The 127,524-nt window shown below is 42.4% G+C and overlaps 12 non-coding genes across 12 annotated transcripts; 5 read left to right on the top strand and 7 right to left on the bottom strand.

Moving 5' to 3' along the window:
• The first annotated feature begins 9,481 nt into the window (after positions 1–9,481).
• Positions 9,482–9,595, top strand: LOC140280660 (U5 spliceosomal RNA). The gene has a single exon (XR_011909596.1). It is a non-coding gene; the product is annotated as a U5 spliceosomal RNA (small nuclear RNA).
• A 308-nt stretch (positions 9,596–9,903) lies between these two features.
• LOC140280447 (U2 spliceosomal RNA) lies at positions 9,904–10,087 on the top strand. The gene has a single exon (XR_011909414.1). It is a non-coding gene; the product is annotated as a U2 spliceosomal RNA (small nuclear RNA).
• A 6,133-nt stretch (positions 10,088–16,220) lies between these two features.
• Positions 16,221–16,404, bottom strand: LOC140280441 (U2 spliceosomal RNA). Its single transcript, XR_011909409.1, has one exon. It is a non-coding gene; the product is annotated as a U2 spliceosomal RNA (small nuclear RNA).
• A 308-nt stretch (positions 16,405–16,712) lies between these two features.
• LOC140280659 (U5 spliceosomal RNA) lies at positions 16,713–16,826 on the bottom strand. The gene has a single exon (XR_011909595.1). It is a non-coding gene; the product is annotated as a U5 spliceosomal RNA (small nuclear RNA).
• A 16,605-nt stretch (positions 16,827–33,431) lies between these two features.
• LOC140280631 (U5 spliceosomal RNA) lies at positions 33,432–33,545 on the top strand. The gene has a single exon (XR_011909570.1). It is a non-coding gene; the product is annotated as a U5 spliceosomal RNA (small nuclear RNA).
• Positions 33,546–36,814: 3,269 nt separating this feature from the next.
• On the bottom strand, positions 36,815–36,998 carry LOC140280525 (U2 spliceosomal RNA). The gene has a single exon (XR_011909484.1). It is a non-coding gene; the product is annotated as a U2 spliceosomal RNA (small nuclear RNA).
• Positions 36,999–37,306: 308 nt separating this feature from the next.
• LOC140280610 (U5 spliceosomal RNA) lies at positions 37,307–37,420 on the bottom strand. The gene has a single exon (XR_011909551.1). It is a non-coding gene; the product is annotated as a U5 spliceosomal RNA (small nuclear RNA).
• Positions 37,421–69,259: 31,839 nt separating this feature from the next.
• On the bottom strand, positions 69,260–69,373 carry LOC140280630 (U5 spliceosomal RNA). The gene has a single exon (XR_011909569.1). It is a non-coding gene; the product is annotated as a U5 spliceosomal RNA (small nuclear RNA).
• A 26,172-nt stretch (positions 69,374–95,545) lies between these two features.
• On the top strand, positions 95,546–95,659 carry LOC140280736 (U5 spliceosomal RNA). The gene has a single exon (XR_011909666.1). It is a non-coding gene; the product is annotated as a U5 spliceosomal RNA (small nuclear RNA).
• A 308-nt stretch (positions 95,660–95,967) lies between these two features.
• Positions 95,968–96,151, top strand: LOC140280444 (U2 spliceosomal RNA). The gene has a single exon (XR_011909412.1). It is a non-coding gene; the product is annotated as a U2 spliceosomal RNA (small nuclear RNA).
• Positions 96,152–106,882: 10,731 nt separating this feature from the next.
• LOC140280443 (U2 spliceosomal RNA) lies at positions 106,883–107,066 on the bottom strand. The gene has a single exon (XR_011909411.1). It is a non-coding gene; the product is annotated as a U2 spliceosomal RNA (small nuclear RNA).
• A 308-nt stretch (positions 107,067–107,374) lies between these two features.
• On the bottom strand, positions 107,375–107,488 carry LOC140280717 (U5 spliceosomal RNA). Its single transcript, XR_011909648.1, has one exon. It is a non-coding gene; the product is annotated as a U5 spliceosomal RNA (small nuclear RNA).
• Between the last annotated feature and the right edge of the window lie 20,036 nt (positions 107,489–127,524).

The following is a 127,524-nucleotide window of genomic DNA, read 5'->3' as shown; positions in this document are numbered from 1 at the left end:
AATACATCATCAAAAGCGGGAGAGGTGGTTTTTCGGCTGCAAGTAGGTGTGAATGTCCAGCCATAATTACTCACAAACGGGGGAAGAAAAGGTAGTATTTCCAGACCACACATGATCAAAACAGGGAATGGAGGTGGTTCAGCTGCAAGGTGTGAATGTCTGACTAAAGTTTGTAAAAACCGTGTAAGACAAGGGGCGAATGCCCGACAATGTATGATCAAAAGAGGGAGCGGAGGTTTTCGGCTGCAAGGTCTGAATGTCCAACCACAAATAGTAAAAATCGGGGAAGAAAAGGCTCGAAAGTCCGACTATACACCATCAAAAGCGGGAGCAGAGGTGTTCAGGTGCAAGAAGGTCTGAATGTCCGACCAATAATTACTGAAAAATGGGTAAGAAAAGGTGCGAATGCCCAACTATACACCATCAAAAGCGGAAGCGGAGGTGTTCGGCTGCAAGACGGTGTGAACGTCCAACCAAAGTTTGTAAAAAGCATTAAGAAAATGTTCGAATATCCAACCAAACATAATCAAAAGCGGGAGCAGAGCTGTTCGACTGCAAGTAGGTGTGAATATCAGATCATAATTTGCAAAAAGCTGATGAGAAAGGGTGAGAATGCCCGACTATACACTGTCAAATGTGGGAGCGGAGGTGTTCGTCTGTGAGTAGGTGTGAATGTCCGACCATAATTGCTGAAAAGGTAAGAATGCCGGACCATATATCATCAAAAGCGGGAGAGGTTGTGTTCGGCTGCAAGAAGGTGTGAATGTTCAGCCATAATTACTCACAAACGGGTAAGAAAAGGTACTATTGCCAGACCATATATGATCAAAACAGGGAGCGGAGGTGGTTCAGCTGCAAGAAGGTTTGAATGTCCGACTAAAGTTTGTAAAAAGCGGGTAAGACAAGGTGTGAATGCCCGACAATGTATGATCAAAAAAGGAGCGGAGGTTTTCGGCTGCAAGAAGGTCTGAATGTCCACCCATAATTACTGAAAAATGGGTAAGAAAAGTTGCGAAAGCCCAACCGCACATGATCATAAGTGGATGAGAAGGTGTTCGACTGCAAGTAGGTGTGAATGTAAGATCATAATTTGTAAAAAGCGGGTAAGAAAAGGTAAGAATGCCCAACCATAGATTATCAAAAGCGGCAGCAGAGTTTCGGCTGGTATTTATCAATGTCTAGATAGATTTCAACAAAAAACAACGTTGTACTTTGCAGTAAAAGAAAGTGCAAATCAAAAGTTTTAGGAATCCGAGAATAAGCTTATTTTCATGAGTTCTGCACGATTTTGGATTTTATGTATAAAATGAATTTCTTCACGCAAACTAAGTTAACACTGCTTTGTCCTTCATATGTACCCATTTCTACATATATTTCAAGCATAAACTTCCTCATATTACCCTGAATGAGAAAGAGCCACACTTGTGATTAAGCCATACCTCCCTTTTGAGGAGTTCTGCATGATTTGGGATTTTATCTATAAAATTAATTCCTTCACTCAAACTATGTTAAAACGGCTTTTACCTTCATATTTATCAATGTCTCGATAGATTTAAACAAAAAAACAACGTTGTACTTTGCAATAAAAGAAAGAGCAAATCAAAAGTTTTAGGAATCCGAGAATAAGCTTATTTTCATGAGTTCTGCACGATTTCGGATTTTATGTATAAAATGAATTCATTCACTCAAACCAAGTTAAAACTGCTTTTTCCTTCATATTTATCAATGTCTAGATCGACTTCAACAAAGAACAACATTGTATTTTGCAGTAGAAGAAAGAGCAAAACTGAAGGATCAGGAATCCGAGAATAAGCTTCTTTTCATACGTTCTGCATGATTTGGGATTTTATGTATAAAATGAATTCCTTCACTCAAACTAAGTTAACACTGCTTTGTCCTTCATATGTACCCATTTCTACATATATTTCAAGCATAAACGTCCTCATACTACCCTGAATGAGAAAGAACCACACTTGTGATTAAGCCATACGCCCCTTTTGAGGAGTTCTGCATGATTTGGGATTTTATCTATAAAATCAATTCCTTCACTCAAACTATGTTAAAACGGCTTTTACCTTCATATTTATCAATGTCTCGATAGATTTAAACAAAAAAACAACGTTGTACTTTGCAGTAAAAGAAAGAGCCAATCAAAAGTTTTAGGAATCCGAGAATAAGCTTATTTTCATGAGTTCTGCACGATTTCGGATTTTATGTATAAAATGAATTCATTCACTCAAACCAAGTTAAAACTGCCTTTTCCTTCATATTTATCAATGTCTAGATCGACTTCAACAAAGAACAACATTGTATTTTGCAGTAGAAGAAAGAGCAACACTGAAGGATCAGGAATCCGAGAATAAGCTTATTTTCTTATGGGCAAGTGGGAACTGCTTTGTCCTTCATATTTATCAATGTGTAGATGGATTTCAACTTCTTCTACTGCAAAGTCCAATGTTTTTCTTTGTAGAAGTCGATCTAGACATTGATGAATATGGAAGGACAAAGCAGTTTTAACTTGGTTTGAGCAAAGCAATTCATTTTATAGCAAAATCCGAAATCGTGCAGAACTCATGAAAGCAGGCTTATACTCGGATTCCTGAAACTTTAGATTTGCTCTTTCTTTTACTGCAAAGTACAATGTTGTTTTTTGTTTAAATATTTCTAGACATGGTAAATATGAAGGACAAATCAGTTTTAACATAGTTTGAGTGAAGTAATGCATTTTATAAGCAAAATCCCAAATCATGCAGAACTCACGAAATGCTTTTTCTCGCTTTTCACTGCTTTTTACAAACTTTGGTCGGACGTTCACAATATCTTGCAGCCGAACACCTCCGCTTCCGCTTTTGATGGTGTATATTCGGGCATACGAACCTTTTCTTACCCGCTTTTTACAAACCAAGGTCGGACTTTCACACCTTCTCTTAGCTGAAAAACTCCGCTCCCTCTTTTGATTGTGTACAGTCGGGTAATTTAACCTTTTCTTACCCGCTTTTTACCATCTATGGTCGGACATTCACACCGTCTTACAGCGGAACACCTCCGCTCCCTCTTTTGATGATGTATGGTTAGGCATTCGCACCTTTTCTTACCCATTTTTCAGTAATTATGGGTAGACATTCACACCTTCTTGCAGCTGAACACCTCCTCTCCCGCTTATGATCATGTGCAGTTTGATATTCGAAAATTTTCTTTCATGTTTTCTAGCAATTATTGATGGACATTCAGACCGTCTTGAAGCTGAACACCTCCGCTCCCACTTTTGATGGTGTATAGTCGGGCTTTCGAGCCTTTTCTTCCCCGGTTTTTACAAATTATGGTTGGACATTCAGACCTTCTTGCAGCCGAAAACCTCCACTCCCTCTTTTGATCATACATTGTCGGGCATTCGCACCTTTTCTTACCCGCTTTTTACAAACCATGGTCGGACTTTCACACCTTCTTGTAGCCGAACAACTCCGCTCCCGCTATTGATTGTGTACAGTCGGGTATTTTAACCTTTTCTTACCCGCTTTTTACCAACTATTGTTGGACATTCACACCTTCTTACAGCGGAACACCTCCGCTCCCTCTTTTGATGGTGTATGTTCGGGCACTCGAACCTTTTCTTACCCGCTTTTTACAAACTATGGTCAGACATTCAAACCTTCTTGTAGCCGAACACATCCACTCCTGCTTTTGATGATGGGTATTCAAACCTACTTGTTGCCCGCTTTTCATTAATTATGGGTGGACATACACAACTTGTCGCAGCCAAACACCTCCGCTTCCTGTTTTGATCATGTATGATTGGACATTCGCACCTTTTCTCACCCGCTTTTTACTATGGTCGGCCATTCACAGCTTCCTCTCCACCATACTTGTATGGAGGGATATTCACACCCACTTGCATCCGAAGACCTCCGCCCCCACTTTTGTTGATATTTAGTCGGTCATTCGCAGCTTACCCGCTTTTGGCAAACTATGGCCTTCTTTCAGCCATACACCTCTGATCTCGTTTTTGATGATGTAAGGTTGGGCATTCAGACCTTGCTTCACCTGCTTTTCACCAAATATAGTCGAACAGTCACACCTTCTTGCAGCCGAACACTTCTGCTCCACCTTTTAGTGTTCTATGGGGTATTCACACCTTTTTTTTCACCTTATTTTATTGATTATGGTTGGAAATTCTCACCCACTCTTATCCGAAGACCTCTCCTCCTGCTTTTGTTAATATATAGTCGGGCATTCAAACCTTTTCTTACCCGCTTTTTACAAATTATGGTCGGACATTCACACCTACTTGCAGCCGAACACCTCCGCTCCCGCTTTTGATGGTGTGTAGTCGGGCTTTCGAGCCTTTTCTTCCCCGGTTTTTACAAATTATGGTTGTACATTCAGACCTTGCAGCCGAAAACCTCCGCTCCCTCATTTGATCATACATTGTCAGGCATTCGCACCTTGTCTTACCCGCTTTTTATAAACTTTAGTCAGACATTCACACCTTGCAGCTGAACCACCTCCGCTCCCTGTTTTGATAATGTATGGTCTGGCAATACTACCTTTTCTTACCTGTTTGTGAGTAATTATGGCTGGACATTCACACCTACTTGCAGCCGAACACCACTTTTCCCACTTTTGATGATGTATGGTCCAGGATTCTAGTCTTTTCTAACACATTTTTCAGCAATTATGGTTTGATATTCACACCTACTCACAGCCGAACACTTCCGCTTCCGATCAAATGCGGATTTGATGGTGTATAGTCGGGCATTCTCATCCTTTCTCATCAGCTTTTTGCAAATTATGATCTGACATTCACACCTACTTGCAGTCGAACAGCTCTGCTCCCGCTTTTGATTATGTTTGGTTGGATATTCGAAACTTTTCTTCACTGCTTTTTACAAACTTTGGTCGGACGTTCACACCTTCTTGTAGCCGAACACCTCCGCTTCCGCTTTTGATGGTATATATTCGGGCATACGAACCTTTTCTTACCCGCTTTTTACAAACCATGGTCGGACTTTCACACCTTCTTGTAGCCAAACAACTACGCTCCCTCTTTTGATGGTGTATGTTCGGGCATTCGAACCTTTTCTTACCCGCATTTTACGAACTATGGTTGGACATTCAAACCTTCTTTTAGCCGAACACATCCACTCCTGCTTTTGATGATGTATGGTTGAGCATTCGCACCTTTTCTTACCCATTTTTTACAAACTATGGTCGGACATTCACACCTTCTTGCAGCTGAACACCTCCTCTCCCGCTTATGATGATGTGTGGTTTGATATTCGAAAATTTTCTTTCATGTTTTCTAGCAATTATTGATGGACATTCAGACCTTCTTGCAGCTGAACACCTCCGCTCCCGCTTTTGATGATGTATAGTCGGGCTTTCGAGCCTTTTCTTCCCCGGATTTTACAAAATTATTGTTGGACATTCAGACCTTCTTGCAGCCGAAAACCTCCGCTCCCTCTTTTGATCATACATTGTCGGGCATTCGCACCTTCTCTTACCCGCTTTTTACAAACCAGGGTCGGACTTTCACACCTTTTAGTAGCCGAACAACTCCGCTCCCGCTATTGATTGTGTACAGTCGGGTATTTTCACCTTTTCTTACCCGCTTTTTACCAACTATGGTCAGACATTCACACCGTCTTACAGTGGAACACCTCCGCTCCCTCTTTTGATGGTGTATGTTCGGGCATTCGAACCTTTTCTTACCCGCTTTTTACAAACTATGGTCGGACATTAAAACCTTCTTGTAGCCGAACACATCCACTCCTGCTTTTGATGATGTATGGTTGGGCATTCGTACCTTTTCTTACACATTTTGCAGTAATTATGGGTGGACATTCACACCTTTTTGCATTTTAACACCTCCTCTCCCGCTTATGATCATGTGCGGTTTGATATTCGAAAATTCTCTTCCATGTTTTCTAGCAATTATTGATGGACATTCAGACCTTCTTGCAACTGAACACCTCCGCTCCAGCTGTATAGGTGTATAGTCGGGCTTTCGAGCCATTTCTTCCCCGATTTTTAAAAATTATGGATGGACATTCAGACCTTCTTTCAGCCGAAAACCTCCGCTCCCTCTTTTGATCATACATTGTCGGGCATTCGCACCTTTTCTTACCCGCTTTTTACAATTCATGGTCGGACTTTCACACCTTTTAGTAGCGGAACAACTCTGCTCCCGCTATTGATTGTGTACAATAGGGTATTTTAACCTTTTCTTACCTGCTTTTTGCCAATTATGGTTGGACATTCACACCTTCTTACAGCGGAACACCTCCACTCCCTCCTTTGATGGTGTATGTTCGGGCATTCGAACCTTTTCTTACCCGCTTTTTACAAACTATGGTCAGACATTCAAACCTTCTTGTAGCCGAACACATCCACTCCTGCTTTTGATGATGGGTATTCAAACCTACTTGTTGCCCGCTTTTCATTAATTATGGGTGGACATACACACCTTGTCGCAGCCAAACACCTCCGCTCCCTGTGAGGATCATGTATGGTTGGGCATTCGTACCTTTTCTTACCCATTTTGCAGTAATTATGGGTGGACATTCACACCTTCTTGCATTTGAACACCTCCTCTCCCGCTTATGATCATGTGCGGTTTGATATTCGAAAATTCTCTTCCATGTTTTCTAGCAATTATTGATGGACATTCAGACCTTCTTGCAGCTGAACACCTCCGCTCCAGCTGTTGATGGTGTATAGTCGGGCTTTCGAGCCTTTTCTTCCCAGATTTTTACAAAATATGGATGGACATTCAGACCTTGTTTCAGCCGAAAACCTCCGCTCCCTCTTTTGATCATACATTGTCGGGCATTCGCACCTTTTCTTACCCGCTTTTTACAAACCATGGTCGGACTTTCACACCTTTTAGTAGCGGAACAACTCTGCTCCCGCTATTGATTGTGTACAATCGGGTATTTTAACCTTTTCTTACCTGCTTTTTGCCAACTATGGTCGGACATTCACACCTTCTTACAGCGGAACACCTCCGCTCCCTCCTTTGATGGTGTATGTTCGGGCATTCGAACCTTTTCTTACCCGCTTTTTACAAACTATGGTCAGACATTCACACCTTCTTGCAGCCGAACACTTCCGCTCTACCTTTTAGTGTTCTATGGGGTATTCACACCTTTTTTTTCACCGCATTTTATAGATTATGGTTGTAAATTCTCACCCACTCTTATCCGAAGACCTCTCCTCCTGCTTTGGTTAATATATAGTCGGGCATTCGAACCTTTTCTTACCCGCTTTTTACAAATTATGGTCGAACATTCACACCTACTTGCAGCCGAACACCTCCGCTCCCGCTTTTGATGGTGTATAGTCGGGCTTTCGAGCCTTTTCTTCCCCGGTTTTTACAAATTATGGTTGGACATTCAGACCTTGCAGCCGAAAACCTCCGCTCCCTCTTTTGATCATACATTGTCAGGCATTCGCACCTACTTGCAGCCGAATACTTCCGCTCCACCTTTTAGTGATGTATGGTTGGCATTTGCACCTTTTCTTACCCTTTCTTACCCTACTGATTGCTTAAGATTAAGTTGTTTTTTCTCAAACTACAACATTTTTTTAATTGTTGAAACTTGATTTGAAGTGGATAAATAAGGAGGACAAACAGTTTTAAGTCAGGCTGATAGAAGGAATTAATTTTATAGCAAAATCTGTATTTCGTCATATGTCGAGAGATGCTTATTGCTGAAGAAGTTCTTTCTCATTCTACAAAGTACAACGTTGTTTATCGTTGAAACTTGATTAGACATGAATAAATATGAAGGACAAAGCAGTCTTAACTTGGTTAGAGTTAAGGAATTCGTTTTATAGGAGAATCCGAATTCGTGCATAACTCATAAAATAGAGCTTATTTTCGGATTCCTGAAGAATGAGTCTGGTTCTTTCTCATAATACAAAGTTTGTTGTTTATTGTTGAAACTTCATCAGAAGTGAAGAAATAAATGAATGCCTATCAACAAATGTGGGATCTAAACTCTAGTGCTTCCTCTAAAATAATTTCCTTTCTCAATTCAGAAATGTGTGTGTGTAAGTCACAACACCCGTGACACCAAAACGGCTTTCTTTTCTCTCTTTTCTCTACACTCTGCACTGTGAGCACACACACCAAATCAGAAAGGCTTTTTTCTCTCTTTTCTACATTATGGACTGTGGTGACACAAAACCGCTCTCTCTTTTTTTTTTTGATTGTGTGCCAGGGCGTTGTCTCACGTATTAGATTATGCTTACGATACGAATGGGTTTATCAGTCACATCAGAATCCATACATACTGATCCTCCCGTAATAAAATGGTCGGATCTTATCAAACACACTTTGTTTCTTGTGACAATCAAGTCAGCGAAACAGCGTATACACGTCAAGACACTGAATCAAGTTTGCCACAAGAACTCATAAGTTTGGCAGTATTGCTCTGCCGTCAGCAATCATACACCCATTTTATTTTCGTGAGACATGTGCAGGCACCTGTTCATCTACTGTTCTATCACTATGAATTAGTTTATCTATTATCAATAAGGATACTTCTACAACTACTATCAAAGTATGTCCAGATTTCTTATGTTGTCAGTTGCTATATATGAATAAGTGGGTAGCTACTGACAAGCATTAAGCATGTCACACAGCCCAAACATATAACATTTCAGGACACACCACACAGTTAACAACCACAGTGAAGTGTCAAAGCCCAAACATGTAACATTCAACAGGACACTTACACAACACATTCAAATCAAACAGTCAGACAACATACAAGAACATATACCCCAGCCGGCATTGCTCCCTGCCTATTTTCCTACAGCTCACTATGTGTGCGCACACCTTTATTCACAAACTCTTCAACTTATACTCTTTTACCGAAGCTGCTACAGCTCGATTGGCCGAATACCCTTAGATCCTATTTCGGTGAATTTGAAGTCTGCCTTACATGTAACAGATTAGCGGTATAGCAGTTTTAATTTAGTTTGAGTGAAGGAATTCATTTTATAGCAAAATCCGAAATCGTGAAGAACTCATGAAAGTAAGCTTATTCTCGGATTCCTGAAACTTTAGATTTGCTATTTCTTTTACTGCAAAGTACAACGTTGTTTTTTTTTTGTTTAAATATTTCTAGACATGGTAAATATGAAGGACAAAGCAGTTTTAACATAGTTTGAGTGAAGGAATTCATTTTATAGATAAAATCCCAAGAGTCTGCTGAGAAAAGAGAGTGAATGCGAAGTAGACTTTAACACGGCTCTGGGAGCGAGCCGAGTGTGGGCTAACCGGGAGAATTGCTTGAAAGAAACGCGACACCGAATGAGCGGTCAGAACAAAGCCTCAATACGGTGTTCCCGTGGTGTTTTTGTTGCTGCCTTGTCGATTGCACAGGGGCAAGCGTTTCAACCAAGCAACGCTCACCATGGGGAAGGTGGCTATGGCAACTAGCCTGATGCCCTGCTCCCGCAGTGATGGATAATCGTACTCTGGTTTCTCTTCATAACATACAAGTCTTTCGCCTTTTACTAAAGACTTTCGTGGAGAGCAGCACTAATGAGTTGTTTCTATTTTTGGCAGGCTTTACCTTTGCGGGTGAAGCCCTTTCTGTCTGTGCAAAAGAAATCTTGTTACTGTGCAGAGTGACTTCTCTGAGTAGAGTCGCCTTACTTGTTGCGATTGTGCCGATGTTCGAAGCTGGAGTGCAAAGTTGTTGCTTGAATGGTGCTTGCTGGAGCATGCGGGAGTGCAAAGTTATACCATTTAAAAGGGCTGAAGAGTGCTCAGTGCAGCGGGTGGGCGGAGGTGCAACGTGACACTCTGGCCACCTATGGCCATAAAAAGAACACTGCTACAAGTGCGCATTGTGCCAGCAAGGGCCCTCGGACCTGAAACAGTGGACAGTTATCGCTTCTCGGCCTTTTGGCTAAGATCAAGTGTAGTATCTGTTCTTATCAGTTTAATATGTCCTCTATACGAGGACTACATATTAAATGGATTTTTAAGAATAGGAGTTGAAAAAGAAGCTTGCTCCGTTCACTCCAAGCATCGACCCAGTACTGCAGTGCCGCTGGGAACGGTGCGCTCTTCTCTGCTCTTGTGAAAAAGCAAACAGCGGTGCAGGATGGAAGTTTCAGGGAGCCCAAGATTAAACTTTCTTTTAATCTGCTGAGAAAAGAGAGTGAATGCGAAGTAGACTTTAACACAGCTCTGGGAGCGAGCCGAGTGTGGGCTAACCGGGAGAATTGCTTTAAAGAAACGCAACACCGAATGAGTGGTCAGAACAAAGCCTCAATACGGTGTTCCCGTGGTGTTTGTGGCTGCCTTGTCTTTTGCACAGAGTAAAAGACAAGGCAGCCATCGAATAGGGCCCGATTGTTCCTACTTGGTCAGCCGAGGAGCAAGGGGGGGGAGCAAGCGTCTCAACCAAGCAAATCTCACCAAGTAGGAACAATCGGGCCCTATTCGATGGCTGCAACACCTGAAAGAGATATTGATGCGAGACCCGATCAAAAGCTTTTTCAAAGTCTAAATTTAAGATGACAAGCCGGGTGTTTCTGTCTCTAGCGTAATCAATGATGTCTCGAATCAGTACGAGGCTGTCGGTGAGTTGTCTCTCTGAGATGGCACAAGCCTGGTCTGGGTGAATTACCTCCTCTAAAACAGAGGACATCCGTGTCGTTAAAACCTTGCTAAAAAGTTTACAGTCAAAGTTTAAAAGTGTGATGGGCCTCCAATTCTTTAGGTCAGTCTTATCATTTTTATCAGAAGTGAAGAAATAAATGAATGCCTATCAACAAATGTGGGATCTAAACTCTAGTGCTTCCTCTAAAATAATTTCCTTTCTCAATTTAGAAATGTGTTAGAAAAGGTAAAAATGCCGGTCCATACATAATCAAAATCGGGAGAGGTGGTGTTCAGCTGCAAGAAGGTCTAAATGTCCATCAATAATTGCTAGAAAACATGAAAGAAACTTTTCGAAAATCAAACCGCTCATGATCATAAGTGGGATAGGAGGTGTTCAGCTGCAAGGTGTGAATGTCCACCCATAATTCCTGAAAAATGGGCAAAAAAAAGGTGTGAATGCCCAACCATACATCATCAAAAGCAGGAGTGGAAGTGTTCGGCTACAAGAAGGTGTGAACGTCCAACCAAAATATGTAAAAAGCAGTTAAGAAAAGGTTCGAATATCCAACCAAACATAATCAAAAGCGGGAGCAGAGCTTTTCGACTGCAAGTAGGTGTGAATGTCAGATCATAATTTGCAAAAAGCTGATGAGAAAGGGTGAGAATGCCCGACTATACATCATCAAATGCGGGAGCGGAGTTGTTCGGCTGTGAGTAGGTGTGAATGTCCAGCCATAATTACTCACAAACGGGTAAGAAAAGGTAGTATTGCCAGACCATATATGATCAAAACAGGGAGCGGAGGTGGTTCAGCTGCAAGAAGGTTTGAATGTCCGACTAAAGTTCAAATATATTAAAGAAAGCGGGAGGAGAGGTCTTCGGATGAGAGTGGTTGAAAATTTCCGACCATAATGTATAAAATGCGGTGAAAAAAAGGTGTGATAGAACACTAAAAGGTGGAGCGGAAGTGTTCGGCTGCAAGAAGGTGTGAATGTCCGACTATATTTGGTGAAAAGCAGGTGAAGCAAGGTCTGAATGCCAAACCTTACATCATCAAATGCGAGATCAGAGATGTTTGGCTGCAAGAAGGCCATAGTTTGCCAAAAGCGGGTAAGGTGCGAATGTCCGACTAAATATCAAAAAAATTTGGGGCAGAGGTCTTCGGATGCAAGTGGGTGTGAATATCCAACCATACAAGTATGGTGGAGAGGAAGCTGTGAATAGCCGACCATAGTTTGGAAAAAGCGGGTAAGAAAAGGTTTGAATACCCGAACATACACCATCAAAAGAGGGAGCGGAGGTGTTCCGCTGTACGAAGGTGTGAATGTCCGACCATAGTTGGTAAAAGGCGGGTAAGAAAAGGTTAAAATACCCGACTGTACACAATCAATAGCGGGAGCGGATGTGTTCGGCTACAAGAAGGTGTGAAAGTCCGACCATGGTTTGTAAAAAGCGGGTAAGAAAAGGTGCGAATGTCCGTTAATGTATGATCAAAAGAGAGAGCGGAGGTTTTCGGATACAAGAAGGTTTGAATGTCCCACCATAGTTTGTAAAAAGCGGGTAAGAAAAGGTTCGAATGCCCGACTATACACCATCAAAAGCGGGAGCAGAGGTGTTCCGCTGTAAGACGGTGTGAATGTCCGACCATAGTTGGTAAAAAGCGGGTAAGAAAAGGTTAAAATACCCGACTGTACACAATCAATAGCAGGAGTGGAGTTGTTCGGCTACAAGAAGGTGTGAAAGTCCGACCATGGTTTGTAAAAACCGGGAAGAAAAGGCTCGAAAGCCCGACTATACACCATCAAAAAGAAGGTTTGAATGTCCATCAATAATTGCTTTAAAACAAGAAAGTAAATTTTCGAATATCAAACCGTACATGATCATAAGCGGGAGAGGAGGTGTTCCGCTGTAAGACGGTGTGAATGTCCGACCATAGTTGGTAAAAAGCGGGTAAGAAAAGGTTAAAATACCCGACTGTACACAATCAATAGCGGGAGCGGAGTTGTTCGGCTACTAAAAGGTGTGAAAGTCCGACCCTGGTTTGTAAAAAGCGGGTAAGAAAAGGTTCGTATGCCCGAATATACACTATCAAAACCGGAAGTGTAGGTGTTCGGCTGCAAGAAGGTGTGAACCTCCAACCAAAGTTTGTAAAAAAGCAGTTAAGAAACGGTTCCCCCACAGAGCACAGAACCCAGGAAGCCCACCGCAGGGGCAACCACGCATCCACCCAGAAGACTGCAGAGGAAGCCCCCGGAAAGAGCCCCCATAAGCATAGGGCAGAGGCCCTCCGGGAGCCAGGGGCAACAGCCCACCGACGTCGCCAGGCCCCAGCCGCCCAGACATGGGCCGTGCACTGGATCCGGGCCCCAGGAGCCCGAGCGCCCCCAAACCCCCCGGCAGAGGCCCCACCCAATACCCAGGAGGGCCAAGCGCCCCAGACAGCCACACAGTGGGTCAGTGCCTGCCCCAGCACCCCTGGCCAAGTGCCCTGGGAGTCAAGACGTGCCCACAGGTGGGTGAAGTCGCGAGCAGCGGAGAGAGGCCACGCCGCCCCCCCCATCGGGAGAAGCACAGGCAGGCCAGGCGACAGCAAGTCCAAGATCCAGGCCCAATCATTACCACACACACTTTCATGTCCCATACATCCACACGTCCTCCCTCCCTCGACTCCGCTGGGGTGTAGTGCAGCGGGCACACCAGGGGGCCAGCAGCCCCCCAGCCACCACAGACCCCAAACCAGCAGAACAATTAATTAATCCTCCTGGCCCCTCCCGCCCCGAGCAGCAACCAGGAAGCAGGGGTGTGCGAAGAAGACCCCTCCCCTCACCCTTCTGGCTCTTCAATATTTTCTAATAGTGAGCAATTAAAATTGAGGGGCAGCCAAACTTGTAGAACTGGGAGCGTGGCCCTCTGGGCAGCCTACATACCCAAAGAGCCCCGCCCACCAGATGCCACTCAGTGTAACCACCCCCCAAGACCTAATGTGTGTGTGTGAGTGTTTTTGATAAGTAGTAATGTCTAAGGTGTAATTAAAACAGGGGTGGGAACTGCAGAGTGCAACTACTGCAGAGTCCACTACACCCCACCGAACACACACGCCCCAAAAACCCTTCATGTGTGAGTGTGTGCTGTGTACAGGAGCCAGAAGGGAGAGGGGTATGGGGATATACACTGGGGGCAGCCAGGGACTGGCTGCAATAGGCATCCCCGCTACCAGGGAGCCAACACAGGACAGGAGGGCCTGATGTCCACCAGGCCAGGGGCCTGCAGCGACCATATTCTGGGAGCTACTGTACCCCCAGAAGGTACCCATCCCGCCCCACCCCACTCAACCCAACCCCACTCCGGAGGACCTCTACAAAAAACAAACAAACAACAACAAAAAACAAACAAACAAACCACCCGGTCACACTAGTCGCAGCAGCCCGGGCCTGAGACCCACCATCACCCAGGCCCCCCCAGGCCCCCCCTCAACAGGTGCGCTCTTGTGAAAAAGAAAACAGCGGCAGCAACAAAAACACAACGGGAACACCGTATTGAGGCTTTGTTCTGACCGCTCATTTGGTATGGCGTTTCTTTCAAGCAATTCTCCCGGTTAGCCCGCACTCGGCTCGCTCCCAGAGCCGTGTTAAAGTCTACTTCGCATTAACTCTCTTTTCTCAGCAGACTCTTGGGATTTTATCAATAAAATGAATTCCTTCACTCAATCTATGTTAAAACTGCTTTGTCCTTCATATTTACCATGTCTTGAAAGATTTAAACAAAAAAACCTACGTTGTACTTTGCAGTAAAAGAAATAGCAAATCTAAAGTTTCAGGAATCCGAGAATAAGCTTACTTTCATGAGTTCTTCACGATTTCGGATTTTGCTATAAAATGAATTCCTTCACTCAAACTAAATTAAAACTGCTAAACCGCTAATCTGTTACATGTAAGGCAGATGTCAAATTCACCGAATTAGGATTATTCGGTATTCGGCCAATCGAGCTGTAGCAGCTTCAGTAAAAGAGTATAAGTTGAAGAGTTTGTGAATAAAGGTGTGCGCACACATAGTGAGCTGTAGGAAAATAGGCAGGGAGCAATGCCGGCTGGGGTATATGTTCTTGTATGTTGTCTGACTGTTTGATTTGAATGTGTTGTGTAAGTGTCCTGTTGAATGTTACATGTTTGGGCTTTGACACGCTTCACTGTGGTTGTTAACTGTGTGGTGTGTCCTGAAATGTTATATGTTTGGGCTGTGTGACATGCTTAATGCTTGTCAGTAGCTACCCACTTATTCATATATAGCAACTGACAACGTAAGAAGTCCGGACATACTTTGATAGAGTAGTTGTAGAAGTATCCTTATTGATAATAGATAAACTAATTCATAGTGATAGAACAGTAGATGAACAGGTGCCTGCACATGTCTCACGAAAATAAAATGGATGTATGATTGCTGACGGCAGAGCAATACTGCCAAACTTATGAGTTCTTGTGGCAAACTTGATTCAGTGTCTTGACGTGTATACGCTGTTTCGCTGACTTGATTGTCACAAGAAACAAAGTGTGTTTGATAAGATCCGACCATTTTATTACGGGAGGATCAGTATGTATGGATTCTGATGTGACTGATAAACCCATTCGTATCTTAAGCACAATCTAATACGTCAGACAACGCCCTGGCACACGATAAAAAAAAAAGAGAGAGCGGTTTTGTGTCCCCACAGTCCATAATGTAGAAAAGAGAGAAAAAACCCTTTCTGATTTGGTGTGTGTGCTCATAGTGCAGAGTGTAGAGAAAAGAAAGCCGTTTTGGTGTCACGGGTGTTGTGACTTACACACACACATTTCTAAATTGAGAAAGGAAATTATTTTAGAGGAAGCACTAGAGTTTAGATCCCACATTTGTTGATAGGCATTCATTTATTTCTTCACTTCTGATAAAAATGATAAGACTGACGTAAAGAATTGGAGGCCCATCACACTTTTAAACTTTGACTGTAAACTTTTTAGCAAGGTTTTAACGACACGGATGTCCTCTGTTTTAGAGGAGATAATTCACCCAGACCAGGCTTGTGCCATCTCAGAGAGACAACTCATCGACAGCCTCGTACTGATTCGAGACATCATTGATTACGCTAGAGACAGAAACACCCGGCTTGTCATCTTAAATTTAGACTTTGAAAAAGCTTTTGATCGGGTCTCGCATCAATATCTCTTTCAGGTGTTGCAGCCATCGAATAGGGCCCGATTGTTCCTACTTGGTGAGATTTGCTTGGTTGAGACGCTTGCTCCCCCCCCTTGCTCCTCGGCTGACCAAGTAGGAACAATCGGGCCCTATTCGATGGCTGCCTTGTCTTTTACTCTGTGCAAAAGACAAGGCAGCCACAAACACCACGGGAACACCGTATTGAGGCTTTGTTCTGACCACTCATTCGGTGTTGCGTTTCTTTAAAGCAATTCTCCCGGTTAGCCCACACTCGGCTCGCTCCCAGAGCTGTGTTAAAGTCTACTTCGCATTCACTCTCTTTTCTCAGCAGATTAAAAGAAAGTTTAATCTTGGGCTCCCTGAAACTTCCATCCTGCACCGCTGTTTGCTTTTTCACAAGAGCAGAGAAGAGCGCACCGTTCCCAGCGGCACTGCAGTACTGGGTCGATGCTTGGAGTGAACGGAGCAAGCTTCTTTTTCAACTCCTATTCTTAAAAATCCATTTAATATGTTGTCCTCGTATAGAGGACATATTAAACTGATAAGAACAGATACTACACTTGATCTTAGCCAAAAGGCCGAGAAGCGATAACTGTCCACTGTTTCAGGTCCGAGGGCCCTTGCTGGCACAATGCGCACTTGTAGCAGTGTTCTTTTTATGGCCATAGGTGGCCAGAGTGTCACGTTGCACCTCCGCCCACCCGCTGCACTGAGCACTCTTCAGCCCTTTTAAATGGTATAACTTTGCACTCCCGCATGCTCCAGCAAGCACCATTCAAGCAACAACTTTGCACTCCAGCTTCGAACATCGGCACAATCGCAACAAGTAAGGCGACTCTACTCAGAGAAGTCACTTTGCACAGTAACAAGATTTCTTTTGCACAGACAGAAAGGGCTTCACCCGCAAAGGTAAAGCCTGCCAAAAATAGAAACAACTCATTAGTGCTGCTCTCCACGAAAGTCTTTAGTAAAAGGCGAAAGACTTGTATGTTATGAAGAGAAACCAGAGTACGATTATCCGTCACTGCGGGAGCAGGGCATCAGGCTAGTTGCCATAGCCACCTTCCCCATGGTGAGCGTTGCTTGGTTGAAACGCTTGCCCCTGTGCAATCGACAAGGCAGCAACAAAAACACCACGGGAACACCGTATTGAGGCTTTGTTCTGACCTCTCATTCGGTGTCGCGTTTCTTTCAAGCAATTCTCCCGGTTAGCCCACACTCGGCTCGCTCCCAGAGCCGTGTTAAAGTCTACTTCGCATTCACTCTCTTTTCTCAGCAGACTCTTGGGATTTTATCTATAAAATGAATTCCTTCACTCAAACTATGTTAAAACTGCTTTGTCCTTCATATTTACCATGTCTAGAAAGATTTAAACAAAAAAAAAAAACAATGTTGTACTTTGCAGTAAAAGAAAGAGCAAATCTAAAGTTTCAGGAATCCGAGAATAAGCTTACTTTCATGAGTTCTTCACGATTTCGGATTTTGCTATAAAATGAATTCCTTCATTCAAACTAAATTAAAACTGCTAAACCGCTAATCTGTTACATGTAAGGCAGATGTCAAATTCACCGAAATAGGATCTAAGAGTATTCGGCCAATCGAGCTGTAGCAGCTTTGGTAAAAGAGTATAAGTTGAAGAGTTTGTGAATAAAGGTGTGCGCACACATAGTGAGCTGTAGGAAAATAGGCAGGGAGCAATGCCGGCTGGGGTATATGTTCTTGTATATTGTCTGACTTTTTGATTTGAATGTGTTGTGTAAGTGTCCTGTTGAATGTTACATGTTTGGGCTTTGACACTTCACTGTGGTTGTTAACTGTGTGGTGTGTCCTGAAATGTTATATGTTTGGGCTGTGTGACATGCTTAATGCTTGTCAGTAGCTACCCACTTATTCATATATAGCAACTGACAACATAAGAAGTCTGGACATACTTTGATAGTAGTTGTAGAAGTATCCTTATTGATAATAGATAAACTAATTCATAGTGATAGAACAGTAGATGAACAGGTGCCTGCACATGTCTCACGAAAATAAAATGGGTGTATGATTGCTGACGGCAGAGCAATACTGCCAAACTTATGAGTTCTTGTGGCAAACTTGATTCAGTGTCTTGACGTGTATACGCTGTTTCGCTGACTTGATGGTCACAAGAAACAAAGTGTGTTTGATAAGATCCGACCATTTTATTACGGGAGGATCAGTATGTATGGATTCTGATGTGACTGATAAACCCATTCGTATCGTAAGCATAATCTAATACGTGAGACAACGCCCTGGCACACAATCAAAAAAAAAAAGAGAGAGCGGTTTTGTGTCCCCACAGTCCATAATGTAGAAAAGAGAGAAAAAAGCCTTTCTGATTTGGTGTGTGTGCTCACAGTGCAGAGTGTAGAGAAAAGAGAGAAAAGAAAGCCGTTTTGGTTTTCACGGGTGTTGTGACTTACACACACACATTTCTGAATTGAGAAAGGAAATTATTTTAGAGGAAGCACTAGAGTTTAGATCCCACATTTGTTGATAGGCATTCATTTATTTCTTCACTTCTGATGAAGTTTCAACAACAAACAACAAACTTTGTAGAATGAGAAAGAACTTCTTCAGCAATAAGCATCTCTCGACATATGACGAAATACAGATTTTGCTATAAAATTAATTCCTTCTATCAGCCTGACTTAAAACTGTTTGTCCTCCTTATTTATCCACTTCAAATCAAGTTTCAACAATTTAAAAAATGTTGTAGTTTGAGAAAAAACAACTTCATCTTAAGCAATCAGTAGGGTAAGAAAGGGTAAGAAAAGGTGCAAATGCCAACCATACATCACTAAAAGGTGGAGCGGAAGTATTCGACTGCAAGTAGGTGCGAATGCCTGACAATGTATGATCAAAAGAGGGAGCGGAGGTTTTCGGCTGCAAGGTCTGAATGTCCAACCATAATTTGTAAAAACCGGGGAAGAAAAGGCTCGAAAGCCCGACTATACAACATCAAAAGCGGGAGCGGAGGTGTTCGGCTGCAAGTAGGTGTGAATGTTCGACCATAATTTGTAAAAAGCGGGTAAGAAAAGGTTTGAATGCCCGACTATATATTAACAAAAGCAGGAGGAGAGGTCTTCGGATAAGAGTGGGTGAGAATTTCCAACCATAATCAATAAAATGCGGTGAAAAAAAAGGTGTGAATACCCCATAGAACACTAAAAGGTGGAGCAGAAGTGTTCGGCTGCAAGAAGGTGTGACTGTTCGACTATATTTGGTGAAAAGCAGGTGAAGCAAGGTCTGAATGCCCAACCTTACATCATCAAAAACGAGATCAGAGGTGTTTGGCTGCAAGAAGGCCATAGTTTGCCAAAAGCGGGTAAGCTGCGAATGACCGACTAAATATCAACAAAAGTGGGGGCGGAGGTCTTCGGATGCAAGTGGGTGTGAATATCCCACCATACAAGTATGGTGGAGAGGAAGCTGTGAATGGCCGACCATAGTAAAAAGCGGGTGAGAAAAGGTGCGAATGTCCAATCATACATGATCAAAACAGGGAGCGGAGGTGTTTGGCTGCGACAAGTTGTGTATGTCCACCCATAATTAATGAAAAGCGGGCAACAAGTAGGTTTGAATACCCATCATCAAAAGCAGGAGTGGATGTGTTCGGCTACAAGAAGGTTTGAATGTCTGACCATAGTTTGTAAAAAGCGGGTAAGAAAAGGTTCGAGTGCCCGAACATACACCATCAAAAGAGGGAGCGGATGTGTTCCGCTGTAAGACGGTGTGAATGTCCAACAATAGTTGGTAAAAAGCGGGTAAGAAAAGGTTAAAATACCCGACTGTACACAATCAATAGCGGGAGCGGAGTTTTTCGGCTACAAGAAGGTGTGAAAGTCCGACCATGGTTTGTAAAAAGCGGGTAAGAAAAGGTGCGAATGCCCGACAATGTATGATCAAAAGAGGGAGTGGAGGTTTTCGGCTGCAAGAAGGTCTGAATGTCCAACCATAATTTGTAAAAACCGGGGAAGAAAAGGCTCGAAAGCCCGACTATACACCATCAAAAGTGGGAGCGGAGGTGTTCAGCTTCAAGACGGTGTTCAGCTTCAAGACGGTCTGAATGTCCATCAATAATTGCTAGAAAACATGAAAGAAAATTTTCGAATATCAAACTGCACATGATCATAAGCAGGAGAGGAGGTGTTCAGCTGCAAGAAGGTGTGAATGTCTACCCATAATTACTGAAAAATGGGTAAGAAAAGGTGCGAATGCCTAACCATACATCATCAAAAGAGGGAGCGGAGGTGTTCCGCTGTAAGACGGTGTGAATGTCCGACCATAGATGGTAAAAAGCGGGTAAGAAAAGGTTAAATTACCCGACTGTACACAATCAAAAGAGGGAGCGGAGTTTTTCAGCTAAGAGAAGGTGTGAAAGTCCGACCTTGGTTTGTAAAAAGCGGGTAAGAAAAGGTTCGTATGCCCGAATATACACCATCAAAAGCGGAAGCGGAGGTGTTCGGCTGCAAGATATTGTGAACGTCCGACCAAAGTTTGTAAAAAGCAGTTAAGAAAAGGTTTGAATATCTAACCAAACATAAGAATGAGTCTTTTCCGCTGTAGAATGCCCGACTATAGACCATCAAATGCGGGAGCGGAGGTGTTCGGCTCTGAGTAGGTGTGAATGTCCGACCATAATTGCTGAAGAATGTGTTAGAAAAGGTAAGAATGCTGGACCATACATCATCAAAAGCGGTAGAGGTGGTGTTCGGCTGCAAAAAGGTGTGACTGTTCGACTAAAGTTTGTAAAAAGTGGGTAAGACAAGGTGCGAATGCCTGACAATGTATGATCAAAAGCGGGAGCGGAGGTGTTCAGCTGCAAGAAGGTCTACATGTCCATCAATAATTGCTAGAAAACATGAAAGAAACTTTTCGAAAATCAAACCGCACATGATCATAAGTGGGATAGGAGGTGTTCAGCTGCAAGGTGTGAATGTCCACCCATAATTCCTGAAAAATGGGAAAAAAAAAGGTGTGAATGCCCAACCATACATCATCAAAAGCAGGAGTGGAAGTGTTCGGCTACAAGAAGGTGTGAACGTCCAACCAAAATATGTAAAAAGAAGTTAAGAAAAGGTTCGAATATCCAACCAAACATAATCAAAAGCGGGAGCAGAGCTGTTCGACTGCAAGTAGGTGTGAATGTCAGATCATAATTTGCAAAAAGCTGATGAGAAAGGGTGAGAATGCCCGACTATACATCATCAAATGCGGGAGCGGAGTTGTTCGGCTGTGAGTAGGTGTGAATCTCCGACCATAATTGCTGAAAAATGTGTTAGAAAAGGTAAAAATGCCGGACCATACATCATCAAAAGCGAGAGAGGTTGTGTTCGGCTGCAAGTAGGTGTGAATGTCAAGCCATAATTACTCACAAACGGGTAAGAAAAGGTAGTATTGTCAGACCATATATGATCAAAACAGGGAGCTGAGGTGGTTCAGCTGTAAGAAGGTTTGAATGTCAAACTAAAGTTCAAATATATTAACAAAAGCGGGAGGAGAGGTCTTCGGATGAAAGTGGTTGAAAATTTCCAACCATAATGTATAAAATGCGGTGAAAAAAAAGGTGTGATAGAACACTAAAAGGTGGAGCGGAAGTGTTCGGCTGCAAGAAGGTGTGAATGTCCGACTATATTTGGTGAAAAGCAGGTGAAGCAAGGTCTGAATGCCCAACCTTACATCATCAAAAGCAAGATCAGAGTTGTTAGGCTGCAAGAAGGCCATAGTTTGCCAAAAGCGGGTAAGGTGCGATTGTCCGACTAAATATCAACAAAATTTGGGGCGGAGGTTTTCGGATGCAAGTGGGTGTGAATATCCCACCATACAAGTATGGTGGAGAGGAAGCTGTGAATAGCCGACCATAGTTTGGAAAAAGCGGGTAAGAAAAGGTTTGAATGCCCGAACATACACCATCAAAAGAGGGAGCGGAGGTGTTCCGCTGTACGAAGGTGTGAATGTCCAACCATACTTGGTAAAAAGCGGGTAAGAAAAGGTTAAAATACCCGACTGTACACAATCAATAGCGGGAGCGGATGTGTTCGGCTACAAGAAGGTGTGACAGTCCGACCATGGTTTGTAAAAAGCGGGTAAGAAAAGGTGCGAATGTCCGACAATGTATGATCAAAAGAGAGAGCGGAGGTTTTCGGATACACGAAGGTTTGAATGTCCTACCATAGTTTGGAAAAAGCGGGTAAGAAAAGGTTCGAATGCCCGACTATACACCATCAAAAGCGGGCAACTGTCGGCTGCAAAAAGGTGTGACTGTTCGACTAAAGTTTGTAAAAAGTGGGTAAGACAAGGTGCGAATGCCTGACAATGTATGATCAAAAGCGGGAGCGGAGGTGTTCAGCTGCAAGAAGGTCTACATGTCCATCAATAATTGCTAGAAAACATGAAAGAAACTTTTCGAAAATCAAACCGCACATGATCATAAGTGGGATAGGAGGTGTTCAGCTGCAAGGTGTGAATGTCCACCCATAATTCCTGAAAAATGGGAAAAAAAAAGGTGTGAATGCCCAACCATACATCATCAAAAGCAGGAGTGGAAGTGTTCGGCTACAAGAAGGTGTGAACGTCCAACCAAAATATGTAAAAAGAAGTTAAGAAAAGGTTCGAATATCCAACCAAACATAATCAAAAGCGGGAGCAGAGCTGTTCGACTGCAAGTAGGTGTGAATGTCAGATCATAATTTGCAAAAAGCTGATGAGAAAGGGTGAGAATGCCCGACTATACATCATCAAATGCGGGAGCGGAGTTGTTCGGCTGTGAGTAGGTGTGAATCTCCGACCATAATTGCTGAAAAATGTGTTAGAAAAGGTAAAAATGCCGGACCATACATCATCAAAAGCGAGAGAGGTTGTGTTCGGCTGCAAGTAGGTGTGAATGTCAAGCCATAATTACTCACAAACGGGTAAGAAAAGGTAGTATTGTCAGACCATATATGATCAAAACAGGGAGCTGAGGTGGTTCAGCTGTAAGAAGGTTTGAATGTCAAACTAAAGTTCAAATATATTAACAAAAGCGGGAGGAGAGGTCTTCGGATGAAAGTGGTTGAAAATTTCCAACCATAATGTATAAAATGCGGTGAAAAAAAAGGTGTGATAGAACACTAAAAGGTGGAGCGGAAGTGTTCGGCTGCAAGAAGGTGTGAATGTCCGACTATATTTGGTGAAAAGCAGGTGAAGCAAGGTCTGAATGCCCAACCTTACATCATCAAAAGCAAGATCAGAGTTGTTAGGCTGCAAGAAGGCCATAGTTTGCCAAAAGCGGGTAAGGTGCGAATGTCCGACTAAATATCAACAAAATTTGGGGCGGAGGTTTTCGGATGCAAGTGGGTGTGAATATCCCACCATACAAGTATGGTGGAGAGGAAGCTGTGAATAGCCGACCATAGTTTGGAAAAAGCGGGTAAGAAAAGGTTTGAATGCCCGAACATACACCATCAAAAGAGGGAGCGGAGGTGTTCCGCTGTACGAAGGTGTGAATGTCCAACCATACTTGGTAAAAAGCGGGTAAGAAAAGGTTAAAATACCCGACTGTACACAATCAATAGCGGGAGCGGATGTGTTCGGCTACAAGAAGGTGTGACAGTCCGACCATGGTTTGTAAAAAGCGGGTAAGAAAAGGTGCGAATGTCCGACAATGTATGATCAAAAGAGAGAGCGGAGGTTTTCGGATACACGAAGGTTTGAATGTCCTACCATAGTTTGGAAAAAGCGGGTAAGAAAAGGTTCGAATGCCCGACTATACACCATAAAAAGTGGGAGCGGAGGTGTTCCGCTGTAAGACAGTGTGAATGTCCGACCATAGTTGGTAAAAAGCGGGTAAGAAAAGGTTAAAATACCCGACTGTACACAATCAATAGCGGGAGCGGAGTTGTTCGGCTACAAGAAGGTGTGAAAGTCCAACTATGGTTTGTAAAAAGCAGTTAAGAAAAGGTTCGAATATCCAACCAAACATAATCAAAAGCGGGAGCAGATCTGTTCGACTGCAAGTAGGTGTGAATGTCCAGCCATAATTACTCACAAACGGGGGAAGAAAAGGTAGTATTGCCAGACCATACATGATCAAAACAGGGAGCGGAGGTTCAGCTGCAAGGTGTTAATGTCTGACTATAGTTTGTAAAAAGCGGGTAAGACAAGGTGCGAATGCCTAACAATGTATGATCAAAAGCGGGAGCGGAGGTGTCCAGCTGTGAGTAGGTGTGAATGTCCGACCATAATTGCTGAAAAATGTGTTAGAAAAGGTAAGAATACTGGACAATACATCATCAAAAGCGGGAGAGGTGGTGTTCGGGTGCAAGAAGGTGTGAAAGTCCGACAATGGTTTGTAAAAAGCGGGTAAAAAAAGGTTCAAATGCCCGAATATACATCATCAAAAGCGGAAGCGGAGGTGTTCGGATGCAAGAAGGTGTGAACGTCCGACCAAAGTTTGTAAAAAGCAGTGAAAAGCGAGAAAAAGCATTTCGTGAGTTCTGCATGATTTGGGATTTTGCTTATAAAATGCATTACTTCACTCAAACTATGCTAAAACTGATTTGTCCTTCATATTTACCATGTCTACAAAGATTTAAACAAAAAAACAACGTTGTACTTTGCAGTAAAAGAAAGAGCAAATCTAAAGTTTCAGGAATCCGAGTATAAGCCTGCTTTCATGAGTTCTGCACGATTTCGGATTTTGCTATAAAATGAATTGCTTTGCTCAAACCAAGTTAAAACTGCTTTGTCCTTCCATATTCATCAATGTCTAGATCGACTTCAACAAAGAAAAACATTGGACTTTGCAGTAGAAGAAGTTGAAATCCATCTACACATTGATTAATATGAAGGACAAAGCAGTTCCCACTTGCCCATAAGAAAATAAGCTTATTCTCGGATTCCTGATCCTTCAGTGTTGCTCTTTCTTCTACTGCAAAATACAATGTTGTTCTTTGTTGAAGTCGATCTAGACATTGATAAATATGAAGGAAAAAGCAGTTTTAACTTGGTTTGAGTGAATTAATTCATTTTATACATAAAATCCGAAATCGTGCAGAACTCATGAAAATAAGCTTATTCTCGGATTCCTAAAACTTTTGATTGGCTCTTTCTTTTACTGCAAAGTACAACGTTGTTTTTTTTGTTTAAATATATCGAGACATTGATAAATATGAAGGTAAAAGCCGTTTTAACATAGTTTGAGTGAAGGAATTGATTTTATAGATAAAATCCCAAATCATGCAGAACTCCTCAAAAGGGGCGTATGGCTTAATCACAAGTGTGGTTCTTTCTCATTCAGGGTAGTATGAGGAAGTTTATGCTTGAAATATATGTAGAAATGGGTACATATGAAGGACAAAGCAGTGTTAACTTAGTTTGAGTGAAGGAATTCATTTTATACATAAAATCCCAAATCATGCAGAACGTATGAAAAGAAGCTTATTCTCGGATTCCTGATCCTTCAGTTTTGCTCTTTCTTCTACTGCAAAATACAATGTTGTTCTTTGTTGAAGTCGATCTAGACATTGATAAATATGAAGGAAAAAGCAGTTTTAACTTGGTTTGAGTGAATGAATTCATTTTATACATAAAATCCGAAATCGTGCAGAACTCATGAAAATAAGCTTATTGTCGGATTCCTAAAACTTTTGATTTGCTCTTTCGTTTATTGCAAAGTACAACATTGTTTTTTTTGTTTAAATCTATCGAGACATTGATATATATGAAGGTAAAAGCCGTTTTAACATAGTTTGAGTGAAGGAATTAATTTTATAGATAAAATCCTAAATCATGCAGAACTCCTCTGGCTTAATCACAAGTGTGGCTCTTTCTCATTCAGGGTAATATGAGGAAGTTTATGCTTGAAATATATGTAGAAATGGGTACATATGAAGGACAAAGCAGTGTTAACTTAGTTTGCGTGAAGAAATTCATTTTATACATAAAATCCGAAATCGTGCAGAACTCATGAAAACAAGCTTATTCTCGGATTCCTAAAACTTTTGATTTGCACTTTCTTTTACTGCAAAGTACAACGTTGTTTTTTGTTGAAATCTATCTAGACATTGATTACATTCACACCTACTTGCAGTCGAACACCTTCTCATCCACTTATGATCATGTGCGGTTGGGCTTTCGCACCTTTTCTTACCCATTTTTCAGTAACTATGGGTGGACATTCAGACCTTCTTGCAGCCGAAAACCTCCGCTCCTCTTTTGATCATACATTGTCGGGCATTCACACCTTGTCTTACCCGCTTTTTACAAACTTTAGTCGGACATTCAAACCTTCTTGCAGCTGATCCACCTCCGCTCCCTGTTTTGATCATATATGGTCTGGCAATAGTACCTTTTCTTACCCGTTTGTGAGTAATTATGGCTGGACATTCACACCTTCTTGCAGCCAAACACAACCTCTCCCGCTTTTGATGATATATGGTCCGGCCTTCTTACCTTTTCTAACACATTTTTCAGCAATTATGGTCGGACATTCACACCTACTCACAGACGAACACCTCCGCTCCCACATTTGATAGTGTATAGTCGGACATTCTCACCCTTTCTCATCAGCTTTTTGCTAATTATGATCTGACATTCACACCTACTTGCAGTCGAACAGCTCTGCTCCCGCTTTTGATTATGTATGGTTGGATATTCGAACATTTTCTTAATGCTTTTTACAAACATTGGTCGGACGTTCACACCGTCTTGCAGCCGAACACCTCCGCTTCCGCTTTTGATGGTGTATAGTCGGGCATTCGAGCCTTTTCTTACCCACCTATTACTTACTATGGTTGGACATTCAAACCTTCTTGTAGCCGAACACATCCGCTCCTGCTTTTGATGATGTATGATTTGGCATTCGCACCTTTTCTTACCCATTTTTTCGTAATTATTGGTCGGACATTCAGACCTTCTTGCACCTGAACACCTCTGCTCCCGCTTTTGATGGTGTATAGTCGGGCTTTCGAGCCTTTTCTTCCCCGATTTTTACAAATTATGGTTGGACATTCAGACCTTGCAGCCGAAAACCTCCGCTCCCTCTTTTGATCATACATTGTCGGGCATTCGCCCCTTGTCTTACACGGTTTTTACAAACTTTAGTCAGACATTCACACCTTGCAGCTGAACCACCTCCATTCCCTGTTTTGATCATGTGTGGTCTGGAAATACTACCTTTTCTTCCCCCGTTTGTGAGTAATTATGGCTGGACATTCACACCTACTTGCAGCCGAAAAACCACCTCTCCCGCTTTTGATGATGTATTGTCCGGCATTCTAGTCTTTTCTATCACATTTTTCAGCAATTATGATCTGACATTCACACCTACTTACAGTCGAACAGCTCTGCTCCCGCTTTTGATTATGTTCGGTTGGATATTCAAACCTTTTCTTAACTGCTTTTTACAAACTTTGGTCGGACGTTCACACCTTCTTGCAGCCGAACACCCCCGCTTCCGCTTTTGATGGTATATATTCGGGTATTCGAACCTTCTCTTACCCGCTTTTTACAAACCATGGTTGGACTTTCATACCTTCTTGTAGCTGAACAACTCCACTCCTGCTTTTGATGATTTATGGTTGGACATTCGCATCTTTTCCTACCCATTTTTCAGTAATTATAGGTGGATATTCACATCTTCTTGCAGCTGAAAACCTCCTCTCCCGCTAATGATCATGTAAGGTTTGATATTCGAAAATTTTCTTTCATGTTTTAAAGCAATTATTAATGGACATTCACACCTACTTGCAGCTGAACACCACCTCTCCCGCTTTTGATGATGTATGGACCGGCATTCTTACCTTTTCTAACACATTTTTCAGCAATTATGGTCGGAGATTCACACCTACTCACAGCCGAACAACTAGGCTACCGCATTTGATGGTGTATAGTCGGGATTTCTCACCCTTTCTCATCAGCTTTTTGCAAATTATTCTCTGACATTCACACCTACTTGCAGTCGAACAGCTCTGCTCCCGCTTTTGATTATGTTTGGTTAGATATTCGAACCTTTTCTTAACTGCTTTTTTACAAACTTTGGTCGGACGTTCACACCTTCTTGCAGCCGAACACCTACACTTCCGGTTTTGATAGTGTATATTCGGGCATACGAACCTTTTCTTACCCGCTTTTTACAAACCATGGTCGGACTTTCACACCTTCTCTTAGCTCAACAACTCCGCTCCCTCTTTTGATTGTGTACAGTCGGGTATTTTAACCTTTTCTTACCCGGTTTTTACCAACTATGATCGGACATTCACACCGTCTTACAGCGGAACACCTCCGCTCCCTCTTTTGATGGTGTATGTTCGGGCATTCGAACCTTTTCTTACCCGCTTTTTACAAACCAGGGTCGGACTTTCACACCTTTTAGTAGCCGAACAACTCCGCTCCCGCTATTGATTGTGTACAGTCTGGTATTTTAACCTTTTCTTACCCGCTTTTTACCAACTATGGTCGGACATTCACACCGTCTTACAGCGGAACACCTCCTCTCCCGCTTATGATCATGTACGGTTTGATATTCGAAAATCTACTTTCTTGTTTTAAAGCAATTATTGATGGACATTCAAACCTTCTTTTTGATGGTGTATAGTTGGGCTTTCGAGCCTTTTCTTCCCGGTTTTTACAAACCATGGTCGGACTTTCACACCTTCTTGTAGCCGAACAACTCCGCTCCTGCTATTGATTGTGTACAGTCGGGTATTTTAACCTTTTCTTACCCACTTTTTACCAACTATGGTCGGACATTCACACCGTCTTACAGCGGAACACCTCTGCTCCCGCTTTTGATGGTGTATAGTCGGGCATTCGAACCTTTTCTTACCCGCTTTTTACAAACTATGGTGGGACATTCAAACCTTCTTGTATCCGAAAACCTCCGCTCTCTCTTTTGATCATACATTGTCGGACATTCGCACCTTTTCTTACCCGCTTTTTACAAACCATGGTCGGACTTTCACACCTTCTTGTAGCCGAACACATCCGCTCCCGCTATTGATTGTGTACAGTCGGGTATTTTAACCTTTTCTTACCCGCTTTTTACCAACTATGGTCGGACATTCACACCTTCGTACAGCGGAACACCTCCGCTCCCTCTTTTGATGGTGTATGTTCGGGTATTCAAACCTTTTCTTACCCGCTTTTTCCAAACTATGGTCGGCTATTCACAGCTTCCTCTCCACCAAACTTGTATGGTTGGATATTCACACCCACTTGCATCCGAAGACCTCTGCCCCAAATTTTTTTGATATTTAGTCGGACATTCGCACCTTACCCGCTTCTGGCAAACTATGGCCTTCTTGCAGCCAAACACCTCTGATCTCGCATTTGATGATGTAAGGTTTGGCATTCAGACCTTGCTTCACCTGCTTTTCACCAAATATAGTCGGACATTCACACCTTCTTGCAGCCGAACACTTCCGCTCCACCTTTTAGTGTTCTATCACACCTTTTTTTCACCGCATTTTATACATTATGGTTGGAAATTTTCAACCACTCTCATCCGAAGACCTCTCCTCCCGCTTTTGTTAATATATTTGAACTTTAGTCGGGCATTCAAACCTTCTTGCAGCTGAACCACCTCCGCTCCCTGTTTTGATCATATATGGTCTGGCAATACTACCTTTTCTTACCCGTTTGTGAGTAATTATGGCTGGACATTCACACCTACTTGCAGCCGAACACAACCTCTCTCGCTTTTGATGATGTATGGACCGGCATTCTTACCTTTTCTAACACATTTTTCAGCAATTATGGTCGGAGATTCACACCTACTCACAGCCAAACAACTCCGCTCCCGCATTTGATGGTGTATAGTCGGGCATTCTCACCCTTTCTCATCAGCTTTTTGCAAATTATGATCTGACATTCACACCTACTTGCAGTCGAACAGCTCTGCTCCCGCTTTTGATTATGTATGGTTGGATATTCGAACCTTTTCTTAACTGCTTTTTACAAACTTTGGTTGGACGTTCACACCTTCTTGTAGCCGAACACATGCACTCCTGCTTTTGATGATGTATGGTTGGGCATTCGCACCTTTTTTTTTACCCATTTTTCAGGTATTATGGGTGGACATTCACACCTTCTTGCAGCTGAACACCACCTCTCCCGATTTTGATTATGTATGGACCAGCATTTTTACCTTTTCTAACACATTTTTCAGCAATTATGGTTGGAGATTCACACCTACTCACAGCTGAACAACTCCGCTCCCTCTTTTGATTGTGTACAGTCGGGTAATTTAACCTTTTCTTACCCGCTTTTTACCATCTATGGTCGGACATTCACACCGTCTTACAGCGGAACACCTCCGCTCCCTCTTTTGATGATGTATGTTTAGGCATTCTCACCTTTTTTTACCCATTTTTCAGTAATTATGGGTAGACATTCACACCTTCTTGCAGCTGAACACCTCCTCTCCCGCTTATGATCATGTGCAGTTTGATATTCGAAAATTTTCTTTCATGTTTTCTAGCAATTATTGATGGACATTCAGACCGTCTTGCAGCTGAACACCTCCGCTCCCACTTTTGATGGTGTATAGTCGGGCTTTCGAGCCTTTTCTTCCCCGGTTTTTACAAATTATGGTTGGACATTCAGACCTTCTTGCAGCCGAAAACCTCCACTCCCTCTTTTGATCATACATTGCCGGGCATTCGCACCTTTTCTTACCCGCTTTTTACAAACCATGGTCGGACTTTTAGTAGCCGAACAACTCCGCTCCCGCTATTGATTGTGTACAGTCGGGTATTTTAACCTTTTCTTACCTGCTTTTTACCAACTATGGTTGGACATTCACACCTTCTTACAGCAGAACACCTCCGCTCCCTGTTTTGATTATGTATGGTTTGACATTCGCACCTTCTCTCACCCGCCTTTTACTATGGTCGGCCATTCACAGCTTCCTCTCCACCATACTTGTATGGTGGGATATTCACACCCACTTGCATCCGAAGACCTCCGCCCCCAATTTTGTTGATATTTAGTCGGTCATTCGCACCTTACCCGCTTTTGGCAAACTATGGCCTTCTTGCAGCCAAACACCTCTGATCTCGCTTTTGATGATGTAAGGTTGGGCATTCAGACCTTGCTTCACCTGCTTTTCACCAAATATAGTCGGACATTCACACCTTCTTGCAGCCGAACACTTCCGCTTTTAGTGTTCTATGAGGCATTCACATATTTTTTTTCACCGTATTTTATAGATTATGTTTGGAAATTCTCACCCACTCTCATCCGAAGACCTCTCCTCCCGCTTTTGTTAATATATAGTCGGGCATTCGAACCTTTTCTTACCCGCTTTTTACAAATTATGGTCGAACATTCACACCTTCTTGCAGCCGAACACTTCCGCTTTTAGTGTTCTATGAGGCATTCACATATTTTTTTTCACCGTATTTTATAGATTATGGTTGGAAATTCTCACCCACTCTCATCCGAAGACCTCTCCTCCCGCTTTTGTTAATATATAGTCGGGCATTCGAACCTTTTCTTACCCGCTTTTTACAAATTATGGTCGAACATTCACACCTACTTGCAGCTGAATACTTCCGCTCCACCTTTTAGGTATGTATGGTTGGCATTTGCACCTCTTTTTATACTGATTGCTGAAGATTAAGTTGTTCTTTCTCAAACTACAATTTTTTTTTAATTGTTGAAACTTGATTTGAAGTGGATAAATAAGGAGGACAAACAGTTTTAAGTCAGGCTGATAGAAGGAATTAATTTTATAGCAAAATCTGTATTTCGTCATATGTCGAGAGATGCTTATTGCTGAAGAAGTTCTTTCTCATTCTACAAAGTACAACGTTGTTTATCGTTGAAACTTGATTAGACATGAATAAATATGAAGGACAAAGCAGTCTTAACTTGGTTTGAGTTAATGAATTCGTTTTATAGGAGAATCCGAATTCGTGCATAACTCATAAAATAGAGCTTATTTTCGGATTCCTGAAGAATGAGTCTGGTTCTTTCTCATAATACAAAGTTTGTTGTTTATTGTTGAAACTTCATCAGAAGTGAAGAAATAAATGAATGCCTATCAACAAATGTGGGATCTAAACTCTAGTGCTTCCTCTAAAATAATTTCCTTTCTCAATTTAGAAATGTGTGTGTGTAAGTCACAACACCCGTGACACCAAAACGGCTTTCTTTTCTCTACACTCTGCACTATGAGTACACACACCAAATCAGAAAGGCTTTTTTCTCTCTTTTCTACATTATGGACTGTGGGGACACACAACCGCTCTCTCTCTTTTTTTTTTTTTATCGTGTGCCAGGGCGTTGTCTCACGTATTAGATTATGCTTAAGATACGAATGGGTTTATCAGTCACATCAGAATCCATACATACTGATCCTCCCGTAATAAAATGGTCGGATCTTATCAAACACACTTTGTTTCTTGTGACAATCAAGTCAGCGAAACAGCGTATACACGTCAAGACACTGAATCAAGTTTGCCACAAGAACTCATAAGTTTGGCAGTATTGCTCTGCCGTCAGCAATCATACACCCATTTCATTTTCGTGAGACATGTGCAAGCACCTGTTCATCTACTGTTCTATCACTATGAATTAGTGATCTATTATCAATAAGGATACTTCTACAACTACTATCAAAGTATGTCCGGACTTCTTATGTTGTCAGTTGCTATATATGAATAAGTGGGTAGCTACTGACAAGCATTAAGCATGTCACACAGCCCAAACATATAACATTTCAGGACACACCACACAGTTAACAACCACAGTGAAGCTTGTCAAAGCCCAAACATGTAACATTCAACAGGACACTTACACAACACATTCAAATCAAACAGTCAGACAACATACAAGAACATATACCCCAGCCGGCATTGCTCCCTGCCTATTTTCGTACAGCACACTATGTGTGCGCACACCTTTATTCACAAACTCTTCAACTTATACTCTTTTACCGAAGCTGCTACAGCTCGATTGGCCGAATACCCTTTGATCCTATTTCGGTGAATTTGACATCTGCCTTACATATAAGAGATTAGCGGTTTAGCAGTTTTAATTTAGTTTGAGTGAAGGAATTCATTTTATAGCAAAATCCGAAATCGTGAAGAACTAATGAAAGTAAGCTTATTCTCGGATTCCTGAAACTTTAGATTTGCTCTTTCTTTTACTGCAAAGTACAACGTTGTTTTTTTTGTTTAAATCTTTCTAGACATGGTAAATATTAAGGACAAAGCAGTTTTCACATAGTTTGAGTGAAGGAATTCATTTTATAGATAAAATCCCAAGAGTCTGCTGAGAAAAGAGAGTGAATGCGAAGTAGACTTTAACACGGCTATGGGAGCGAGCCGAGTGTGGGCTAACCGGGAGAATTGCTTGAAAGAAACGCGACACCGAATGAGCGGTCAGAACAAAGCCTCAATACGGGATTCTCGTGGTGTTTTTGTTGCTGCCTTGTCTTTTGCACAGAGTAAAAGACAAGGCAGCCATCGAATAGGGCCCGATTGTTCCTAGTTGGTCAGCCGAGGAGCAAGGGGGGGGGGAGCAAGCGTCTCAACCAAGCAAAGCTCACCATGGGGAAGGTGGCTATGCCAACTAGCCTGATGCCCTGCTCCCGCAGTGACGGATAATCGTACTCTGGTTTCTCTTCATAACGTACAAGTCTTTCGCCTTTTACTAAAGATTTCTGTGGAGAGCAGCACTAATGAGTTGTTTCTATTTTTGGCAGGCTTTACCTTTGCGGGTGAAGCCCTTTCTGTCTGTGCAAAAGAAATCTTCTTACTGTGCAGAGTGACTTCTCTGAGTAGAGTCGCCTTACTTGTTGCGACTGTGCCGATGGTCGAAGCTGGAGTGCAAAGTTGTTGCTTGAATGGTGCTTGCTGGAGCGTGCGGGAGTGAAAAGTTATACCATTTAAAAGGGCTGAAGAGTGCTCAGTGCAGCGGGTGGGCGACACTCTGGCCACCTTGAAAACCGAGGTTACATCCACTACCAGGGGCAGCCCAAGTTCTGCCGCAAGTGTGGTGAGCATGGGCACCTGGTTGAGGCTTGTACCAAGGTGTTATGTGGGAAGAGCAGAGAAATTGGGCAAACTTTTGGAGAGTGTCCAAATGGCAGGAAATGTAATCTCTGTGGAGAATTAAATCACCTCTTCAGAGATTGCCCTAAATCTTTTGCCAACAAATTAAAGACGGTAAAGCCACAGTCAAGCCAACAAAGAGAAGGACCAAAGGTGGCAGTTGGTGAACAAAGTGAAGAGGTTGACCCAATAAATTCAAACTTCCCGCCAAAAGCTTGGATTGGAAGTGAGGAGCAAAAAGGGGAGGGGCCTGTAGAGGCCTCACCACTCAGTGTTGAAGTCTGTGAGAATTCACAGGCAGGCAGAGGGTGGAGCTACGCTAAATGAGGAGGAAGAGCAGACAGGTGAGTCTAGTGAAGATACTCACCTCCCAGAAGGTCAACAGCCGAAGAGGACGGCATCTGAGCCTCTGATTCCCCAGTGGTATCAGAGAAGAGGGGAAGGGTTAGGTCCCTTTCAGACAGTTCTTCAATGGAAGAACCTAGAGTCTTCCCCTCCGACTCACCCAATGAGGTCTCCTTTTTTAACTTCAGCTCTGCAATCAACCCCCAGGGACTCAAAGTTAAATGCAACATTGCGTCAGAGGCCAACACCGAGAGTCCGAAAAGGAAATATAGATCACCCTATTCACTTTTCACCTAAAGAAATGAAGGAAGAGCTAGTTTCCCAAGAAATAACCTGTGTGTAATTTGTTTTGATAACTTAGAAAAACGAAAATGACATACCTACTTTCCTTTATGCTTTTAATGGTTCTCACCTTCTCAACACTAAATGTGAGAAGTGTGAAATCAAAGACAAGAGCCCAGAGTATTTTATCCTTCTTAGTCTCCATAAAATCAGATGTGTTTTTAATACAAGAATGTGGACTACCTTTTTTAAAAAACCATAGACAATGGGAGGAAATGTGGCCCCATTTATCGATATGGAGTGGCTCAAATCAAAATAAAAATGATGGTGTGGCCATTCTAATTAAAAATCCGCATGTTCTGGTGAAAGGTAGCACAGTGGTGAGAGACGGACGGGCACTTTTAGCACACTTGAATTTTATGGGGCAAGACTTTAACCTCTTAAATATTTATGGTTTCAATGGAAAAAATGAAAGGTATGACCTTTTAGAAGATATACAGCTTTACATGCTAGGGCAAGTACCTTTAGTTGTAGGAGGGGATTTTAACTGTATCTTGAGCAGGAAAGATAGAAAAAGAGCAGGGGTAGATTTTAAAGTGGATAAGACTTCGATTTTACTTCAGGGCATATGCAGGGATTTTAAGCTTACTGACTGTTTTAAAACCATGCATCCCAGAGAGGAGGGCTTCACCTGGTTTAGTCATGATGGCACCAGAGCCTCTCGCATTGATTATTTCTTTACTAGAGATTGCCCACCCACTGATGTTAGATTAACCCCTGTTTTCTTTTCAGACCACCTTATGCTCTCCTGCACCCTTTCACCCCCTTCTGGTGTGACTGTAGGAAGTGGTCTGTGGAAACTCAACTGTTCCCTGTTGGAGGATGAAATCATAGTCAGTCAGTACAGGGAATGTTATAAAGAGTGGCAGACCCTTCAAGACCTCTACGAAACACATGCACAATGGTGGGAAATGGTGAAGGAAACGACCCAGACTTTTTTTAAACAGCAAGGTAAACGTAAAAAAAGGAAAGAGAATAGATGTATGATGGGACTACATAAACGCTTACAGCGCTACTTTAAACTAAATCAGTGTGGCATAGACTTTAAAGAAGAAATCAAAGATGTCAAAAAGGAAATGTCAGTTTTAGCAGAAATAAAGAGTAAAGGAATTTTTGTAAGAAGCAGGGAGCAGGAAATTGAGGAAGGTGAAAAAGAAAGAAAGTTATAAATAAAAAGGAGTGTATTCAAAATCTAAAAAGAGAAGATGGGTTTTTAACAAAATCCACACAAGAGATGATTGAAACTGTACATACCTTTTATAGTAACATGTACAAGGAGAAACCAGTGCACTTGGAAACATCGGCAGAAATCTTAAAATTCGTTGACAAAACCGTAAAAGAGAATGCACACTTGACACAGAATTTTACTGCTTTAGAGTTAAAAAAATGCCTAACAGGTTTTAAGAGAAGTCGAGCTCCGGGTTTAGATGGGCTTCCTGCAGAATTCTATCTGACCTATTGGGACCTTTTATCATCAGACATTTTAGATGTTTTTAAAGATTTTGAAAAACTCGACCGACTGCCTGACAGTTTTAGAGTGGGAATAGTGACTCTACTTTATAAAAAAAATTATAAGACTGACCTAAAGAATTGGAGGCCCATCACACTTTTAAACTTTGACTGTAAACTTTTTAGCAAGGTTTTAGCGACACGGATGTCCTCTGTTTTAGAGGAGGTAATTCACCCAGACCAAGCTTGTGCCATCTCAGGGAGACAACTCACCGACAGCCTCGTACTGATTCGAGACATCATTGATTACGCTAGAGACAGAAACACCCGGCTTGTCATCTTAAATTTAGACTTTGAAAAAGCATTTGATCGGGTCTCGCATCAATATCTCTTTCAGGTGTTGCAGCCATCGAAAAGGGCCCGATTGTTCCTACTTGGTGAGCTTTGCTTGGTTGAGACGCTTGCGCCCCCCCCCCCCCCCCCCCCCCCCCCCCCCGCTCCTCGGCTGACCAAGTAGAAACAATCTATTCGATGGCTGCCTTGTCTTTTACTCTGTGCAAAAGACAAGGCAGCCACAAACACCACGGGAACACCGTATTGAGGCTTTGTTCTGACCACTCATTCGGTGTCGCGTTTCTTTCAAGCAATTCTCCCGGTTAGCCCGCACTCGGCTCGCTCCCAGAGCCGTGTTAAAGTCCACTTCGCATTCACTCTCTTTTCTCAGCAGATTAAAAGAAAGTTTCATCTTGGGCTCCCTGAAACTTCCATCCTGCACCGCTGTTTGCTTTTTCACAAGAGCAGAGGAGAGCGCACCGTTCCCAGCGGCACTGCAGTACCGGGTCGAGGCTTGGAGTGAACGGAGCAAGCTTCTTTTTCAACTCCTATTCTTAAAAATCCATTTAATATGTTGTCCTCGTATAGAGGACATATTAAACTGATAAGAACAGATACTACACTTGATCTTAGCCAAAAGGCAGAGAAGCGATAACTGTCCACTGTTTCAGGTCCGAGGGCCCTTGCTGGCACAATGCGCACTTGTAGCAGTGTTCTTTTTATGGCCATAGGTGGCCAGAGTGTCACGTTGCACCTCCGCCCACCCGCTGCACTGAGCACTCTTCAGCCCTTTTAAATGGTATAACTTTGCACTCCCGCATGCTCCAGCAAGCACCATTCAAGCAACAACTTTGCACTCCAGCTTCGAACATCGGCACAGTCGCAACAAGTAAGGCGACTCTACTCAGAGAAGTCACTCTGCAAAGTAGCAAGATTTCTTTTGCACAGACAGAAAGGGCTTCACCCGCAAAGGTAAAGCCTGCCAATAATAGAAACAACTCATTAGTGCTGCTCTCCACGGAAGTCTTTAGTAAAAGGCGAAAGACTTGTATGTTATGAAGAGAAACCAGAGTACGATTATCCGTCACTGCGGGAGCAGGGCATCAGGCTAGTTGGTATAGCCACCTTCCCCATGGTGAGCTTTGCTTGGTTGAGACGCTTTTTACTCTATGCAAAAGACAAGGCAGAAACAAAAACACCACGAGAATCCCGTATTGAGGCTTTGTTCTGACCGTTCATTCGGTGTCGCGTTTCTTTCAAGCAATTCTCCCGGTTAGCCGACACTCGGCTCGCTCCCATAGCCGTGTTAAAGTCTACTTCGCATTCACTCTCTTTTCTCTGCAGACTCTTGGGATTTTATCTATAAAATGAATTCCTTCACTCAAACTATGTTAAAACTGCTTTGTCGTTCATATTTACCATGTCTAGAAAGATTTAAACAAAAAAAACAACGTTGTACTTTGCAGTAAAAGAAAGAGCAAATCTAAAGTTTCAGGAATCCGAGAATAAGCTTACTTTCATGAGTGCTTCACGATTTCGGATTTTGCTATAAAATGAATGTCTTCACTCAAACTAAATTAAAACTGCTAAACCGCTAATCTGTTACATGTAAGGCAGATGTCAAATTCACCGAAATAGGATCTAAGGGTATTCGGCCAATCGAGCTGTAGCAGCTTCGGTAAAAGAGTATAAGTTGAAGAGTTTGTGAATAAAGGTGTGCGCACACATAGTGAGCTGTAGGAAAATAGGCAGGGAGCAATGCCGGCTGGGGTATATGTTCTTGTATGTTGTCTGACTGTTTGATTTGAATGTGTTGTGTAAGTGTCCTGTTGAATGTTTGGGCTTTGACACTTCACTGTGGTTGTTAACTGTGTGGTGTGTCCTGAAATGTTATATGTTTGGGCTGTGTGACATGCTTAATGCTTGTCAGTAGCTACCCACTTATTCATATATAGCAACTGACAACATAAGAAGTCTGGACATACTTTGATAGTAGTTGTAGAAGTATCCTTATTGATAATAGATAAACTAATACATAGTGATAGAACAGTAGATGAACAGGTGCCTGCACGTCTCACGAAAATAAAATGGGTGTATGATTGCTGACGGCAGAGCAATACTGCCAAACTTATGAGTTCTTGTGGCAAACTTGATTCAGTGTCTTGACGTGTATACGCTGTTTCGCTGACTTGATTGTCACAAGAAACAAAGTGTGTTTGATAAGATCCGACCATTTTATTACGGGAGGATCAGTATGTATGGATTCTGATGTGACTGATAAACCCATTCGTATCTTAAGCATAATCTAATATGTGAGACAACGCCTTGGCACACAATCAAAAAAAAAAAGAGATAGCGGTTTTGTGTCCCCACAGTCCATAATGTAGAAAAGAGAGAAAAAAGCCTTTCTGATTTGGTGTGTGTGCTCATAGTGCAGAGTGTAGAGAAAAGAAAGCCGTTTTGGTGTCACGGGTGTTGTGACTTACACACACACATTTCTAAATTGAGAAAGGAAATTATTTTAGAGGAAGCACTAGAGTTTAGATCCCACATTTGTTGATAGGCATTCATTTATTTCTTCACTTCTGATGAAGTTTCAACAATAAACAACAAACTTTGTATTATGAGAAAGAACCAGACTCATTCTTCAGGAATCCGAAAATAAGCTCTATTTTATGAGTTATGCACGAATTCGGATTCTCCTATAAAACGAATTCATTAACTCAAACCAAGTTAAGACTGCTTTGTCCTTCATATTTATTCATGTCTAATCAAGTTTCAACGATAAACAACGTTGTACTTTGTAGAATGAGAAAGAACTTCTTCAGCAATAAGCATCTCTCGACATATGACGAAATACAGATTTTGCTATAAAATTAATTCCTTCTATCAGCCTGACTTAAAACTGTTTGTCCTCCTTATTTATCCACTTCAAATCAAGTTTCAACAATTAAAAAAAAATTGTAGTTTGAGAAAGAACAACTTAATCTTCAGCAATCAGTATAAAAAGAGGTGCAAATGCCAACCATACATACCTAAAAGGTGGTGCGGAAGTATTCAGCTGCAAGTAGGTGTGAATGTTCGACCATAATTTGTAAAAAGCGGGTAAGAAAAGGTTCGAATGCCCGACTATATATTAACAAAAGCGGGAGGAGAGGTCTTCGGATGAGAGTGGGTGAGAATTTCCAACCATAATCTATAAAATACGGTGAAAAAAAATATGTGAATGCCTCATAGAACACTAAAAGCGGAAGTGTTCGGCTGCAAGAAGGTGTGAATGTCCGACTATATTTGGTGAAAAGCAGGTGAAGCAAGGTCTGAATGCCCAACCTTACATCATCAAAAGCGAGATCAGAGGTGTTTGGCTGCAAGAAGGCCATAGTTTGCCAAAAGCGGGTAAGGTGAGAATGACCGACTAAATATCAACAAAAGTGGGGGCGGAGGTCTTCGGATGCAAGTGGGTGTGAATATCCCACCATACAAGTATGGTGGAGAGGAAGCTGTGAATGGCCGACCATAGTAAAAGGCGGGTGAGAGAAGGTGCGAATGTCAAACCATACATAATCAAAACAGGGAGCGGAGGTGTTCTGCTGTAAGAAGGTGTGAATGTCCAACCATAGTTGGTAAAAAGCAGGTAAGAAAAGGTTAAAATACCCGACTGTACACAATCAATAGCGGGAGCGGAGTTGTTCGGCTACTAAAAGGTGTGAAAGTCCGACCATGGTTTGTAAAAAGCAGGTAAGAAAAGGTGCGAATGCCCGACAATGTATGATCAAAAGAGGGAGTGGAGGTTTTCGGCTGCAAGAAGGTCTGAATGTCCAACCATAATTTGTAAAAACCGGGGAAGAAAAGGCTCGAAAGCCCGACTATACACCATCAAAAGTGGGAGCGGAGGTGTTCAGCTGCAAGACGGTCTGAATGTCCATCAATAATTGCTAGAAAACATGAAAGAAAATTTTCGAATATCAAACTGCACATGATCATAAGCGGGAGAGGAGGTGTTCAGCTGCAAGAAGGTGTGAATGTCTACCCATAATTACTGAAAAATGGGTAAGAAAAGGTGCGAATGCCTAACCATACATCATCAAAAGAGGGAGCGGAGGTGTTCCGCTGTAAGACGGTGTGAATGTCCGACCATAGATGGTAAAAAGCGGGTAAGAAAAGGTTAAATTACCCGACTGTACACAATCAAAAGAGGGAGCGGAGTTGTTCAGCTAAGAGAAGGTGTGAAAGTCCGACCTTGGTTTGTAAAAAGCGCGTAAGAAAAGGTTCGTATGCCCGAATATACACCATCAAAAGCGGAAGCGGAGGTGTTCGGCTGCAAGATATTGTGAACGTCCGACCAAAGTTTGTAAAAAGCAGTTAAGAAAAGGTTACAATATCTAACCAAACATAATCAAAAGCGGGAGCAGAGCTGTTCGACTGGAAGTAGGTGTGAATGTCAGATCATAATTTGCAAAAAGCTGATGAGAAAGGGTGAGAATGCCCGACTATACACCATCAAATGCGGTAGCGGAGTTGTTCGGCTGTAAGTAGGTGTGAATCTCCAACCATAATTGCTGAAAAATGTGTTAGAAAAGGTAAAAATGCCGGTCCATACATAATCAAAATCGGGAGAGGTGGTGTTCAGCTGCAAGAAGGTCTAAATGTCCATCAATAATTGCTAGAAAACATGAAAGAAAATTTTCGAAAATCAAACCACACATGATCATAAGTGGGAGAGGAGGTGTTCAGCTGCAAGAAGGTGTGAATGTCCACCCATAATACCTGAAAAATGGGTAAAAAAAAGGTGCGAATGCCCAACCATACATCATCAAAAGCAGGAGTGCATGTGTTCGGCTACAAGAAGGTGTGAACGTCCAACCAAAGTTTGTAAAAAGCAGTTAAGAAAAGGTTCGACTATCCAACCACACATAATCAAAAGCGGGAGCAGAGCTGTTCGACTGCAAGTAGGTGTGAATGTCAGATCATAATTTGCAAAAAGCTGATGAGAAAGGGTGAGAATGCCCGGCTATACACCATCAAATGCGGTAGCGGAGTTGTTCGGCTGTGAGTAGGTGTGAATCTCCAACCATAATTGCTGAAAAATGTGTTAGAAAAGGTAAAAATGCCGGTCCATACATAATCAAAATCGGGAGAGGTGGTGTTCAGCTGCAAGAAGGTCTAAATGTCCATCAATAATTGTTAGAAAACATGAAAGAAAATTTTCGAAAATCAAACCACACATGATCATAAGTGGGAGAGGAGGTGTTCAGCTGCAAGAAGGTGTGAATGTCCACCCATAATACCTGAAAAATGGGTAAAAAAAAGGTGCGAATGCCCAACCATACATCATCAAAAGCAGGAGTGCATGTGTTCGGCTACTGAAAAATGTGTTAGAAAAGGTAAAAATGCCGGTCCATACATAATCAAAATCGGGAGAGGTGGTGTTCAGCTGCAAGAAGGTCTAAATGTCCATCAATAATTGCTAGAAAACATGAAAGAAAATTTTCGAAAATCAAACCACACATGATCATAAGTGGGAGAGGAGGTGTTCAGCTGCAAGAAGGTGTGAATGTCCAACACTAATACCTGAAAAATGGGTAAAAAAAAGGTGCGAATGCCCAACCATACATCATCAAAAGCAGGAGTGCATGTGTTCGGCTACAAGAAGGTGTGAACGTCCAACCAAAGTTTGTAAAAAGCAGTTAAGAAAAGGTTCGAATATCCAACCATACATAATCAAAAGCGGGAGCAGAGCTGTTCGACTGCAAGTAGGTGTGAATGTCAGATCATAATTTGCAAAAAGCTGATGAGAAAGGGTGAAAACTCCCGACTATACACCATTAAATGCGGTAGCGGAGTTGTTCGGCTGTGAGTAGGTGTGAATCTCCAACCATAATTGCTGAAAAATGTGTTAGAAAAGGTAAAAATGCCCAACCATACATAATCAAAATCGGGAGAGGTGGTGTTCAGCTGCAAGAAGGTCTAAATGTCCATCAATAATTGCTAGAAAACATGAAAGAAAATTTTCGAAAATCAAACCACACATGATCATAAGTGGGAGAGGAGGTGTTCAGCTGCAAGAAGGTGTGAATGTCCACCCATAATACCTGAAAAATGGGTAAAAAAAAAGGTGCGAATGCCCAACCATACATCATCAAAAGCAGGAGTGCATGTGTTCGGCTACAAGAAGGTGTGAACGTCCAACCAAAGTTTGTAAAAAGCAGTTAAGAAAAGGTTCGAATATCCAACCATACATAATCAAAAGCGGGAGCAGAGCTGTTCGACTGCAAGTAGGTGTGAATGTCAGATCATAATTTGCAAAAAGCTGATGAGAAAGGGTGAGAATGCCCGACTATACATCATCAAATGCGGGAGCGGAGTGGTTCGGCTGTGAGTAGGTGTGAATCTCCGACCATAATTGCTGAAAAATGTGTTAGAAAAGGTAAGAATGCCGGTCCATACATCATCAAAAGCGAGAGAGGTTGTGTTCGGCTGCAAGTAGGTGTGAATGTCCAGCCATAATTACTCACAAACGGGTAAGAAAAGGTAGTATTGCCAGACCATATATGATTAAAACAGGGAGCGGAGGTGGTTCAGCAGCAAGGTTTGAATGCCCGACTAAAGTTCAAATATATTAACAAAAGCGGGAAGAGAGGTTTTCGGATGAGAGTGGTTGAAAATTTCCAACCATAATGTATAAAATGCGGTGAAAAAAAGGTGTGATAGAACACTAAAAGGTGGAGCGGAAGTGTTCGGCTGCAAGAATGTGTGAATGTCCGACTATATTTGGTGAAAAGCAGGTGAAGCAAGGTCTGAATGCCCAACCTTACATCATCAAAAGCGAGATCAGAGGTGTTTGGCTGCAAGAAGGCCATAGTTTGCCAAAAGCGGGTAAGGTACGAATGTCCGACTAAATATCAACAAAATTTGGGGCGGAGGTCTTCGGATGCAAGTGGGTGTGAATGTCCGACTATATTTGGTGAAAAGCAGGTGAAGCAAGGTCTGAATGCCCAACCTTACATCATCAAAAGCGAGATCCGAGGTGTTTGGCTGCAAGAAGGCCATAGTTTGCCAAAAGCGGGTAAGGTGCGAATGACCGACTAAATATCAACAAAAGTGGGGGCGGAGGTCTTCGGATGCAGGTGGGTGTGAATATCCCACCATACAAGTATGGTGGAGAGGAAGCTGTGAATGGCCGACCATAGTAAAAGGCGGGTGAGAGAAGGTGCGAATGTCAAACCATACATAATCAAAACAGGGAGCGGAGGTGTTCTGCTGTAAGAAGGTGTGAATGTCCAACCATAGTTGGTAAAAAGCGGGTAAGAAAAGGTTAAAATACCCGACTGTACACAATCAATAGCGGGAGCGGAGTTGTTCGGCTACTAAAAGGTGTGAAAGTCCGACCATGGTTTGTAAAAAGCGGGTAAGAAAAGGTGCGAATGCCCGACAATGTATGATCAAAAGAGGGAGTGGAGGTTTTCGGCTGCAAGAAGGTCTGAATGTCCAACCATAATTTGTAAAAACCGGGGAAGAAAAGGCTCGAAAGCCCGACTATACACCATCAAAAGTGGGAGCGGAGGTGTTCAGCTGCAAGACGGTCTGAATGTCCATCAATAATTGCTAGAAAACATGAAAGAAAATTTTCGAATATCAAACTGCACATGATCATAAGCGGGAGAGGAGGTGTTCAGCTGCAAGAAGGTGTGAATGTCTACCCATAATTACTGAAAAATGGGTAAGAAAAGGTGCGAATGCCTAACCATACATCATCAAAAGAGGGAGCGGAGGTGTTCCGCTGTAAGACGGTGCGAATGTCCGACCATAGATGGTAAAAAGCGGGTAAGAAAAGGTTAAATTACCCGACTGTACACAATCAAAAGAGGGAGCGGAGTTGTTCAGCTAAGAGAGGTGTGAAAGTCCGACCTTGGTTTGTAAAAAGCGGGTAAGAAAAGGTTCGTATGCCCGAATATACACCATCAAAAGCGGAAGCGGAGGTGTTCGGCTGCAAGATATTGTGAACGTCCGACCAAAGTTTGTAAAAAGCAGTTAAGAAAAGGTTCGAATATCTAACCAAACATAATCAAAAGCGGGAGCAGAGCTGTTCGACTGGAAGTAGGTGTGAATGTCAGATCATAATTTGCAAAAAGCTGATGCGAAAGGGTGAGAATGCCCGACTATACACCATCAAATGCGGTAGCGGAGTTGTTTGGCTGTGAGTAGGTGTGAATCTCCAACCATAATTGCTGAAAAATGTGTTAGAAAAGGTAAAAATGCCGGTCCATACATCATCAAAATCGGGAGAGGTGGTGTTCAGCTGCAAGAAGGTCTACATGTCCATCAATAATTGCTAGAAAACATGAAAGAAACTTTTCGAAAATCAAACCGCACATGATCATAAGTGGGATAGGAGGTGTTCAGCTGCAAGGTGTGAATGTCCACCCATAATACCTGAAAAAATGGTAAAAAAAAGGTGCGAATGCCCAACCATACATCATCAAAAGCAGGAGTGCATGTGTTCGGCTACAAGAAGGTGTGAACGTCCAACCAAAGTTTGTAAAAAGCAGTTAAGAAAAGGTTCGAATATCCAACCAAACATAATCAAAAGCAGGAGCAGAGCTGTTCGACTGCAAGTAGGTGTGAATGTCAGATCATAATTTGCAAAAAGCTGATGAGAAAGGGTGAGAATGCCCGACTATACACCATCAAATGCGGGAGCGGAGTTGTTCGGCTGTGAGTAGGTGTGAATCTCCGACCATAATTACTGAAAAATGTGTTAGAAAAGGTAAGAATGCCGGTCCATACATCATCAAAAGCGAGAGAGGTTGTGTTCGGCTGCAAGTAGGTGTGACTGTTCGACTAAAGTTTGTAAAAAGTGGGTAAGACAAGGTGCGAATGCCTGACAATGTATGATCAAAAGCGGGAGCGGAGGTGTTCAGCTGCAAGAAGGTCTACATGTCCATCAATAATTGCTAGAAAACATGAAAGAAACTTTTCGAAAATCAAACCGCACATGATCATAAGTGGGATAGGAGGTGTTCAGCTGCAAGGTGTGAATGTCCACCCATAATTCCTGAAAAATGGGCAAAAAAAAGGTGTGAATGCCCAACCATACATCATCAAAAGCAGGAGTGCATGTGTTCGGCTACAAGAAGGTGTGAACGTCCAACCAAAATATGTAAAAAGCAGTTAAGAAAAGGTTCGAATATCCAACCAAACATAATCAAAAGCGGGAGCAGAGCTTTTCGACTGCAAGTAGGTGTGAATGTAAGATCATAATTTGCAAAAAGCTGATGAGAAAGGGTGAGAATGCCCGACTATACATCATCAAATGCGGGAGCGGAGTTGTTCGGCTGTGAGTAGGTGTGAATCTCCGACCATAATTGCTGAAAAATGTGTTAGAAAAGGTAAAAATGCCGGTCCATACATCATCAAAAGCGAGAGGGGTTGTGTTCGGCTGCAAGTAGGTGTGAATGTCCAGCCATAATTACTCACAAACGGGTAAAAAAAGGTACTATTGCCAGACCATATATGATCAAAACAGGGAGCGGAGGTGGTTCAGCTGCAAGAAGGTTTGAATGTCCGACTAAAGTTTGTAAAAAGCGTGTAAGACAAGGTGTGAATGCCCGACAATGTATGATCAAAAGAGGAGCGGAGGTTTTCGGCTGCAAGAAGGTCTGAATGTCCACCCATAATTACTGAAAAATGGGGTGGATGAGAAGGTGTTCGACTGCAAGTAGGTGTGAATGTAATCAATGTCTAGATAGATTTCAACAAAAAACAACGTTGTACTTTGCAGTAAAAGAAAGTGCAAATCAAAAGTTTTAGGAATCCGAGAATAAGCTTATTTTCTTGAGTTCTGCACGATTTCGGATTTTATGTATAAAATGAATTTCTTCACGCAAACTAAGTTAACACTGCTTTGTCCTTCATATGTACCCATTTCTACATATATTTCAAGCATAAACTTCCTAATATTACCCTGAATGAGAAAGAGCCACACTTGTGATTAAGCCATACCTCCCTTTTGAGGAGTTCTGCATGATTTGGGATTTTATCTATAAAATTAATTCCTTCACTCAAACTCTGTTAAAACGGCTTTTACCTTCATATATATCAACGTACTTTGCAATAAAAGAAAGAGCAAATCAAAAGTTTTAGGAATCCAAGAATAAGCTTATTTTCATGAGTTCTGCACGATTTCGGATTTTATGTATAAAATGAATTCATTCACTCAAACCAAGTTAAAACTGCTTTTTCCTTCATATTTATCAATGTCTAGATCGACTTCAACAAAGAACAACATTGTATTTTGCAGTAGAAGAAAGAGCAAAACTGAAGGATCAGGAATCCGAGAATAAGCTTCTTTTCATACGTTCTGCATGATTTGGGATTTTATGTATAAAATGAATTCCTTCACTCAAACTAAGTTAACACTGCTTTGTCCTTCATATGTACCCATTTCTACATATATTTCAAGCATAAACTTCCTCATACTACCCTGAATGAGAAAGAACCACACTTGTGATTAAGCCATACGCCCCTTTTGAGGAGTTCTGCATGATTTGGGATTTTATCTATAAAATCAATTCCTTCACTCAAACTATGTTAAAACGGCTTTTACCTTCATATTTATCAATGTCTCGATATATTTAAACAAAAAAAAACAACGTTGTACTTTGCAGTAAAAGAAAGAGCCAATCAAAAGTTTTAGGAATCCGAGAATAAGCTTATTTTCATGAGTTCTGCACGATTTCGGATTTTATGTATAAAATGAATTAATTCACTCAAACCAAGTTAAAACTGCTTTTTCCTTCATATTTATCAATGTCTAGATCGACTTCAACAAAGAACAACATTGTATTTTGCAGTAGAAGAAAGAGCAACACTGAAGGATCAGGAATCCGAGAATAAGCTTATTTTCTTATGGGCAAGTGGGAACTGCTTTGTCCTTCATATTTATCAATGTGTAGATGGATTTCAACTTCTTCTACTGCAAAGTCCAATGTTTTTCTTTGTTGAAGTCGATCTAGACATTGATGAATATGGAAGGACAAAGCAGTTTTAACTTGGTTTGAGCAAAGCAATTCATTTTATAGCAAAATCCGAAATCGTGCAGAACTCATGAAAGCAGGCTTATACTCGGATTCCTGAAACTTTAGATTTGCTCTTTCTTTTACTGCAAAGTACAACGTTGTTTTTTTGTTTAAATATTTCTAGACATGGTAAATATGAAGGACAAATCAGTTTTAACATAGTTTGAGTGAAGTAATGCATTTTATAAGCAAAATCCCAAATCATGCAGAACTCACGAAATGCTTTTTCTCGCTTTTCACTGCTTTTTACAAACTTTGGTCGGACGTTCACACCTTCTTGCATCCGAACACCTCCGCTTCCGCTTTTGATGATGTATATTCGGGCATTTGAACCTTTTTTTACCAGCTTTTTACAAACCATTGTCGGACTTTCACACCTTCTTGCAGCCGAACACCACCTCTCCCGCTTTTGATGATGTATGGTCCAGTATTCTTACCTTTTCTAACACATTTTTCAGCAATTATGGTCGGACATTCACACCTACTCACAGCTGGACACCTCCGCTCCCGCTTTTGATCATACAATGTCGGGACATCGCTCCTTGTCTTACCAGCTTTTTACAAACTTTGGTCGAACATTCACACCTTCTTGCAGCTGAACACCTCCGCTCCCGCTTTTGATGATGTATAGTCGGGCTTTCGAGCCTTTTCTTACCCGGTTTTTACAAATTATGGTTGGACATTCAGACCTTGCAGCCGAACACCTCCACTCTCTCTTTTGATCATACATTGTTGGGCATTCGCACCTTGTCTTACCCGCTTTTTACAAACTATAGTCGGACATTAACACCTTGCAGCTGAACCTCCGCTCCCTGTTTTGATCATGTATGGTCTGGCAATACTACCTTTTCTTCCCCCGTTTGTGAGTAATTATGGCTGGACATTCACACCTACTTGCAGTCGAACAGCTCTGCTCCCGCTTTTGATTATGTTTGGTTGGATATTCGAACCTTTTCTTAACTGCTTTTTACAAACCATGGTCGGACTTTCACACCTTCTTGTAGCCGAACAACTCCGCTCCCGCTATTGATTGTGTACAGTCGGGTATTTTAACCTTTTCTTACCCGCTTTTTACCAACTATGGTCGGACATTCACACCGTCTTACAGCGGAACACCTCCGCTCCCGCTTTTTATGGTGTATAGTCGGGCATTCGAACCTTTTCTTACCCGCTTTTTACAAACTTTGGTAGGACATTCAAACCTTCGTGTATCCGAAAACCTCCGCTCTCTCTTTGGATCATACATTGTCGGACATTCGCACCTTTTCTTACCCGCTTTTTACAAACCATGGTCGGACTGTCACACCTTGTAGCCGAACACATCCTCTCCCGCTATTGATTGTGTACAGTCGGGTATTTTAACCTTTTCTTACCCGCTTTTTACCAAGTATGGTCGGACATTCACACCTTCGTACAGCGGAACACCTCCGCTCCCTCTTTTGATGATGTATGGTTAGGCATTCGCACCTTTTCTTACCCATTTTTCAGTAATTATGGGTAGACATTCACACCTTCTTGCAGCTGAACACCTCCTCTCCTGCTTATGATCATGTGCAGTTTGATATTCGAAAATTTTCTTTCATGTTTTCTAGCAATTATTGATGGACATTCAGACCGTCTTGAAGCTGAACACCTCCGCTCCCACTTTTGATGGTGTATAGTCGGGCTTTCGAGCCTTTTCTTCCCCGGTTTTTACAAATTATGGTTGGACATTCAGACCTTCTTGCAGCCGAAAACCTCCACTCCCTCTTTTGATCATACATTGTCGGGCATTCGCACCTTTTCTTACCCGCTTTTTACAAACCATGGTCGGACTTTCACACCTTCTTGTAGCCGAATAACTCCGCTCCCGCTATTGATTGTGTACAGTCGGGTATTTTAACCTTTTCTTACCCGCTTTATACCAACTATTGTTGGACATTCACACCGTCTTACAGCGGAACACCTCCGCTCCCTCTTTTGATGGTGTATGTTCGGGCATTCGAACCTTTTCTTACCCGCATTTTACGAACTATGGTCGGACATTCAAACCTTCTTTTAGCCGAACACATCCACTCCTGCTTTTGATGATGTATGGTTGAGCATTCGCACCTTTTCTTACCCATTTTTTACAAACTATGGTCGGACATTCACACCTTCTTGCAGCTGAACACCTCCTCTCCCGCTTATGATGATGTGTGGTTTGATATTCGAAAATTTTCTTTCATTTTTTCTAGCAATTATTGATGGACATTCAGACCTTCTTGCAGCTGAACACCTCCGCTCCCGCTTTTGATGATGTATAGTCGGGGTTTCGAGCCTTTTCTTCCCCGTTTTTCACAAAATTATTGTTGGACATTCAGACCTTCTTGCAGCCGAAAACCTCCGCTCCCTCTTTTGATCATACATTGTCGGGCATTCGCACCTTCTCTTACCCGCTTTTTACAAACCAGGGTCGGACTTTCACACCTTTTAGTAGCCGAACAACTCCGCTCCCGCTATTGATTGTGTACAGTCGGGTATTTTCACCTTTTCTTACCCGCTTTTTACCAACTATGGTCAGACATTCACACCTTCTTACAGTGGAACACCTCCGCTCCCTCTTTTGATGGTGTATGTTCGGGCATTCGAACCTTTTCTTACCCGTTTTTTACAAACTATGGTCGGACATTAAAACCTTCTTGTAGCCGAACACATCCACTCCTGCTTTTGATGATGTATGGTTGGGCATTCGTACCTTTTCTTACCCATTTTGCAGTAATTATGGGTGGACATTCACACCTTTTTGCATTTTAACACCTCCTCTCCCGCTTATGATCATGTGCGGTTTGATATTCGAAAATTCTCTTCCATGTTTTCTAGCAATTATTGATGGACATTCAGACCTTCTTGCAGCTGAACACCTCCGCTCCAGCTGTTGATGGTGTATAGTCGGGCTTTCGAGCCTTTTCTTCCCCGATTTTTACAAATTATGGATGGACATTCAGACCTTCTTTCAGCCGAAAACCTCCGCTCCCTTTTTTGATCATACATTGTCGGGCATTCGCACCTTTTCTTACCCGCTTTTTACAATTCATGGTCGGACTTTCACACCTTTTAGTAGCGGAACAACTCTGCTCCCGCTATTGATTGTGTACAATAGGGTATTTTAACCTTTTCTTACCTGCTTTTTGCCAATTATGGTTGGACATTCACACCTTCTTACAGCGGAACACCTCCGCTCCCTCCTTTGATGGTGTATGTTCGGGCATTCGAACCTTTTCTTACCCGCTTTTTACAAACTATGGTCAGACATTCAAACCTTCTTGTAGCCGAACACATCCACTCCTGCTTTTGATGATGGGTATTCAAACCTACTTGTTGCCCGCTTTTCATTAATCATGGGTGTACATACACACCTTGTCGCAGCCAAACACCTCCGCTCCCTGTTAGGATCATGTATGGTTGGGCATTCGTACCTTTTCTTACCCATTTTGCAGTATTTATGGGTGGACATTCACACCTTCTTGCATTTGAACACCTCCTCTCCCGCTTATGATCATGTGCGGTTTGATATTTGAAAATTCTCTTCCATGTTTTCTAGCAATTATTGATGGACATTCAGACCTTCTTGCAGCTGAACACCTCCGCTCCAGCTGTTGATGGTGTATAGTCGGGCTTTCGAGCCTTTTCTTCCCAGATTTTTACAAAATATGGATGGACATTCAGACCTTGTTTCAGCCGAAAACCTCCTCTCCCTCTTTTGATCATACATTGTCGGGCATTCACACCTTTTCTTACCCGCTTTTTACAAACCATGGTCGGACTTTCACACCTTTTAGTAGTGGAACAACTCTGCTCCCGCTATTGATTGTGTACAATCGGGTATTTTAACCTTTTCTTACCTGCTTTTTGCCAACTATGGTCGGACATTCACACCTTCTTACAGCGGAACACCTCCGCTCCCTCCTTTGATGGTGTATGTTCGGGCATTCGAACCTTTTCTTACCCGCTTTTTACAAACTATGGTCAGACATTCACACCTTCTTGCAGCCGAACACTTCCGCTCTACCTTTTAGTGTTCTATGGGGTATTCACACCTTTTTTTTCACCGCATTTTATAGATTATGGTTGTAAATTCTCACCCACTCGTATCCGAAGACCTCTCCTCCTGCTTTGGTTAATATATAGTCGGGCATTCGAACCTTTTCTTACCCGCTTTTTACAAATTATGGTCGAACATTCACACCTACTTGCAGCCGAACACCTCCGCTCCCGCTTTTGATGGTGTATAGTCGGGCTTTCGAGCCTTTTCTTCCCCGGTTTTTACAAATTATGGTTGGACATTCAGACCTTGCAGCCGAAAACCTCCGCTCCCTCTTTTGATCATACATTGTCAGGCATTCGCACCTACTTGCAGCCGAATACTTCCGCTCCACCTTTTAGTGATGTATGGTTGGCATTTGCACCTTTTCTTACCCTTTCTTACCCTACTGATTGCTTAAGATGAAGTTGTTTTTTCTCAAACTACAACATTTTTTTAATTGTTGAAACTTGATTTGAAGTGGATAAATAAGGAGGACAAACAGTTTTAAGTCAGGCTGATAGAAGGAATTAATTTTATAGCAAAATCTGTATTTCGTCATATGTCGAGAGATGCTTATTGCTGAAGAAGTTCTTTCTCATTCTACAAAGTACAACGTTGTTTATCGTTGAAACTTGATTAGACATGAATAAATATGAAGGACAAAGCAGTCTTAACTTGGTTAGAGTTAAGGAATTCGTTTTATAGGAGAATCCGAATTCGTGCATAACTCGTAAAATAGAGCTTATTTTCGGATTCCTGAAGAATGAGTCTGGTTCTTTCTCATAATACAAAGTTTGTTGTTTATTGTTGAAACTTAATCAGAAGTGAAGAAATAAATGAATGCCTATCAACAAATGTGGGATCTAAACTCTAGTGCTTCCTCTAAAATAATTTCCTTTCTCAATTCAGAAATGTGTGTGTGTAAGTCACAACACCCGTGACACCAAAACGGCTTTCTTTTCTCTCTTTTCTCTACACTCTGCACTGTGAGCACACACACCAAATCAGAAAGGCTTTTTTCTCTCTTTTCTACATTATGGACTGTGGGGACACAAATACGCTCTCTCTTTTTTTTTTTGATTGTGTGCCAGGGCGTTGTCTCACGTATTAGATTGTGCTTACGATACGAATGGGTTTATCAGTCACATCAGAATCCATACATACTGATCCTCCCGTAATAAAATGGTCGGATCTTATCAAACACACTTTGTTTCTTGTGACAATCAAGTCAGCGAAACAGCGTATACACGTCAAGACACTGAATCAAGTTTGCCACAAGAACTCATAAGTTTGGCAGTATTGCTCTGCCGTCAGCAATCATACACCCATTTTATTTTCGTGAGACATGTGCAGGCACCTGTTCATCTACTGTTCTATCACTATGAATTAGTTTATCTATTATCAATAAGGATACTTCTACAACTACTATCAAAGTATGTCCAGACTTCTTATGTTGTCAGTTGCTATATATGAATAAGTGGGTAGCTACTGACAAGCATTAAGCATGTCACACAGCCCAAACATATAACATTTCAGGACACACCACACAGTTAACAACCACAGTGAAGTGTCAAAGCCCAAACATGTAACATTCAACAGGACACTTACACAACACATTCAAATCAAACAGTCAGACAACATACAAGAACATATACCCCAGCCGGCATTGCTCCCTGCCTATTTTCCTACAGCTCACTATGTGTGCGCACACCTTTATTCACAAACTCTTCAACTTATACTCTTTTACCAAAGCTGCTACAGCTCGATTGGCCGAATACCCTTAGATCCTATTTTGACATCTGCCTTACATGTAACAGATTAGCGGTTTAGCAGTTTTAATTTAGTTTGAGTGAAGGAATTCATTTTATAGCAAAATCCGAAATCGTGAAGAACTCATGAAAGTAAGCTTATTCTCGGATTCCTGAAACTTTAGATTTGCTCTTTCTTTTACTGCAAAGTACAACGTTGTTTTTTTTTTGTTTAAATCTTTCTAGACATGGTAAATATGAAGGACAAAGCAGTTTTAACATAGTTTGAGTGAAGGAACTCATTTTATAGATAAAATCCCAAGAGTCTGCTGAGAAAAGAGAGTGAATGCGAAGTAGACTTTAACACGGCTCTGGGAGCGAGCCGAGTGCGGGCTAACCGGGAGAATTGCTTGAAAGAAACGCCATACCAAATGAGCGGTCAGAACAAAGCCTCAATACGGTGTTCCCGTTGTGTTTTTGTTGCTGCCGCTGTTTGCTTTTTCACAAGAGCGCACCTGTTGAGGGGGGGCCTGGGGGGGCCTGGGTGATGGTGGGTCTCAGGCCCGGGCTGCTGCGACTGGTGTGACCGGGTGGTTTGTTTGTTTGTTTTTTGTTGTTGTTTGTTTGTTTTTTGTAGAGGTCCTCCGGAGTGGGGTTGGGTTGAGTGGGGTGGGGCGGGATGGGTACCTTCTGGGGGTACAGTAGCTCCCAGAATATGGTCGCTGCAGGCCCCGAGCCTGGTGGACATCAGGCCCTCCTGTCCTGTGTTGGCTCCCTGGTAGCGGGGATGCCTATTGCAGCCAGTCCCTGGCTGCCCCCAGTGTATATCCCCATACCCCTCTCCCTTCTGGCTCCTGTACACAGCACACACTCACACATGAAGGGTTTTGGGGGCGTGTGTGTTCGGTGGGGTGTAGTGGACTCTGCAGTAGTTGCCCTCTGCAGTTCCCACCCCTGTTTTAATTACACCTTAGACATTACTACTTATCAAACACACTCACACACACACATTAGGTCTTGGGGGGTGGTTACACTGAGTGGCATCTGGTGGGCGGGGCTCTTTGGGTATGTAGGCTGCCCAGAGGGCCACGCTCCCAGTTCTACAAGTTTGGCTGCCCCTCAATTTTAATTGCTCACTATTAGAAAATATTGAAGAGCCAGAAGGGTGAGGGGAGGGGTCTTCTTCGCACACCCCTGCTTCCTGGTTGCTGCTCGGGGCGGGAGGGGCCAGGAGGATTAATTAATTGTTCTGCTGGTTTGGGGTCTGTGGTGGCTGGGGGGCTGCTGGCCCCCTGGTGTGCCCGCTGCACTACACCCCAGCGGAGTCGAGGGAGGGAGGACGTGTGGATGTATGGGACATGAAAGTGTGTGTGGTAATGATTGGGCCTGGATCTTGGACTTGCTGTCGCCTGGCCTGCCTGTGCTTCTCCCGATGGGGGGGGCGGCGTGGCCTCTCTCCGCTGCTCGCGACTTCACCCACCTGTGGGCACGTCTTGACTCCCAGGGCACTTGGCCAGGGGTGCTGGGGCAGGCACTGACCCACTGTGTGGCTGTCTGGGTATTGGGTGGGGCCTCTGCCGGGGGGTTTGGGGGCGCTCGGGCTCCTGGGGCCCGGATCCAGTGCACGGCCCATGTCTGGGCGGCTGGGGCCTGGCGACGTCGGTGGGCTGTTGCCCCTGGCTCCCGGAAGGCCTCTGCCCTATGCTTATGGGGGCTCTTTCCGGGGGCTTCCTCTGCAGTCTTCTGGGTGGATGCGTGGTTGCCCCTGCGGTGGGCTTCCTGGGTTCTGTGCTCTGTGGGGGCTGCTGGTGGCCTGGGTCTTGTGGCCCTCTCTGCCTGCTTCTGATTGCTTGGGGGGGCTGTGGATTGTGGCCCTTTACGCTTATACACTCATAACTAAGCACGGTTATCATGTAGGTCCTGTGCCATGGGTGTTGCATGTTCTCACACACACACAACCACATTCATTAGTCCAGTAGCATGGTCGCTAAGCAGTTGATGTATTATCATGTCGTCTCAGGTCATCTATATCCACAGCTGTGTTGTATGCGATGTATGTTCTGTTTTTCTCTTCTTTCCTCTTCTTCTTCTTCTTCTTTCCTTGTCCCCCGGTCCGGTTCAGTTCTATTACATGTCATATATTGTAAACAGAAATAAATATATTTATTATATATATAAAAATCATATTTACCATGTCTTGAAAGATTTAAACAAAAAAACCAACGTTGTACTTTGCAGTAAAAGAAATAGCAAATCTAAAGTTTCAGGAATCCGAGAATAAGCTTACTTTCATGAGTTCTTCACGATTTCGGATTTTGCTATAAAATGAATTCCTTCACTCAAACTAAATTAAAACTGCTAAACCGCTAATCTGTTACATGTAAGGCAGATGTCAAAATTTCCGACCATTGCACAATTTGCAAAAAGCTGATGAGAAAGGGTGAGAATGCCCGACTATACATCATCAAATGCGGGAGCGGAGTTGTTCGGCTGTGAGTAGGTGTGAATCTCCGACCATAATTGCTGAAAAATGTATTAGAAAAGGTAAAAATGCCAGTCCATACATCATCAAAAGCGAGAGGGGTTGTGTTCGGCTGCAAGTAGGTGTGAATGTCCAGCCATAATTACTCACAAACGGGTAAGAAAAGGTAGTATTGCCAGACCATATATGATCAAAACAGGGAGCGGAGGTGGTTCAGCTGCAAGAAGGTTTGAATGTCCGACTAAAGTTCAAATATATTAAAGAAAGCGGGAGGAGAGGTCTTCGGATGAGAGTGGTTGAAAATTTCCGACCATAATGTATAAAATGCGGTGAAAAAAAGGTGTGATAGAACACTAAAAGGTGGAGCGGAAGTGTTTGGCTGCAAGAAGGTGTGAATGTCCGACTATATTTGGTGAAAAGCAGGTGAAGCAAGGTCTGAATGCCAAACCTTACATCATCAAATGTGAGATCAGAGGTGTTTGGCTGCAAGAAGGCCATAGTTTGCCAGAAGCGGGTAAGGTGCGAATGTCCGACTAAATATCAAAAAAATTTGGGGCAGAGGTCTTCGGATGCAAGTGGGTGTGAATATCCAACCATACAAGTATGGTGGAGAGGAAGCTGTGAATAGCCGACCATAGTTTGGAAAAAGCGGGTAAGAAAAGGTTTGAATACCCGAACATACACCATCAAAAGAGGGAGCGGAGGTTTTCGGATACAAGAAGGTTTGAATGTCCCACCATAGTTTGTAAAAAGCGGGTAAGAAAAGGTTCGAATGCCCGACTATACACCATCAAAAGCGGGAGCAGAGGTGTTCCGCTGTAAGACGGTGTGAATGTCCGACCATAGTTGGTAAAAAGCGGGTAAGAAAAGGTTAAAATACCCGACTGTACACAATCAATAGCAGGAGCGGAGTTGTTCGGCTACAAGAAGGTGTGAAAGTCCGACCATGGTTTGTAAAAACCGGGAAGAAAAGGCTCGAAAGCCCAACTATACACCATCAAAAAGAAGGTTTGAATGTCCATCAATAATTGCTTTAAAACAAGAAAGTAAATTTTCGAATATCAAACCGTACATGATCATAAGCGGGAGAGGAGGTGTTCCGCTGTAAGACGGTGTGAATGTCCGACCATAGTTGGTAAAAAGCGGGTAAGAAAAGGTTAAATTACCCGACTGTACACAATCAATAGCGGGAGCGGAGTTGTTCAGCTAAGAGAAAGTGTGAAAGTCCGACCTTGGTTTGTAAAAAGCGGGTAAGAAAAGGTTTGTATGCCCGAATATACACCATCAAAAGCGGAAGCGGAGGTGTTCGGCTGCAAGATATTGTGAACGTCCGACCAAAGTTTGTAAAAAGCAGTTAAGAAAAGGTTTGAATATCTAACCAAACATAAGAATGAGTCTTTTCCGCTGTAGAATGCCCGACTATAGACCATCAAATGCGGGAGCGAAGGTGTTCGGCTCTGAGTAGGTGTGAATGTCCGACCATAATTGCTGAAGAATGTGTTAGAAAAGGTAAGAATGCTGGACTATACATCATCAAAAGCGAGAGAGGTGGTGTTCGGCTGCAAAAAGGTGTGACTGTTTGACTAAAGTTTGTAAAAAGTGGGTAAGACAAGGTGCGAATGCCTGACAATGTATGATCAAATGCGGGAGCGGAGGTGTTCAGCTGCAAGAAGGTCTACATGTCCATCAATAATTGCTAGAAAACATGAAAGAAACTTTTCGAAAATCAAACCGCACATGATCATAAGTGGGATAGGAGGTGTTCAGCTGCAAGGTGTGAATGTCCACCCATAATTCCTGAAAAATGGGCAAAAAAAAGGTGTGAATGCCCAACCATACATCATCAAAAGCAGGAGTGGAAGTGTTCGGCTACAAGAAGGTGTGAACGTCCAACCAAAATATGTAAAAAGAAGTTAAGAAAAGGTTCGAATATCCAACCAAACATAATCAAAAGCGGGAGCAGAGCTGTTCGACTGCAAGTAGGTGTGAATGTCAGATCATAATTTGCAAAAAGCTGATGAGAAAGGGTGAGAATGCCCGACTATACATCATCAAATGCGGGAGCGGAGTTATTCGGCTGTGAGTAGGTGTGAATCTCTGACCATAATTGCTGAAAAATGTGTTAGAAAAGGTAAAAATGCCGGTCCATACATCATCAAAAGCGAGATAGGTTGTGTTCGGCTGCAAGTAGGTGTGAATGTCCAGCCATAATTACTCACAAACGGGTAAGAAAAGGTAGTATTGCCAGACCATATATGATCAAAACAGGGAGCGGAGGTGGTTCAGCTGCAAGAAGGTTTGAATGTCAAACTAAAGTTCAAATATATTAACAAAAGCGGGAGGAGAGGTCTTCGGATGAAAGTGGTTGAAAATTTCCAACCATAATGTATAAAATGCGGTGAAAAAAAAGGTGTGATAGAACACTAAAAGGTGGAGCGGAAGTGTTCGGCTGCAAGAAGGTGTGAATGTCCGACTATATTTGGTGAAAAGCTGGTGAAGCAAGGTCTGAATGCCAAACCTTACATCATCAAATGTGAGATCAGAGGTGTTTGGCTGCAAGAAGGCCATAGTTTGCCAAAAGCGGGTAAGGTGCGAATGTCCGACTAAATATCAAAAAAATTTGGGGCAGAGGTCTTCGGATGCAAGTGGGTGTGAATATCCAACCATACAAGTATGGTGGAGAGGAAGCTGTGAATAGCCGACCATAGTTTGGAAAAAGCGGGTAAGAAAAGGTTTGAATACCCGAACATACACCATCAAAAGAGGGAGCGGAGGTGTTCCGCTGTACGAAGGTGTGAATGTCCGACCATAGTTGGTAAAAGGCGGGTAAGAAAAGGTTAAAATACCCGACTGTACACAATCAATAGCGGGAGCGGAGTTGTTCGGCTACAAGAAGGTGTGAAAGTCCGACCATGGTTTGTAAAAAGCGGGTAAGAAAAGGTGCGAATGTCCGACAATGTATGATCAAAAGAGAGAGCGGAGGTTTTCGGATACACGAAAGTTTGAATGTCCTACCATAGTTTGTAAATAGCGAGTAAGAAAAGGTTCGAATGCCCGACTATACACCATAAAAAGCGGGAGCGGAGGTGTTCCGCTGTAAGACGGTGTGAATGTCCGACCATAGTTGGCAAAAAGCGGGTAAGAAAAGGTTAAAATACCCGACTGTACAAAATCAATAGCGGGAGCGGAGTTGTTCGGCTACAAGAAGGTGTGAAAGTCCGACCATGGTTTGTAAAAAGCAGTTAAGAAAAGGTTCGAATATCCAACCAAACATAATCAAAAGCGGGAGCAGAGCTGTTCGACTGCAAGTAGGTGTGAATGTCCAGCCATAATTACTCACAAACGGGGGAAGAAAAGGTAGTATTGCCAGACCATACATGATCAAAACAGGGAGCGGAGGTTCAGCTGCAAGGTGTGAATGTCTGACTATAGTTTGTAAAAAGCGGGTAAGACAAGGTGCGAATGCCCGACAATGTATGATCAAAAGAGAGAGCGGAGGTGTTCGGCTGCAAGGTCTGAATGTCCAACCATAATTTGTAAAAACCGGGTAAGAAAAGGCTCGAAAGCCCGACTATACATCATCAAAAGCGGGAGCGGAGGTGTTCAGCTTCAAGAAGGTGTGAATGTTCGACTAAAGTTTGTAAAAAGCTGGTAAGACAAGGAGCGATGTCCCGACATTGTATGATCAAAAGCGGGAGCGGAGGTGTCCAGCTTTGAGTAGGTGTGAGTGTCCGACCATAATTGCTGAAAAATGTGTTAGAAAAGGTAAGAATACTGGACCATACATCATCAAAAGCGGGAGAGGTGGTGTTCGGCTGCAAGAAGGTGTGAAAGTCCGACAATGGTTTGTAAAAAGCGGGTAATAAAAGGTTCGAATGCCCGAATATACATCATCAAAAGCGGAAGCGGAGGTGTTCGGATGCAAGAAGGTGTGAACATCCGACCAAAGTTTGTAAAAAGCAGTGAAAAGCGAGAAAAAGCTTTTCGTGAGTTCTGCATGATTTGGGATTTTGCTTATAAAATGCATTACTTCACTCAAACTATGTTAAAACTGATTTGTCCTTCATATTTACCATGTCTAGATCGACTTCAACAAAGAAAAACATTGGACTTTGCAGTAAAAGAAAGAGCAAATCTAAAGTTTCAGGAATCCGAGTATAAGCCTGATTTCATGAGTTCTGCACGATTTCGGATTTTGCTATAAAATGAATTGCTTTGCTCAAACCAAGTTAAAACTGCTTTGTCCTTCCATATTCATCAATGTCTAGATCGACTTCAACAAAGAAAAACATTGGACTTTGCAGTAGAAGAAGTTGAAATCCATCTACACATTGATAAATATGAAGGACAAAGCAGTTCCCACTTGCCCATAAGAAAATAAGCTTATTCTCGGATTCCTGATCCTTCAGTTTTGCTCTTTCTTCTACTGCAAAATACAATGTTGTTCTTTGTTGAAGTCGATCTAGACATTGATAAATATCTTGGTTAACTTGGTTTGAGTGAATGAATTCATTTTATACATAAAATCCGAAATCGTGCAGAACTCATGAAAATAAGCTTATTCTCGGATTCCTAAAACTTTTGATTGGCTCTTTCTTTTACTGCAAAGTACAACGTTGTTTTTTGTTTAAATCTATCGAGACATTGATAAATATGAAGGTAAAAGCCGTTTTAACATAGTTTGTGTGAAGGAATTGATTTTATAGATAAAATCCCAAATCATGCAGAACTCCTCAAAAGGGGCGTATGGCTTAATCACAAGTGTGGCTCTTTCTCATTCAGGGTAGTATGAGGAAGTTTATGCTTGAAATATATGTAGAAATGGGTACATATGAAGGACAAAGCAGTGTTAACTTAGTTTGAGTGAAGGAATTCATTTTATACATAAAATCCGAAATCGTGCAGAACGTATGAAAAGAAGCTTATTCTCGGATTCCTGATCCTTCAGTTTTGCTCTTTCTTCTACTGCAAAATACAATGTTGTTCTTTGTTGAAGTCGATCTAGACATTGATAAATATGAAGGAAAAAGCAGTTTTAACTTGGTTTGAGTGAATGAATTCATTTTATACATAAAATCCGAAATCGTGCAGAACTCATGAAAATAAGCTTATTCTCGGATTCCTAAAACTTTTGATTTGCTCTTTCTTTTATTGCAAAGTACAACGTTGTTTTTTGTTTAAATCTATCGAGACATTGATAAATATGAAGGTAAAAGCCGTTTTAACATAGTTTGAGTGAAGGAATTAATTTTATAGATAAAATCCCAAACCATGCAGAACTCCTCAAAAGGGGCGTATGGCTTAATCACAAGTGTGGCTCTTTCTCATTCAGGGTAGTATGAGGAAGTTTATGCTTGAAATATATGTAGAAATGGGTACATATGAAGGACAAAGCAGTGTTAACTTAGTTTGCGTGAAGGAATTCATTTTATACATAAAATCCGAAATCGTGCAGAACTCATGAAAATAAGCTTATTCTCGGATTCCTAAAACTTTTGATTTGCACTTTCTTTTACTGCAAAGTACAACGTTGTTTTTTGTTGAAATCTATCTAGACATTGATAAATACCAGCCGAAACTCTGCTGCCGCTTTTGATAATTTATGGTTGGGCATTCTTACCTTTTCTTACCCGCTTTTTACAAATTATGATCTTACATTCACATCTACTTGCAGTCGAACACCTTCTCATCCACTTATGATCATGTGCGGTTGGGCTTTCGCACCTTTTCTTACCCATTTTTCAGTAATTATGGGTGGACATTCAGACCTTCTTGCAGCCGAAAACCTCCGCTCCTCTTTTGATCATACATTGTCGGGCATTCACACCTTGTCTTACCCGCTTTTTACAAACTTTAGTCGGACATTCAAACCTTCTTGCAGCTGAACCACCTCCGCTCCCTGTTTTGATCATATATGGTCTGGCAATAGTACCTTTTCTTACCCGTTTGTGAGTAATTATGGCTGGACATTCACACCTACTTGCAGCCGAACACAACCTCTCCCGCTTTTGATGATATATGGTCCGGCATTCTTACCTTTTCTAACACATTTTTCAGCAATTATGGTCGGACATTCACACCTACTCACAGACGAACACCTCCGCCCACACATTTGATAGTGTATAGTCGGGCATTCTCACCCTTTCTCAACAGCTTTTTGCAAATTATGATCTGATATTCACACCTACTTGCAGTCGAACAGCTCTGCTCCCGCTTTTGATTATGTTTGGTTGGATATTCGAACATTTTCTTAACTGCTTTTTACAAATTTTGGTCGGACGTTCACACCGTCTTGCAGCCGAACACCTCCGCTTCCGCTTTTGATGGTATATAGTCGGGCATTCGAGCCTTTTCTTACCCGCCTATTACTTACTATGGTTGGACATTCAAACCTTCTTGTAGCTGAACACATCCGCTCCTGCTTTTGATGATGTATGATTTGGCATTCGCACCTTTTCTTGCACATTTTTCAGTAATTATTGGTTTGACATTCAGACCTTCTTGCACCTGAACACCTCTGCTCCCGCTTTTGATGGTGTATAGTCGGACTTTCGAGCCTTTTCTTCCCCGATTTTTACAAATTGTGGTTGGACATTCAGATCTTGCAGCCGAAAACCTCCGCTCCCTCTTTTGATCATACATTGTCGGGCATTCGCCCCTTGTCTTACACGGTTTTTACAAACTTTAGTCAGACATTCACACCTTGCAGCTGAACCACCTCCATTCCCTGTTTTGATCATGTGTGGTCTGGAAATACTACCTTTTCTTCCCCCGTTTGTGAGTAATTATGGCTGGACATTCACACCTACTTGCAGCCGAAAAACCACCTCTCCCGCTTTTGATGATGTATGGTCCGGCATTCTAGTCTTTTCTATCACATTTTTCAGCAATTATGATCTGACATTCACACCTACTTGCAGTCGAACAGCTCTGCTCCCGCTTTTGATTATGTTCGGTTGGATATTCAAACCTTTTCTTAACTGCTTTTTACAAACTTTGGTCGGACGTTCACACCTTGCAGCCGAACACCTCCGCTTCCGCTTTTGATGGTATATATTCGGGTATTCGAACCTTCTCTTACCCGCTTTTTACAAACCATGGTTGGACTTTCATACCTTCTTGTAGCTGAACAACTCCACTCCTGCTTTTGATGATTTATGGTTGGACATTCGCATCTTTTCCTACCCATTTTTCAGTAATTATGGGTGGATATTCACACCTTCTTGCAGCTGAACACCTCCTCTCCCGCTAATGATCATGTAAGGTTTGATATTCGAAAATTTTCTTTCATGTTTTAAAGCAATTATTAATGGACATTCACACCTACTTGCAGTCGAACAGCTCTGCTCCCGCTTTTGATTATGTTTGGTTAGATATTCGAACCTTTTCTTAACTGCTTTTTCACAAACTTTGGTCGGACGTTCACACCTTCTTGCAGCCGAACACCTACGCTTCCGGTTTTGATAGTGTATATTCGGGCATACGAACCTTTTCTTACCCGCTTTTTACAAACCATGGTCGGACTTTCACACCTTCTCTTAGCTGAACAACTCCGCTCCCTCTTTTGATTGTGTACAGTCGGGTATTTTAACCTTTTCTTACCCGCTTTTTACCAACTATGATCGGACATTCACACCGTCTTACAGCGGAACACCTCCGCTACCTCTTTTGATGGTGTATGTTCGGGCATTCGAACCTTTTCTTATCCGCTTTTTAAAACCAGGGTCGGACTTTCACACCTTTTAGTAGCCGAACAACTCCGCTCCCGCTATTGATTGTGTACAGTCGGGTATTTTAACCTTTTCTTACCCGCTTTTTACCAACTATGGTCGGACATTCACACCTTCTTACAGCGGAACACCTCCGCTCCCTCTTTTGATGGTGTATGTTTGGGCATTCGAACCTTTTCTTACCCGCTTTTTACAAACTATGGTCGGACATTCAAACCTTCTTGTAGCCGAACACATCCATTCGTGCATTTGATGATGTATGGTTGGGAATTCGCACCTTTTCTTACCCATTTTTCAGTAATTATGGGTGGACATTCACACCTTCTTGCAGCTGAACACCTCCTCTCCCGCTTATTATCATGTGCGGTTTGATATTCGAAAATTCTCTTTCATGTTTTCTAGCAATTATTGATGGACATTCAGACCTTCTTGCAGCTGAACACCTCCGCTCCAGCTTTTGATGGTGTATAGTCGGGCTTTCGAGCCTTTTCTTCCCCGGTTTTTACAAATTATGGTTGGACATTCAGACCTTCTTTCAGCCGAAAACCTCCGCTCCCTCTTTTGATCATACATTGTCGGGCATTCGCACCTTTTCTTACCCGCTTTTTACAAACTTTAGTCGGACATTAACACCTTCTTGCAGCTTAACCACCTCCGCTCCCTGTTTTGATCATGTATGGTCTGGCAATACTACCTTTTCTTACCCATTTGTGAGTAATTATGGCTGGACATTCACACCTACTTGCAGCCGAACACCACCTCTCCCGCTTTTGATGATGTATGGACCGGCATTCTTACCTTTTCTAACACATTTATCAGCAATTATGGGTGGAGATTCACACCTACTCACAGCCGAACACCTCCGCTCCCGCATTTGATGGTGTATATTCGGGCATACGAACCTGTTCTTACCCGCTTTTTACAAACCATGGTCTGACTTTCACACCTACTCACAGCCGAACACCTCCGCTCCCGCATTTGATGGTGTATATTCGGGCATACGAACCTGTTCTTACCCGCTTTTTACAAACCATGGTCGGACTTTCACATCTTCTTGTAGCCGAACACATCCGCTCCCGCTATTGATTGTGTACAGTCGGGTATTTTAACCTTTTCTTACCCGCTTTTTACCAAGTATGGTCGGACATTCACACCTTCGTACAGCAGAACACCTCCGCTCCCTCTTTTGATGGTGTATGTTTGGGCATTCAAACCTTTTCTTACCCGCTTTTTCCAAACTATGGTCGGCTATTCACAGCTTCCTCTCCACCATAGTTGTATGGTGGGATATTCACACCCACTTGCATCCGAAGACCTCCGCCCCAAATTTTGTTGATATTTAGTCGGACATTCGCACCTTACCCGCTTTTGGCAAACTATGGCCTTCTTGCAGCCAAACACCTCTGATCTCGCTTTTGATGATGTAAGGTTGGGCATTCAGACCTTGCTTCACCTGCTTTTCACCAAATATAGTCGGACATTCACACCTTCTTGCAGCCGAACACTTCCGCTCCACCTTTTAGTGTTCTATCACACCTTTTTTTCACCGCATTTTATAGATTATGGTCGGAAATTTTCAACCACTCTCATCCGAAGACCTCTCCTCCCGCTTTTGTTAATATATTTGAACTTTAGTCGGACATTCAAACCTTCTTGCAGCTGAACCACCTCCGCTCCCTGTTTTGATCATATATGGTCTGGCAATACTACCTTTTCTTACCCGTTTGTGAGTAATTATGGCTGGACATTCACACCTACTTGCAGCCGAACACAACCTCTCTCGCTTTTGATGATGTATGGACCGGCATTCTTACCTTTTCTAACACATTTTTCAGCAATTATGGTTGGAGAATCACACCTACTCACAGCAGAACAACTCCGCTACCGCATTTGATGGTGTGTAGTCGGGATTTCTCACCCTTTCTCATCAGCTTTTTGCAAATTATTCTCTGACATTCACACCTACTTGCAGTCGAACAGCTCTGCTCCCGCTTTTGATTATGTTTGGTTAGATATTCGAACCTTTTCTTAACTGCTTTTTCACAAACTTTGGTCGGACGTTCACACCTTCTTGCAGCCGAACACCTACGCTTCCGGTTTTGATAGTGTATATTCGGGCATACGAACCTTTTCTTACCCGCTTTTTACAAACCATGGTGTGACTTTCACACCTTCTCTTAGCTGAACAACTCCACTCCCTCTTTTGATTGTGTACAGTCGGGTATTTTAACCTTTTCTTACCCGCTTTTTACTAACTATGATCGGACATTCACACCGTCTTACAGCGGAACACCTCCGCTACCTCTTTTGATGGTGTATGTTCGGTCATTCGAACCTTTTCTTACCCGCTTTTTAAAACCAGGGTCGGACTTTCACACCTTTTAGTAGCCGAACAACTCCGCTCCCGCTATTGATTGTGTACAGTCGGGTATTTTAACCTTTTCTTACTCGCTTTTTACCAACTATGGTCGGACATTCACACCTTCTTACAGCGGAACACCTCCGCTCCCTCTTTTGATGGTGTATGTTTGGGCATTCGAACCTTTTCTTACCCGCTTTTTACAAACTATGGTCGGACATTCAAACCTTCTTGTAGCCGAACACATCCACTCGTTAATTTGATGATGTATGGTTGGGAATTCGCACCTTTTCTTACCCATTTTTCAGTAATTATGGGTGGACATTCACACCTTGCAGCTGAACACCTCCTCTCCCGCTTATTATCATGTGCGGTTTGATATTCCAAAATTCTCTTTCATGTTTTCTAGCAATTATTGATGGACATTCAGACCTTCTTGCAGCTGAACACCTCCGCTCCAGCTTTTGATGGTGTATAGTCGGGCTTTCGAGCCTTTTCTTCCCCGGTTTTTACAAATTATGGTTGGACATTCAGACCTTCTTTCAGCCGAAAACCTCCGCTCCCTCTTTTGATCATACATTGTCGGGCATTCGCACCTTTTCTTACCCGCTTTTTACAAACTTTAGTCGGACATTAACACCTTCTTGCAGCTTAACCACCTCCGCTCCCTGTTTTGATCATGTATGGTCTGGCAATACTACCTATTCTTACCCATTTGTGAGTAATTATGGCTGGACATTCACACCTACTTGCAGCCGAACACCACCTCTCCCGCTTTTGATGATGTATGGACCGGCATTCTTACCTTTTCTAACACATTTTTCAGCAATTATGGTTGGAGATTCACACCTACTCACAGCCGAACACCTCCGCTCCCGCATTTGATGGTGTATATTCGGGCATACGAACCTGTTCTTACCCGCTTTTTACAAACCATGGTCGGACTTTCACACCTTCTTGTAGCTGAACAACTCCGCTCCCTCTTTTGATTGTGTACAGTCGGGCATACAAACCTGTTCTTACCCGCTTTTTACAAACTATGGTCGGACATTCAAACCTTCTTGTAGCCGAACACATCCACTCCTGCTTTTGATGATGTATGGTTGGGCATTCGCACCTTTTCTTACCCATTTTTCAGTAATTATGGGTGGATATTCACACCTTCTTGCAGCGGAACACCTCCTCTCCCGCTTATGATTATGTGCGGTTTGATATTCGAAAATTTTCTTTCATGTTTTATAGCAATTATTGATGGACATTCATACCTTCTTGAAGCCGAACACATCCACTCCTGCTTTTGATGATGTATGGTTGGGCATTCGAACCTACTTGTTGCCCGTTTTTCATTAATTATGGGTGGACATTCACACCTTGTCGCAGCCAAACACCTCCGCTCCCTGTTTTGATCATGTATGTTTTGACATTCGCACCTTTTCTCACCTGCTTTTTACTATTGTCGGCCAATCACAGCTTCCTCTCCACCATACTTGTATGGTAGGAAATTCTCACCCACTCTCATCCGAAGACCTCTCCTCCCGCTTTTGTTAATATTTAGTCGGGCATTCGAACCTTTTCTTACCCACTTTTTACAAATTATGGTCGAACATTCACACCTACTTGCAGCTGAATACTTCCGCTCCACCTTTTAGTGATGTATGGTTGGCATTTGCACCTTTTGTTACCCTCTTTTTATACTGATTGCTGAAGATTAAGTTGTTCTTTCTCAAACTACAATTTTTTTTTAATTGTTGAAACTTGATTTGAAGTGGATAAATAAGGAGGACAAACAGTTTTAAGTCACGCTGATAGAAGAAATTGATTTTATAGCAAAATCTGTATTTCGTCATATGTCGAGAGATGCTTATTGCTGAAGAAGTTCTTTCTCATTCTACAAAGTACAACGTTGTTTATCGTTGAAACTTGATTAGACATGAATAAATATGAAGGACAAAGCAGTCTTAACTTGGTTTGAGTTAATTAATTCGTTTTATAGGAGAATCCGAATTCGTGCTTATTTTCGGATTCCTGAAGAATGAGTCTGGTTCTTTCTCATAATACAAAGTTTGTTGTTTATTGTTGAAACTTCATCAGAAGTGAAGAAATAAATGAATGCCTATCAACAAATGTGGGATCTAAACTCTACTGCTTCCTCTAAAATAATTTCTTTTCTCAATTCAGAAATGTGTGTGTGTAAGTCACAACACCCGTGACACCAAAACGGCTTTCTTTTCTCTCTTTTCTCTACACTCTGCACTATGAGCACACACACCAAATCAGAAAGGCTTTTTTCTCTCTTTTCTACATTATGGACTGTGGGGACACAAAACCGCTCTCTCTTTTTTTTTTTGATTGTGTGCCAGGGCATTGTCTCACGTATTAGATTATGCTTAAGATACGAATGGGTTTATCAGTCACATCAGAATCCATACATACTGATCCTCCCGTAATAAAATGGTCGGATCTTATCAAACACACTTTGTTTCTTGTGACAATCAAGTCAGCGAAACAGCGTATACACGTCAAGACACTGAATCAAGTTTGCCACAAGAACTCATAAGTTTGGCAGTATTGCTCTGCCGTCAGCAATCATACACCCATTTTATTTTCGTGAGACTTGCAGGCACCTGTTCATCTACTGTTCTATCACTATGAATTAGTTTATCTATTATCAATAAGGATACTTCTACAACTACTATCAAAGTATGTCCAGACTTCTTATGTTGTCAGTTGCTATATATGAATAAGTGGGTAGCTACTGACAAGCATTAAGCATGTCACACAGCCCAAACATATAACATTTCAGGACACACCACACAGTTAACAACCACAGTGAAGTGTCAAAGCCCAAACATTCAACAGGACACTTACACAACACATTCAAATCAAACAGTCAGACAACATACAAGAACATATACCCCAGCCGGCATTGCTCCCTGCCTATTTTCCTACAGCTCACTATGTGTGCGCACACCTTTATTCACAAACTCTTCAACTTATACTCTTTTACCGAAGCTGCTGAATTTGTGAATTTGACATCTGCCTTACATGTAACAGATTAGCGGTTTAGCAGTTTTAATTTAGTTTGAGTGAAGGAATTCATTTTATAGCAAAATCCAAAATCGTGAAGCATTCGATGGCTGCCTTGTCTTTTACTCTGTGCACCTTGGTACAAGCCTCAACCAGGTGCCCATGCTCACCACACTTGCGGCAGAACTTGGGCTGCCCCTGGTAGTGGATGTAACCTCGGTTTTCAAGGTGGCCAGAGTGTCGCCCACCCGCTGCACTGAGCACTCTTCAGCCCTTTTAAATGGTATAACTTTGCACTCCCGCACGCTCCAGCAAGCACCATTCAAGCAACAACTTTGCACTCCAGCTTCGAACATCGGCACAGTCGCAACAAGTAAGGCGACTCTACTCAGAGAAGTCACTCTGCACAGTAAGAAGATTTCTTTTGCACAGACAGAAAGGGCTTCACCCGCAAAGGTAAAGCCTGCCAAAAATAGAAACAACTCATTAGTGCTGCTCTCCACAGAAATCTTTAGTAAAAGGCGAAAGACTTGTACGTTATGAAGAGAAACCAGAGTACGATTATCCGTCACTGCGGGAGCAGGGCATCAGGCTAGTTGGCATAGCCACCTTCCCCATGGTGAGCTTTGCTTGGTTGAGACGCTTGCTCCCCCCCCCCTTGCTCCTCGGCTGACCAAGTAGGAACATTCGGGCCCTATTCGATGGCTGCCTTGTCTTTTACTCTATGCAAAAGACAAGGCAGCAACAAAAACACCATGAGAATCCCGTATTGAGGCTTTGTTCTGATCGCTCATTCGGTGTCGCGTTTCTTTCAAGCAATTCTCCCGGTTAGCCCACACTCGGCTCGCTCCCATAGCCGTGTTAAAGTCTACTTCGCATTCACTCTCTTTTCTCTGCAGACTCTTGGGATTTTATCTATAAAATGAATTCCTTCACTCAAACTATGTTAAAACTGCTTTGTCGTTCATATTTACCATGTCTAGAAAGATTTAAACAAAAAAAACAACGTTGTACTTTGCAGTAAAAGAAAGAGCAAATCTAAAGTTTCAGGAATCCGAGAATAAGCTTACTTTCATGAGTTCTTCACGATTTCGGATTTTGCTATAAAATGAATTCCTTCACTCATACTAAATTAAAACTGCTAAACCGCTAATCTGTTATATGTAAGGCAGATGTCAAATTCACCGAAATAGGATCAAAGGGTATTCGGCCAATCGAGCTGTAGCAGCTTCGGTAAAGTTGGTAAGTTGAAGAGTTTGTGAATAAAGGTGTGCGCACACATAGTGTGCTGTACGAAAATAGGCAGGGAGCAATGCCGGCTGGGGTATATGTTCTTGTATGTTGTCTGACTGTTTGATTTGAATGTGTTGTGTAAGTGTCCTGTTGAATGTTACATGTTTGGGCTTTGACACGCTTCACTGTGGTTGTTAACTGTGTGGTGTGTCCTGAAATGTTATATGTTTGGGCTGTGTGACATGCTTAATGCTTGTCAGTAGCTACCCACTTATTCATATATAGCAACTGACAACATAAGAAGTCCGGACATACTTTGATAGTAGTTGTAGAAGTATCCTTATTGATAATAGATCACTAATTCATAGTGATAGAACAGTAGATGAACAGGTGCTTGCACATGTCTCACGAAAATAAAATGGGTGTATGATTGCTGACGGCAGAGCAATACTGCCAAACTTATGAGTTCTTGTGGCAAACTTGATTCAGTGTCTTGACGTGTATACGCTGTTTCGCTGACTTGATTGTCACAAGAAACAAAGTGTGTTTGATAAGATCCGACCATTTTATTACGGGAGGATCAGTATGTATGGATTCTGATGTGACTGATAAACCCATTCGTATCTTAAGCATAATCTAATACGTGAGACAACGCCCTGGCACACGATAAAAAAAAAAAAGAGAGAGAGAGCGGTTTTGTGTCCCCACAGTCCATAATGTAGAAAAGAGAGAAAAAAGCCTTTCTGATTTGGTGTGTGTGCTCATAGTGCAGAGTGTAGAGAAAAGAAAGCCGTTTTGGTGTCACGGGTGTTGTGACTTACACACACACATTTCTAAATTGAGAAAGGAAATTATTTTAGAGGAAGCACTAGAGTTTAGATCCCACATTTGTTGATAGGCATTCATTTATTTCTTCACTTCTGATGAAGTTTCAACAATAAACAACAAACTTTGTATTATGAGAAATGGTAAATGGACTTGTACTTGTATAGCGCTTTTCTAGTCTAGCTGACCACTCAAAGCGCTTCACTACATGCCACATTCACCCCACTCACACACATTCATACAGCACGTCTTAGGATATAACTACGTGCTTTCTAAGCATTCACACACATTCATACCCCCAATGATACACTAGGGGAGCAATGTGGGGTTCAGTGTCTTGCCCAACGCTTGGGGAAGCCAGAGTCGAACCACCGACCTTCCGATTGGTGGGCGACTGCTCTTCCTCCTGAGCTACAGCCGCCCCAGAAAGAACCAGACTCATTCTTCAGGAATCCGAAAATAAGCTCTATTTTATGAGTTATGCACGAATTCGGATTCTCCTATAAAACGAATTCATTAACTCAAACCAAGTTAAGACTGCTTTGTCCTTCATATTTATTCATGTCTAATCAAGTTTCAACGATAAACAACGTTGTACTTTGTAGAATGAGAAAGAACTTCTTCAGCAATAAGCATCTCTCGACATATGACGAAATACAGATTTTGCTATAAAATTAATTCCTTCTATCAACCTGACTTAAAACTGTTTGTCCTCCTTATTTAAGTTTAAGTTTCAACAATTAAAAAAAATTTGTAGTTTGAGAAAGAACAACTTAATCTTCAGCAATCAGTATAAAAAGAGGTGCAAATGCCAACCATACATACCTAAAAGGTGGAGCGGAAGTATTCAGCTGCAAGTAGGTGTGAATGTTTGACCATAATTTGTAAAAAGCGGGTAAGAAAAGGTTCGAATGCCCGACTATATATTAACAAAAGCGGGAGGAGAGGTCTTCGGATGAGAGTGGGTGAGAATTTCCAACCATAATCTATAAAATACGGTGAAAAAAAATATGTGAATGCCTCATAGAACACTAAAAGCGGAAGTGTTCGGCTGCAAGAAGGTGTGAATGTCCGACTATATTTGGTGAAAAGCAGGTGAAGCAAGGTCTGAATGCCCAACCTTACATCATCAAAAGCGAGATCAGAGGTGTTTGGCTGCAAGAAGGCCATAGTTTGCCAAAAGCGGGTAAGGTGCGAATGACCGACTAAATATCAACAAAAGTGGGGGCGGAGGTCTTCGGATGCAAGTGGGTGTGAATATCCCACCATACAAGTATGGTGGAGAGGAAGCTGTGAATGGCCGACCATAGTAAAAGGCGGGTGAGAGAAGGTGCGAATGTCAAACCATACATAATCAAAACAGGGAGCGGAGGTGTTCTGCTGTAAGAAGGTGTGAATGTCCAACCATAGTTGGTAAAAAGCGGGTAAGAAAAGGTTAAAATACCCGACTGTACACAATCAATAGCGGGAGCGGAGTTGTTCGGCTACTAAAAGGTGTGAAAGTCCGACCATGGTTTGTAAAAAGCGGGTAAGAAAAGGTGCGAATGCCCGACAATGTATGATCAAAAGAGGGAGTGGAGGTTTTCAGCTGCAAGAAGGTCTGAATGTCCAACCATAATTTGTAAAAACCCGGGAAGAAAAGGCTCGAAAGCCCGACTATACACCATCAAAAGTGGGAGCGGAGGTGTTCAGCTGCAAGACGGTCTGAATGTCCATCAATAATTGCTAGAAAACATGAAAGAAAATTTTCGAATATCAAACTGCACATGATCATAAGCGGGAGAGGAGGTGTTCAGCTGCAAGAAGGTGTGAATGTCTACCCATAATTACTGAAAAATGGGTAAGAAAAGGTGCGAATGCCTAACCATACATCATCAAAAGAGGGAGCGGAGGTGTTCCGCTGTAAGACGGTGTGAATGTCCGACCATAGATGGTAAAAAGCGGGTAAGAAAAGGTTAAATTACCCGACTGTACACAATCAAAAGAGGGAGCGGAGTTGTTCAGCTAAGAGAAGGTGTGAAAGTCCGACCTTGGTTTGTAAAAAGCGGGTAAGAAAAGGTTCGTATGCCCGAATATACACCATCAAAAGCGGAAGCGGAGGTGTTCGGCTGCAAGATATTGTGAACGTCCGACCAAAGTTTGTAAAAAGCAGTTAAGAAAAGGTTCGAATATCTAAACAAACATAATCAAAAGCGGGAGCAGAGCTGTTCGACTGGAAGTAGGTGTGAATGTCAGATCATAATTTGCAAAAAGCTGATGAGAAAGGGTGAGCATGCCCGACTATACACCATCAAATGCGGTAGCGGAGTTATTCGGCTGTGAGTAGGTGTGAATCTCCAACCATAATTGCTGAAAAATGTGTTAGAAAAGGTAAAAATGCCGGTCCATACATAATCAAAATCGGGAGAGGTGGTGTTCAGCTGCAAGAAGGTCTAAATGTCCATCAATAATTGCTAAAAAACATGAAAGAAAATTTTCGAAAATCAAACCACACATGATCATAAGTGGGAGAGGAGGTGTTCAGCTGCAAGAAGGTGTGAATGTCCACCCATAATACCTGAAAAATGGGTAAAAAAAAGGTGCGAATGCCCAACCATACATCATCAAAAGCAGGAGTGCATGTGTTCGGCTACAAGAAGGTGTGAACGTCCAACCAAAGTTTGTAAAAAGCAGTTAAGAAAAGGTTCGAATATCCAACCATACATAATCAAAAGCGGGAGCAGAGCTGTTCGACTGCAAGTAGGTGTGAATGTCAGATCATAATTTGCAAAAAGCTGATGAGAAAGGGTGAGAATGCCCGACTATACACCATCAAATGCGGTAGCGGAGTTGTTCGACTGTGAGTAGGTGTGAATCTCCAACCATAATTGCTGAAAAATGTGTTAGAAAAGGTAAAAATGCCGGTCCATACATGATCAAAATCGGGAGAGGTGGTGTTCAGCTGGAAGAAGGTCTAAATGTCCATCAATAATTGCTAGAAAACATGAAAGAAAATTTTCGAAAATCAAACCACACATGATCATAAGTGGGAGAGGAGGTGTTCAGCTGCAAGAAGGTGTGAATGTCCACCCATAATACCTGAAAAATGGGTAAAAAAAAGGTGCGAATGCCCAACCATACATCATCAAAAGCAGGAGTGCATGTGTTCGGCTACAAGAAGGTGTGAACGTCCAACCAAAGTTTGTAAAAAGCAGTTAAGAAAAGGTTCGAATATCCAACCATACATAATCAAAAGCGGGAGCAGAGCTGTTCGACTGCAAGTAGGTGTGAATGTCAGATCATAATTTGCAAAAAGCTGATGAGAAAGGGTGAGAATGCCCGACTATACACCATCAAATGCGGGAGCGGAGTTGTTCGGCTGTGAGTAGGTGTGAATCTCCGACCATAATTGCTGAAAAATGTGTTAGAAAAGGTAAGAATGCCGGTCCATACATCATCAAAAGCGAGAGAGGTTGTGTTCGGCTGCAAGTAGGTGTGAATGTCCAGCCATAATTACTCACAAACGGGTAAGAAAAGGTAGTATTGCCAGACCATATATGATCAAAACAGGGAGCGGAGGTGGTTCAGCTGCAAGAAGGTTTGAATGTCCGACTAAAGTTCAAATATATTAACAAAAGCGGGAGGAGAGGTCTTCGGATGAGAGTGGTTGAAAATTTCCAACCATAATGTATAAAATGCGGTGAAAAAAAGGTGTGATAGAACACTAAAAGGTGGAGCGGAAGTGTTCGGCTGCAAGAAGGTGTGAATGTCCGACTATATTTGGTGAAAAGCAGGTGAAGCAAGGTCTGAATGCCCAACCTTACATCATCAAAAGCGAGATCAGAGGTGTTTGGCTGCAAGAAGGCCATAGTTTGCCAAAAGCGGGTAAGGTGCGAATGTCCGACTAAATATCAACAAAATTTGGGGCGGAGGTCTTCGGATGCAAGTGGGTGTGAATGTCCGACTATATTTGGTGAAAAGCAGGTGAAGCAAGGTCTGAATGCCCAACCTTACATCATCAAAAGCGAGATCAGAGGTGTTTGGCTGCAAGAAGGCCATAGTTTGCCAAAAGCGGGTAAGGTGCGAATGACCGACTAAATATCAACAAAAGTGGGGGCGGAGGTCTTCGGATGCAAGTGGGTGTGAATATCCCACCATACAAGTATGGTGGAGAGGAAGCTGTGAATGGCCGACCATAGTAAAAGGCGGGTGAGAGAAGGTGCGAATGTCAAACCATACATAATCAAAACAGGGAGCGGAGGTGTTCTGCTGTAAGAAGGTGTGAATGTCCAACCATAGTTGGTAAAAAGCGGGTAAGAAAAGGTTAAAATACCCGACTGTACACAATCAATAGCGGGAGCGGAGTTGTTCGGCTACTAAAAGGTGTGAAAGTCCGACCATGGTTTGTAAAAAGCGGGTAAGAAAAGGTGCGAATGCCCGACAATGTATGATCAAAAGAGGGAGTGGAGGTTTTCAGCTGCAAGAAGGTCTGAATTTTCAACCATAATTTGTAAAAACCGGGGAAGAAAAGGCTCGAAAGCCCGACTATACACCATCAAAAGTGGGAGCGGAGGTGTTCAGCTGCAAGACGGTCTGAATGTCCATCAATAATTGCTAGAAAACATGAAAGAAAATTTTCGAATATCAAACTGCACATGATCATAAGCGGGAGAGGAGGTGTTCAGCTGCAAGAAGGTGTGAATGTCTACCCATAATTACTGAAAAATGGGTAAGAAAAGGTGCGAATGCCTAACCATACATCATCAAAAGAGGGAGCGGAGGTGTTCCGCTGTAAGACGGTGTGAATGTCCGACCATAGATGGTAAAAAGCGGGTAAGAAAAGGTTAAATTACCCGACTGTACACAATCAAAAGAGGGAGCGGAGTTGTTCAGCTAAGAGAAGGTGTGAAAGTCCGACCTTGGTTTGTAAAAAGCGGGTAAGAAAAGGTTCGTATGCCCGAATATACACCATCAAAAGCGGAAGCGGAGGTGTTCGGCTGCAAGATATTGTGAACGTCCGACCAAAGTTTGTAAAAAGTAGTTAAGAAAAGGTTCGAATATCTAACCAAACATAATCAAAAGCGGGAGCAGAGCTGTTCGACTGGAAGTAGGTGTGAATGTCAGATCATAATTTGCAAAAAGCTGATGAGAAAGGGTGAGCATGCCCGACTATACACCATCAAATGCGGTAGCGGAGTTATTCGGCTGTGAGTAGGTGTGAATCTCCAACCATAATTGCTGAAAAATGTGTTAGAAAAGGTAAAAATGCCGGTCCATACATAATCAAAATCGGGAGAGGTGGTGTTCAGCTGCAAGAAGGTCTAAATGTCCATCAATAATTGCTAGAAAACATGAAAGAAAATTTTCGAAAATCAAACCACACATGATCATAAGTGGGAGAGGAGGTGTTCAGCTGCAAGATATTGCGAACGTCCGACCAAAGTTTGTAAAAAGCAGTTAAGAAAAGGTTCGAATATCTAACCAAACATAATCAAAAGCGGGAGCAGAGCTGTTCGACTGGAAGTAGGTGTGAATGTCAGATCATAATTTGCAAAAAGCTGATGAGAAAGGGTGAGAATGCCCGACTATACACCATCAAATGCGGTAGCGGAGTTGTTCGGCTGTGAGTAGGTGTGAATCTCCAACCATAATTGCTGAAAAATGTGTTAGAAAAGGTAAAAATGCCGGTCCATACATAATCAAAATCGGGAGAGGTGGTGTTCAGCTGCAAGAAGGTTTAAATGTCCATCAATAATTGCTAAAAAACATGAAAGAAAATTTTCTAAAATCAAACCACACATGATCATAAGTGGGAGAGGAGGTGTTCAGCTGCAAGAAGGTGTGAATGTCCACCCATAATACCTGAAAAATGGGTAAAAAAAAGGTGCGAATGCCCAACCATACATCATCAAAAGCAGGAGTGCATGTGTTCGGCTACAAGAAGGTGTGAACGTCCAACCAAAGTTTGTAAAAAGCAGTTAAGAAAAGGTTCGAATATCCAACCATACATAATCAAAAGCGGGAGCAGAGCTGTTCGACTGCAAGTAGGTGTGAATGTCAGATCATAATTTGCAAAAAGCTGATGAGAAAGGGTGAGAATGCCCGACTATACACCATCAAATGCGGTAGCGGAGTTGTTCGACTGTGAGTAGGTGTGAATCTCCAACCATAATTGCTGAAAAATGTGTTAGAAAAGGTAAAAATGCCGGTCCATACATGATCAAAATCGGGAGAGGTGGTGTTCAGCTGGAAGAAGGTCTAAATGTCCATCAATAATTGCTAGAAAACATGAAAGAAAATTTTCGAAAATCAAACCACACATGATCATAAGTGGGAGAGGAGGTGTTCAGCTGCAAGAAGGTGTGAATGTCCACCCATAATACCTGAAAAATGGGTAAAAAAAAGGTGCGAATGCCCAACCATACATCATCAAAAGCAGGAGTGCATGTGTTCGGCTACAAGAAGGTGTGAACGTCCAACCAAAGTTTGTAAAAAGCAGTTAAGAAAAGGTTCGAATATCCAACCATACATAATCAAAAGCGGGAGCAGAGCTGTTCGACTGCAAGTAGGTGTGAATGTCAGATCATAATTTGCAAAAAGCTGATGAGAAAGGGTGAGAATGCCCGACTATACACCATCAAATGCGGGAGCGGAGTTGTTCGGCTGTGAGTAGGTGTGAATCTCCGACCATAATTGCTGAAAAATGTGTTAGAAAAGGTAAGAATGCCGGTCCATACATCATCAAAAGCGAGAGAGGTTGTGTTCGGCTGCAAGTAGGTGTGAATGTCCAGCCATAATTACTCACAAACGGGTAAGAAAAGGTAGTATTGCCAGACCATATATGATCAAAACAGGGAGCGGAGGTGGTTCAGCAGCAAGAAGGTTTGAATGCACGACTAAAGTTCAAATATATTAACAAAAGCGGGAGGAGAGGTCTTCGGATGAGAGTGGTTGAAAATTTCCAACCATAATGTATAAAATGCGGTGAAAAAAAGGTGTGATAGAACACTAAAAGGTGGAGCGGAAGTGTTCGGCTGCAAGAAGGTGTGAATGTCCGACTATATTTGGTGAAAAGCAGGTGAAGCAAGGTCTGAATGCCCAACCTTACATCATCAAAAGCGAGATCAGAGGTGTTTGGCTGCAAGAAGGCCATAGTTTGCCAAAAGCGGGTAAGGTGCGAATGTCCGACTAAATATCAACAAAATTTGGGGCGGAGGTCTTCGGATGCAAGTGGGTGTGAATGTCCGACTATATTTGGTGAAAAGCAGGTGAAGCAAGGTCTGAATGCCCAACCTTACATCATCAAAAGCGAGATCAGAGGTGTTTGGCTGCAAGAAGGCCATAGTTTGCCAAAAGCGGGTAAGGTGCGAATGACCGACTAAATATCAACAAAAGTGGGGGCGGAGGTCTTCGGATGCAAGTGGGTGTGAATATCCCACCATACAAGTATGGTGGAGAGGAAGCTGTGAATGGCCGACCATAGTAAAAGGCGGGTGAGAGAAGGTGCGAATGTCAAACCATACATAATCAAAACAGGGAGCGGAGGTGTTCTGCTGTAAGAAGGTGTGAATGTCCAACCATAGTTGGTAAAAAGCGGGTAAGAAAAGGTTAAAATACCCGACTGTACACAATCAATAGCGGGAGCGGAGTTGTTCGGCTACTAAAAGGTGTGAAAGTCCGACCATGGTTTGTAAAAAGCGGGTAAGAAAAGGTGCGAATGCCCGACAATGTATGATCAAAAGAGGGAGTGGAGGTTTTCGGCTGCAAGAAGGTCTGAATGTCCAACCATAATTTGTAAAAACCGGGGAAGAAAAGGCTCGAAAGCCCGACTATGCACCATCAAAAGTGGGAGCGGAGGTGTTCAGCTGCAAGACGGTCTGAATGTCCATCAATAATTGCTAGAAAACATGAAAGAAAATTTTCGAATATCAAACTGCACATGATCATAAGCGGGAGAGGAGGTGTTCGGCTGCAAGAAGGTGTGAATGTCTACCCATAATTACTGAAAAATGGGTAAGAAAAGGTGCGAATGCCTAACCATACATCATCAAAAGAGGGAGCGGAGGTGTTCCGCTGTAAGACGGTGTGAATGTCCGACCATAGATGGTAAAAAGCGGGTAAGAAAAGGTTAAATTACCCGACTGTACACAATCAAAAGAGGGAGCGGAGTTGTTCAGCTAAGAGAAGGTGTGAAAGTCCGACCTTGGTTTGTAAAAAGCGGGTAAGAAAAGGTTCGTATGCCCGAATATACACCATCAAAAGCGGAAGCGGAGGTGTTCGGCTGCAAGATATTGTGAACGTCCGACCAAAGTTTGTAAAAAGCAGTTAAGAAAAGGTTCGAATATCTAAACAAACATAATCAAAAGCGGGAGCAGAGCTGTTCGACTGGAAGTAGGTGTGAATGTCAGATCATAATTTGCAAAAAGCTAATGAGAAAGGGTGAGCATGCCCGACTATACACCATCAAATGCGGTAGCGGAGTTATTCGGCTGTGAGTAGGTGTGAATCTCCAACCATAATTGCTGAAAAATGTGTTAGAAAAGGTAAAAATGCCGGTCCATACATAATCAAAATCGGGAGAGGTGGTGTTCAGCTGCAAGAAGGTCTAAATGTCCATCAATAATTGCTAGAAAACATGATAGAAAATTTTCGAAAATCAAACCACACATGATCATAAGTGGGAGTGGAGGTGTTCAGCTGCAAGATATTGTGAACGTCCGACCAAAGTTTGTAAAAAGCAGTTAAGAAAAGGTTCGAATATCTAACCAAACATAATCAAAAGCGGGAGCAGAGCTGTTCGACTGCAAGTAGGTGTGAATGTCAGATCATAATTTGCAAAAAGCTGATGAGAAAGGGTGAGAATGCCCGACTATACACCATCAAATGCGGTAGCGGAGTTGTTCGGCTGTGAGTAGGTGTGAATCTCCAACCATAATTGCTGAAAAATGTGTTAGAAAAGGTAAAAATGCCGGTCCATACATAATCAAAATCGGGAGAGGTGGTGTTCAGCTGCAAGAAGGTCTAAATGTCCATCAATAATTGCTAAAAAACATGAAAGAAAATTTTCGAAAATCAAACCACACATGATCATAAGTGGGAGAGGAGGTGTTCAGCTGCAAGAAGGTGTGAATGTCCACCCATAATACCTGAAAAATGGGTAAAAAAAAGGTGCGAATGCCCAACCATACATCATCAAAAGCAGGAGTGCATGTGTTCGGCTACAAGAAGGTGTGAACGTCCAACCAAAGTTTGTAAAAAGCAGTTAAGAAAAGGTTCGAATATCCAACCATACATAATCAAAAGCGGGAGCAGAGCTGTTCGACTGCAAGTAGGTGTGAATGTCAGATCATAATTTGCAAAAAGCTGATGAGAAAGGGTGAGAATGCCCGACTATACACCATCAAATGCGGTAGCGGAGTTGTTCGACTGTGAGTAGGTGTGAATCTCCAACCATAATTGCTGAAAAATGTGTTAGAAAAGGTAAAAATGCCGGTCCATACATGATCAAAATCGGGAGAGGTGGTGTTCAGCTGGAAGAAGGTCTAAATGTCCATCAATAATTGCTAGAAAACATGAAAGAAAATTTTCGAAAATCAAACCACACATGATCATAAGTGGGAGAGGAGGTGTTCAGCTGCAAGAAGGTGTGAATGTCCACCCATAATACCTGAAAAATGGGTAAAAAAAAGGTGCGAATGCCCAACCATACATCATCAAAAGCAGGAGTGCATGTGTTCGGCTACAAGAAGTTGTGAACGTCCAACCAAAGTTTGTAAAAAGCAGTTAAGAAAAGGTTCGAATATCCAACCATACATAATCAAAAGCGGGAGCAGAGCTGTTCGACTGCAAGTAGGTGTGAATGTCAGATCCTAATTTGCAAAAAGCTGATGAGAAAGGGTGAGAATGCCCGACTATACATCATCAAATGCGGGAGCGGAGTTGTTCGGCTGTGAGTAGGTGTGAATCTCCGACCATAATTGCTGAAAAATGTGTTAGAAAAGGTAAAAATGCCGGTCCATACATCATCAAAAGCGAGAGAGGTTGTGTTCGACTGCAAGTAGGTGTGAATGTCCAGCCATAATTACTCACAAACGGGTAAGAAAAGGTAGTAGCCAGACCATATATGATCAAAACAGGGAGCGGAGGTGGTTCAGCTGCAAGAAGGTTTGAATGTCAAACTAAAGTTCAAATATATTAACAAAAGCGGGAGGAGAGGTCTTCGGATGAGAGTGGTTGAAAATTTCCAACCATAATGTATAAAATGCGGTGAAAAAAAAGGTGTGATAGAACACTAAAAGGTGGAGCGGAAGTGTTCGGCTGCAAGAAGGTGTGAATGTCCGACTATATTTGGTGAAAAGCAGGTGAAGCAAGGTCTGAATGCCCAACCTTACATCATCAAAAGCAAGATCAGAGTTGTTTGGCTGCAAGAAGGCCATAGTTTGCCAAAAGCGGGTAAGGTGCGAATGTCCGACTAAATATCAACAAAATTTGGGGTGGAGGTCTTCGGATGCAAGTGGGTGTGAATATCCCACCATACAAGTATGGTGGAGAGGAAGCTGTGAATAGCCGACCATAGTTTGGAAAAAGCGGGTAAGAAAAGGTTTGAATGCCCGAACATACACCATCAAAAGAGGGAGCGGAGGTGTTCCGCTGTACGAAGGTGTGAATGTCCAACCATACTTGGTAAAAAGCGGGTAAGAAAAGGTTAATATACCCGACTGTACACAATCAATAGCGGGAGCGGATGTGTTCGGCTACAAGAAGGTGTGACAGTCCGACCATGGTTTGTAAAAAGCGGGTAAGAAAAGGTTTGAATGCCCGACTATACACCATCAAAAGCGGGAGCAGAGGTGTTCCGCTGTAAGACGGTGTGAATGTCCGACCATAGTTGGTAAAAAGCGGGTAAGAAAAGGTTAAAATACCCGACTGTACACAATCAATAGCGGGAGCGGAATTGTTCGGCTACAAGAAGGTGTGAAAGTCCGACCATGGTTTGTAAAAACCGGGAAGAAAAGGCTCGAAAGCCCGACTATACACCATCAAAAAGAAGGTTTGAATGTCCATCAATAATTGCTTTAAAACAAGAAAGTAAATTTTCGAATATCAAACCGCACATGATCATAAGCGGGAGAGGAGGTGTTCGGCTGCAGGAAGGTGTGAATGTCCACCCATAATTCATGAAAAATGGGTAAAAAAAAGGTGCGAATGCCTAACAATACATTATCAAAAGCAGGTGTGAATGTCAGATCATAATTTGTAAAAAGCTGATGAGAAAGGTTGAGAATGCCCGACTATACACAATCAAATGCGGGAGCGGAGGTGTTCGGCTCTGAGTAGGTGTGAATGTCCGACCATAATTGCTGAAGAATGTGTTAGAAAAGGTAAGAATGCTGGACCATACATCATCAAAAGCGGGAGAGGTGGTGTTCGTCTGCAAAAAGGTGTGACTGTTCGACTAAAGTTTGTAAAAAGTGGGTAAGACAAGGTGCGAATGCCTGACAATGTATGATCAAAAGCGGGAGCGGAGGTGTTCAGCTGCAAGAAGGTCTACATGTCCATCAATAATTGCTAGAAAACATGAAAGAAACTTTTCGAAAATCAAACCGCACATGATCATAAGTGGGATAGGAGGTGTTCAGCTGCAAGGTGTGAATGTCCACCCATAATTCCTGAAAAATGGGCAAAAAAAAGGTGTGAATGCCCAACCATACATCATCAAAAGCAGGAGTGGAAGTGTTCGGCTACAAGAAGGTGTGAACGTCCAACCAAAATATGTAAAAAGAAGTTAAGAAACGGTTCGAATATCCAACCAAACATAATCAAAAGCGGGAGCAGAGCTGTTCGACTGCAAGTAGGTGTGAATGTCAGATAATAATTTGCAAAAAGCTGATGAGAAAGGGTGAGAATGCCCGACTATACACCATCAAATGCGGGAGCGGAGTTGTTCGGCTGTGAGTAGGTGTGAATCTCCGACCATAATTGCTGAAAAATGTGTTAGAAAAGGCAAGAATGCCGGTCCATACATCATCAAAAGCGAGAGAGGTTGTGTTCGGCTGCAAGTAGGTGTGAATGTACAGCCATAATTACTCACAAACGGGTAAGAAAAGGTAGTATTGCCAGACCATATATGATCAAAACAGGGAGCGGAGGTGGTTCAGCTGCAAGAAGGTTTGAATGTCCGACTAAAGTTCAAATATATTAACAAAAGCGGGAGGAGAGGTCTTCGGATGAGAGTGGTTGAAAATTTCCAACCATAATGTATAAAATGCGGTGAAAAAAAGGTGTGATAGAACACTAAAAGGTGGAGCGGAAGTGTTCGGCTGCAAGAAGGTGTGAATGTCCGACTATATTTGGTGAAAAGCAGGTGAAGCAAGGTCTGAATGCCCAACCTTACATCATCAAAAGCGAGATCAGAGGTGTTTGGCTGCAAGAAGGCCATAGTTTGCCAAAAGCGGGTAAGGTGCGAATGTCCGACTAAATATCAACAAAATTTGGGGCGGAGGTCTTCGGATGCAAGTGGGTGTGAATATCCCACCATACAAGTATGGTGGAGAGGAAGCTGTGAATAGCCGACCATAGTTTGGAAAAAGCGGGTAAGAAAAGGTTTGAATGCCCGAACATACACCATCAAAAGAGGGAGCGGAGGTGTTCCGCTGTACGAAGGTGTGAATGTCCAACCATACTTGGTAAAAAGCGGGTAAGAAAAGGTTAAAATACCCGACTGTACACAATCAATAGCGGGAGCGGATGTGTTCGGCTACAAGAAAATGTGAAAGTCCGACCATGGTTTGTAAAAAGCGGGTAAGAAAAGGTGCGAATGTCCGACAATGTATGATCAAAAGAGAGAGCGGAGGTTTTCGGATACAAGAAGGTTTGAATGTCCCACCATAGTTTGTAAAAAGCGGGTAAGAAAAGCTTCGAATGCCCGACTATACACCATCAAAAGCGGGAGCAGAGGTGTTCCGCTGTAAGACGGTGTGAATGTCCGACCATAGTTCGTAAAAAGCGGGTAAGAAAAGGTTAAAATACCCGACTGTACACAATCAATAGCGGGAGCGGAGTTGTTCGGCTACAAGAAGGTGTGAAAGTCCGACCATGGTTTGTAAAAACCGGGAAGAAAAGGCTCGAAAGCCCGACTATACACCATCAAAAAGAAGGTTTGAATGTCCATCAATAATTGCTTTAAAACAAGAAAGTAAATTTTCGAATATCAAACCGCACATGATCATAAGCGGGAGAGGAGGTGTTCGGCTGCAAGAAGGTGTGAATGTCCACCCATAATTCATGAAAAATGGGTAAAAAAAAGGTGCGAATGCCTAACAATACATTATCAAAAGCAGGTGTGAATGTCAGATCATAATTTGTAAAAAGCTGATGAGAAAGGGTGAGAATGCCCGACTATACACCATCAAATGCGGGAGCGGAGGTGTTCGGCTCTGAGTAGGTGTGAATGTCCGACCATAATTGCTGAAGAATGTGTTAGAAAAGGTAAGAATGCTGGACCATACATCATCAAAAGCGGGAGAGGTGGTGTTCGGCTGCAAAAAGGTGTGACTGTTCGACTAAAGTTTGTAAAAAGTGGGTAAGACAAGGTGCGAATGCCTGACAGTGTATGATCAAAAGCGGGAGCGGAGGTGTTCAGCTGCAAGAAGGTCTACATGTCCATCAATAATTGCTAGAAAACATGAAAGAAACTTTTCGAAAATCAAACCGCACATGATCATAAGTGGGATAGGAGGTGTTCAGCTGCAAGGTGTGAATGTCCACCCATAATTCCTGAAAAATGGGCAAAAAAAAGGTGTGAATGCCCAACCATACATCATCAAAAGCAAGAGTGGAAGTGTTCGGCTACAAGAAGGTGTGAACGTCCAACCAAAATATGTAAAAAGAAGTTAAGAAAAGGTTCGAATATCCAACCAAACATAATCAAAAGCGGGAGCAGAGCTGTTCGACTGCAAGTAGGTGTGAATGTCAGATCATAATTTGCAAAAAGCTGATGAGAAAGGGTGAGAATGCCCGACTATACATCATCAAATGCGGGAGCGGAGTTGTTCGGCTGTGAGTAGGTGTGAATCTCCGACCATAATTGCTGAAAAATGTGTTAGAAAAGGTAAAAATGCCGGTCCATACATCATCAAAAGCGAGAGAGGTTGTGTTCGACTGCAAGTAGGTGTGAATGTCCAGCCATAATTACTCACAAACGGGTAAGAAAAGGTAGTAGCCAGACCATATATGATCAAAACAGGGAGCGGAGGTGGTTCAGCTGCAAGAAGGTTTGAATGTCAAACTAAAGTTCAAATATATTAACAAAAGCGGGAGGAGAGGTCTTCGGATGAGAGTGGTTGAAAATTTCCAACCATAATGTATAAAATGCGGTGAAAAAAAAGGTGTGATAGAACACTAAAAGTTGGAGCGGAAGTGTTCGGCTGCAAGAAGGTGTGAATGTCCTACTATATTTGGTGAAAAGCAAGTGAAGCAAGGTCTGAATGCCCAACCTTACATCATCAAAAGCAAGATCAGAGTTGTTTGGCTGCAAGAAGGCCATAGTTTGCCAAAAGCGGGTAAGGTTCGAATGTCCGACTAAATATCAACAAAATTTGGGGCGGAGGTCTTCGGATGCAAGTGGGTGTGAATATCCCACCATACAAGTATGGTGGAGAGGAAGCTGTGAATAGCCGACCATAGTTTGGAAATAGCGGGTAAGAAAAGGTTTGAATGCCCGAACATACACCATCAAAAGAGGGAGCGGAGGTGTTCCGCTGTACGAAGGTGTGAATGTCCGACCATACTTGGTAAAAAAAGGGTAAGAAAAGGTTAAAATACCCGACTGTACACAATCAATAGCGGGAGCGGATGTGTTCGGCTACAAGAAGATGTGAAAGTCCGACCATGGTTTGTAAAAAGCGGGTAAGAAAAGGTGCGAATGTCCGACAATGTATGATCAAAAGAGAGAGCGGAGGTTTTCGGATACAAGAAGGTTTGAATGTCCCACCATAGTTTGTAAAAAGTGGGTAAGAAAAGGTTCGAATGCCCGACTATACACCATCAAAAGCGGGAGCAGAGGTGTTCCGCTGTAAGACGGTGTGAATGTCCGACCATAGTTGGTAAAAAGCGGGTAAGAAAAGGTTAAAATACCCGACTGTACACAATCAATAGCGGGAGCGGAGTTGTTCGGCTACAAGAAGGTGTGAAAGTCCGACCATGGTTTGTAAAAACCGGGAAGAAAAGGCTCGAAAGCCCGACTATACACCATCAAAAAGAAGGTTTGAATGTCCATCAATAATTGCTTTAAAACAAGAAAGTAAATTTTCGAATATCAAACCGCACATGATCATAAGCGGGAGAGGAGGTGTTCGGCTGCAAGAAGGTGTGAATGTCCACCCATAATTCATGAAAAATGGGTAAAAAAAAAGGTGCGAATGCCTAACAATACATTATCAAAAGCAGATGTGAATGTCAGATCATAATTTGTAAAAAGCTGATGAGAAAGGGTGAGAATGCCCGACTATACACCATCAAATGCGGGAGCGGAGGTGTTCGGCTCGGAGTAGGTGTGAATGTCCGACCATAATTGCTGAAGAATGTGTTAGAAAAGGTAAGAATGCTGGACCATACATCATCAAAAGCGGGAGAGGTGGTGTTCGGCTGCAAAAAGGTGTGACTGTTCGACTAAAGTTTGTAAAAAGTGGGTAAGACAAGGTGCGAATGCCTGACAATGTATGATCAAAAGCGGGAGCGGAGGTGTTCAGCTGCAAGAAGGTCTACATGTCCATCAAAAATTGCTAGAAAACATGAAAGAAACTTTTCGAAAATCAAACCGCACATGATCATAAGTGGGATAGGAGGTGTTCAGCTGCAAGGTGTGAATGTCCACTCATAATTCCTGAAAAATGGGCAAAAAAAATGTGTGAATGCCCAACCATACATCATCAAAAGCAGGAGTGGAAGTGTTCGGCTACAAGAAGGTGTGAACGTCCAACCAAAATATGTAAAAAGAAGTTAAGAAAAGGTTCGAATATCCAACCAAACATAATCAAAAGCGGGAGCAGAGCTGTTCGACTGCAAGTAGGTGTGAATGTCAGATCATAATTTGCAAAAAGCTGATGAGAAAGGGTGAGAATGCCCGACTATACATCATCAAATGCGGGAGCAGAGTTGTTCGGCTGTGAGTAGGTGTGAATCTCCGACCATAATTGCTGAAAAATGTGTTAGAAAAGGTAAAAATGCCGGTCCATACATCATCAAAAGCGAGAGAGGTTGTGTTCGACTGCAAGTAGGTGTGAATGTCCAGCCATAATTACTCACAAACGGGTAAGAAAAGGTAGTAGCCAGACCATATATGATCAAAACAGGGAGCGGAGGTGGTTCAGCTGCAAGAAGGTTTGAATGTAAAACTAAAGTTCAAATATATTAACAAAAGCGGGAGGAGAGGTCTTCGGATGAGAGTGGTTGAAAATTTCCAACCATAATGTATAAAATGCGGTGAAAAAAAAGGTGTGATAGAACACTAAAAGGTGGAGCGGAAGTGTTCGGCTGCAAGAAGGTGTGAATGTCCGACTAAATTTGGTGAAAAGCAGGTGAAGCAAGGTCTGAATGCCCAACCTTACATCATCAAAAGCAAGATCAGAGTTGTTTGGCTGCAAGAAGGCCATAGTTTGCCAAAAGCGGGTAAGGTGCGAATGTCCGACTAAATATCAACAAAATTTGGGGCGGAGGTCTTCGGATGCAAGTGGGTGTGAATATCCCACCATACAAGTATGGTGGAGAGGAAGCTGTGAATAGCCGACCATAGTTTGGAAAAAGCGGGTAAGAAAAGGTTTGAATGCCCGAACATACACCATCAAAAGAGGGAGCGGAGGTGTTCCGCTATACGAAGGTGTGAATGTCCAACCATACTTGGTAAAAAGCGGGTAAGAAAAGGTTAATATACCCGACTGTACACAATCAATAGCGGGAGCGGATGTGTTCGGCTACAAGAAGGTGTGACAGTCCGACCATGGTTTGTAAAAAGCGGGTAAGAAAAGGTGCGAATGTCCGACAATGTATGATCAAAAGAGAGAGCGGAGGTTTTCGGATACACGAAAGTTTGAATGTCCTACCATAGTTTGTAAATAGCGGGTAAGAAAAGGTTCGAATGCCCGACTATACACCATAAAAAGCGGGAGCGGAGGTGTTCCGCTGTAAGATGGTGTGAATGTCCGACCATAGTTGGTAAAAAGCGGGTAAGAAAAGGTTAAAATACCCGACTGTACAAAATCAATAGCGGGAGCGGAGTTGTTCGGCTACAAGAAGGTGTGAAAGTCCGACCATGGTTTGTAAAAAGCAGATAAGAAAAGGTTCGAATATCCAACCAAACATAATCAAAAGCGGGAGCAGAGCTGTTCGACTGCAAGTAGGTGTGAATGTCCAGCCATAATTACTCACAAACGGGGGAAGAAAAGGTAGTATTGCCAGACCATACATGATCAAAACAGGGAGTGGAGGTTCAGCTGCAAGGTGTGAATGTCTGACTATAGTTTGTAAAAAGCGGGTAAGACAAGGTGCGAATGCCCAACAATGTATGATCAAAAGAGAGAGCGGAGGTGTTCGGCTGCAAGGTCTGAATGTCCAACCATAATTTGTAAAAACCGGTTAAGAAAAGGCTTGAAAGCCCGACTATACATCATCAAAAGCGGGAGCGGAGGTGTTCAGCTGCAAGAAGGTGTGAATGTTCGACTAAAGTTTGTAAAAAGCTGGTAAGACAAGGAGCGATGTCCCGACATTGTATGATCAAAAGCGGGAGCGGAGGTGTCCAGCTGTGAGTAGGTGTGAATCTCCGACCATAATTGCTGAAAAATGTGTTAGAAAAGGTAAGAATACTGAACCATACATCATCAAAAGCGGTAGAGGTGGTGTTCGGCTGCAAGAAGGTGTGAAAGTCCAACAATGGTTTGTAAAAAGCGGGTAAAAAAAGGTTCAAATGCCCGAATATACATCATCAAAAGCGGAAGCGGAGGTGTTCGGATGCAAGAAGGTGTGAACGTCCGACCAAAGTTTGTAAAAAGCAGTGAAAAGCGAGAAAAAGCTTTTCGTGAGTTCTGCATGATTTGGGATTTTGCTTATAAAATGCATTACTTCACTCAAACTATGTTAAAACTGATTTGTCCTTCATATTTACCATGTCTACAAAGATTTAAACAAAAAAACAACGTTGTACTTTGCAGTAAAAGAAAGAGCAAATCTAAAGTTTCAGGAATCCGAGTATAAGCCTGCTTTCATGAGTTCTGCACGATTTCGGATTTTGCTATAAAATGAATTGCTTTGCTCAAACCAAGTTAAAACTGCTTTGTCCTTCCATATTCATCAATGTCTAGATCGACTTCAACAAAGAAAAACATTGGACTTTGCAGTAGAAGAAGTTGAAATCCATCTACACATTGATAAATATGAAGGACAAAGCAGTTCCCACTTGCCAATAAGAAAATAAGCTTATTCTCGGATTCCTGATCAGTTCAGGAAACTTCAGTTTTGCTCTTTCTTCTACTGCAAAATACAATGTTTTTCTTTGTTGAAGTCGATCCAGACATTGATAAATATGAATGAAAAAGCAGTTTTAACTTGGTTTGAGTGAATGAATTCATTTTATACATAAAATCCGAAATCGTGCAGAACTCATGAAAATAAGCTTATTCTCGGATTCCTAAAACTTTTGATTGGCTCTTTCTTTTACTGCAAAGTACAACGTTGTTTTTTTGTTTAAATCTATCGAGACATTGATAAATATGAAGGTAAAAGCCGTTTTAACATAGTTTGAGTGAAGGAATTGATTTTATAGATAAAATCCCAAATCATGCAGAACTCCTCAAAAGGGGCGTATGGCTTAATCACAAGTGTGGCTCTTTCTCATTCAGGGTAGTATGAGGAAGTTTATGCTTGAAATATATGTAGAAATGGGTACATATGAAGGACAAAGCAGTGTTAACTTAGTTTGAGTGAAGGAATTCATTTTATACATAAAATCCCAAATCATGCAGAACGTATGAAAAGAAGCTTATTCTCGGATTCCTGATCCTTCAGTTTTGCTCTTTCTTCTACTGCAAAATACAATGTTGTTCTTTGTTGAAGTCGATCTAGACATTGATAAATATGAAGGAAAAGGCAGTTTTAACTTGGTTTGAGTGAATGAATTCATTTTATACATAAAATCCGAAATCGTGCAGAACTCATGAAAATAAGCTTATTCTCGGATTCCTAAAACTTTTGATTTGCTCTGTCTTTTATTGCAAAGTACAACGTTGTTTTTTTGTTTAAATCTATCGAGACATTGATAAATATGAAGGTAAAAGCCGTTTTAACATAGTTTGAGTGAAGGAATTAATTTTATAGATAAAATCCCAAACCATGCAGAACTCCTCAAAAGGGTCGTATGGCTTAATCACAAGTTTGGCTCTTTCTCATTTAGGGTAGTATGAGAAAGTTTATGCTTGAAATATATGTAGAAATGGGTACATATGAAGGACAAAGCAGTGTTAACTTAGTTTGCGTGAAGGAATTCATTTTATACATAAAATCCGAAATCGTGCAGAACTCATGAAAATAAGCTTATTCTCGGATTCCTAAAACTTTTGATTTGCACTTTCTTTTACTGCAAAGTACAACGTTGTTTTTTGTTGAAATCTATCTAGACATTGATAAATACGAGCCGAAACTCTGCTGCCGCTTTTGATAATTTATGGTTGGGCATTCTTACCTTTTCTTACCCGCTTTTTACCAACTATGGTCGGACATTCACACCGTCTTACAGCGGAACACCTCTGCTCCCGCTTTTGATGGTGTATAGTCGGGCATTCGAACCTTTTCTTACCCGCTTTTTACAAACTATGGTGGGACATTCAAACCTTCTTGTATCCGAAAACCTCCGCTCTCTCTTTTGATCATACATTGTCGGACATTCGCACCTTTTCTTACCCGCTTTTTACAAACCATGGTCGGACTTTCACACCTTCTTGTAGCCGAACACATCCGCTCCCGCTATTGATTGTGTACAGTCGGGTATTTTAACCTTTTCTTACCCGCTTTTTACCAACTATGGTCGGACATTCACACCTTCGTACAGCGGAACACCTCCGCTCCCTCTTTTGATGGTGTATGTTCGGGTATTCAAACCTTTTCTTACCCGCTTTTTCCAAACTATGGTCGGCTATTCACAGCTTCCTCTCCACCATACTTGTATGGTTGGATATTCACACCCACTTGCATCCGAAGACCTCTGCCCCAAATTTTTTTGATATTTAGTCGGACATTCGCACCTTACCCGCTTTTGGCAAACTATGGCCTTCTTGCAGCCAAACACCTCTGATCTCGCATTTGATGATGTAAGGTTTGGCATTCAGACCTTGCTTCACCTGCTTTTCACCAAATATAGTCGGACATTCACACCTTCTTGCAGCCGAACACTTCCGCTCCACCTTTTAGTGTTCTATCACACCTTTTTTTCACCGCATTTTATACATTATGGTCGGAAATTTTCAACCACTCTCATCCGAAGACCTCTCCTCCCGCTTTCTTTAATATATTTGAACTTTAGTCGGACATTCAAACCTTCTTGCAGCTGAACCACCTCCGCTCCCTGTTTTGATCATATATGGTCTGGCAATACTACCTTTTCTTACCCGTTTGTGAGTAATTATGGCTGGACATTCACACCTACTTGCAGCCGAACACAACCTCTCCCGCTTTTGATGATATATGGTCCGGCATTCTTACCTTTTCTAACACATTTTTCAGCAATTATGGTCGGACATTCACACCTACTCACAGACGAACACCTCCGCTCCCACATTTGATAGTGTATAGTCGGGCATTCTCACCCTTTCTCAACAGCTTTTTGCAAATTATGATCTGATATTCACACCTACTTGCAGTCGAACAGCTCTGCTCCCGCTTTTGATTATGTTTGGTTGGATATTCGAACATTTTCTTAACTGCTTTTTACAAACTTTGGTCGGACGTTCACACCGTCTTGCAGCCGAACACCTCCGCTTCCGCTGTTGTTGGTATATAGTCGGGCATTCGAGCCTTTTCTTACCCGCCTATTACTTACTATGGTTGGACATTCAAACCTTCTTGTAGCCGAACACATCCGCTCCTGCTTTTGATGATGTATGATTTGGCATTCGCACCTTTTCTTACCCATTTTTCAGTAATTTTTGGTCGGACATTCAGACCTTCTTGCACCTGAACACCTCTGCTCCCGCTTTTGATGGTGTATGTTTGGGCATTCGAACCTGTTCTTACCCGCTTTTTACAAACTATGGTTGGACATTCAAACCTTCTTGTAGCTGAACACATCCACTCATGCATTTGATGATGTATGGTTGGGAATTCGCACCTTTTCTTACCCATTTTTCAGTAATTATGGGTGGACATTCACACCTTGCAGCTGAACACCTCCTCTCCCGCTTATTATCATGTGCGGTTTGATATTCGAAAATTCTCTTTCATGTTTTCTAGCAATTATTGATGGACATTCAGACCTTCTTGCAGCTGAACACCTCCGCTCCAGCTTTTGATGGTGTATAGTTGGGCTTTCGAGCCTTTTCTTCCCCGGTTTTTACAAATTATGGTTGGACATTCAGACCTTCTTTCAGCCGAAAACCTCCGCTCCCTCTTTTGATCATACATTGTCGGGCATTCGCACCTTTTCTTACCCGCTTTTTACAAACTTTAGTCGGACATTAACACCTTCTTGCAGCTTAACCACCTCCGCTCCCTGTTTTGATCATGTATGGTCTGGCAATACTACCTATTCTTACCCATTTGTGAGTAATTATGGCTGGACATTCACACCTACTTGCAGCCGAACACCACCTCTCCCGCTTTTGATGATGTATGGACCGGCATTCTTACCTTTTCTAACACATTTTTCAGCAATTATGGTTGGAGATTCACACCTACTCACAGCCGAACACCTCCGCTCCTGCATTTGATGGTGTATATTCGGGCATACGAACCTGTTCTTACCCGCTTTTTACAAACCATGGTCGGACTTTCACACCTTCTTGTAGCTGAACAACTCCGCTCCCTCTTTTGATTGTGTACAGTCGGGCATACAAACCTGTTCTTACCCGCTTTTTACAAACTATGGTCGGACATTCAAACCTTCTTGTAGCCGAACACATCCACTCCTGCTTTTGATGATGTATGGTTGGGCATTCGCACCTTTTCTTACCCATTTTTCAGTAATTATGGGTGGATATTCACACCTTCTTGCAGCGGAACACCTCCTCTCCCGCTTATGATTATGTGCGGTTTGATATTCGAAAATTTTCTTTCATGTTTTATAGCAATTATTGATGGACATTCATACCTTCTTGAAGCCGAACACATCCACTCCTGCTTTTGATGATGTATGGTTGGGCATTCGAACCTACTTGTTGCCCGTTTTTCATTAATTATGGGTGGACATTCACACCTTGTCGCAGCCAAACACCTCCGCTCCCTGTTTTGATCATGTATGTTTTGACATTCGCACCTTTTCTCACCTGCTTTTTACTATTGTCGGCCAATCACAGCTTCCTCTCCACCATACTTGTATGGTAGGAAATTCTCACCCACTCTCATCCGAAGACCTCTCCTCCCGCTTTTGTTAATATTTAGTCGGGCATTCGAACCTTTTCTTACCCACTTTTTACAAATTATGGTCGAACATTCACACCTACTTGCAGCTGAATACTTCCGCTCCACCTTTTAGTGATGTATGGTTGGCATTTGCACCTTTTGTTACCCTCTTTTTATACTTATTGCTGAAGATTAAGTTGTTCTTTCTCAAACTACAATTTTTATTTAATTGTTGAAACTTGATTTGAAGTGGATAAATAAGGAGGACAAACAGTTTTTTAAGTCACGCTGATAGAAGAAATTAATTTTATAGCAAAATCTGTATTTCGTCATATGTCGAGAGATGCTTATTGCTGAAGAAGTTCTTTCTCATTCTACAAAGTACAACGTTGTTTATCGTTGAAACTTGATTAGACATGAATAAATATGAAGGACAAAGCAGTCTTAACTTGGTTTGAGTTAATTAATTCGTTTTATAGGAGAATCCGAATTCGTGCTTATTTTCGGATTCCTGAAGAATGAGTCTGGTTCTTTCTCATAATACAAAGTTTGTTGTTTATTGTTGAAACTTCATCAGAAGTGAAGAAATAAATGAATGCCTATCAACAAATGTGGGATCTAAACTCTACTGCTTCCTCTAAAATAATTTCTTTTCTCAATTCAGAAATGTGTGTGTGTAAGTCACAACACCCGTGACACCAAAACGGCTTTCTTTTCTCTCTTTTCTCTACACTCTGCACTATGAGCACACACACCAAATCAGAAAGGCTTTTTTCTCTCTTTTCTACATTATGGACTGTGGGGACACAAAACCGCTCTCTCTTTTTTTTTTGATTGTGTGCCAGGGCGTTGTCTCACGTATTAGATTATGCTTAAGATACGAATGGGTTTATCAGTCACATCAGAATCCATACATACTGATCCTCCCGTAATAAAATGGTCGGATCTTATCAAACACACTTTGTTTCTTGTGACAATCAAGTCAGCGAAACAGCGTATACACGTCAAGACACTGAATCAAGTTTGCCACAAGAACTCATAAGTTTGGCAGTATTGCTCTGCCGTCAGCAATCATACACCCATTTTATTTTCGTGAGACGTGCAGGCACCTGTTCATCTACTGTTCTATCACTATGAATTAGTTTATCTATTATCAATAAGGATACTTCTACAACTACTATCAAAGTATGTCCAGACTTCTTATGTTGTCAGTTGCTATATATGAATAAGTGGGTAGCTACTGACAAGCATTAAGCATGTCTCACAGCCCAAACATATAACATTTCAGGACACACCACACAGTTAACAACCACAGTGAAGTGTCAAAGCCCAAACATTCAACAGGACACTTACACAACACATTCAAATCAAACAGTCAGACAACATACAAGAACATATACCCCAGCCGGCACTGCTCCCTGCCTATTTTCCTACAGCTCACTATGTGTGCGCACACCTTTATTCACAAACTCTTCAACTTATACTCTTTTACCAAAGCTGCTACAGCTCGATTGGCCGAATACCCTTAGATCCTATTTCGGTGAATTTGACATCTGCCTTACATGTAACAGATTAGCGGTTTAGCAGTTTTAATTTAGTTTGAGTGAAGGAATTCATTTTATAGCAAAATCCGAAATCGTGAAGAACTCATGAAAGTAAGCTTATTCTCGGATTCCTGAAACTTTAGATTTGCTCTTTCTTTTACTGCAAAGTACAACGTTGTTTTTTTTTTGTTTAAATCTTTCTAGACATGGTAAATATGAAGGACAAAGCAGTTTTAACATAGTTTGAGTGAAGGAATTCATTTTATAGATAAAATCCCAAGAGTCTGCTGAGAAAAGAGAGTGAATGCGAAGTAGACTTTAACACGGCTCTGGGAGCGAGCCGAGTTTGGGCTAACCGGGAGAATTGCTTGAAAGAAACGCGACACCGAATGAGCGGTCAGAACAAAGCCTCAATACGGTGTTCCTGTGGTGTTTTTGTTGCTGCCTTGTCGATTGCACAGGGGCAAGCGTTTCAACCAAGCAACGCTCACCATGGGGAAGGTGGCTATGGCAACTAGCCTGATGCCCTGCTCCCGCAGTGACGGATAATCGTACTCTGGTTTCTCTTCATAACATACAAGTCTTTCGCCTTTTACTAAAGACTTTCTTGGAGAGCAGCACTAATGAGTTGTTTCTATTTTTGGCAGGCTTTACCTTTGCAGGTGAAGCCCTTTCTGTCTGTGCAAAAGAAATCTTGTTACTGTGCAGAGTGACTTCTCTGAGTAGAGTCGCCTTACTCGTTGCGATTGTGCCGATGTTCGAAGCTGGAGTGCAAAGTTGTTGCTTGAATGGTGCTTGCTGGAGCATGCGGGAGTGCAAAGTTATACCATTTAAAAGGGCTGAAGAGTGCTCAGTGCAGCGGGTGGGCGGAGGTGCAACGTGACACTCTGGCCACCTATGGCCATAAAAAGAACACTGCTACAAGTGCGCATTGTGCCAGCAAGGACCCTCGGACCTGAAACAGTGGACAGTTATCGCTTCTCGGCCTTTTGGCTAAGATCAAGTGTAGTATCTGTTCTTATCAGTTTAATATGTCCTCTATACGAGGACTACATATTAAATGGATTTTTAAGAATAGGAGTTGAAAAAGAAGCTTGCTCCGTTCACTCCAAGCATCGACCCAGTACTGCAGTGCCGCTGGGAACGGTGCGCTCTTCTCTGCTCTTGTGAAAAAGCAAACAGCGGTGCAGGATGGAAGTTTCAGGGAGCCCAAGATTAAACTTTCTTTTAATCTGCTGAGAAAAGAGAGTGAATGCGAAGTAGACTTTAACACAGCTCTGGGAGCGAGCCGAGTGTGGGCTAACCGGGAGAATTGCTTGAAAGAAACGCGACACCGAATGAGTGGTCAGAACAAAGCCTCAATACGGTGTTCCCGTGGTGTTTGTGGCTGCCTTGTCTTTTGCACAGAGTAAAAGACAAGGCAGCCATCGAATAGGGCCCGATTGTTCCTACTTGGTCAACCGAGGAGCAAGGGGGGGGAGCAAGCGTCTCAACCAAGCAAATCTCACCAAGTAGGAACAATTGGGCCCTATTCGATGGCTGCAACACCTGAAAGAGATATTGATGCGAGACCCGATCAAAAGCTTTTTCAAAGTCTAAATTTAAGATGACAAGCCGGGTGTTTCTGTCTCTAGCGTAATCAATGATGTCTCGAATCAGTACGAGGCTGTCGGTGAGTTGTCTCTCTGAGATGGCACAAGCCTGGTCTGGGTGAATTACCTCCTCTAAAACAGAGGACATCCGTGTCGTTAAAACCTTGCTAAAAAGTTTACAGTCAAAGTTTAAAAGTGTGATGGGCCTCCAATTCTTTAGGTCAGTCTTATCATTTTTATCAGAAGTGAAGAAATAAATGAATGCCTATCAACAAATGTGGGATCTAAACTCTAGTGCTTCCTCTAAAATAATTTCCTTTCTCAATTTAGAAATGTGTGTGTGTAAGTCACAACACCTGTGACACCAAAACGGCTTTCTTTTCTCTACACTCTGCACTATGAGCACACACACCAAATCAGAAAGGGTTTTTTCTCTCTTTCCTACATTATGGACTGTGGGGACACAAAACCGCTCTCTCTTTTTTTTTTTATCGTGTGCCAGGGCATTGTCTGACGTATTAGATTGTGCTTAAGATACGAATGGGTTTATCAGTCACATCAGAATCCATACATACTGATCCTCCCGTAATAAAATGGTCGGATCTTATCAAACACACTTTGTTTCTTGTGACAATCAAGTCAGCAAAACAGCGTATACACGTCAAGACACTGAATCAAGTTTGCCACAAGAACTCATAAGTTTGGCAGTATTGCTCTGCCGTCAGCAATCATACATCCATTTTATTTTCGTGAGACATGTGCAGGCACCTGTTCATCTACTGTTCTATCACTATGAATTAGTTTATCTATTATCAATAAGGATACTTCTACAACTACTCTATCAAAGTATGTCCGGACTTCTTACGTTGTCAGTTGCTATATATGAATAAGTGGGTAGCTACTGAAAAGCATTAAGCATGTCACACAGCCCAAACATATAACATTTCAGGACACACCACACAGTTAACAACCACAGTAAAGCGTGTCAAAGCCCAAACATGTAACATTCAACAGGACACTTACACAACACATTCAAATCAAACAGTCAGACAACATACAAGAACATATACCCCAGCCGGCATTGCTCCCTGCCTATTTTCCTACAGCTCACTATGTGTGCGCACACCTTTATTCACAAACTCTTCAACTTATACTCTTTTACCAAAGCTGCTACAGCTCGATTGGCCGAATACCGAATAATCCTAATTCGGTGAATTTGACATCTGCCTTACATGTAACAGATTAGCGGTTTAGCAGTTTTAATTTAGTTTGAGTGAAGGAATTCATTTTATAGCAAAATCCGAAATCGTGAAGAACTCATGAAAGTAAGCTCATTCTCGGATTCCTGAAACTTTAGATTTGCTATTTCTTTTACTGCAAAGTACAACGTTGGTTTTTTTGTTTAAATCTTTCAAGACATGGTAAATATGAAGGACAAAGCAGTTTTAACATAGTTTGAGTGAAGGAATTCATTTTATTGATAAAATCCCAAGAGTCTGCTGAGAAAAGAGAGTGATTGCGAAGTAGACTTTAACACGGCTGTAGTGTCGCGAGATTGTGTGAGACTATCGGCAGATTCAAACATGGCGCGCCTCAAATACAGCAAACAATATAGTAAGATTATAATTACGCCAATAACTACTGTTTAAATAAATATATTATCGGGTGAAACAAAAACAAAACACTGGAGTACAGTGAAGAAAGCCTGGAGAGCCTCACGGATTTCATCGACGAGTGTTTTGACAGGATCGTCATGGGGAAAACCAACCAAACCCCATCTGCTAGCAGCAAGGCTTCAACTTCAAAGAGAAGTCGCAATGAAGAGTCACCCGGAGCGACTTCTCCAGCTGGTAATGATTCGACGGACATTTTAACATCGATCGATAACAAATTATCCAGCTTCGACGCCCGTATGTCTCTGTTAGAAATTCTACACAGAGAGTTCCAGGCATTACGGGAGTCGTTGGAGTTCAGCCAGCAACAGGTGCAGACGCTGGCTGCAGAAAACGCAGCCCTCAGAGGATCGGTGAAAACACTCACCGAGGGAATGAGCCGAATCTCTGACGAGAACAAGAGGATGAAAGAATCAATTATTGATCTCCAGGCTCGTAGTATGAGGGACAATCTGGTGTTTTCTGGAATCCCGGAGCAGGCAGACGAGGATCCTGAACTCGCAGTAAAAAACTTCATTCAAAATCAGCTGAAACTTCCAGGAGATGTAGTGAAAAACATTACTTTTCACCGAGTCCACCGCCTGGGAGGGAAGAAACCTGATGCCCGCCGACCGAGACCGATTGTGGCCAAGTTCGAGCATTTCCAACAGAAGGTCCAGGTGAGGGGACGCGGCAGGGAGCTGAGAGGAACGGACTTCAGCGTCAACGACCAGTTTCCCAAAGAAATCCTGGAAAGACGCAGGGTTCTGTTCCCCATCCGGAGAAAGTTCATGGAAGGAGGCTCCCGAGCTGTCATCGCGGTGGATAAGTTATTCATCAACGGGCAGCTGTACCGCGACCAGGAAACCACTCCTTGGCTCTTCTAAACTCCAGGTGATCTGTATTCGTTAACTTGTATAAATCATATCACCATAGATGGTACATAAGTAACTCTGAAATAATCTATCCAATTCACAGTTATCTCTCAAGGCAAAATATATAGCTCACTGCCAGTCTCACCAGCATAGGATGTATGCAGTTCATATTTGTTTATTTGGGTATGTTTTTTTGTTTTTGTTTTTCCTTTTTCTATCTCACACTTCCACTCTTTTGCACTGTTTTTCTATTCTGTCTTTCTTCCCCAACCCGCTGCATTTCCACCTTAATAAGTAATGTTAACAAGCACGGCGCACATAGAGTTTTGAGCAGAGCACATAATCAAGTTCCACACAGCATCGACAGCGCAAGTACATATTGTAGCAAGCTCATACTGACAACTGAAACACCAACAATGGCATGTTCACGGAAGCATATATGCACACATACGCACGGGATGCTTTTAGCAAGCATCCAGCACTCACTGCGTTAGTCTGAGCATGTCCACACTGAGGTTTATCTCATGGAATGTGCATGGAGCTGGGTCCAGGGAGAAGAGATTAAAAATCTCCAATAAATTGAAGGATTTACAGGCGGACATTGTTTTATTACAGGAGATTCATTTATCAAAGACTGTAGCTGATGTTCTCACCACAGCACAGTTTCCTCATGTGTACTCATCCTGTTACAACTCCAGACAAAGAGGTGTAGCCATTCTGATAAATAGAAGAGTAAATTTCACCGTAAACAACACAGTTATAGATCCAGAAGGTAGATTTCTAATAGTTAATTTATCTGTTCAAAATATGAATTTATGCATTGCAAATATATATGGTCCAAATGTGGATGACCCCTCATTTTTTCACTCCATTTTCACTTCACTCTCTGATCACTCAGATAACACACTCATCATAGGAGGGGACTTTAACATGGTATTAGACTCAGGAGTAGACAGACTCAGTACTTCAGGAAGTCAGCGGAACTGGCAGTCCACGAATATTGTTAAACAGTATATGAAAGATTTTGGTCTTTGTGATGCTTGGCGCTCCCACCACCCCACTCTTAGAGAATACACCTTCTTCTCACCGGTACACCACTCATACTCAAGAATAGATTATTTCTTAGTTAGCAGTTCCTTGATGAGGGATATTTCAGACACCAAAATCCACCCCATCACTATCAGTGATCACGCTCCAGTTTCTATCACACTGAAGAATAACAGAGTTACACCACCAGCTAGGAATTGGAGATTTAATACATCATTACTAAAATACCCTGATTTTATTAATTATTTCAAAAGGGAATGGTCTGTATATTTAGAAAATAATGACCTGCCAGGAATGTCAGCTTGTACTCTTTGGGAAGCCGGAAAAGCAGTTATGAGAGGCAAAATAATCTCTTTTTCATCAAATAAGAAAAAGAGGGAAAGTTCAAGGAAATCAGATTTAGAACTCAGGATTAAATCATTAGAAATTGTCTACAGTACCTCCAAAGAGGAACACACACTGAATGAATTAAGAAAAGCTAAACTTGAATTAAACAAAATTATTGATAAACAAACACAGTTTCTCATACAAAGACTTCGCTTGGAGAACTTTGAGCACGGCAATAAATCTGGAAGGTTCCTAGCTAACCAACTAAAGAGAAACAAAGAGAAAAAAACAATCACTTCTGTTAAAGACTCAAAAGGAAATGTCACCCATGACCCCGATATAATCAACAATGCTTTTAGGGACTTCTATAAAACCTTATATTCATCACAAAATGATCCATCAGACAGTAACATAGATCAGTTTCTTAGTAATATCAACCTTCCAAAATTACAAACCGAACAGGCAATGGCTCTGGATTCACCTCTTTCAATAGGAGAACTCCATGAAGCCCTTCAACATATGCCTAGTAACAAAGCCCCGGGACCAGATGGTTTTCCAGCAGAGTTCTACAAAGAATTTTGGACTGTTTTGGCACCTGCATTTCACAAAATGGTATTACAAGTTAAGCAGAATGGCAGATTATCCCCACACATGAACTCTGCTAACATTATCTTGCTACAGAAACCAGGAAAAGACCCCATACTTCCATCCAGCTACCGCCCAATATCTCTAATAAATGCAGACCTCAAAATAATTTGTAAAGCCCTCGCCAAAAGAATAGAAAAAATAACTCCACTTATAATACATCCTGACCAGACAGGTTTTATAAAGGGTAGACATCCACTAACACTCGCAGGCTAATTAATCTCATAGACTATTCTAACATCAACAACCTGGAAACCACAATAGTCTCTCTAGATGCAGAAAAAGCATTTGATCGAGTGAACTGGAAATTTTTATTCGCAGCATTAAACAAATTTGGGTTTGGGTCACACTTCATCAACTGGATAAGGATATTATATAGCTCCCCAAATGCGTGTGTTAGGACAAATGATCAAACCTCTCCAAACTTCAGTCTGCAGAGAGGTACAAGACAGGGTTGCCCACTTTCTCCCTCACTTTTTGCTATTTTCATCGAACCTTTAGCAGCTGCTATCAGACAAGATAGAAATATTAAAGGCATCCAACCCCAAAATATTGAGCATAAAATAAGTCTTTATGCTGATGATGTTTTACTTTTCCTTCAGAACTCTCAAACGTCTCTCACTCACACGATCACACTCATAAATAAATTCTCAGCACTTTCTGACTACTCTATCAATTGGTCTAAGACAGTTCTGCCCATTAACTGCAGAGTCCAGAATATACCTGCAATCACTTTACAGTCAGGAAATATCAGATATTTAGGCATAAACATTTCCTCCAGGCTCTCAGAGCTAACAAAGCTAAATTATGTGCAATTATTAAAGACAGTAGAGGACGATCTCTCTCGTTGGAAGTCCTTACCTATATCACTTATGGGGAGAGTTACAACCATTAAAATGATGATACTACCAAAAGTTAATTATTTGTTCTCAATGATCCCCATAAAACCATCTGCTACTTGGTTTAAGTCACTAGATTCTTGCATCTCCAAATTTCTGTGGAAAAACAAACCACCACGTATTAGTTTAAAAACCCTACAGAAGACCAAGGACAGTGGTGGATTAGATTTACCTAATTTTCAGCACTATTCCTTAGCCAATAGGTTACAGTATATATCAAAATGGTTTAAACCTAGCCCAATAGATGAACCATGGATAAATGTAGAACAAGCATTGTGTGATAATCTGGAAATCTCTGACCTGCCACTTATTAGTCAAAACGTAAAACATCACAAATGTTTCAAAAGCATTAACATCAGCACCTCTCTGACAGCCTGGTGGGAATTTCTTAAAATAACAAAGTCTTCAATTGTCCCATGTAAGCTTACACCCATCTGGAACAATCCTGACATCCTGCAAAACAAAAAAATGCTAAACTTTACTCTGTGGAAGATCAAAGGAATCAAACATCTGGAACATATAATCCAAAATGGACATTTTATTTAATTTGATGAGCTCATATCACAACACGAGATAGGCAGCAATACATTCCTAGAATATCAACAACTTAAGTCTATAATAACAAAGAAATATATCCTCCACCAACCAGACTTACAACTCCCGATTAGGGTAGTAGAATTTCTAAGCATCTGCACCCCAAAACTACTATCAAAAATATATAAATTATTGTCTAAAATAGATGACACAATGTCTCTTCCATCCTCAAAATGGGAGGCAGATTTATCCATCAGTTCTAGTCATAGCTTCTGGCCACAAATATGTTTGAACACCTTCAGAATGACTCAGAATTCTAATTTACAGCTCATACAATACAAAATCCTTCATAGAACACACTATACAGGACAAAGGATGTTCAGGATGGGTCTGACACACTCAAACATCTGCTCACATTGCACAGATAACACACCTGATGATTATGCACACGCTTTGTGGTTCTGTGCGCCTGTCCAGAAGTTCTGGCTTGAAGTCTGTGCGGACCTATCAACATGGCTAAAGTGTAGCATCCCTGCATGCCCCAGACTGTGCATACTGGGTGACTTAGACAACATCAACATGGAAATGAACTCAGCACACATGGTTCTCACAGTGTTATGTATCGCAAAGAAAACTATTCTCATGAACTGGAAAGCGAAGAACAATCTGTGTATTAACCAGTTTAGAAATTTTCTTTTAGATTATATTAGCATGGAAACAATGTCTGCCTCCTCAAAACATCAATTGGCTGAATTTAACTCTCTCTGGTTCCCGCTGATTAGCTTTATCACATAGTGGTGGTGGTGGGTTGCTGTCCCGTCGCTCTGGGCGGTTGGGTGTGTGCTGGGGGGGGCTGTGTGGCTTCGGGCGTCTGGTGGTCTCGCGGGTCGTGGGGACCAGGTTGGTCATTGCTGGGGGGGACTGTGTGTCGGGCTTGGAGGGCAGTTTTGGGGGCTTGCGGGTGGGACTGTCTTGCGGTGTGGGGCGGGGTCACATAGAGGCCTTGGGGTGGTGGCTGCTGGCTCTATGCCGGGTGGCTGGGCCGCTCCGGCATGGGTGGTGGTGCTGGGCCTGGGCCCTGGTGGCTGGGCGCTGCGTTGCGCCTGGGGGGGGGCCCTGCCTGTGCCTGGAGGGGCTGGGTTGTCCTGGACGCGCCACAGTATGGGTGGGTTGGTGCAGGTCCTGGTGCCGGGCTTGTTGCTCTGGGACCTCCAAGGTGTCCGCAGATGGTTGTTTTTTTTTCAGAGTGCTGGGGCGTGCGGTGGGGGGGGGCGGTGCTTTTCCCCTGTTGGGGGGGGGGGGGGGGGGGGGGGGGGGGGTGGCCTGTGTGATGGTGGGTCTCAGGCCCGGGCTGCTGCGACTGGTGTGACCGGGAGGTTTGTTTGTTTGTTTTTTGTTGTTGTTTGTTTGTTGTTTGTAGAGGTCCTCCGGGGTGGGGTGGGGCGGGATGGGTACCTTCTGGGGGTACAGTAGCTCCCGCAATATGGTCGCTGCAGGCCCCGAGCCTGGTGGACATCAGCCCCTCCTGTCCTGGGTTGGCTCCCAGGTAGCGGGGATGCCTATTGCAGCCAGTCCCTGGCTGCCCCCAGTGTATATCCCCATACCCCTCTCCCTTCTGGCTCCTGTACACAGCACACACTCACACATGAAGGGTTTTGGGGGCGTGTGTGTTCGGTGGGGTGTAGTGGATGGGGCCACGTAGGTGGTCCCCTTTGGTTGCACTCTGCAGTTCCCTGCCCCTGTTTTAATTACACCTTAGACATTACTACTTATCAAACACACACTCACACACACACATTAGGTCTTGGGGGGTGGTTACACTGAGTGGCATCGGGTGGGCGGGGCTCTTTGGGTATGTAGGCTGCCCAGAGGGCCGCGCTCCCAGTCCTACAAGTTGGGCTGCCCCTCAATTTTAATCGCTCACTATTAGAAAATATTGAAGAGCCAGAAGGGTGAGGGGAGGGGTCTTCTTCCCACACCCCTGCTTCCTGGTTGCTGCTCGGGAGGGGCCAAGAGGATTAATTAATTGTTCTGCTGGTTCGGGGTCTGTGGTGGCTGGGGGGCTGCTGGCCCCCTGGTGTGCCCGCTGCACTACACCCCAGCAGAGTCGAGGGAGGGAGGATGTGTGGATGTATGGGACGTGAAAGTGTGTGTGGTAATGATTGGGCCTGGATCTGGGACTTGCTGTCGCCTGGCCTGCCTGTGCTTCTCCCGATGGGGGGGCGGCGTTGCCTCTCCCCGCTGCTCGCGACTTCACCCACCTGTGGGCACGTCTTGACTCCCAGGGCACTTGGCCAGGGGCGCTGGGGCAGGCGCTGACCCACTGCGTGGCTGTCTGGGGCACTTGGCCCTCCTGGGTATTGGGTGGGGCCTCTGCCGGGGGGTTTGGGGGCGCTAGGGCTCCCGGGGCCCGGGTCCAGTGCACGGCCCATGTCTGGGCGGCTGGGACCTGGCGGGGTCGGTGGGCTGTTGCCCCTGGCTCTCTGAGGGCCTCTGCCCTATGCTTATGGGGGCTCTGTCCGGGGGCTTCCTCTGCAGTCTTCTGGGTGGATGCATGGTTGTCCCTGCGGTGGGCTTCCTGGGTTCTGTGCTCCGTGGGGGCTGCTGGTGGCCTGGGTCTTGTGGCCCTCTCTGCCTGCTTCTGATTGCTGGGGGGGGGGCTGTGGATTGTGGCCCTGTACACTTATACACTCATAACTAACCACGGTTACCATGTAGATCCTGTGCCATGGGTGTTGCATGTTCTCACACACACACACACACACACATTTATTAGCCCAGTAGCATGCTCGCTAAGCAGTTGATGTGTTATCATGTCGTCTCAGGTCATCTATCCACAGCTGTGTTGTATGCGATTGCCGCTTCTTGTGCTTGTTTTTGTTTGTTTGTGTGTATGTTTTTTCTCTGCTTGTCTACTTTCAGGTGCTCCTGGTGGCGCTAAGGCTGGATTCCCCTCAGAGGCCATGGATTGTTGTCTGTTTTGTTTTTTACAGGTGTAGCAGCTGGTTGTCTAGTTTTTGTTTCTATTTTTGTTCTGTTTCCTCTTCTTTCCTCTTCTTCTTTCCTTGTCCCCCGGTCCGGTTCAGTTCTATTACATGTTATATATTGTAAACAAAAATAAATAAATGGGCATCAAGGGGATCTTTACATTTATAAAACTTCCCTTGGCAAAGCAAATCTGTTTGGCATCAAAGGTATTCAGACTACAATTCTGCTGCCATAATGCTGAACAGGACAAGGGGGAAAAAAAAAAAAAAGAAACAAAGTGTGTTTGATAAGATCCGACCATTTTATTACGGGAGGATCAGTATGTATGGATTCTGATGTGACTGATAAACCCATTCGTATCTTAAGCACAATCTAATACGTCAGACAACGCCCTGGCACACGATAAAAAAAAAAAGAGAGAGCGGTTTTGTGTCCCCAGAGTCCATAATGTAGGAAAGAGAGAAAAAACCCTTTCTGATTTGGTGTGTGTGCTCATAGTGCAGAGTGTAGAGAAAAGAAAGCCGTTTTGGTGTCACAGGTCTTGTGACTTACACACACACATTTCTAAATTGAGAAAGGAAATTATTTTAGAGGAAGCACTAGAGTTTAGATCCCACATTTGTTGATAGGCATTCATTTATTTCTTCACTTCTGATAAAAATGATAAGACTGACCTAAAGAATTGGAGGCCCATCACACTTTTAAACTTTGACTGTAAACTTTTTAGCAAGGTTTTAATGACACGGATGTCCTCTGTTTTAGAGGAGGTAATTCACCCAGACCAGGCTTGTGCCATCTCAGAGAGACAACTCACCGACAGCCTCGTACTGATTCGAGACATCATTGATTACGCTAGAGACAGAAACACCCGGCTTGTCATCTTAAATTTAGACTTTGAAAAAGCTTTTGATCGGGTCTCGCATCAATATCTCTTTCAGGTGTTGCAGCCATCGAATAGGGCCCGATTGTTCCTACTTGGTGAGATTTGCTTGGTTGAGACGCTTGCTCCCCCCCCTTGCTCCTCGGCTGACCAAGTAGGAACAATCGGGCCCTATTCGATGGCTGCCTTGTCTTTTACTCTGTGCAAAAGACAAGGCAGCCACAAACACCACGGGAACACCGTATTGAGGCTTTGTTCTGACCACTCATTGGGTGTCGCGTTTCTTTCAAGCAATTCTCCCGGTTAGCCCACACTCGGCTCGCTCCCAGAGCTGTGTTAAAGTCTACTTCGCATTCACTCTCTTTTCTCAGCAGATTAAAAGAAAGTTTCATCTTGGGCTCCCTGAAACTTCCATCCTGCACCGCTGTTTGCTTTTTCACAAGAGCAGAGAAGAGCGCACCGTTCCCAGCGGCACTGCAGTACTGGGTCGATGCTTGGAGTGAACGGAGCAAGCTTCTTTTTCAACTCCTATTCTTAAAAATCCATTTAATATGTAGTCCTCGTATAGAGGACATATTAAACTGATAAGAACAGATACTACACTTGATCTTAGCCAAAAGGCCGAGAAGCGATAACTGTCCACTGTTTCAGGTCCGAGGGCCCTTGCTGGCACAATGCGCACTTGTAGCAGTGTTCTTTTTATGGCCATAGGTGGCCAGAGTGTCACGTTGCACCTCCGCCCACCCGCTGCACTGAGCACTCTTCAGCCCTTTTAAATGGTATAACTTTGCACTCCCGCATGCTCCAGCAAGCACCATTCAAGCAACAACTTTGCACTCCAGCTTCGAACATCGGCACAATCGCAACAAGTAAGGCGACTCTACTCAGAGAAGTCACTCTGCACAGTAACAAGATTTCTTTTGCACAGACAGAAAGGGCTTCACCCGCAAAGGTAAAGCCTGCCAAAAATAGAAACAACCCATTAGTGCTGCTCTCCACGAAAGTCTTTAGTAAAAGGCGAAAGACTTGTATGTTATGAAGAGAAACCAGAGTACGATTATCCGTCACTGCGGGAGCAGGGCATCAGGCTAGTTGCCATAGCCACCTTCCCCATGGTGAGCGTTGCTTGGTTGAAACGCTTGCCCCTGTGCAATCGACAAGGCAGCAACAAAAACACCACGGGAACACCGTATTGAGGCTTTGTTCTGACCGCTCATTCGGTGTCGCGTTTCTTTCAAGCAATTCTCCCGGTTAGCCCACACTCGGCTCGCTCCCAGAGCCGTGTTAAAGTCTACTTCGCATTCACTCTCTTTTCTCAGCAGACTCTTGGGATTTTATCTATAAAATGAATTCCTTCACTCAAACTATGTTAAAACTGCTTTGTCCTTCATATTTACCATGTCTAGAAAGATTTAAACAAAAAAAAAAACAACGTTGTACTTTGCAGTAAAAGAAAGAGCAAATCTAAAGTTTCAGGAATCCGAGAATAAGCTTACTTTCATGAGTTCTTCACGATTTCGGATTTTGCTATAAAATGAATTCCTTCACTCAAACTAAATTAAAACTGCTAAACCGCTAATCTGTTACATGTAAGGCAGATGTCAAATTCACCGAAATAGGATCTAAGGGTATTCGGCCAATCGAGCTGTAGCAGCTTTGGTAAAAGAGTATAAGTTGAAGAGTTTGTGAATAAAGGTGTGCGCACACATAGTGAGCTGTAGGAAAATAGGCAGGGAGCAATGCCGGCTGGGGTATATGTTCTTGTATGTTGTCTGACTGTTTGATTTGAATGTGTTGTGTAAGTGTCCTGTTGAATGTTACATGTTTGGGCTTTGACACTTCACTGTGGTTGTAAACTGTGTGGTGTGTCCTGAAATGTTATATGTTTGGGCTGTGTGACATGCTTAATGCTTGTCAGTAGCTACCCACTTATTCATATATAGCAACTGACAACATAAGAAGTCTGGACATACTTTGATAGTAGTTGTAGAAGTATCCTTATTGATAATAGATAAACTAATTCATAGTGATAGAACAGTAGATGAACAGGTGCCTGCACATGTCTCACGAAAATAAAATGGGTGTATGATTGCTGACGGCAGAGCAATACTGCCAAACTTATGAGTTCTTGTGGCAAACTTGATTCAGTGTCTTGACGTGTATACGCTGTTTCGCTGACTTGATTGTCACAAGAAACAAAGTGTGTTTGATAAGATCCGACCATTTTATTACGGGAGGATCAGTATGTATGGATTCTGATGTGACTGATAAACCCATTCGTATCGTAAGCATAATCTAATACGTGAGACAACGCCCTGGCACACAATCAAAAAAAAAAAGAGAGAGCGGTTTTGTGTCCCCACAGTCCATAATGTAGAAAAGAGAGAAAAAAGCCTTTCTGATTTGGTGTGTGTGCTCACAGTGCAGAGTGTAGAGAAAAGAGAGAAAAGAAAGCCGTTTTGGTGTCACGGGTGTTGTGACTTACACACACACATTTCTGAATTGAGAAAGGAAATTATTTTAGAGGAAGCACTAGAGTTTAGATCCCACATTTGTTGATAGGCATTCATTTATTTCTTCACTTCTGATGAAGTTTCAACAATAAACAACAAACTTTGTATTATGAGAATGAACCAGACTCATTCTTCAGGAATCCGAAAATAAGCTCTATTTTACGAGTTATGCACGAATTCGGATTCTCCTATAAAACGAATTCCTTAACTCTAACCAAGTTAAGACTGCTTTGTCCTTCATATTTATTCATGTCTAATCAAGTTTCAACGATAAACAACGTTGTACTTTGTAGAATGAGAAAGAACTTCTTCAGCAATAAGCATCTCTCGACATATGACGAAATACAGATTTTGCTATAAAATTAATTCCTTCTATCAGCCTGACTTAAAACTGTTTGTCCTCCTTATTTATCCACTTCAAATCAAGTTTCAACAATTAAAAAAATGTTGTAGTTTGAGAAAAAACAACTTCATCTTAAGCAATCAGTAGGGTAAGAAAGGGTAAGAAAAGGTGCAAATGCCAACCATACATCACTAAAAGGTGGAGCGGAAGTATTCGGCTGCAAGTAGGTGCGAATGCCTGACAATGTATGATCAAAAGAGGGAGCGGAGGTTTTCGGCTGCAAGGTCTGAATGTCCAACCATAATTTGTAAAAACCGGGGAAGAAAAGGCTCGAAAGCCCGACTATACACCATCAAAAGTGGGAGCGGAGGTGTTCGGCTGCAAGTAGGTGTGAATTTTCGACCATAATTTGTAAAAAGCGGGTAAGAAAAGGTTCAAATGCCCGACTATATATTAACCAAAGCAGGAGGAGAGGTCTTCGGATACGAGTGGGTGAGAATTTACAACCATAATCTATAAAATGCGGTGAAAAAAAAGGTGTAAATACCCCATAGAACACTAAAAGGTAGAGCGGAAGTGTTCGGCTGCAAGAAGGTGTGAATGTCTGACCATAGTTTGTAAAAAGCGGGTAAGAAAAGGTTCGAATGCCCGAACATACACCATCAAAGGAGGGAGCGGAGGTGTTCCGCTGTAAGAAGGTGTGAATGTCCAACCATAATTGGCAAAAAGCAGGTAAGAAAAGGTTAAAATACCCTATTGTACACAATCAATAGCGGGAGCAGAGTTGTTCCGCTACTAAAAGGTGTGAAAGTCCGACCATGAATTGTAAAAAGCGGGTAAGAAAAGGTGCGAATGCCCGACAATGTATGATCAAAAAAGGGAGCGGAGGTTTTCGGCTGAAAGAAGGTCTGAATGTCCATCCATAATTTGTAAAAATCGGGGAAGAAAAGGCTCGAAAGCTCGACTATACACCATCAACAGCTGGAGCGGAGGTGTTCAGCTGCAAGAAGGTCTGAATGTCCATCAATAATTGCTAGAAAACATGGAAGAGAATTTTCGAATATCAAACCGCACATGATCATAAGCGGGAGAGGAGGTGTTAAAATGCAAAAAGGTGTGAATGTCCACCCATAATTACTGCAAAATGGGTAAGAAAAGGTACGAATGCCCAACCATACATCATCAAAAGCAGGAGTGGATGTGTTCGGCTACAAGAAGGTTTTAATGTCCGACCATAGTTTGTAAAAAACGGGTAAGAAAAGGTTCGAATGCCCGAACATACACCATCAAAAGAGGGAGCGGAGGTGTTCCACTGTAAGAAGGTGTGAATGTCTGACCATAGTTGGTAAAAAGCGGGTAAGAAAAGGTGAAAATACCCGACTGTACACAATCAATAGCGGGAGCGGAGTTGTTCGGCTACTAAAAGGTGTGAAAGTCCGACCCTGGTTTGTAAAAAGCGGGTAAGAGAAGGTGCGAATGCCCGACAATGTATGATAAAAAGAGGGAGCGGAGGTTTTCGGCTGCAAGAAGGTCTGAATGTCCAACAATAATTTTGTAAAAACCGGGGAAGAAAAGGCTCGAAAGCCCGACTATACATCATCAAAAGCGGGAGCGGAGGTGTTCAGCTGCAAGAAGGTCTAAATGTCCATCAATAATTGCTAGAAAACATGAAAGAAAATTTTCGAATATCAAACCACACATCATCATAAGCGGGAGAGGAGGTGTTCAGCTGCAAGAAGGTGTGAATGTCCGACCATAGTTTGTAAAAAATGGGTAAGAAAAGGTGCGAATGCTCAACCATACATCATCAAAAGCAGGAGTGGATGTGTTCGGCTAAATGAAGGTTTGAATGTCCGACCATAGTTCGTAAAATGCGGGTAAGAAAAGGTTCGAATGCCCGAACATACACCATCAAAAGAGGGAGCGGAGGTGTTCCGCTGTAAGACGGTGTGAATGTCCAACAATAGTTGGTATAAAGCGGGTAAGAAAAGGTTAAAATACCCGACTGTACACAATCAATAGCGGGAGCGGAGTTGTTCGGCTACAAGAAGGTGTGAAACTCCGACCATGGTTTGGAAAAAGCGGGTAAGAAAAGGTTCGAATGCCCGAATATATACCATCAAAAGCGGAAGCGGAGGTGTTCGGCTGCAAGAAGGTGTGAATGTCCGACCAAAGTTTGTAAAAAGCAGTGAAGAAAAGTTTCGAATATCCAACCAAACATAATCAAAAGCGGGAGCGGAAGTGTTCGGCTGTGAGATGGTGTGAATGTCAAACCATAATTGCTGAAAAATGTGTTAGAAAAGACTAGAATGCCGGACCATACATCATCAAAAGCGGGAAAAGTGGTGTTCGGCTGCAAGTAGGTGTGAATGTCCAGCCATAATTACTCACAAACCGGTAAGAAAAGGTAGTATTGCCAGACCATACATTATCAAAACAGGGAGCGGAGTTGGTTCAGCTGCAAGGTGTGAATGTCTGACTAAAGTTTATAAAAAGCGGGTAAGACTAGGTGCGAATGCCTGACAATGTATGATCAAATGAGGGAGCGGAGGTTTTCGGCTGCAAGGTCTGAATGTCCAACCATAATTTGTAAAAACCGGGGAAGAAAAGGCTCGAAAGCCCGACTATACACCATCAAAAGCGGGAGCGGAGGTGTTCGGCTGCAAGTAGGTGTGAATGTTCGACCATAATTTGTAAAAAGCGGGTAAGAAAAGGTTTGAATGCCCGACTATATATTAACAAAAGCAGGAGGAGAGGTCTTCGGATAAGAGTGGGTGAGAATTTCCAACCATAATCAATAAAATGCGATGAAAAAAAAGGTGTGAATACCCCATAGAACACTAAAAGGTGGAGCAGAAGTGTTCGGCTGCAAGAAGGTGTGACTGTTCGACTATATTTGGTGAAAAGCAGGTGAAGCAAGGTCTGAATGCCCAACCTTACATCATCAAAAACGAGATCAGAGGTGTTTGGCTGCAAGAAGGCCATAGTTTGCCAAAAGCGGGTAAGCTGCGAATGACCGACTAAATATCAACAAAAGTGGGGGCGGAGGTCTTCGGATGCAAGTGGGTGTGAATATCCCACCATACAAGTATGGTGGAGAGGAAGCTGTGAATGGCCGACAATAGTAAAAAGCGGGTGAGAAAAGGTGCGAATGTCCAATCATACATGATCAAAACAGGGAGCGGAGGTGTTTGGCTGCGACAAGGTGTGTATGTCCACCCATAATTAATGAAAAGCGGGCAACAAGTAGGTTTGAATACCCATCATCAAAAGCAGGAGTGGATGTGTTCGGCTACAAGAAGGTTTGAATGTCTGACCATAGTTTGTAAAAAGCGGGTAAGAAAAGGTTCGAGTGCCCGAACATACACCATCAAAAGAGGGAGCGGAGGTGTTCCGCTGTAAGACGGTGTGAATGTCCAACAATAGTTGGTAAAAAGCGGGTAAGAAAAGGTTAAAATACCCGACTGTACACAATCAATAGCGGGAGCGGAGTTGTTCGGCTACAAGAAGGTGTGAAAGTCCGACCATGGTTTGTAAAAAGCGGGTAAGAAAAGGTGCGAATGCCCGACAATGTATGATCAAAAGAGGGAGTGGAGGTTTTTGGCTGCAAGAAGGTCTGAATGTCCAACCATAATTTGTAAAAACCGGGGAAGAAAAGGCTCGAAAGCCCGACTATACACCATCAAAAGTGGGAGCGGAGGTGTTCAGCTTCAAGACGGTGTTCAGCTTCAAGACGGTCTGAATGTCCATCAATAATTGCTAGAAAACATGAAAGAAAATTTTCGAATATCAAACTGCACATGATCATAAGCAGGAGAGGAGGTGTTCAGCTGCAAGAAGGTGTGAATGTCTACCCATAATTACTGAAAAATGGGTAAGAAAAAGTGCGAATGCCTAACCATACATCATCAAAAGAGGGAGCGGAGGTGTTCCGCTGTAAGACGGTGTGAATGTCCGACCATAGATGGTAAAAAGCGGGTAAGAAAAGGTTAAATTACCCGACTGTACACAATCAAAAGAGGGAGCGGAGTTGTTCAGCTAAGAGAAGGTGTGAAAGTCCGACCTTGGTTTGTAAAAAGCGGGTAAGAAAAGGTTCGTATGCCCGAATATACACCATCAAAAGCGGAAGCGGAGGTGTTCGGCTGCAAGATATTGTGAACGTCCGACCAAAGTTTGTAAAAAGCAGTTAAGAAAAGGTTTGAATATCTAACCAAACATAAGAATGAGTCTTTTCCGCTGTAGAATGCCCGACTATAGACCATCAAATGCGGGAGCGGTGGTGTTCGGCTCTGAGTAGGTGTGAATGTCTGACCATAATTGCTGAAGAATGTGTTAGAAAAGGTAAGAATGCTGGACCATACATCATCAAAAGCGGTAGAGGTGGTGTTCGGCTGCAAAAAGGTGTGACTGTTCGACTAAAGTTTGTAAAAAGTGGGTAAGACAAGGTGCGAATGCCTGACAATGTATGATCAAAAGCGGGAGCGGAGGTGTTCAGCTGCAAGAAGGTCTACATGTCCATCAATAATTGCTAGAAAACATGAAAGAAACTTTTCGAAAATCAAACCGCACATGATCATACGTGGGAGAGGAGGTGTTCAGCTGCAAGGTGTGAATGTCCACCCATAATTCCTGAAAAATGGGCAAAAAAAAGGTGTGAATGCCCAACCATACATCATCAAAAGCAGGAGTGGAAGTGTTCGGCTACAAGAAGGTGTGAACGTCCAACCAAAATATGTAAGAAGAAGTTAAGAAAAGGTTCGAATATCCAACCAAACATAATCAAAAGCGGGAGCAGAGCAGTTCGACTGCAAGTAGGTGTGAATGTCAGATCATAATTTGCAAAAAGCTGATGAGAAAGGGTGAGAATGCCCGACTATACATCATCAAATGCGGGAGCGGAGTTGTTCGGCTGTGAGTAGGTGTGAATCTCCGACCATAATTGCTGAAAAATGTGTTAGAAAAGGTAAAAATGCCGGTCCATACATCATCAAAATCGAGAGAGGTTGTGTTCGGCTGCAAGTAGGTGTGAATGTCCAGCCATAATTACTCACAAACGGGTAAGAAAAGATAGTATTGCCAGACCATATATAATCAAAACAGGGAGCGGAGGTAGTTCAGCTGCAAGAAGGTTTGAATGTCAAACTAAAGTTCAAATATATTAACAAAAGCGGGAGGAGAGGTCTTCGGATGAAAGTGGTTGAAAATTTCCAACCATAATGTATAAAATGCGGTGAAAAAAAAGGTGTGATAGAACACTAAAAGGTGGAGCGGAAGTGTTCGGCTGCAAGAAGGTGTGAATGTCCGACTATATTTGGTGAAAAGCAGGTGAAGCAAGGTCTGAATGCCCAACCTTACATCATCAAAAGCAAGATCAGAGTTGTTAGGCTGCAAGAAGGCCATAGTTTGCCAAAAGCGGGTAAGGTGCGAATGTCCGACTAAATATCAACAAAATTTGGGGCGGAGGTTTTCGGATGCAAGTGGGGGTGAATATCCCACCATACAAGTATGGTGGAGAGGAAGCTGTGAATAGCCGACCATAGTTTGGAAAAAGCGGGTAAGAAAAGGTTTGAATGCCCGAACATACACCATCAAAAGAGGGAGCGGAGGTGTTCCGCTGTACGAAGGTGTGAATGTCCGACCATACTTGGTAAAAAGCGGGTAAGAAAAGGTTAAAATACCCGACTGTACACAATCAATAGCGGGAGCGGATGTGTTCGGCTACAAGAAGGTGTGACAGTCCGACCATGGTTTGTAAAAAGCGGGTAAGAAAAGGTGCGAATGTCCGACAATGTATGATCAAAAGAGAGAGCGGAGGTTTTCAGATACACGAAGGTTTGAATGTCCTACCATAGTTTGTAAAAAGCGGGTAAGAAAAGGTTCGAATGCCCGACTATACACCATAAAAAGCGGGAGCGGAGGTGTTCCACTGTAAGACGGTGTGAATGTCCGACCATAGTTGGTAAAAAGCGGGTAAGAAAAGGTTAAAATACCCGACTGTACACAATCAATAGCGGGGGCGGAGTTGTTCGGTTACAAGAAGGTGTGAAAGTCCGACCATGGTTTGTAAAAAGCAGTTAAGAAAAGGTTCGAATATCCAACCAAACATAAGAATGAGTCTTTTCCGCTGTAGAATGCCCGACTATAGACCATCAAATGCGGGAGCGGAGGTGTTCGGCTCTGAGTAGGTGTGAATGTCCGACCATAATTGCTGAAGAATGTGTTAGAAAAGTAAGAATGCTGGACCATACATCATCAAAAGCGGTAGAGGTGGTGTTCGGCTGCAAAAAGGTGTGACTGTTCGACTAAAGTTTGTAAAAAGTGGGTAAGACAAGGTGCGAATGCCTGACAATGTATGATCAAAAGCGGGAGCGGAGGTGTTCAGCTGCAAGAAGGTCTACATGTCCATCAATAATTGCTAGAAAACATGAAAGAAACTTTTCGAAAATCAAACCGCACATGATCATAAGTGGGATAGGAGGTGTTCAGCTGCAAGGTGTGAATGTCCACCCATAATTCCTGAAAAATGGGCAAAAAAAAGGTGTGAATGCCCAACCATACATCATCAAAAGCAGGAGTGGAAGTGTTCGGCTACAAGAAGGTGTGAACGTCCAACCAAAATATGTAAAAAGAAGTTAAGAAAAGGTTCGAATATCCAACCAAACATAATCAAAAGCGGGAGCAGAGCTGTTCGACTGCAAGTAGGTGTGAATGTCAGATCATAATTTGCAAAAAGCTGATGAGAAAGGGTGAGAATGCCCAACTATACATCATTAAATGCGGGAGCGGAGTTGTTCGGCTGTGAGTAGGTGTGAATCTCCGTCCATAATTGCTGAAAAATGTGTTAGAAAAGGTAAAAATGCCGGTCCATACATCATCAAAAGCGAGATAGGTTGTGTTCGGCTGCAAGAAGGTGTGAAAGTCCGACAATGGTTTGTAAAAAGCGGGTAAAAAAAGGTTCAAATGCCCGAATATACATCATCAAAAGCGGAAGCGGAGGTGTTCGGATGCAAGAAGGTGTGAACGTCCGACCAAAGTTTGTAAAAAGCAGTGAAAAGCGAGAAAAAGCATTTCGTGAGTTCTGCATGATTTGGGATTTTGCTTATAAAATGCATTACTTCACTCAAACTATGTTAAAACTGATTTGTCCTTCATATTTACCATGTCTAGAAATATTTAAACAAAAAAACAACGTTGTACTTTGCAGTAAAAGAAAGAGCAAATCTAAAGTTTCAGGAATCCAAGTATAAGCCTGCTTTCATGAGTTCTGCACGATTTCGGATTTTGCTATAAAATGAATAGCTTTGCTCAAACCAAGTTAAAACTGCTTTGTCCTTCCATATTCATCAATGTCTAGATCGACTTCAACAAAGAAAAACATTGGACTTTGCAGTAGAAGAAGTTGAAATCCATCTACACATTGATAAATATGAAGGACAAAGCAGTTCCCACTTGCCCATAAGAAAATAAGCTTATTCTCGGATTCCTGATCCTTCAGTGTTGCTCTTTCTTCTACTGCAAAATACAATGTGGTTCTTTGTTGAAGTCGATCTAGACATTGATAAATATGAAGGAAAAAGCAGTTTTAACTTGGTTTGAGTGAATGAATTCATTTTATACATAAAATCCGAAATCGTGCAGAACTCATGAAAATAAGCTTATTCTCGGATTCCTAAAACTTTTGATTGGCTCTTTCTTTTACTGCAAAGTACAACGTTGTTTTTTTTGTTTAAATATATCGAGACATTGATAAATATGAAGGTTAAAGCCGTTTTAACATAGTTTGAGTGAAGGAATTGATTTTATAGATAAAATCCCAAATCATGCAGAACTCCTCAAAAGGGGCGTATGGTTTAATCACAAGTGTGGTTCTTTCTCATTCAGGGTAGTATGAGGAAGTTTATGCTTGAAATATATGTAGAAATGGGTACATATGAAGGACAAAGCAGTGTTAACTTAGTTTGAGTGAAGGAATTCATTTTATACATAAAATCCCAAATCATGCAGAACGTATGAAAAGAAGCTTATTCTCGGATTCCTGATCCTTCAGTTTTGCTCTTTCTTCTACTGCAATAAAAATATAATAAATATATTAACAAAAGCGGGAGGAGAGGTCTTCGGATGAAAGTGGTTGAAAATTTCCAACCATAATGTATAAAATGCGGTGAAAAAAAAGGTGTGATAGAACACTAAAAGGTGGAGCGGAAGTGTTCGGCTGCAAGAAGGTGTGAATGTCCGACTATATTTGGTGAAAAGCAGGTGAAGCAAGGTCTGAATGCCCAACCTTACATCATCAAAAGCAAGATCAGAGTTGTTAGGCTGCAAGAAGGCCATAGTTTGCCAAAAGCGGGTAAGGTGCGAATGTCCGACTAAATATCAACAAAATTTGGGGCGGAGGTTTTCGGATGCAAGTGGGTGTGAATATCCCACCATACAAGTATGGTGGAGAGGAAGCTGTGAATAGCCGACCATAGTTTGGAAAAAGCGGGTAAGAAAAGGTTTGAATGCCCGAACATACACCATCAAAAGAGGGAGCGGAGGTGTTCCGCTGTACGAAGGTGTGAATGTCCGACCATACTTGGTAAAAAGCGGGTAAGAAAAGGTTAAAATACCCGACTGTACACAATCAATAGCGGGAGCGGATGTGTTCGGCTACAAGAAGGTGTGACAGTCCGACCATGGTTTGTAAAAAGCAGTTAAGAAAAGGTTCGAATATCCAACCAAACATAAGAATGAGTCTTTTCCGCTGTAGAATGCCCGACTATAGACCATCAAATGCGGGAGCGGAGGTGTTCGGCTCTGAGTAGGTGTGAATGTCCGACCATAATTGCTGAAGAATGTGTTAGAAAAGTAAGAATGCTGGACCATACATCATCAAAAGCGGTAGAGGTGGTGTTCGGCTGCAAAAAGGTGTGACTGTTCGACTAAAGTTTGTAAAAAGTGGGTAAGACAAGGTGCGAATGCCTGACAATGTATGATCAAAAGCGGGAGCGGAGGTGTTCAGCTGCAAGAAGGTCTACATGTCCATCAATAATTGCTAGAAAACATGAAAGAAACTTTTCGAAAATCAAACCGCACATGATCATAAGTGGGATAGGAGGTGTTCAGCTGCAAGGTGTGAATGTCCACCCATAATTCCTGAAAAATGGGCAAAAAAAAGGTGTGAATGCCTAACCATACATCATCAAAAGCAGGAGTGGAAGTGTTCGGCTACAAGAAGGTGTGAACGTCCAACCAAAATATGTAAAAAGAAGTTAAGAAAAGGTTCGAATATCCAACCAAACATAATCAAAAGCGGGAGCAGAGCTGTTCGACTGCAAGTAGGTGTGAATGTCAGATCATAATTTGCAAAAAGCTGATGAGAAAGGGTGAGAATGCCCGACTATACATCATTAAATGCGGGAGCGGAGTTGTTCGGCTGTGAGTAGGTGTGAATCTCCGACCATAATTGCTGAAAAATGTGTTAGAAAAGGTAAAAATGCCGGTCCATACATCATCAAAAGCGAGATAGGTTGTGTTCGGCTGCAAGAAGGTGTGAAAGTCCGACCATGGTTTGTAAAAAGCGGGTAAAAAAAGGTTCAAATGCCCGAATATACATCATCAAAAGCGGAAGCGGAGGTGTTCGGATGCAAGAAGGTGTGAACGTCCGACCAAAGTTTGTAAAAAGCAGTGAAAAGCGAGAAAAAGCATTTCGTGAGTTCTGCATGATTTGGGATTTTGCTTATAAAATGCATTACTTCACTCAAACTATGTTAAAACTGATTTGTCCTTCATATTTACCATGTCTAGAAATATTTAAACAAAAAAACAACGTTGTACTTTGCAGTAAAAGAAAGAGCAAATCTAAAGTTTCAGGAATCCAAGTATAAGCCTGCTTTCATGAGTTCTGCACGATTTCGGATTTTGCTATAAAATGAATAGCTTTGCTCAAACCAAGTTAAAACTGCTTTGTCCTTCCATATTCATCAATGTCTAGATCGACTTCAACAAAGAAAAACATTGGACTTTGCAGTAGAAGAAGTTGAAATCCATCTACACATTGATAAATATGAAGGACAAAGCAGTTCCCACTTGCCCATAAGAAAATAAGCTTATTCTCGGATTCCTGATCCTTCAGTGTTGCTCTTTCTTCTACTGCAAAATACAATGTTGTTCTTTGTTGAAGTCGATCTAGACATTGATAAATATGAAGGAAAAAGCAGTTTTAACTTGGTTTGAGTGAATGAATTCATTTTATACATAAAATCCGAAATCGTGCAGAACTCATGAAAATAAGCTTATTCTCGGATTCCTAAAACTTTTGATTGGCTCTTTCTTTTACTGCAAAGTACAACGTTGTTTTTTTTGTTTAAATATATCGAGACATTGATAAATATGAAGGTTAAAGCCGTTTTAACATAGTTTGAGTGAAGGAATTGATTTTATAGATAAAATCCCAAATCATACAGAACTCCTCAAAAGGGGCGTATGGTTTAATCACAAGTGTGGTTCTTTCTCATTCAGGGTAGTATGAGGAAGTTTATGCTTGAAATATATGTAGAAATGGGTACATATGAAGGACAAAGCAGTGTTAACTTAGTTTGAGTGAAGGAATTCATTTTATACATAAAATCCCAAATCATGCAGAACGTATGAAAAGAAGCTTATTCTCGGATTCCTGATCCTTCAGTTTTGCTCTTTCTTCTACTGCAAAATACAATGTTGTTCTTTGTTGAAGTCGATCTAGACATTGATAAATATGAAGGAAAAAGCAGTTTTAACTTGGTTTGAGTGAATGAATTCATTTTATACATAAAATCCGAAATCGTGCAGAACTCATGAAAATAAGCTTATTCTCGGATTCCTAAAACTTTTGATTTGCTCTTTCTTTTATTGCAAAGTACGTTGTTTTTTTGTTTAAATCTATCGAGACATTGATATATATGAAGGTAAAAGCCGTTTTAACATAGTTTGAGTGAAGGAATTAATTTTATAGATAAAATCCCAAATCATGCAGAACTCCTCAAAAGGGAGGTATGGCTTAATCACAAGTGTGGCTCTTTCTCATTCAGGGTAATATGAGGAAGTTTATGCTTGAAATATATGTAGAAATGGGTACATATGAAGGACAAAGCAGTGTTAACTTAGTTTGCGTGAAGAAATTAATTTTATACATAAAATCCGAAATCGTGCAGAACTCATGAAAATAAGCTTATTCTCGGATTCCTAAAACTTTTGATTTGCACTTTCTTTTACTGCAAAGTACAACGTTGTTTTTTGTTGAAATCTATCTAGACATTGATTACATTCACACCTACTTGCAGTCGAACACCTTCTCATCCACTTATGATCATGTGCGGTTGGGCTTTCGCACCTTTTCTTACCCATTTTTCAGTAATTATGGGTGGACATTCAGACCTTCTTGCAGCCGAAAACCTCCGCTCCTCTTTTGATCATACATTGTCGGGCATTCACACCTTGTCTTACCCGCTTTTTACAAACTTTAGTCGGACATTCAAACCTTCTTGCAGCTGAATCACCTCCGCTCCCGCTTTTGATGATATATGGTCCGGCCTTCTTACCTTTTCTAACACATTTTTCAGCAATTATGGTCGGACATTCACACCTACTCACAGACGAACACCTCCGCTCCCACATTTGATAGTGTATAGTCGGGCATTCTCACCCTTTCTCATCAGCTTTTTGCAAATTATGATCTGATATTCACACCTACTTGAAGTCGAACAGCTCTGCTCCCGCTTTTGATTATGTTTGGTTGGATATTCGAAAATTTTCTTAATGCTTTTTACAAACTTTGGTCGGACGTTCACACCGTCTTGCAGCCGAACACCTCCGCTTCCGCTTTTGATGGTGTATAGTCGGGCATTCAAGCCTTTTCTTACCCACCTATTACTTACTATGGTTGGACATTCAAACCTTCTTGTAGCCGAACACATCCGCTCCTGCTTTTGATGATGTATGATTTGGCATTCGCACCTTTTCTTACCCATTTTTCAGTAATTATTGGTCGGACATTCAGACCTTCTTGCACCTGAAAACCTCCGCTCCCTCTTTTGATCATACATTGTCGGGCATTCGCCCCTTGTCTTACACGGTTTTTACAAACTTTAGTCAGACATTCACACCTTGCAGCTGAACCACCTCCATTCCCTGTTTTGATCATGTGTGGTCTGGAAATACTACCTTTTCTTCCCCCGTTTGTGAGTAATTATGGCTGGACATTCACACCTACTTGCAGCCGAAAAACCACCTCTCCCGCTTTTGATGATGTATTGTCCGGCATTCTAGTCTTTTCTATCACATTTTTCAGCAATTATGATCTGACATTCACACCTACTTGCAGTCGAACAGCTCTGCTCCCGCTTTTGATTATGTTCGGGTGGATATTCAAACCTTTTCTTAACTGCTTTTTAAAAACTTTGGTCGGACGTTCACACCTTCTTGCAGCCGAACATCCCCGCTTCCGCTTTTGATGGTATATATTCGGGTATTCGAACCTTCTCTTACCCGCTTTTTACAAACCATGGTTGGACTTTCATACCTTCTTGTAGCTGAACAACTCCACTCCTGCTTTTGATGATTTATGGTTGGACATTCGCATCTTTTCCTACCCATTTTTCAGTAATTATAGGTGGATATTCACATCTTCTTGCAGCTGAACACCTCCTCTCCCGCTAATGATCATGTAAGGTTTGATATTCGAAAATTTTCTTTCGTGTTTTAAAGCAATTATTAATGGACATTCACACCTACTTGCAGCCGAACACCACCTCTCCCGCTTTTGATGATGTATGGACCAGCATTCTTACCTTTTTTAACACATTTTTCAGCAATTATGGTTGGAGAATCACACCTACTCACAGCCGAACAACTCCGCTACCGCATTTGATGGTGTATAGTCGGGATTTCTCACCCTTTCTCATCAGCTTTTTGCAAATTATTCTCTGACATTCACACCTACTTGCAGTCGAACAGCTCTGCTCCCGCTTTTGATTATGTTTGGTTAGATATTCGAACCTTTTCTTAACTGCTTTTTTACAAACTTTGGTCGGACGTTCACACCTTCTTGCAGCCGAACACCTACACTTCCGGTTTTGATAGTGTATATTCGGGCATACGAACCTTTTCTTACCCGCTTTTTACAAACCATGGTCGGACTTTCACACCTTTTAGTAGCCGAACAACTCCGCTCCCGCTATTGATTGTGTACAGTCGGGTATTTTAACCTTTTCTTACCCGCTTTTTACCAACTATGGTCGGACATTCACACCGTCTTACAGCGGAACACCTCCTCTCCCGCTTATGATCATGTACGGTTTGATATTCGAAAATTTACTTTCTTGTTTTAAAGCAATTATTGATGGACATTCAAACCTTCTTTTTGATGGTGTATAGTCGGGCTTTCGAGCCTTTTCTTCCCGGTTTTTACAAACCATGGTCGGACTTTCACACCTTCTTGTAGCCGAACAACTCCGCTCCCTCTTTTGATTGTGTACAGTCGGGTATTTTAACCTTTTCTCACCCGCTTGTTACCAACTATGATCGGACATTCACACCGTCTTACAGCGGAACACCTCCGCTCCCTCTTTTGATGGTGTATGTTCGGGCATTCGAACCTTTTCTTACCCGCTTTTTACAAACCAGGGTCGGACTTTCACACCTTTTAGTAGCCGAACAACTCCGCTCCCGCAATTGATTGTGTACAGTCGGGTATTTTAACCTTTTCTTACCCGCTTTTTACCAACTATGGTCGGACATTCACACCGTCTTACAGAGGAACACCTCCTCTCCCGCTTATGATCATGTACGGTTTGATATTCGAAAATTTACTTTCTTGTTTTAAAGCAATTATTGATGGACATTCAAACCTTCTTTTTGATGGTGTATAGTCGGGCTTTCGAGCCTTTTCTTCCCGGTTTTTACAAACCATGGTCGGACTTTCACACCTTCTTGTAGCCGAACAACTCCGCTCCTGCTATTGATTGTGTACAATCGGGTATTTTAACCTTTTCTTACCCGCTTTTTACCAACTATGGTCGGACATTCACACCGTCTTACAGCGGAACACCTCTGCTCCCGCTTTTGATGGTGTATAGTCGGGCATTCGAACCTTTTCTTACCCGCTTTTTACAAACTATGGTGGGACATTCAAACCTTCTTGTATCCGAAAACCTCCGCTCTCTCTTTTGATCATACATTGTCGGACATTCGCACCTTTTCTTACCCGCTTTTTACAAACCATGGTCGGACTTTCACACCTTCTTGTAGCCGAACACATCCGATCCCGCTATTGATTGTGTACAGTCGGGTATTTTAACCTTTTCTTACCCGCTTTTTACCAACTATGGTCGGACATTCACACCTTCGTACAGCGGAACACCTCCGCTCCCTCTTTTGATGGTGTATGTTCGGGTATTCAAACCTTTTCTTACCCGCTTTTTCCAAACTATGGTCGGCTATTCACAGCTTCCTCTCCACCATACTTGTATGGTTGGATATTCACACCCACTTGCATCCGAAGACCTCTGCCCCAAATTTTTTTGATATTTAGTCGGACATTCGCACCTTACCCGCTTTTGGCAAACTATGGCCTTCTTGCAGCCAAACACCTCTGATCTCTCATTTGATGATGTAAGGTTTGGCATTCAGACCTTGCTTCACCTGCTTTTCACCAAATATAGTCGGACATTCACACCTTCTTGCAGCCGAACACTTCCGCTCCACCTTTTAGTGTTCTATCACACCTTTTTTTCACCGCATTTTATACATTATGGTCGGAAATTTTCAACCACTCTCATCCGAAGACCTCTCCTCCCGCTTTCTTTAATATATTTGAACTTTAGTCGGACATTCAAACCTTCTTGCAGCTGAACCACCTCCGCTCCCTGTTTTGATCATATATGGTCTGGCAATACTACCTTTTCTTACCCGTTTGTGAGTAATTATGGCTGGACATTCACACCTACTTGCAGCCGAACACAACCCCTCTCGCTTTTGATGATGTATGGACCGGCATTTTTACCTTTTCTAACACATTTTTCAGCAATTATGGTCGGAGATTCACACCTACTCACAGCCGAACAACTCCGCTCCCGCATTTGATGATGTATAGTCGGGCATTCTCACCCTTTCTCATCAGCTTTTTGCAAATTATGATCTGACATTCACACCTACTTGCAGTCGAAAAGCTCTGCTCCCGCTTTTGATTATGTTTGGTTGGATATTCGAACCTTTTCTTAACTGCTTTTTACATATTTTGGTTGGACGTTCACACCTTCTTGTAGCCGAACACATGCACTCCTGCTTTTGATGATGTATGGTTGGGCATTCACACCTTTTTTTTGCCCATTTTTCAGGAATTATGGGTGGACATTCACACCTTGCAGCTGAACACCTCCTATCCCACTTATGATCATGTGCGGTTTGATTTTCGAAAAGTTTCTTTCATGTTTTCTAGCAATTATTGATGGACATGTAGACCTTCTTGCAGCTGAACACCTCCGCTCCCGCTTTTGATAATACATTGTCAGACATTCGCACCTTGTCTTACCCACTTTTTACAAACTTTAGTCGAACAGTCACACCTTTTTGCAGCCGAACACCACCTCTACCGCTTTTGATGATGTATGGTCCAGCATTCTTATCTTTTCTAACACATTCTTCAGCAATTATGGTCGGACATTCACACCTACTCAGAGCCGAACACCTCCGCTCCCGCATTTGATGGTCTATAGTCAGGCATTCTACAGCGGAAAAGACTCATTCTTATGTTTGGTTAGATATTCGAACCTTTTCTTAACTGCTTTTTACAAACTTTGGTCGGACGTTCACAATATCTTGCAGCCGAACACCTCCGCTTCCGCTTTTGATGGTGTATATTCGGGCATACGAACCTTTTCTTACCCGCTTTTTACAAACCAAGGTCGGACTTTCACACCTTCTCTTAGCTGAACACCTCCGCTCCCTCTTTTGATGGTGTATGTTCGGGCACTCGAACCTTTTCTTACCCGCTTTTTACAAACTATGGTCAGACATTCAAACCTTCTTGTAGCCGAACACATCCACTCCTGCTTTTGATGATGGGTATTCAAACCTACTTGTTGCCCGCTTTTCATTAATTATGGGTGGACATACACACCTTGTCGCAGCCAAACACCTCCGCTCCCTGTTTTGATCATGTATGATTGGACATTCGCACCTTTTCTCACCCGCTTTTTACTATGGTCGGCCATTCACAGCTTCCTCTCCACCATACTTGTATGGTGGGATATTCACACCCACTTGCATCCGAAGACCTCCGCCCCCACTTTTGTTGATATTTAGTCGGTCATTCGCAGCTTACCCGCTTTTGGCAAACTATGGCCTTCTTGCAGCCAAACACTTCTGATCTCGTTTTTGATGATGTAAGGTTGGGCATTCAGACCTTGCTTCACCTGCTTTTCACCAAATATAGTCGAACAGTCACACCTTCTTGCAGCCGAACACTTCTGCTCAACCTTTTAGTGTTCTATGGGGTATTCACACCTTTTTTTTCACCGCATTTTATTGATTATGGTTGGAAATTCTCACCCACTCTTATCCGAAGACCTCTCCTCCTGCTTTTGTTAATATATAGTCGGGCATTCAAACCTTTTCTTACCCGCTTTTTACAAATTATGGTCGAACATTCACACCTACTTGCAGCCGAACACCTCCGCTCCCGCTTTTGATGGTGTATAGTCGGGCTTTCGAGCTTTTTCTTCCCCGTTTTTTACAAATTATGGTTGTACATTCAGACCTTGCAGCCGAAAACCTCCGCTCCCTCATTTGATCATACATTGTCAGGCATTCGCACCTTGTCTTACCCGCTTTTTATAAACTTTAGTCAGACATTCACACCTTGCAGCTGAACCACCTCCGCTCCCTGTTTTGATAATGTATGGTCTGGCAATACTACCTTTTCTTACCGGTTTTTGAGTAATTATGGCTGGACATTCACACCTACTTGCAGCCGAACACCACTTTTCCCGCTTTTGATGATGTATGGTCCGGCATTCTAGTCTTTTCTAACACATTTTTCAGCAATTATGGTTTGACATTCACACCTACTCACAGCCGAACACTTCCGCTCCCGCTTTTGATTATGTTTTGTTGGATATTCGAAACTTTTCTTCACTGCTTTTTACAAACTTTGGTCGGACATTCACACCTTCTTGCAGCCGAACACCTCCGCTTCCGCTTTTGATGGTATATATTCGGGCATTCGAACCTTTTCTTACCCACTTTTTACAAACCATGGTCGGACTTTCACACCTTCTTGTAGCCGAACAACTCCGCTCCCGCTATTGATTGTGTACAGTTGGGTATTTTAACCTTTTCTTACCCGCTTTATACCAACTATTGTTGGACATTCACACCGTCTTACAGCGGAACACCTCCGCTCCCTCTTTTGATGGTGTATGTTCGGGCATTCGAACCTTTTCTTACCCGCATTTTACGAACTACGGTCGGACATTCAAACCTTCTTTTAGCCGAACACATCCACTCCTGCTTTTGATGATGTATGGTTGAGCATTCGCACCTTTTCTTACCCATTTTTTACAAACTATGGTCGGACATTCACACCTTCTTGCAGCTGAACACCTCCGCTCCCGCTTTTGATGATGTATAGTCGGGCTTTCGAGCCTTTTCTTCCCCGGTTTTTACAAAATTATTGTTGGACATTCAGACCTTCTTGCAGCCGAAAACCTCCGCTCCCTCTTTTGATCATACATTGTCGGGCATTCGCACCTTCTCTTACCCGCTTTTTACAAACCAGGGTCGGACTTTCACACCTTTTAGTAGCCGAACAACTCCGCTCCCGCTATTGATTGTGTACAGTCGGGTATTTTCACCTTTTCCTACCCGCTTTTTACCAACTATGGTCAGACATTCACACCTTCTTACAGTGGAACACCTCCGCTCCCTCTTTTGATGGTGTATCTTCGGGCATTCGAACCTTTTCTTACCCGTTTTTTACAAACTATGGTCGGACATTAAAACCTTCTTGTAGCCAAACACATCCACTCCTGCTTTTGATGATGTATGGTTGGGCATTCGTACCTTTTCTTACCCATTTTGCAGTAATTATGGGTGGACATTCACACCTTTTTGCATTTTAACACCTCCTCTCCCGCTTATGATCATGTGCGGTTTGATATTCGAAAATTCTCTTCCATGTTTTCTAGCAATTATTGATGGACATTCAGACCTTCTTGCA

Source organism: Leuresthes tenuis, unplaced genomic scaffold, assembly GCF_036924035.1.
Source record: "Leuresthes tenuis unplaced genomic scaffold, fLeuTen1.0.hap1 SCAF_21, whole genome shotgun sequence".
Classification (NCBI taxonomy): domain Eukaryota; kingdom Metazoa; phylum Chordata; class Actinopteri; order Atheriniformes; family Atherinopsidae; genus Leuresthes; species Leuresthes tenuis.
This window is presented reverse-complemented; position numbering and strand designations above follow the sequence as displayed.